Genomic DNA, 144,179 nt, shown 5'->3' on the forward strand with positions numbered 1-144,179 from the left:
CATATATGTTATATTCACTTGAGTTGAAAAGCTTTATAACCAGAGTATATGCAAAATTGCAAATATCCTCAGAGCTCATCAAATAAAAGCACGGTTATTTTTCAAAACAGCGTTTTTTTTGTCTTTATTTTTTCCAAAAAATACAATCTCTTATCGTTATCGTGAACCCAGGCTCGTATATCGTCTTGTAAAATGTGTATATCGTTCCACAGCTATTAATGAGTTAAAACACTTTCTTATATTTCAAAAGATTACGTATTTTAAACTCAATTTAGACAATTATTAAAAGAGCCAACAGGACCTTTATAACTAAACCTTACACACAACCAGAGCCTGATGCTTTTATCGGGTCGGTGAGAGATTCCAACCCGCCGGACGAGCACTTTCCTCGGCCAATAGCAGGCGGACACCCCGGTAGGGAGCTCAGAAGGAGAGGAAGCTCCAGGGATTCATGGGAGCACCAATCAACAAATAACACTGTTTTCTATGGAAAATATGCAAATAAAAGTAGATTTATGTATGTATAGTGCTTTCACTTTAGGCACAGAATGCAGAGACTGTCTCTCGGTCACATGACGTGACACCGACCGTAAGGTGCAGCCTCTTCTTCCCACAGGAAGTGACCGGAGTGCGGCTGTAAACAGACGCTTTGGATCCAAAGCAAAGCAAAGCAAAGCAAAGCAGCTACGGACACGGACACGGACACGGACACATGCTGCGTTTGAGGCACACGTTTGACCTGCGGACAGATGTGGAGTCTGACATCCACAGGAAAGAGGCGTCGGTCAAAGGTGAGGCGTTCAGGTGACACACGTTTGTATCAGAAAATTAACGTCAACATTTAAGTTGCATTTTTTTAATACAAATGACGAGCATTTTTGTAAGTCTTTTAAAACTATTAACTTTGTTTACACAAACTTTACTTTTGTATTTTAATGAAGTATGTTCCACACTAGATGACGCTATTTCCTCACTTAATATTTCATGGAGTGAGGGTTTATGTCCAGTGTCAGTTTGTCCTATAAAATGTCACAGCTGAGTTTGCCTTTTTTCCCCACCCTGGACTGGTTTTATTCTTGTTATTTTGTGTATTTTCAGTCCATTGTTGTGTATTTGGAATCATTTTGTTAATATATGTGTGGTTTCCGAATAATTGTGTGTTTTTGTGATTATTTTGTGTGTTGTTATTATCATTTTGTGTCTTCTGAGTTGTTTTATACATGTGTTGTTGTTTTTGTCAAAATTTTGTTCGTGGTTGTTTTTTTGCCATTGTTATGTGTGTTTTTGGAGTTATTTTGCATAGTATGTTGTGCATGGTGGCTGAGTGGTTAGCACGTCCGCCTCACAGCAAGAACGTCCTGGGTTCAACCCCTGGGGTGGACACTTGAGTCCTTTCTGTGTGGAGTTTGCATGTTCTCCCTGTGGGTTTCCTCCTACAACTCTAAATGACCCATTCTGTCAATAGTGTGAGTGGTTGTTTGTGTCTGTGTTGCCCTGCAATGGACTGGCGCGCCGTCCAGATTGTACCCCCGCCTACGCCCAGTGTGAGTCGGAAATAGGCAGCGACAGACCCCTATGACCCTGAATAACAGCAACAAGCAGGTCTGAAAATGAATGGATGGATGTTGTGCATCACATTCCTTCCAACTTCTTGAATTACCCTTTTTGGGGATTTGTTTTAAGGGCCACACAAGATTAGACAGAGGGGGCCACACAAAGATGTGATTTGTCTGATTCGAGGGTCACACATCAACAGAATAATGACACATCTAAACAGTAATACATTGGACAACAAAGGCTTTGCGTGCTTTTGTTGGTTTATGTATTTTTGTATATACTTTTCTCTCATTTTGTGTCTTTTTTAGCCAGGGCTTCCCGAACTCAAAACACACACTTTGTTGTTCTTCTTGTTGTGTACACTAGTTAAAATCACTTCTCCTTTGTTATTCGTGCAGGGATTGGGCTGAAATTTGGTAGGTATAATCTATGGATGTGTACGCATCGACGCTCAGAGTCCGATTTTTGATTTGGGACTCAGGGGGGGCCCCAAAAGAAAAAAAAAAGAAAGTCGATTTCTAATTTATTTGCGAGTCAAATACTACGACGGTTGGTGGTACCGAATCATTGGCACATACCAATATATACATGGGGCTCATTACCCCGTACGTGTGACACGGGGGCCCCATTTTTCAAATGACTACTCCTCCGTTAGTTCTCGATAGATCGGAATGCAGTTTGGTATGAATACTCAATGAATTAATACTGTATAATGAGACTCTTGGAGCCCTTTTTTTGAAATGGGGCCCGGGGGCCGGTAATTCCGGTAATTTCCAAATTTATGGGAACATAGTATTGTGATATATCGTTTCAAAGGTAATTCAACGTAGATTACGATTATGCCTCACACAATTTGATTAGGGGCTCGGGGGCCCTTTTTTCGCCAATCTCCATTAAAGTCGTTTTCTCATTTATTTATCAGTCAAATATTGCAACAGTTGGTCGTACCGAATCATTGGCACATACCAATTTATGAATGGGGCCCATTACTCCGTATGTGCCACGAGGGCACCAGGGGCCCTCATTTTTTCAAATCACTACTCCTTTGTTATTGCTGGTTTTACTCGATGGAACCGAGTCATTTGGCTGAATTCTCGGGAAAATGGTATGTGCTATTAGGCGCGGAGACGTTACGTGGGCCCGGCCGTAGTTCATCCAAACTTGTTTGTATTTGCTTTTGGAGTAATTTGTTGTATTTTTCATGTTTTTTTTTTTTGTCGTCATTTTTGGGTATCTATGTTAGTATGTTGGACATTTATGTATTTGTCGTTTTGTGGGTTTTTGTAGTCGTTTTTGTGTAATTTTTGTTGTTTTCAGACATTTTTGGGTATTTCATGCTGCCTCTGTGTATTTTTCTGTCATTCTTGTCTATCTTTGTCTCTCTTTGGTATATTTTTCTGTCAATTGTGTGCTTTTGATGTCATTTTTGTGTATTTTTGTTGTCGTTTTGGGTTTTTAGAGTCATTTTTTCTATGAATGTTGTCATTTTGTGTGTTTTTGTAGTCATTTTCGTCATCAAACATATTTTTCTGTCATTTTTGTGTGTTTTTGGAACTCCTGTGTGAATTTACTTCATGGACCGCCCCAAAACTGCACAGGCCCCTGTGCTGCCAGTTACCCTGCATGTCTGATTTAAATCTATGGCAGTGCCTGAGTCATCACAATTCCTTTTCGATTTTGTTCTCGCTTCAGTCAACTTAAACTATGGCACTTTTATTTAACCCAAGGAAGGGAATCCATTCACCATGTCCACTTTCTAACCCAGGGTTAGAAATAGTTTGCTCATTTAACATCATGCTACTACAAATGCGGACAGGTTACACACTGTTGAGCAGATAAACGTGTTTGTAACGCTGGCTGATGCTGTGTCTGCAGAATACTCAGGGGCTGTGGACACACGCATCCTTAACATAGAGAAGGGTGGAGTAATCCTCTACTCCTGGGAGGTGAGTCCACACTGCACTGCATACTGAGTGTTGTGTGTGTACTGTCCACACAGTGAGTCAGTGAGGGAGTGTGTGTGTGTGTGTGTGTGTGTGTGTGTGTGTGTGTGTGAGATGATCGACATCCACAATAATCCAAAGCTCCACCCTGAGGAGGTGCATCAAAAGGTGCATCCACTTCTGTCATGTTCAATGATTGTCACAGCACGTTATATTTCAAACAGGGAGTATGGAAGTATTTGTTTTTAGTTTTTGGTTCAACAGACGGAATAATAATAATAATAAGCCTGTTTTTATTTACTTATTGTTGCCTCATAAATTGCTTCTCTGCTTCATAACATATTCTGTACACACCACAGAATCTTCTTCTCGCAGCGTTATATTGAATATACCTCAAATATGATATTCAACTTCTGGATGAGATTTTTGAAAATGTATCTTTCACTTCATGTGTAGTCTAAAGATTTTAATTTGGCACTGGTCCAGCATTATACCAATAAGTAAGCCAAATGTTTATACATTGCTGGAGCTCATCATCATATGTTTGGTATTTTTTTGGGGAAAAACCAAGTTGTCTGTCTTGCTTTTCAACTAAAATCCCATGTGTCACACTCTGCTGCTCTGCACGGCATACATTTTTAATGATGGGCCTTCTGAAGAGAGTGTGGTTTTAGGAGGTTAAAGACAGTCTGCGAAGGGGAAAATAATCTTCTTTTTTCAATGTGAGGTGGCGAGTTTTATACATGCCTGTCTGTGCCTTGGCCTATAGAGCTAGCATGTTGGTGTGAAGTCTGACACGTTAGATTGTAGATGATGGAGAAATAGAGCGTGGCTTCTTTAAAATGATTTACAATGAGAGAAATACTGGTTTCTGATAGAAGTAATAACTTAAAGGTTGGGTATTGTCTCTTTTCATCATTGTTATCCTGCTGTGAACATTCACACAGTCATGAATCAAGTGATAGCTTTTTTGAATAAGATAAAAAAAAATATGACATTTTGTGACAGCAGCAATCCTGTAACACCTAAAACAAGGTGTCAGTGAACTTATTCTCCAGCATCACAGGAGTAAAAGGGCAGGACGGAGGGAGGGGGAGGACAAACTCCACTACGTACTTTTCAAATATTGCTTTCTCCTGCAGCTCACTCTAAAAGTGCCACCCTCAGCTTTACTAGAGGTTTTTGTTGTGTTGATTTGTTACAGGGAGCGAATGGAACCACACGTATCGGGAAATATGACCCCTGCAACAAACAGAACAAGGTGTGTGTTTGTGCTGTGTGACATATTTATGGGTTTATTTTTTAACCTTGCATTTTTTTCAACTCATTCTAATGCTCTGGTGTGTGTGTGTGTGTGTGTGTGTGTGTGTGTGTGTGTGTGTGTGTGTGTGTGTGTGTCCAGCTGCTCTACAAATTTTACAAGCAGGTGTGTGTCAGCAGTTGTTCCCTCAACAAGGAGGAGTCCCTGTTAGGTGAGGCCCTGCAATGTAAAGATAATGAATAATCAGCCCCTACTTTTAAAACAGACAAGTACCATTAGCTGTTACCATGGTGATAACATACAGCGGAAGTTGCTGTCACATCATGCCCGGCAAGGCTAAGTCTATGCATAATCCCATTTAAATCAGTGGTTGATACCAAGCCAAATTGAGGTGATTTCTTAATTTTTTTTTTTTATAATATTGTATTTATGATGTAATTCAATGAAAAGTTAGTGCTGTATGAAAACAAAATAGAACAAACTCACTTCATAGTAGAACAACGTAATATGTAACCACAATATTTGCATTTCCTGAAGAAAATGCAAGTGAGGATGCAGGTGCTTACTCGTGCCGCACTGCATTAGCTTAGCATTAGCTAGCATTATCGTTAGCTAGCATTCACTAGCATTCATTAATTAATGCTAATTAATTAACATTAATTAGCATTAGCAATAACTAGCATTATTGTTAGCTAGCATTAGCATGAACTATTATTAACATTATCTAGCATTCACATTGACTAGCATTAGCATATATTAGCATTAGCATTAACATTAGCTAGCATTGTCACTAGCATTAGCATATATTAGCATTAGCATTAACATTAGCTTGCATTGTCACTAGCATTAACATTAGCGAGCATGAACCTAGCATTAGCACTAACCTAGCTTTAGCACTAACTTAGCATTAGCACTAACCTAGCATTAGCACAAACTTAGCATTAGCCATTAATAACATTAACCTAGCATTAGCACAAACTTAGCATGAGCCATTAATAACATTAACCTAGCATTAGCACAAACCTAGCATTAGCCATTAATAACATTAACCTAGCATTAGCTAAGCATTCACCTAGCAATAACATTAACCTAGCATTAGCTAAACATTAACCTAGCAATATTAGCAATACGGTTGAAAAAGGTTTAAATAGAACGAATATTAAATAGAATGAATTATGTTAAAGGTTGAATGGTTTGTAATTCTTTGCAAATATTTTAAGGTAAAAACTGGAGCAGCAGCAATGTGCTCACATACCCCTAGGGGTAAGTGAGGACATTGCAGGGGGTACGTGGAAAAATTTGGAATTTATTTCCAAGATAATAAAAAAACATTCTCAGTCATTTCACAAGTCCTTCAATAAAATGGTAAGTGTGTGCTATGACTTGTTTTTAAAGTTTAAATGTCTGTTTAAAGGGGACGTATTCAAAGAAACTTCTTTTGTGGTAAATGTCATAAAAGTTATATATAACGCAAGCAGGTTAATTATTTATTTATTTTAATTACTTATTATTTCTATTTATTCTTATTTCTTTCTAATTTAAACTTTATTGTTTTTCTTTAATAACAATGTAATCATAAAATATTAGTATTAATCATACAGTGTTATTAATACAAATGTTTACAAAAATATTTCTTATATTTATCATTTTTATTGCCTTGAAGGCAACATAATGTTATGTTTAATTTGAGTTAAATAAGAAGATAATACCTGAATATTAATTGTTCAATTTTAGAAGATGAAATAAAGTGACTTGCGTTGAATATTCAGTTGTGTTACGTTCTACTTTTGGAGGATCATTAACACGTATTAGTGAGGGGGTACTCATGGTATGACAAAAAGGCTCAAGGGGTACACAAGACAAGGAAGGTTGGGAACCACTGCTCTAGCTTACTAAGTTGTCAATGAAGTTTCACAAAAAAATTAATGAATCAAAAATTAAAAGTTACAAATCACAAAAGCGATCGCATAAATCTCAGGAACTTTCTGAAGGTTTCGATTGCTGAATTATCAAAATGGGACAAACGGTGTAGGAGTAGTTAACACAGATGGAAGAAAAAAAGAGATTCTGTAAATAGTGAGGATGCCTCCTGCATCCTCACTATTTACAGAATTCTCTCCTGGTCAGACTGCCCTAAGTAGGTCAGATGCCATTGTTATGACTACTGCTATCAGCAACATACATAGCCCTGAGAGCACTCACTGAGGCACACACACTGAAAGCTTGTTTACCACCGAATCCCAGACTGATCTGTTCCCCAAAACCCTGTGTCCGCATCTGACCACCAATCCTAAAGCTTGACCCCATCTAATTCATCCAATTCGCCACAACAGTTGGGGGCTCGTCCGGGATCATTCATCCAAACTGCTACAACACAACGGATTCCTGGGGGAAGACATGTGACCTCCCTGTGTGTAGTTGGTTGGAGTTGTCTTTGAGTATTCTAGTTTCAGCGTCCTTCAACAGCTCAAAAGCATGCATTAGGTTTGAATGTGTTGGTCTGTCTTGGTCTGTCTCTATGTGTTGACCTTGCACCAGAGCGGTACTTACCCATAGGTGAAAACCACTGAAGCGCGATTGTGCTTTGAACGAAATTAACTGCCAAATTGTTGCTGCCTACTGCTAGAAGTGTGAATAGATGGCAGTCTGTCACATAAACAAGAGGAGTGGGACGATGCACTTAAGTGGGCACATTTTTCATCAGGGGCACATTTGGCAAAAATACATCTGGGCCTGATATTTTTAACATATTGTTTTCAGGAACAAAATGTACCCACTGAAATATCAAGTGTGTATTGCTTAGTAAAGCAGAAAAATTCTAACTTTCTAGTTCCACTAGTTTTTTTTGTAATGCAGGTTTGATTGATGATTTTTCCACTCCGTTATTATCAACCGTATCCATGGAAACCTAAGAGCAGTTTTTAATGTCAATTTTTAAAAAGGCAACAAAGGACGTTGGGGATTGTAAAAGGAACCATTGAGTTGTACCTCTGTGTGATGGCTGTGACCAACTTTCATGTTTTCATTCCATTCTGTTACCACAAAAAGGTCATGGAGTGGAAAGACCTTCATTATTTAACCCCACGTTAAAGCCACACTGCAGCGCTTGACAGTATCAATGCACCTAGCGGGGCTTCCCTCTTGAAGTACCGACTATGTGAGTTTGGAGAGACGGACCGTCTTTGGCCAGGTCATGTGACCTGGAAAATGCATCACTTTACGGCAGTCATGTGACCACAGGCTCGGATATACTCATTGGGCTAAAGCTTCTGCTAGTATTTCTCCACCTGTTCAACTCCTGGTCATGGTCGAGGCAAGCAAAAAGTTTAAAACTGCTTCTGAGGAGGCTGAAAAGACGCTGCCGTCCCGCCTTCCGCCCGGCGCCGGAGACTGCCCCGCGCATGCCGGGTCGCGCGTCCCCCATCCGCCCTGACCCCAGCCTCCGCACCGATCCCCCTGGGGGGGAACGCCACCGACAGGGCCGTGCGCTGGGCCTCCAGCGGTGGGGAGAGGAGGTCGGTGGTGGCTGTTCCTCCAGCCGCGGCACAAACCCAGCCCGACCAACCCAGCCCTTAGAGCCCTTATACCGAAGTTACAGGTCAACTAATGTCTGCATACACAATCAAAAGACAAGGGAGGCTGGCCCGACTGACTGTTTGTTGATTTTTGCGACAGTACTGCGGCACTTGTGACCACTCGACCTTTCATGTCAAACGCCCCTAGTGGCCAGTGTGCCTTTAAACAACCTATGGACTCCATGATTTTCAACATCCCAAATGTATCCCTGATGAAAATTTTGCCCGAGTTCACAATACGATAAGATAGATAACGGACGTGTGATCATGATGCAATATTTTTGGAAAGGAAAAAGGAGAAAATACATTTGTAGTTGGGGAAAGAAAACATGCTTTTATTTGACTTTAACTCTGGACATTCTTACTCTGGATATGACCTATTCAACTCAATATGAATAGAAAAATAACAAACCGTAACACTGCTGTGTAGTACATGCCACTCGTACACTTGTTATCTTATTGCACGATATATCGTCCCACCTTCAATAAATAGTAAATATATGTTCGTCCAAGGAGACGTCCCCTGATCTTCTCTTTTTTCTTTTCTTTTTTTTTTTTACTTATGTATGTATTTGCCTGTAATCTATGAGAAATTTTGGGCTCTGAAACACCACTTGAGAACCCCTGATTACATTTTTGCCAATGCCAAGTTTCTACAAGTTTCTACAAGTACATTAGCAAGAAAGTGAGGGCTTTTGTTCAAATCAATGCTATAAACTTGGGATGATTAATTTAATAGAAGCATTTCAGAGTGAATGTAAAAAATATGCAAATTTTGTCGTAGGATTTTACATTTTTCTGTTTCACTTTCAGCTGTCAGCTTGGTCCAAAACACCAGAGGGAACGAACGCCTGAAACCAAGTAACACTTCACACTCCCTCCTTCTCTGTCCAACACTGTGACACAAACACCTTTTTTTTTTTTTTTTTTTACAGTGTTTAAGATCTGTTTTATCCTTTTAGTGTCAAAATGTCTAACACTTCTGATTGAGATCCACCCCGGCAGCAACAACACTAAGGTTCTTAAAGCAGTGGACTGCAGAGTCAAAGTGCAGGTAGTGTGTGTGTGTGTGTGATTCAGGTTTTACTGCAACCCTAAGCTGACGCTGCATATGCTGCATTACACCTCAGTGTGTGTGTGTGTGTGTGTGTGTGTGTGTGTGTGTGGCAGTGGATGCATCATTTTAAAAGTTCCTGCAGGTGCCCTTATGTCACTCTTTCTCTCATTCAGTGACAGCCATTGTCAGATTTTCTACCCCCTCAGTGCCAGCCGTTTTTGAGCATTAAGACCCACAGAATATTTTCTACTATATTATATATATATATATATATATTGACTACCTGATAAATATACTGTATATATTGACTACTGAAATTTGACGCCAGAACCCTGTCAGTGACTTTAAAGCTATTTTTTTTGCTTTAGTGACAACTCTAACATCTGAACATCGTTTCCTTATATAAAACAAAAAAAAAAAAAAACACTGAGACAGGGTTTTTGACAAAATAATAATAATTTTGCCATCTATGTCAGAGTTGAATGGATTTCTTACTGTATTTTGGCATTCCTCCAAGTTTCTCTCCCGTCAGTCTGCACACACGCAACTTCCTCCTCCTCCCGGACATGCAGAGTGTCACTGCGTTCCCCGTTTTTTTTATATCGTTTAATCTCACCATCGCCACACTATCCATGAGTTCCACACATGCTCTGGTCGAGTGTGCGCTGCTGGGAACGTCAACTCTCGTACGTAGCACCATTTTCTGTCTCGTAAAGGTCTTTCCTCTCTCCCTCTGAGCTCTGCTGAGCATGGATGATCTCTCATCCAAAGGTGCGCTGCTACCTCCTACATGTCATCTATTATTTTGCTATCTGGCTCACAGGCTGGGGCTATTTTGTAACTTTTAAACTTTTTTGACTTATTACATTTTTTCTTTCCCATTCATTTCTAATGGAAATTTCTTTTAACTCCTTCATCCCCAGCCATTCTTCTTCCTATTTCAACCTTTTTAAACTATTTCAACCTATTTCAACTTTTTCAACCTTTTCAACCTATTTCAACTTTTTCAACCTCATTGCTAATGTTCAGCTAATGCTAGGTTAACGCTAGCACTAGACGAATACTAATGCTAGGCTAATGCCCAATCCTTTCACGGGCCAGATCCTTTTAGATCCTTTCAATATTTTAATAATACACATTTAAATATGTGACTGTATTGTGGTGTTTTAATAATAATAAAAAAGCGGATCCAAACACAATACACAACATTGACATACATGAAAACATACATTTCTAAGTTTTTTTTTAAATATCAGGGTTTCAGCCTTTTAAATAGTACACAAACTGCCGTAAAATAGGCCGATCGGATGTAGACGCGCCCATGCGTTGAAAGGATCCGGTCGGTGGAAGTATTGGGCACTGACAATGCCATTGCTAGGCTAATGCTAGTGCTAATGCTAATGCTAATGCTAAGACTAACGCAAATACTATATTAATGCTAATGTTAAAGGTATAGAGGACGATTTTCCCAAAGTTTAGAAAAGAAACGCCCTCAGCACATGTGCAACACTCTGCCTCTTCAAGAGGGAACGCCTACGTGGGCCAGAGAGCGTGCACGAGCCTAGTTTTCCTTGTGCACAGCTCTGTTTACAAGTTGGAGTTGGCATCGGTCATACAAGATTACCTTCCAGAAGAAGATTTGCACTTTCCCCACTATGTCAGACTCGCCACCAGTAAGTGAAAATCCAGGACCCAATGCGCACCGAGCACGAGCACGTACGATGGCTATACGTAAACGTATCGTCAGAATGATTGACAATTAGGAGGACCAATAGTCTTGATGATCCACCCGGAAGTTGAAGCCAAAATAACATTGTCCGCAATACCTTAAATGCTAATGGTAGCTAATGCTAATGCTAAGCTAATGCAGTGCGACGCAGGCCAGTACCTGTATCCTCGCACAATCAAAAAAACATGCACGAAGGTCCGCACCACTGCATAGTTTGCTCCCAAATTCAGTTTTTAATAAAACACCAAAAGACGTGACGTTTCGGGCTGACCGTCTTTTGGTGTTTTATTAAAAACTGAATTTGGGAGCAAACTATGCAGTGGTGCGGACCTTCTTTTCTTCACAGTACCTGAATCCTCACATGCATTTTCTTCAGGAAATGCAAATAATCTAGTTTCTATTAGGTTGTTGAATAAATTGCTGAAAGTCTTTAATAATAATTGATTTCTGGTCTGGCTGTTTTCCAGTTCCTCTATCAGGAGACCTACAGCAGATCTGTGCTCGAGAGCCATCTGCTGCTTCTGACTGAAGATGGATGTGAGTATTTTTTTTATTATTTTTTTCCCCGTTTGCTGTAAAGAAATGTAAAAGGCTGCTGCAGTAGCCTGTACACTCTTATCTGTATTTCAGATGTGGATCTATACCACGTGCTGCTGACCAAACAGGAGGGTTATAGAGTAGTAAGTTCCTCTTCACTCCAGTCAGCGGTTTTTTTTTTCTTTCCCTTTTGCTGAAGCCAACAATGACTTGAGCAAAGCTGCAAAATGAATGCAGGATTTAAATGCATTTATTTGTTCACCAAGAGAACTTAAATATAATTGTTGGGTTTTGGTTGATGTGAAGCTATAAACTATACGACACATTTGCACTCCAGGGGGAGCTCTGAATTATGAATTATGAATTATGTGTGCGTGTGTGTGTGTGTGAGTGTATGTGTGGGTGTGCGTGTGCGTTGAATACAAATGTGTTTGTGCAAACCAGGTGATGGCAAATCCTGAACGTTTGTCCAAAACAGCTGAGAGAATAGTGGAAGATTTGTGCTGGGTGCAATGGGACGGACACACACAGAGACTCTATTATCTCACAAAGAAGGTGATGCAGACATACAGTATTTTACACACAGGTGATACACTGCAGATTAAAAGAGCAAACAAAATGTTTTGTTGACCTTAAGTCGATTTTTTTTTTTTTTTTTACATACATTTAAAACTACCTATATGGATAAACCTGTTAATTGTTTTATGGTCAAAACTTGGAAAATACATAAAAAAAAACAAACTTGGGCACTAGGAGAATAAAGTTGTAATATTTTGAGAATAAAGTCGTAACTTTATGAGAATAAAGTCGTAACTTTATGAGATTAAAGTCATAATACTGTATTTCAAGATTAAAGTCATAATATTTGGAGAATGAAGTTGTAATTTTATGCATGAAATTGAAATAGGATCTTGTCTGTGTTTAGTGCGATTATACTTCTCTTTAGGTTTCACACATGGTGAAATACTAAGCCTTTTGGCCCATCATAACCACATTGTTATCAGTTTAAGGACTTTAAAGTCACTTTGCAGTCGTTTGCGTTTGTTCCGACGAAAGAACCCAATTGATTTAGAGCAAATAGCCTCTTGATTGGAGGAGGAAGTGGCTGGAAGTGGTCGATTTAAGTTATATCGATGTTAGTTGGGTTCACTTCAACAGGGAATTCTCAGCGCTATACCACTACGAGTTATTTAAGATTCAGCTTTATTCTCATGAAATTGCAACTCTATTCGCAAAATATTATGACTTTAGTCTCAAAATATTACAACTCGAATAAAATGATTACTTTATTTTCATAAAATTACAACTTTATTCTCATAAAATCCTTGCCGCCATGATGAATTCATGTTGGGTGTGGGATACATATGTATGTGTATATACGTATATATGCATATGTGTGTATCCATAAAATGAAGAGTCCGTCCTTAAGACTGCTCTACTGTAAAGTGTCTTGAGATACCATTGGTTACGATTTGGCGCTATACAAATAAAGATTGATTGATTGATTGATTGATAAAATTTAATTTCGTAGTGCTCAGATTTCTTTTTATTTTAATGTGGCCCTAATGTGTGGTTGTAAAAAGGTATTTGAAATAAATACTGTTTTTTTTTTTTTTTTTTTTTTTTTAAATCAAAAAATAATAATAATCTGCTTTCCACATAATGGTGAATACTACTGTCAAAAATCTGTTCAGTGCTATTAACACTAACTGTGCTTTTTAGAATCACTTCCTGCTGCGAAGCGTTCAGTTCTTCCCAAACCACAGCTGTACCACAGTGGTATGCTTTTCATATGTATTATAAATTACCAGTAATGAACTCTCATTCATGTCATTTCAACAATTTTTCAGGATATCCCACGCACTTCGATCTCAAAGAATTCTGGATTTTTTTTTTTACGAATTGTTCCGTTATCATTCAATTGACACTATAAATGTTTAGTGTGATCGATTTATTACTTTTAAAGATATGGCCAATTTATTGAGGAGGGTGTGTGTCGATTTTTGCACGACATATGCTGAGTTGTTCACTGAAGGCCCAAACATGTTCGAGCTCAAAACCCACAAACTTTTTTCCAATTTTGAGGGTTCTGGCATGTCCATCAGATAAGATGTATATCAGGTATTATTCTATATTCTGAGAGAGTAGATGGAGCTTAGGGCTGGGCAATTTTGGATAAAAAAATCTCTGATTTTTTAAAGAAAAATTTGAGTTTCGATTTTTTCAGTGCACTTATAAATGATTGCAGACATCAGATATCTTGTCAAAAGTGCAACTTTATTGCTGTGATTGTCCTCGAGTTAAAATGCATAAAACAATCCCAAAATAAAAAAGTAAATGAGGCTCTGTCATTCAACAATTTCAAGCTTTAACCCAGGTTTAAGGAAAAGTGCAACAGCAACTTCACAGTAGCTTAAACTACATATTTTATAACACATGACATTACAATGAAATAAAATGATAAACTCTTCCCTTAGCATCTCAGCATAGTGCGAATAAAAAATCAAACATGCCTGTGGCGCACATATAGCCTACTCAAAGGTTAAACACATGTAAACAAAGAGGGGGCTGGCTCACATCGTGCTACGGTAACCCACAAGGATGGAACACGAAAAAGTCAGAAAAAACTGTGTTGAAAAAAAGAAATAAAAATTTTAAAAATTAAAAAAAATTTTTTTTTTAAAACTAGAATTTGCAAAATGGAAATTGTTTTGTATCTACAAATTTGATAAATTGATTGAATCATTTTTTTTTGCCCAGCTCTAGTGGAGCTGTATTATTATACCAAATTTCAGTTTCCTATGTGAGATATTGGAAGCTGAAAATGGAAGAAAAATAAGGACAAGCGAAAATCGAGTACTTACGTCACTAAATTGGCCATATTTGTAAAAGTTTCCATCTGATCAAACTAAAAATGTACAGTGTGCCTAGTGAACAATCACGAAACAATTTGTAAAAATGTCAGACTTTTTTCTGACCAAAGTGCGTGGGCTATGGAATGACCTCCATACTTTGTGTTCCTTCAACAGATGGAGCTCCAGTTAGACCTCCCACCATCTTCTTTCCAAACCATCCAGTAAAACATTTTAAGATTTTTTTGCTTTTTGAATGTTGCTAATTTTGAAGGATCTTTACTGATGCTTTGTTTTTTTTTAATACGACCAACAGATTTATAAACCTTGGCTTTGATCATTATCACACTGAAACACCTGAACAGGAGCCGGTTAGGATACAAGTGTTCACCAACAGAACAGGTAGCACGTAGACACATACAGTATCTATTAGGGGTGTCCCAGTTACATTTGATTTTTACTTATTCTGTAGTGTATAATGTTAGCAAAGGCTTGATCAAATGAAATTAACCAAACAGAGAATAGTAGCAATAGTCAGCAACAGTAGGTACTGTGTGAACAAAAACTGACCCATTTATTGTCAACCCATGGGTTACAGCAAAGGTTCCCAACCCTTTTTCGGGTCGTGACCCCATTTTGATATCATAAATTTCTGGTGACCTCAGGGACATTTTTTCTTTCTTTCAAGAATTAGTTTTTGATCATGTTTATTAAAGTTTATTACAGTTGTTTGATAATTATTGTGTTTGAAAAAAAAAAAAAGAATTTAAAAAAAAATTAGAAATATGATTTTAATTAGTGAATGTTTATTTTATTATTTGAATTTTTTTTACCCATTTAAATTCCAGGTGACCCCACATGGGGTCACGACCTCAAGGTTGAAAAACCTGGGTTAAAGACATTTTAACCTTAAACATAATAATATTCTACAATTGAATAGAATTCTTTAAAAAATGTAAATTGATTTACATTTTCTAAAATTTGATGACCCTGAAAAAGTACTAAATATCAGGGATTTTAGATCGAGGTACATGAATTAATCTGATATCAATGTTTTTAGAAAATGAAAAAAAATAAATAAATCCAATAACACAAAAACTATTTTACAATTTAACAATTAATTCAAACTTGAGAATATTTTACAAATGAATAGCATAAAAAAGGAGGACCCTGAAAAATAATGTCAAAACCAATAATAACAAAACATTTTTAAAGTGCAAAATACCGATTCAAGTTCATTTTCGTTTTTTATTTTTTTTATTTCTGTATTTAGTTCTGTCAGTTTAGATTTTAGATGCAGGCCAGTATCATCAGATGGTTTGTTTTTTGTCGATATCGAACCGATTTCCGATAGCAATATCGGTTGGGGACTGTGGGACACCCTTACTATCTACATATTCTATAGATATATTCAAAGAACCTCCTGCTAATTCTCTTTGTATTTTTGTGTTTGTACAAACAAGGAAGTAAGTACCTGTTACTGCTTATATCTGACTGTGATTTTCATATCACCAAGAAAATCAAAATATGAGTGAACAACAATTACAATTATAGCTGCATTTTTCCTTTCCAATCCCATTGATTACACATGGATCCTGGATCACTGGAGTTTATTTGCAGGTTTATATCTCACCAATGATTCTGAGGTTTTTGCTTCCATAAAGAACATCAAAATAATAATCTTACCTGCATGGCCGTGATGCCCTTGAAGCTGTGAAAAGCAACTGATTTCTGTTTGTTGTGTTTGCTGGAATCGTCCTCTCCCGCGGCTGTTTTTACGAGTTATCCTCAAATATTGTGTCGAGGCTAAAGAAACAAAACAGAATCACTCATTTTGTGTAGCTGAGAAAAACAGCGTCGAAGCGGCTTTATATTTGGTTTAACTAAAGGACAAGGATTGTATCTGCCCCGAGATGCTTGTAAATTAATCAGAAACTTCGTCTCTTCTTCCACTTTCTTCCCTCCAACCTTAATTAGAGTTTAAAAATCAGTCCGAGTGTCGAATGTTTCCCTCTGGCTCAGAAGGCCTTATACTGCAGTTTGATTTTTATTAGAATTGGTTACAAAATATGGAAAAGTGTCATTTTGTGTTATCAAAAACATTTATTGCACAATTATTGGGATTTGATGGTTCTAATAATAACCACTGTTTCAATTCCCCAAAGGAACAAATCCCCATTGGAACAGCTCAGTACATGACACAATGAGAGCAAGGCAGAATACATTAATACAATAATAATAATGATGTCCAATTAAAAACTCCATATAGATTGGCTATTACTTAAACCACGTTCTTTTCCTGATAGGAATTTCTTAGGCATGTAATTTAGGTCGGAGAGGAATATGCATTTAAATTACAAGAGCGAATCATCCATTTGTCTTTATATCTTCACATTATGGCTAAAGGAAGTCCTTTTGCTCTAGAAAATTAATGTATAACACTATATCGAAATCCAATTGGAAAAGCAGCAGGGTCTTTCACACAATCACACATTGTGGTCTAAAACTAAGGTAATACTAAAATATGTAAGACTTCAGCTCCAAATCTCGTCTTTTGCAGATACTGGCAGTTATCTGGATCAGTGATCCTGATCCTGGTACCATGAACATTCACAATTTGAATGCTTGAAAAAAAATTCTAGCCCAGATGTGCTGTTGGATGATTAAACCAGAGTGTAGCGGAATTTATGACTATCATGTAATGTGCAAAATGTTGAATCATCTTAAATTTTTTTTAAAACTGATCCAGATAAGGTACATTGACCTGGATCACTTCCATAATGTAATCACTAATTATTTCTTTTCCCATTTGGGATATTTCCTGCAAATTTCATCAAAATGTGTCATCCAGTTTTTGAGTTACACCGGATTTCCACTGGATGCGGAACTACTCGTAACGTCTCCACTGCGTAATCCGCTGTTCGTCATCATGGCCCCATAGTCAATCTCTGCCGCCTCCATCTGTAATGCGGAACTGTTGTGCCGAGGACTCAGGAGATCTCGTTAATTCACGCGTAATCGCACGATATAGCGAGTTGTAGAGAACCACAAAGCCGTACAAACAGTGCATTGTGTCCTTCGAAAGGAGCAGAAGTAAATCGCCTTGGTCCTATCCTGTAGATCTTCCTCTTTAGTGGAGATTATTGTGATTCAACCATGGATAAGTGCAATATTCATATGTGAAATACAATCCACTGCCACCCTGTTTAGGGTGTAGCCCCACCTAGCGCCTGAAAAAAGCTGGATAGACACCAGCAGACCCCTGTGACCCAAAAAAAGGAGCAAGTGGGTCAGAAAATGGATGGAATTACGATCCGGAGTATTTTATTTTGAAAATAAACCCGATGTTTTATTCTGTATCTGTGCACTGCTTCCTGTTCCGCACAGGCTTATCTTTGCGGAACTTATGTGTTGTTGCTCCGTCGTCCTGCAACAATAGAAGGTCTGCATATGTGTTGTAAGGGTAGAACAGACTAGTCGACTTTAGTGTTGTCTCGCGACTCTGTCTACGTGACGTTGACTTGTCGCAGTACCTGACTTTTGCCCAAGATAGCGGTGCAACACAGCAAGGCAGCACAACATCAAGCATTTCTACTCAAACTGAAGCTGGTAGGCAGATACTATGGCTAATATACATGCTAACGCTAGCTGTAGTGGTAACATGTCTGTGTATTAAGCAGATCTGGAAAACATCAGCAGCGCAGGACGGAGGCTTCGTTAGCGGGGGAAGACTGCCGTTGTGCCAAAATCTGACCTGAAAAAAATCTGTGACCGGAGGTGGCGACAGTTCCAACCCCATCGGCTCCTCGGTGGACATTTACTCCCCCTTAAACACGTTTGTAATTCTTCTCCAGTCTGCATTTACTTCACCCACTGGAGCGTCATGTTTAAGGGGGAATAAATAGCTCCTTAATAGCTACGAAGAGGTTTACTCTTTTTCTTTACCGCCGAGAAACCACAGCGGTCACAGATTTTTTTGGGGTCACAGACTTTGGCACAACACTGGCTTCGGTGAAGCAAGCTACTGTAAAAACAACCCAAATAAAGTCTAAACACCCGACTCTGAGGACGCTTCGGGGCTTAACAGTTACCGTAGACTCACGACAGGCAAAGCAGCAGTGTTCCTGGGTTTACTTAGCTTCTATAGCATGTCCCATGTTCCAGGGGCTGGTGGTGTTGTGCCAAAGTCTATGACCCGAAAAAAATCTGTGATAAGGGGGAGTAAATGTCCGCCGAGAAGCCGCAGGGGTTGGAACTGTCGCCACCTGCGGTCACAGATTTTGGCACAACACCGGCACTCGGCTGCCACTCGGCTGCCACTCGGCTTGGCTTCGGCTCTTGGTGACGTCATCGACTACTCTACGTTGACTTGGCTATTATGCTCATTAAGTCGACCTTTAAAATGATGTAGTCGTTCAACCCCTGATGTGTTGCAGAGGGCTCCATGACTGAGTAGTTATGTAGCTGCATACGCATCCAGTGGAGATTGGCTCATTGAATTTAATGGAAATGTAGCAGCTTTGTTGCTGTTACACAGCAGTTATGCATCCGGTGGAAATTGGGATGAATAAATAAAACAACGCTGGCAAAAACATTAACCTCCTTGCTGGAGGTAATAAATGGCCAGTGAAAATCTTATTCTGTGGAGGACATAATGAATCAATCAAAATTAAATCTCCCTATAAGAAGTGTCAGAGACTAAAACCATGAAATTGGTGTTAAAATTCCAACCAAAACATTTCACATTTTCAAACATTAAATGATCAGGGTCTGATCACATTCAAATTGTTTTATAATATGATTTCATAAAAATGTGAGCTCACAGGGAACAGCTGTTAAACTATCATATTTGATCCGTCAACTAGTGTGTAGACTTTTTATATCCACTGTACTTTTATTGCTTATTTTGTAGTGTGCAACGTTAGCAAAGGCTTGATCAAGTGATATTACTCAGAGTAACAATAGTCAGCAACAGTAGGTATGAGAAAAACTGACCCATTTATTATTAACCAATGGGTTACACACATTTCTTAAACCTTAAACATAAAAATATTTTACAGTTGAATAGAATACATTTAAAAAGAGACGACCCTGAAAAATAACATTAATAAACATAATAATAAGAAAACAAAACATTTAACATGCAAAAAAATGACTATTAATGTAAACATACTAATATTTAAATTTAATTATATAGAATAACAATTTTTTTTTAAACATGTTTAGGTCTGATCACATTCATATTGTTTTATAATATGATTTAATAAAAATGCGTGAGCTCACCAGGGAACAGCTGTTAAGCTGTCATATTTGATCAGTCAACTCCACATTGGACAGAGTCATAGAGGGGATGTTTTATAGAGAGTATTGCTGTATTGTAGGACCTTAATTCACATTAGTAGTTAAACATTCATGAGCTGTTTGTAGTTAGTTTATGGTCATAATGTTCAGTTTTAATGTTCTGACACCGTATTAGATCCAGAGACAGCTAATCTTTGCTGTGTGCTGTGTTTTATTGGACCAACGACCTTCTTATTGATGCATCTCCTGTGTGTGTACAATGCAACTTGTGTTCATGTAATTACAGTAGTGATTAGTGCATGCTGCAACCGCTTCATTATGTGATTGATTCAAAAAAAAAAAAAACATGTCATGTTAATGTAAGAAATGTCAAATGTGTGATCTTTGTTTTCTCTGCCCTTTAGGAAGCATGTGTGTGTGTTACAGTCAGTGTCTTCAGGACTCACAAGAGCTGCTCTACACTGTGGTTTTAGTGCACAAAGGTGTGTCTGTGTGTGTGTGTATCTGCTGATATGCAACGTTAAGAGAAAACTTGCCATTACTTGTCTTTATCTTCAACCCTCGATGTCAAATTCATCTCGTCTGTTTTTTTGCAGACTGCAGCAAGAAGTTCAGAGTGTCTCTGGGCGGCGACGAGTCGATGCCGTCAGATGCACCACCACCACCACCACCACCACCACTGCTCCATCCCCTCTTCATCCCCATAGGTCACTGCACACACAGTAATGAAATGCAGGCGCGTACAGATATCACTATCATCATAAAATCAACCAAGTGTGCAAGCTTGTAAGTTAGGGCTAGCAAACATTATCAACTTCTGCACTGAAAGCAGAAACAGAGCAGCACACAAATACCGCCTCGAGTAGAAAAACGGGGACTGAATGTGAGGCTGTCATCAGAAATATAAATAAGTTATCTTGTCATTGAAAGGGTAACCATAAAACACATCACTTTCAAACCCACATGGTAATTTATGCACCACTGTAGGAAAATAGATGGCTGAAGGATTTGATGGACATCCTAGTTATGTTAGAATAAAGAACAGCAGATACTTACTTCACATAATGTCTTTGATAATATTTGATGAGATTTTTTTTTGTTACGGTAACTGAAATTTTACTTTATTTAGAACAACTGACCTTTCGCAAAACCCCGCCCACAAACAGTCATTGTCCAATCCTACGTCTGAGCAACCGTTAGTATGTAACTGTATGCTCAGAGCAGGCACAATGGTGAAGCGGTGCGCTCATGGCTTGTCCAAGTCGCATACCCAGGTACCCCAAGACTTTGGCTAGGGGAGTCGTGTTCTTTCCGTTTCCAAAGCCGAAAACACAACTGAAGCGATGTTTACAAATGAAAGTGTCTATTTGTACGGTTGCCGTATGGACAACCACCGGTGCTATTGGTCTGGTTACCGAACTACAAGTACGTAGTGTCATAGGTTTAGGGTTATGTTGTAACCCAATATCGCAACAAATTTTAGGGTTAGGTTTAGGGTAAGGTTTAGTCTTAGTCACGTGACCTAAACTGTTTAATGAGGGGCGCTGCGTATGCATAGAGTGGCAATAAGAAAACTTACCCAGCAGTGCAGGAGCATGACAGGTTCGTTATGTTTTCACTTCGATAGCTGTGATGTCCCCTTAGTTGTTTATATTAATATGTTGAATATATCCCTCCACAGCATATTGTAACCCCTTTTGCCTGGATCTGGAGGATATCGTGCGGGTGTTGCTCCAAAAAGAGTCACTGACACTCACCGGTAGACTTCTCCCAGCCTCTATGGACGGGACGAACTCAGGAACATGACGGACATAGCAAAAGTACATGAGGGGGGCGGGGCTTTTGTCAAAGGTACAATTGACAGTTCGTCATGCTAGATCAGTGCTTCTCAAAGTGTGTGGCGCACCTCCCTCGTGGGGAATGGAGACATGACCACCCGGTGGGGTGTGACAAACTGGGGAAATGCCTTTCTTCATTGACAATAAAAATCATTAACACTAAACAAAATGGCTACACACAAAAAAAGTAATAACAATAAGCCTAAAAATGTAGCAGAAATGTAAACAATTATTAGACTGCATTAGATATAGGACCAGGAACAAACTGTAACGTGGAATTAAAGTGTAAAAATAATGATTTATGTCAGCATATACTTCACATGGAGTGGAACAATAAACCAACTTTCAATAGCAACAATTTTTGTTTGTGGCACAAACTGCATACAGCGTTGTGTTATTTCCTGCATTTTTTCCACTAATCCACTTTATAATTAGTTTTTTATGCAGGCAATTGGTTTAATTTAGTTTTTGATTGATTATGAAATATGATGTTACTTGTTCCCTTATATTTTAAAATGTGTTATTTATCAGGATTATTCGGGGGCAATGAGCGCAGGTGGGGTCTGAAAGTTGACCTTCGTTCAAAGTGGGTGATTACCTAAAAAAGTCTGAAAATGTATTAGACAAAAAAAAAATAGCCAAAAAAAAAAAAAAAAACTCAGAAAAATATTTTTTTCACTGAAAAGCAGTCACTTATCAATTTGTATTTCACATTTATAAATGTGCTATTATTATTATTAATAATTGTATTATTATTATTATTCATTGAACAGTAAATTGTACATAAAGTTACACCTTTGTCTAATCAATATCCTTCATGCATGGTTGAAGTGCATCAGGCTTTTAGAACACTGTGTGTTTGCAGGAAATAGGAGATGAGAGGTTATTTTTCATAATTAGACCTTTCCTAAATTAGTCTTGTGGTTAAGGAAGCGGGTCACCGGTTCAAATCTCACCTGGGCCATCATTGTGGGATGTTGAGCAAGTCCCTTAACCCTAACCGCTCCCCGGGCGCTACACTGTGGCAGCCCACTGCTACCCCTCAGGGAAAGGGTAAAATACAGAGAAAGGTTACATTACTATTATTATTCACCCATGGCCTGGTTTTCACCATCTGCTCATCCGTCAACAAACCACAGTCAGATGTGAATGAAATACGTTGGTGTGTTTTGTAGGACACTACATCCTGGTGTATGTGCAGGGTTTGTTCCTCCACTGTATCAACAGCAGACAGCATGAGATGCTCTGTCACTCGCTCTTCCTCTCTGGTAAGATGAGATCTAAACCACAGCTTCAAAGCTCTTTATCTCTGCGTGCAGCTCATGCTTTTTTTTTTTTTTTTTTTTGTTTTTTTGAAAAATGTCCAACTTCTAGCTTGTGTTTCCTGTGAGTTGTGAATGTTTTTTTTCTGTTTCCCTGTGAAGGTGATGAGGTGAACCTGGGCCTGGAGGCTCGGTCAGCTGACATCACTGTGCTACAGGCAGAGGAAGAATCTGCTGTTTGTCTGTTGGACGTGACCAGTGGGAGGATTTACAATGCTGAGCTCAGCACAGCACACCTGCTGCAGATACTGCAATCTAAAAGTAGAATGGGGTAAACATTTTTAATTTAATTTAATTATTTATTTTTTCCATTTAAATCTAAAGTTGACAATAACACGTCACAACACACACACACATATATACATATACTATACAAAAAAACCCATCATTTCCAAGTTGTGAGTTCAGGGGGTATTTTCAGTTCTTCAAAAACAGAAATAATAATTGCAGCTTTCTTGCTGTTGATGTATTTTATAGTTTCCAGGTAACAGTGCAATTTATTCTTAAAGCAATTAAAGGTTGTATTTTTCTGTCCATTTCATACAATGAATATGGAATTTGTCCAAAATAATGATTAACTGAATAATAAATGTTTTTTTTTTTTACTATGGCCACTAACCGTTTAACACCTACCGCATCACCGGCGACACATCCTGGTATGCACACATTAAAATGACCTGAACTCTGTTAAAACTCGCAACTATTGGAAAAATTCCAACTGTTTTTGAAATCTAACATATTGCACTTTACTGACAACCTACAAACATTATGGTAATCACATCCCCTCCTTAGAAAACCACAAAGAAATGGCTTCGGCTTGCGGGTGTAATAGTTGCCATAAAATGGCCTGTTTTTGCACATTTAGAAATTAGATTTTTTTTTTTTTTATTGCAAATAGTTTTATACATTCTAAATTTTATATATTTGTTGAAAAAAATCTGCTATTAATGTGATCTTTCATTGTTTTCTTCCTACTAAATCTGAAAAAATCTATTTTGTTTTTGTGTTTTTCTTCATTTTAAAATGATATTATACTGGTAGAACATGTGATCAATTGTGAAAAAAAGCTGCCAATTATTTGAAGTCTAAAGGGTAAAATTACTTCCTCATGGGACATTTACTGACCATTTTATAGACAAAATAAGCAAAAAAATAAAAAAATCAGACAAATGTTAATATTACAGGTGTTAAAGGTTAGAAATTACTTTAAATTTAGCTTAAAAACAAATGATGGCTCATGAAATCTAGCTTTTTGCCACTCCCCATGTCTGAGCGTTTTCAGCTTATTCATTGCATAAAAGCGTATTTATTGTCATGTCCTCTATTTTCAAGGAGTCCCAGCAGTACGACTGACCCCCAGCGCCTGGCTGCCCTCCACTGCCTGCTGGTTTACATGGGAAATGACCCAAACTTGGAGCTGGAGGTGCATACGCAGACAGAAAAAAGAAAAAGAAGTGACCTTTAAAGCAGATTCACTGAGGCACTGCAGTTTTCTGGTTTCGCTACAATGCTGGCATAATGCACTATCACAGGACTTCACAGCGTCAGAATGCAATCCTCTGAGTCTCAAACTAAGTTAGGAGATCAATAGGCTCTACTCGAGGGACGACAAACGACTGAAAAATAAGGGAAACTGTCACAGCGTGCAGCTATTTATAACACAGTGTTCACGATTTGCTGTCATTTACACTCCCTCAAGACAAATAGATGCATGTAGCGCAGTGCGTTTCTGTGGGGATACAGTAGGTGTCAACCTTGAGTTGAAAGCGTGGGAGAAGGAGAAAGACTAAACAGGCTGCTGCACTAGAAGAAAAACAACAACATGTGAGAGAAACACACTGAGTCAAACTGAGAGAAAGGCAGGATGTCTTACGTAGGAAATAATCTGAATGAGACGGATCAAAAATAGCCGACGTGATCCAGGCTTTGGTTCAGTATCTTTAATGTGGTGCCACCAGATAACTGTCATCTTTTAATGCTATTGATATTCAGGCCAACCCCATTAGCCTGTGACTTCCCTTTGTCAAAACAAAAGCAAAACAAGATCAAAAATACATTTTTTCTGAAGGAGAAACCAGCAACTAAATCACACTCTAAGGTTCAACAGGGTGAGCGATTCACCAAGTTGGAGTTAAAACAAGGAAGGACAAACATAGTGAATGGGCAACTTTTATTTCAGCAGGGGCCACAAAAATGTAATCAGAGGACCACATTATTAACATTTATGCTAGCATTTAGAATAATCCCCAATCTGAGCTTTAACATGGGAAATAAAGGAATTTCTGTGTGTTTTTGTTCTCGTTTTGTCATTTATGTTGGTTTTTTTTGTGTCCTTAAAGTCATTTTTGTGTATTTCTGTTTTTATTTTGTGTCTTTTTGTCATTTATGTTGTTTTGTGTGTTTTTAAAGCCATTTTGTGTATTTCTTTGTCTTCATTTTGTGTCGGTTTGTTGTAAATTTGTATTGTTTTGTGTATTTTTTAAATAGTTTTTTGTTTATTTTTTGGTCATTTGCATGTTTTTTTTTTTTTTAGAGCCAATTTTGTGGTTTTTTTTTGTTTTGGATTTTGCATTTTTTTTATATTTTTGTATAATTTTCCACTTTCTCACATTTTCATTTGTCATTTTGGAGTCATTTTGCGCATTGTGTAATTATGTGTCTACACATACAGCAGGTAAAATAAGTATTGATGAACACCATTTTTCTCAGTAAATATATTTTTAAACATGCAAATTTCAAATTATTACACATAACTTAAATTACTATGAACATCTGTGGTTTGATTTCTTTGCATGTGTGGGTTACATGAGTTGTTACCCACATCGGGTGAAAGATTCCATGTCAATAGCACCTTTAGAAATATGTTTACAGAGAAAAATATGTATTTTACCTGCTGCACAAAATAAGACTGAGGGCTGCATGTGGCTGTTGATAATCATGTTCTAGTAATGGCAGGAAGGAATTCCAATTGAAGTATTTCATCAAAAGTAATACAATTGTTTTATTCTTACTACATAAAGAAGAAAGTTAATAAAACAAATTATAATAATAACATAACAACAGACATTAGTCCACAAACACATCTTATTATCATTGTAATTGGTGATTAATGCTGCTTCACTGTGTTGATATATTAAAATCCTATAAGTTTCTCTATTTAAAGGTTAAATGAGTTTATCACTACAGCTAAGCTCGAGGACATTTGCACACCTTTGTACTGCTAACAGACCGTTAATTGGGCCACCGGCACTGCTGTAGAGGCTTTTCAGAAAGATGATTGCTTTCTTTGTGCTCATGAGTTTTTAACTTTTAATCCCTGTACTTTGTGCTGTTGTGCTCAAAGTCTCTGGGCTTAAATGGACTTGTTGAAGGTTAACCACGAAAGTAGCTACTGTAGCTGTGTGCGACTGTCCAGTTCTGTCTTTTACTGCATTATTATTTAGTTTTTTCAATCTGGGACACAAATGTCACACTCCAATGTTTTATTATTGTGTGTTTTTATTATTGAAATGAAGCCATTTGCTATTTTTCATCCATCTCCATTTGTTCTAAGAACCCCAAAAACATAGTATTTGAGGTTTATTTTCCCAAACTTGCCTGTTTTCCAGAGTTTTAGCCTCTGAAAAGTCACTTTCTGAGCAACTCTACACAAACTGATTTGCGGCCTACTTATGCATATTCATAAGTGGGCGTGTCTATAGACGGGACAATTTATTTTTTTATTTATTTATTCAGTTTATTTCCGACATGGTTACATTCACTTTTTTTTTTTTTTTTTACATTTTTTGTACATGCCGAAAAAGGAGACGAGAGAAGCAGTTTGTTTATCCGGGTCCCGTCCCCTGTTTTACCATCGCAGATTTACATGGGTTTACGGATATGGGTACGGCCTGGCGCGAGATTTACATTGACTTTCTCCTCCCCGCACGGACGTAGGGGCAGAGGATGGCCCGCCCTCCTCCCAACCACTCCGTAACCAAGCTCATGCTGCTTTATAAACATACATAGACATAGAGTAGAAAATACATACATAGCACTGCGGGAAGAATGCTGAAATGCTCACCTTTGTGGGCGTGTCTATTTACATGTCAATCATGGCAGAAAGCTTCCTGGAGGCGCGGCTTCTCCAGCTCGGTGCCGTGTCAAATTCATCATCAAAGTGGGAACGCGTCATCAAATTGTAGCGTGGTGTTTGGGCTCACCCTGCAGTAAGAAAGGAGCAAATCACCCTCTAACTAACGATTGATGGAATCAATGAAAAAAACACTTTGGGCATGTGTATGAAGCCTAATAGCACTTTTATAATGTTTAAAGCACAGAAAAGTTGGTTTAGCTTAATATTGGCCCTTTAAGCTAAGATGCTAACGACAGCTATACGATGTAGCCTACAGAGAAGGCCCGTTTCTGTTAAAAATGAAGAAGGTGGAGAATTAACTGCATAAAAAAACTTAATGAATATCAATTAAGTATCTGACATTTGTCATTTGTGGGGGAGGGGGATTGTTTTTTCTTTAAAAAAAAAAAAAAAAAAAACACAATTTAACTCATACTAAGACTAAAAGGAAAAGAAGCTCACATCACCGTATCTGCTGTTTGACCAAATTAAAGCTCATGCATTTTTGCCTTAATTCAGTGGTTCCAAACTTGCACAGCGCCCCCTAAGTGGGGGCATGATGTAATGATGGAGGGGGTGCGAGGCAGGGTGGGAAGGCGCTTATGGTCTTGTTGAACCTTGAGCAAGTAAAAACTTTTTCTTTGCATGAAAAGCTTTTTTTTTTACTGTTCTAAAATATGTGATTGCAAATGGTATGTTATTGTCTATGAAATTTTGAAGAATAGTCCACTTTTTTCTTTAAATGTATTTTGATTTAGCATTTTAATTTTTTCACTAATGTGAAAAGAGAGAAAAACTTCTAAACTTATAAAACCTTCAGTGCAGCAGGCTCAGCAGGATGTAATACAAACTAATATTGTAGTAATTTATGTAATAATGAAGCATGCATAAACTAGTATCTATAACATCTGTATAACACTACCTGGCCTCCCTGTGTGTTTTTATTTTCAACATATGCAGATTATTGAGTGGCTTTGTGACAACGTCAACCCCTTTGAATCCTTTGATCCCATCCAGGAGTTCATTCTAGGTAAGAAACAATTAAAGCGCGGGACCTGAAGCTTCAGAATGTCCTGCTTTTTAAAGTGGAGCTCCATTCCTTCTATCGCTCTCTTTTCTCCACATGGCTATGACTGTAGTCTGCTTAGTGCTTACATCCACACATAGCAAAATCCTTTATTAACTTTAGCTTTGGTTATTCGGGGACCTTTGAGACTAGCTTGCACAAAATTGTGCGAATGAGTAAATCTAATTTTCTGGCTTCATTTCTAAAGAAATACAACTTTCACTTTCCACGTGCCGTGCAAGTTATTACTTTACTCAAGAAATCGGTGATTGCACTAGACAGTGATGCTGTGGGGTACAAGAATCATCATTTTATACTCTGATAGCTTCATCTCTGCAGTGACTTTCCAATTTGTTGCATGTGGTCTTTAAGCTGGAAAAACACAAACGAGAGCTAACAAACAAGTGGCTAATTTGTCAGACGCCTTCTTGTATTTCCAAAATCTATTTCTTGTCATTGCATTTCTTTTTAATCTGTTATTTTTTAATCCTTTAACATAGGCAGAGCTTTAAATTCTTGCCGGGGGTTAAACGAAAAAATACAATCATAGACCGTCCCGAGATTTGCGCCAACCCCAATGTGTGTAACATATACAATAATGCAAAAATGATTGATTAGTAACACAATTGATTTTCACCATTTACAAAAGAAGAATTGCACAATAGAAGAAGAACCAACCTAAAGTCTCAGAAATTTGAGACCATTTTACTAAAAAACAAATGCTACACACCTAAGGTAGAGCATCTGTGACATGAAACTAACAGTAATAAATACTGTTTTATGGCACTTAAAATATTTGTATATTATGTACATTATATTAAGAATTGTCCTTTTTCTAATGAATTTGGGAAAACTAATGAAAACTTTTGTCCCTTAACTTCATCCACTGTATTCCTTGTATTGTTCTTTCCTGGTTATGGTGGTCACTTCACGTCTGTTCATCATTAAATAAATAAAAAACTACCAAAAAAAAAGGACAAAGGCCTTTTTTAAGTTAATCACACGACTAAAATCTTTGGACACTCTCCAACTGCCATTTCACTATAAGAGCTATTACACTTGTTATCAATAAATTACTTTGATTACACCTTCTTCTTTCTAAATAGTATCAAATGGAAAACTACTCACAAGATTACTGATATTATGCTGCGTTCACACCGAATGTGTCTTCTGTGACACCGGACGCATGTGCCGCACGAAACGTACCGCAGGGTGTGCAGGATCAAAACATGTCCCCAATTCGTTTCATACGCACATCTGAAGCGAAGCCCCGCCCACCAGCGACACATCCGACTTGGTGAGTTTCACTGCCTGCTGAAGCGAGGAGCTGTGCTCCTTTTTCTCCTCTCATAAACATAAACCACCAGTGAAAAAAGCCGGTGTGATTGACGGCTAATGCTATCTTAGCTCAGTGCTCCAGAGAGGACTTTTACCTGCTACTACCACCTCCTCGCTGATTCACCTCCACGCCAAATTCTTCCTAGTCCGGTCCCCGTGCCATACAGCTCCAGGTGGTCACACACAGCTTCTCCTCCATGGTTGAATGGGTGAACAGACTGGTGTTTGTGTTGACAGCCTGACGTCATCGTCAACAAAGACTCTGATTGGCTTTCGTCATGCGAAACAGTCACAGGAGTTCAATATTTTCAACGTTTGCGAATGTGCGGATATGCGTAAAATTGGGAGCGCGGTCGCACGACCAAGACACTTGACGTGCAGATCGCACTGCCGCATAGGAAATATTTTGCATCTGGGATGCATCTATCTATTGACTTTGTATATAATCTGGACGTACGGACATTTCGTGACACATTCGGTGTGAACGCAGCATTGGGATTATTGATTTAAACCTCTTGCTAATTGTTAGTTCTGCTACCCTATGGGAAGCAGGTATGGAATGAGCTCAGCAATGACTTTCAAAGCGTTAGTGCATGGTGAAAATTGCTGCATTCATGAGTTCAAGTGCAACAGAAATGTGTCCGTCATCTTATTCTGTACCCGTGTGTCTTCTTGTTTCCTGCACAGCCTCTTTGTACAGAATCTGCTATAGCATGTCTCTTGGCTTGGACAAACTCCTGCCTTACTCCTCTGTATTTGAAAAGAAGGTACCCCCTCACACACACAGACGCACTCACGCACACACAGAAAAGTTAACGAACCTTTCCTGAAGTCTTACATGGCAGAACGTCTTTGATCCATTCTTGTGTTCCAGGACGTTCCACCGAGCTTGTTGGAGATTCCCGGAGTGTCATGTACCACTGAGCTGAATGTTGGACCTGTGTTTATGGGAAAGGTAATGGTCCAGAGGGACAGATAGAAATGTTGCCATCAAGCTAGGAAACACATTTATTGCCAGTCACTGATGGACCTAAAAATGAGGTGTAGTGCTTCTAAGATGTAGACTATGGCACACTAACATACTATGCACTACAATATATACTGTCTACTATATATTATATGTATGATTAGGATGATGACCGTTCCCACTGAAGTATACCTTCAAGATGTATTTGGAACCTACATCAAAAACCTGATGCACACTGTGGCTAAATATCTCCGTTGATTCGCCACCTTTGAAAGTTCTTTTAAGTGAGAAAGTGACCAAGTACATTACCAACATGTGCTCATTTGATGCATAAAACTGGCGGAAACACATTTCATTCCGACATTTCAGATATTCCATATCGTCCGCCATTGTGCTACTGACTAAACTTCCAGTTAACTTCAAAACATGAGTCCTATTTACAAAAGCATTTAAAAAACTAATAGAAGACAAGAAGAGATGCTTTTGTTTTGAAAACGGGAGGTTTGATTTTTAGCTTGAAGCCGCTCCCAAGACTTTTTTACATTCCGCTCGCAATGCACCATGGGGCAGTTGAGTATGATTAGCGCGCCCACCGTGCGTACTTCAAAAATGTTGCAATATAGTATACATCCGGGTATTTCTTGCGTACTCAATTTTTTCACACTATCTAATATGAACACACTACACTAATACTATATTTGACGTCAGACTTAGTATGAGTAGTACGTTAGTATGCCATTTTGAACTCGGCCTATAAGAAATGGTTTTCCAAATTCTGTTTTTTTCCTGTTATAATTATCTTCCAATGTTAGAATCTTTTTCTCTTGGTTTTCTACGTCTGTATAAAGGCTCGGCTGCTCCAAGGCTTTTGGTCTGAGCTGCAATGGAACACAGAACAGACAAAATATCTGGATTCTCTCCCCAAACCCAGATACATAACCTCTCACATAAAGGCCGACTGGGATAAATACGTGAGTGTGTGCCAGAAAAAAAATTACTTTGATGTGAAAACGTAAAAAAAAGCATCTGATTTAGTTGTTTGTGTGCAATATAATGATCACGGTTTTGTGAAGAAATGCACGTGTGATTTGTGATTACCTGTTTCAGAGGTCTGAAACGAGGCCCTGCAGCAACATGAAACACGTAGAGGAGAACACTAAAAAGTAGGTCTGTCTCCCAGTGGGAGCTTGTTAGGAAGCATGTCACATGCTCAGGACGTAGGAAAACATATCTGCACCAAACTCATACTATTTCATCTCGTTCAGCTGCTGGTTACGGCGACAGCTGATTAAAGAAGGGTTTTATCTTTAGTTTAGGATTCAAATGTGAAAAAAAATCTCTTACATTTGCTGGTTTTTCACAACACGTTCCTTCTTCAAGCTTAGAGGCACTTATAAACACTTTCCACATCAGATCTGCTATAATGTGCAAAATATAGATCAATTTAGCTCAAGCAATGTGATTACGACAAAATGCAACTGAATTAGATACTGCTTTCCCTGCTCTTGTTTCTGCACATAGCTTGAAGCTGTTTTTTTTAATCAGTGTAGGCCTCATAGATCAGAGGTGGGCAACTTCTATCACAGCGGGGGCCAAAAAAATGTGTTTGTTTAATTTAACAGCCACACTATCAACATTCATGTCAGCATTTAGAATAATGACCAATCTGAGCGTCAACACAGGAAAGAACAAAGAGTTTTTACAGTAATTGTATGTGTTTTTTGTAATTCTGTGTATGTTTGTTGTCTTGCTTGTTATGATTGCATTTTTGTGTGTTTCTGTTGTTCTTGTGTGTACTTTTTCTGTAAAATGTATGTATTTTATATTTATGTTGTCATTTTTTTTTCTTCTTTTGAGTAATTTTTGCGTATTTCTGTTGTTGTTTTGCTTAGTTCTTAGTGCTGTGGGTTTGCAGAGTCATTTTTTGTGTTTGTCTTGTCTTTTTGTGTACTTTTATTGTCATTTTCTGTATTTTTGTATATTTTTTTGAGTAATATTGTGTATTTTTGTTGTCGTTTTTTGTTATTTAGAGTAATTTTGTGTATTACTTTTTGTGGTTGTTTTGTGTGTTTTTGGAATATGTTCTGTGTTTTTCATGTCTTTTATGTATTTTCCTGCAATGTTGTAATTCATTTTGTACATTTACAATAATCACACATATTACTGCTTACGCATACTATTTGCGTTTGAAAAGGAGTGGGTGGAAGTATAAATATATTTTCAATATATATTCTTTTAAATTGCTTGATATTTCTACCCTCTTTAATTTCCATTGGCAGTCTTACATAAAGCCCCTTTCATTTCAGTAAAGAGTTTTTGAATGTTTTCTGGCAATAATTTATTCTTGGCCTTAAATACAACTTGAACAGTTTGAAAAATGACTAAATCTGCAAATTTGAGTAACTTCAATTTGAGGAACAATAGGTTGGTATGATCCAAATATCTGGCATTATTTATATAGCGTGTTTCTCTCTTTTGTAGTTTAACTATTGATTGTAAATTTGTTTTGTAATTATTTCCCCAAACTCCTGCACAGTATGTGAGATATGGCAATACCAGTGAACAGTAAAGAATATTAAGTTTAAGTGCAGTTCAATTCCTAACCTGAGGGGCAGTAATAAGTCAGAATAGTATATAATATGAAAACTACTGTAACTGTCTTCCCCTTATGACTCAGTTCGTAACTAGGCCTCCTTAGTTTCACAAAATATGTACACGTCACAGCGTTACCACACGAAACATGATTCATGGTCTAGTAGAGAGCTTGATGCTGAAATGGATGTTCTTAGCAGTTAAATTAGGAACTGAAAGGCCTTTATTTTCCTTTCATTTCCTTTAAATAGTTCCCATTTCCTAGAATATACGCAAGATTTTTCACAAAATTTGAGTCACTGATGAAAAAAAAATGTTTTTTTTCCTATTGTTTCACTTTTCATGTATTCCAGCAGATAGTGAAGAGGTCAGGATTGAGAAACAAATTAAATCGTCATTAGAATGTTGATTGGATTAACTTTACATCGTGGCTTAAGGCCAAATGATTTATTAAAATTAACAGTTGTTACAATCACTAATCTAAGAGTTTACATTTAATATTGTCTAACCTTTATTACATTTTTTTCTAACCTTTGGAGAACCGGTGTATCTTAAATATACATGTGCATATTAAACAGCACTGTAGATGCAATAAATTAAGTTTCCCTAACATGAAACTTTGTATACCTCCAAAGGCTGATAGAAATAAACATAAATGATCTCCATCTGATGACTGTGACATGGTCATAGCTTTTCTTGTATTGAATATTTTTGATATCCAGCAAATATACCCATGGCCTAACCTGTATACGCAATGAAATCACTTAAAAAGCTCACTCAGGGCAGTTGTCCTCATTGTACCACAGTTTGAACCAACAAGCCTTTTCCTCCATAATGAGCTTTTCTGAAGATCCAAATATCCTCCGTAGCACCGTTTGCTTTTTGACATTTCTTTATTTTTCCTGCTGACTTTAGCAGCAGAGCTTTAAAGAGGATCGGCTTAGCAAACACAAAGTAAGACTCTTATGATCCTGTCTGGAGGGATTGTTCTCACACCAAGCTTTTCTTCCTATTTTCCAGAGTTTTTTTGGTGGTGGACACCTGGTGTAGCGGTAAATACACACACACACACACACACACACACACTCACTCACTCACTCACACAGGTTTACATCCCATGTAATGATGAATGATAAAACCTTGAGGCACAATGTAACAAAAAACAAAAATGTTATGTCGTAGAGTTCTTGGGTTTGAGTATTCTGCCCTCTAGAGAATTAACCCTCCACGCTGAGGATAATTTCTGTCGCAAAAACGAAGACAATGTGTTTCAATGTTGCACAAGAGGAAAAAGATCTGAGGTCTATTGTTACGATAAAGGAGACACATGTTGAGAATGTTACCAGCTTCACGTACCTTGGCCATGTCATAACAAATGTGGAAGTTTGTGCTGCATTTACTGTCCAGCGTATTGCTTCAGCTCATAAGAAATGGAATGAGATAAAAACCGTGCTCACGGATCGTCGGATAAAGCTGTCCATCCGGGTAAAGTTTCTAACGGCGTCTGTGCGTACCGTACCCAAGCCTGTCATCCTAACGCCTCACAGCTGGCGAAATTGGACTCCACATGGATTCCTTTTCTTAGAAAACTTGTCCGCAATGGGTTTGAACGTGTCAATTGACCACAAGGACAACGTAGACTGGCGCTTCAAATATACCAATCTCGACATACTCCGCCTCACCCACTCTACACTGATCCGTAACTTCTGTCTTGTCCAACACCTTAAGTACATTGCTCATATAACTAGACCCCCTAACTCAGCCCTGCAAAAACAATTTCTGTTTTGCTCTAATAATAAACTGTGTACCTGTGACATATGGAAAAACTTCTATTCAACTCCAACGGGAAATGCAAGATAAGTCAAGGCTCCTGCCTCTGGTGGAGCGAATCCTTGGCACCCAACCCGCTGAAGCAGTGGAAGGGGAAAATTAATCATAATGATTATCCTTGGGGTCAATTTTACCCCCATTCAATTTTTATCATTCAAAAAATAATAGTTGACTTTTTCTTTTTGTTGCTATTCCTAATGTGAAGGATTCCAATTGATTAAGCATAAAATTATCATATTATTTTTTCAATGTGCTGAACACATACTGTCTGTGTTCCTCTGGGGTCAATTTGACCTGTGGTCATTAATGTTGTCCGTAAATTTGAGAAGATTTGGATTAAAACTATTCAAAATGAATTAATTCTAATTTAAAAGTTTGGCTTGACGGTGGCGCTAGAGAACAGGTCAATGTTTCATTATCAAGGGGTTATTTATGTATTCAATAAATAAACAAAAAAAACTCGATATTCACCCCAAGGGTAAAATGTGTTAGTAATATTTGAGGATAATAGAGGGTTAAACTGAACAAATTAACTAAGCTAATTTATCTCAAAAAGGGAGGACGGATAAGAGGAAGGGTGAGAAAAATAAAAGAGTAGAGGTAAAGAATGCTATAGTTATGTAACAGTAGGGAGATGATCACATGTGTAATTTGGTACCCTTCTCCGACTTTGCTTTTCTGCGTCTATCGTAAATCCGAAGCAGCTGTTTTGCATTCACATGACTCGGGACTTTCCTTTAGCTCAATCTCTCATCATGCATGACCTCACACATTCCCAAACTCCCTTTAGATTCACTCGCTACGTCTCCCTCCCAAATGTATGTATCGTATTTCCTCACTTACCTGATTAATGATTAAGGTTTACAGGGTTCTACATGCCTTACGTGATCAATCCTAGGAGTGTGGTCATAATAGGAGGACATGTTACACAATCAATGGGTTGCCAACTTGTTCAGATCAACAGACAAGATCAATGGATCAACAATAAACATCCAACTTTGGATGCAAATGTATATGATGAACTTAAAACTTTGTGTCTCATTCTATTTTAAAGCTGACTGACCAAATATGACAGCTGTCTGGCTCATAAACATTTTTGTGTAAATATTATTTAGATTATCAAGTGTATTTTTCCTTGACTTCGGCATAATAATTCCAGCAAGAGTCCTTTTGTCTTCTTTTTGAAAAGAAGACAAAACTTCAAAAGAAACATTAAAGCGATCAGCAGACGCCTCTGACTAACACTGGCAGTTGTAATTCGAAACATGTCAAGAGATCAAGGTGGATTTCCTGAGAAACAGTTGTCTGAATAAATGAAACTTTAACAGATTATTCAAAAAGAAGACAAAAACAATCATGATGGAATTGATATGCGGAAGTTAAAGAAACTTCAAAGGAAACATCAAAGCAATCAACAGATGACTCTGATGAAGACTGGCAGTTGACAGTTGAAACATGTCAAGGGATCAAGGTGGACTTCCTGAGTAACTGTTGTCTGAATAAATGAAACCATAATGTATTATTCAAAAATAATGTTGCTGGAATTAATACACAGAAGTCAAGGAAACTTCAAAGCAAACATCAAAGCGCTCAGCAGACACCTCTGATAAAGACTTGCATTTGGTATTCGAAACATGTCAGGAGATCAAGGTGGATTTTCTGAGAAACAGTTGTCTGAATAAATGAAACCTTAACCTATTATTCAAAAAGAATCTAGCTGGAATTATTACACTGAAGTCAAGGAAACTTCAATGAAAACATCAAAGCAATCAGCAGACGCCTCTGATGAAGACTAGCAGTTGTCAGTCGAAACATGTCAGGAGATCAAGGTGGATTCCTTGAGAAACAGTTGTCTGAATAAATGAAACCTTAACCTATTATTCAAAAAGAATCTTTCTGGAATTATTACACGGAACTCAAGGAAACTTCAATGGAAACATCAAAGCAATCAGCAGAAGCCTCTGGCAAAGACGCAGACAAAATAATCTTGCTGGAAGAATTTTAAATAAATCGAGAGCCACAAAAAATTGGCGTATTGTAGCATGTTTGTAGCTAGATTTTTTTTGCATTGTGCTCAAATTACCTCATACTTTGTTTGAATTTCAATCTTTGAAAGAAACCCTCCTGATCCCACCTTTTATTTGTATTTTTTTAAGTTTCTTCTTTTTCTTGGTCCTGGAACGTGCCTGAGTTGGTTAAAAGCAGCAGATGAATATTCATAGTTTTTACACATTTTAAAGAGTTAATTAGCCTGTTGCACCTTGAAAAGCTTCTTATTTTCTATGATGTTGTTTTGTCACACTAATAAAGAGCAGCTTCTCTCATGTGTGGGAGAGTGATCAAAACATGTTGTGTTAGTTTGTCTACGCAAGAGTGTAATAATTCATCTGAAGTATGGGCATAAAACAGCAACACACAAACACACACAGTATGACGGCAGCATCACAACCCCCTCAAGGTTTGGAATGCGTTTTCAAAGCAAAGAAACAAAACACATCATGGAAATCTATTGAAATCAGAGAGTCAGGCCTCTTTTTGTTTGTATATATGTATTCAAAGCAGAATCATTCTTTCCATTTTTCAACTGATAGCCATTTAAAATATGCAATGACACAGACACCTGGGGCTACCTGAAGTGTGCAATCTCACGTCGCTATCAGCTTCAAACGTGTTTTTCTTCTCCTTTGTGGACGACCTGATTTTCTATCTGCTCGTTTCTAGATAAGAAGCTGGTGCCTTTATTCCACGAGGACGATCATCAACAGCGGGCTCTCATTGGCTTGGTGAGATAAATAAATCTGCTCAAACAAATGCAAATATAGGAGAAGAGTTAAATGCATTGGCAGCTGGCCAATAGAGGGCGCTAGGGCACCGCCCCCGACTCACCACTCACAAAAATAATAAAAATGAATAATGAATTAAAAATACTACGTAACAAAGTTATATCTGTATTTAGATAATCAGAATAAATATTATATAGATAATGATGTGTAAAGTTCTTTCGTTCATCTGTGTTTCCTCCTTTGGAAAGTTAAAAGTTGTACATGCGCAGTAACTCCTCTTCAATTCAATTCAATTGAGTGTCACTGGGTGCAGCTTACATACATACAACTTGTTTGGGCGCGCGTCCAAAGAGTGGTGATAAGCGTACTGATTCAATGAGCACAAGGGTCCAACTACGGGCGTGAGGCACGATTTTGGCGGCTGAAGCGCGTTTGGTGTGAATGCAGCATAATGCGCTTTTTCATAGTATTTTGATCAAAATGTTGTTGTCCAACAATGGGGGTACTTGGATTCAGAAGTAAGAGAAAGATGCACTTGAGCCACAACTAGTGCTGTAGACGGATGCAAAATAAGTGTTTTTCCTGCATTCTTTCCATTATTTCTTGTGTTTCTTTGCCAGACAAGGAGGACAGTGATTTGCTTGACACCATTTTTGTTCTAGTTTGTTAGTGTTGCAACATTTAATTTAGGCCTGATTCGGGTCTTTCCGTGTCCCAAAATAAAAAATCCTCTGTCTATGAGTGTTGATAGAGAAGATCAAAACAGACTTTCAAGCTGCACCTTCTACATTTGTTTGTGAGTAAATAATATTCAAATTATTGATCTAATAGATCTACAAGGCCTACACTATGCCTGTGTTTGTTAAAAAAAACATTGTTTCAGGGCCGAAGAACAAATAGCTAAAAATGCTACACCACGATCCCTTCATTAAGCACAATGAGGTCAGACTAGTGCTGTTTTCCTCACTCCTTTGCTGGATTTCAGATAGGCGAGATTCATCATTGTAAAGCACATGTTTGCACTGCTCAAGGGTCCGATTGTGGTTTATTTGACAAACTGCTTCACACAGGGTAATGTTAGGCTTGGGTGCAGTTGCACGGCTATGAAATCACTGAAAATGTGTTTGGTGCTCGTCTGAAGGCCACACAAGCTCTGTTAATGTAAAAAATGAGACATAAATATTGGGGATGTTTGTTATTTGCCAACATCCAATATGTTGATATTTTCCAAGACAGCATTTCTGATATTAACCGATACCGATATCTACATAGACCACTCCCCCTCCCTCCTTACCTAATTTTAGGTTCCATTATATTTACAGTAACTTAATGGACAGGTTAAGCACACTTTTGATGTGATACACCACTGCACATATTTCACAAATAAATGGTGAAATGGTAAACGCTTCCCAGTATCAGCTTATTCACACTCACATTCACAGGTGCCATGCAAGGCGCTAATCAACCATTGGGAAACAGTGACTTGCTAGACAATTTGCTCCATTGTCTTCCCCAAGGACACTTCGACACATAGACAGGTATAGAATGGATTAGAACCCCCAACCTGTGGATCACAAGGTGACTTCTCTACCACCTGAGCCATTGTTGCCCCAAAAAACCATCAGCTGTGCAAAAAAAGAATACTTATTCAACTTTAATGATGGAAAAAGTGCTATATTTGCTTTGTGTCATGTTTTCTCACAAAACAACACGATAGGTTTTCAATATCGGTGGAAAAAACAAAACTGATGTCAACTAATATCACATTTTATGGCAAATATTGGCCGATAACATCGGTGGGCCGATAATATCGCCCATCTATGACATATATATATTTATTAGAAACAGATTTTCTCATAGGTTTTGTAGAGGAGCGTAATAGGAATTTCTGCTGTTGACTTTCATTACGATTCAATGTCAGTGCGTTATTGTGTTAAACTTAGTTTTCGTCATCCCTAATTAAGTGTTTTCATAATACCAAGACATCAGCCTTTATAGGAACAAAAGGATGAAGACAGGGAAAAGAGAACACAGTGGCACGGTTGAATAATCATCAGCTTCCTCTTCTCTCTAATAGTCCACTTACAACATTAAAGAGTGTACATAATGAGACTATGATCCCTACCAACACAGCATCTCACAAAAATCCCGCAAAACTTTCATTGAAAGCCCATGCACGCGTTTGAACCAACATCCTTACGCTTATATATCCTCTCTGACCTTGATATTCATCACTATGAAATACTGACATCCAGACTAATTGCTCAGTCAATGGATCGGTCGCCCTGATGGTTATGGAAAAAAAAAAAAAAGTAGGCAGGCCTTTGAAAAGCAGAAATTCCTTCAGCTTTCTAGCAAAAAAACAAGGTAGCACTTAAAAACCTGCCACTCAAAGTAAAACAAAGCAAGAGCAGATAATAAAGTGAAGAAATGGGTTTGTGTTTACTGCAACAGTGCACCGTGTGTGTGTTCCAATCAATGTCACCAACCATGGGAGCAGAAGGCACAAGAAAGAGTAAATAATAATAAGTCCTTTCAAACTGTGATTGTGCACCACACATTTTTTACAACATTTTTACAACTGCTACTGGGGGTGGATGTTTGCTCCTACACAAGCTGTATATATTGATCAGTGAAATGCTGACCTGGATTATTTCACCTCTGAGTCGACACTTTATAAAAGGGCCGTCTTTCAGTCCAAGTCCTGTGTCCTTTTACTGCTCGCTGCTTGATGGACTATTTCATATCTTCCTGTTTTCTCTGTACTCAGCATAGTTTTATTTAAAAGAGCAGATTAGCTTCGTTTTAAATGGAGTTCAGTCTTGGTGTCATTCCTAAAATACCTCTGTCTTCTGGCCTTTGTCTCTTCACTACATCTCTTCCCTTAATTGCTCTTTCTTCCTGTCTCTCTTACCTACTCTTTCTTTGTTCCCGTCTTTCTGTCCTCCATCACTTATTTTACCATTTCTACTGCTGTTGTCATCATCTGCTAATACTCTACACACTGTCATATCCACAGGTTCTCCTCCTCTCCTATCTCGCCTTCTCCTCTGCTTGCCTAAATCAAGTTTGGGATTTTGTGGCCGAGGGAAAATTCAAGGTGAACTCAATTTGACCCCGCTGACTGCACTAGAAATTGTGATTGAAACACACAGGCCCAAACTTTTACTCTAAGCCTCCAACCCTGGCACACACACCTCCCTAAGTAAGTATATTTATAGGAAATGATGATGTGTGTCTGTGTGTGTGTGTTTGCCGTTGCAGACTGTGGACAAGCTGAGAGAGCATCTCATCAGACACCTGCCTCGACTTGGAAAGAAGAAGATTGACTCGCTTGTCGTCAACTACGTAGCTAAACTGGTTGGTAGTCTCTGTGTGGGAATCAGTGCATTAGATAGGGTGACCATATTTTTATTTCCAAAAAAGAGGACACTTAGGCTGACCTCCTCATACTCAAAATACTCAATGTTTTCTTGGCTCTACCTTGTAATGGCAAAATAAAATATAGTAGTTTGAAAAGCATACAAATTAATGTACACACATTAAGAGTAACTACAGAAAAGCTGAACAACATTTATTCATCCAGAAATTGAACTTATTTCACCTTTAACTTCCTATATTTTTAGTTTCTTCCAGTGGCTCCTTCGTTTTCAAATCCCTCTCTGAACCTTCATGGAGGTTTTCTTTTATCCAGGAGGGGGTTCCTGCTTAACTTTTTTCATTAAATCCACCAGGATTTGGTCTCTTTCAATCAATCTTAGACTTTAGTCTCCCTTCTTTTTGCTGCGTCTTGTCAAAACAAAGCGGCATCTTTAATGATTTCGTCACGTGTGGGTAAAATTACGATAATGGCATGATACTAACCGTAAAGTGCAACTCTTTAGCTTTCAGAAACCAGTAGAATTTCTCTGATAGAGCAAATATTAGCAGAGTTAAGGTCTTTTAAATTAATGTGTTCCTGAGATGCATTCAGGGTCCCTGGGAAACCTGGAAATTTTTACGAGTTTTTAAAATCCGGCTGGACGGTCTGGACGAGACATGAAAAGAGGGTAAATCCGCACATATGGTCACCCTACATTAGAACCTCAAGTTTTCTTTTAATGTGTTTGATTATCTTTAATAAACCTACAGGCGTGCAGTGATCACTGTGGAAACGTGTAGCTGTAATGTATTCCTAACCTTGCCTGCAAGGATTCTCTTGGTGTTCACAAACATTATTTATTCAGTTCATTTCCGACATGGTTACAATCACATAAATTCATTTTGACATTCAGAGCAAAATCACATCATTGTTTTTTTTTTTTTGTTTTTTGTCCTTTTGCATGCCGGAAAGGGCGACGGAAAAAAGCATTATGCTTATCCAGATCCGTCCCCTGATTTGAACACAGATAATTTTACATCAAACCTCGTTTCTTCCCTTGTCAAACATTCTCATCTTCTTCATAATTTCATCATTAACGTTTTTTTTTTTGTCCTTTTTGATGTGATGCGTTCTCGTCTGCAGTCATTGTTCCTGTTGTTACTCCTCCTCACTGGCCTTTTTTTCCGTATCTCCTCGAGCTTTCTTTTCCAGTCGTTGTTTACGTTCCTCCAACTCTCCAAACGAAAAGTTCTTCTTCTTTCGGAGTACCTTCATATCCTCTGAAAGTCGCCTCATGCTTACGATCCATCAGAAAGGCACATGCACATACACATACCCACATCATTAGCAGGCCAAAGATCATGACCCCTAGCAGATAGATGTCCTCCACATCTTCCACTGTCAACAGGGAGAGACAGAGCATCTGGCTTCTCCCTCGTGCATCCATGACATATCCACTTGGGTATGTGTCCTTTGGACACGCTGGTTCGTGCTGTAGCAATTGCCTCGTCGTGAAGATTTTGTCAATGGCGCTCAATGACCAGTTGATGAGTTCCATGTCGTCGCTGTAGAGTTCGATGAAGAGTTGACTTGGGACCTGTAAGCGTATAGAAATATCATCCGTGTCTTCTCCTTAAATCATGTAATGTATTCCTAACCTTGCCTGCAAGGATTCTCTTGGTGTTCACAAACATCAGAATCCATCTTGTGCTGATATTGCCTTTGCTTTTTGAAACCAAACCAAACCGGTTAGAACCAATCATGAGGCGGTGTTGTGGTTTAGGGCGGGATATCTGGGCGTGACAAGGGCAGAAGCGCCGAAGCAGTTGCGGGGAGAGGAACTAGCTGGGCTACCGTTATTAGCATAGCTCCGAATCAAAATAGAAAGATCGATGTGGATAACTCGAGTTAGAGGGAGGGCTACACATCATTCTGACTCTTGCCAGGTTAATGTATTCCTCCCATAGTTTTATTCAGAAAGTCCAGAATCAGGGGGAGCATGTGGGCTTGCTAGCTAACAAAGCTATAGTTGCAGGTGTTGTAGCTGACCACTATCTTTTGGTTTATGGTTTACTTTTGATACAGCCTTAACATAGTGGGCCTAATAGTTTTATCGACCCATTTGTTCATGGTTTAGGTTTGTTTACCTGCTACGGAACAGAGTCCTGGAGAATAGTTAGCTTAACGAATGTGCAAACCTCCATCTACAGCAAACAAAACTAAAACAGCAGCAATAGAAACTTATTGTATTTTACTGAATCTGTGAGTTACTGAGTGAGTGTTTTTATTTTATCATTATTAGAGGTGAGTAGGGATACAGTCATTTTCAGACAGGCTACTTTTTAGCCTAATGCAGTTTTGCTAACTTAGACGTTTACCTCGCTGTCTTTTGAGAAGTTTTGAACTTTCTTTGGCGGTTGCAGAAGTCGTTAAGCTTGGTAAACTGCTGTTAGCGGAATATTGTGATAAAAGGGGCTTTTCTCGCCGGAATATTTTTATACATTTTTAACAGTTTCTGGGCAACAACCATAGGTGGAGTTTGAGATTCTTGCCGATGGGGCGAAAGAAAAAAAAAATTATTAAATTTACCGAGATTCGTGCAAACCACAATGCGTGTAACATATGCAATAAGGCAAAAATTATTAGTAACACAATTTATATTGTTGACTACAAAAATTTGCACCAACGGTAATTTAATGTTGCAAATTCATGATTCAAGTCAGCTCTTTCTGCTTCCTTTTTGCTGCAGTACCATACATGAACTACTGGGCACAGTGTCGCTCCACCATTTATCCTGTGAAGAAGAATTGCGTAACAGAAGAAAAACCAACCTAGAGTCTCAAAACTTTTGGACCATTTCGCTGAAAACTTATACTACACACTTGAGGTGGAACTAACATCTGTGACATGAAACTAACAGTATTATATTACAATCTAAGCAGCAGAGAAATATTTTATTTAAAATTAAAAAATCTCAAGATTTCAACATGGCTGAAAGGAAGACGATGATCACATGACTCAAGCTAAGAAGAATAACTTGTATTTTTAAAAGTTTTGTACAGTCACTGTGTTTTATGGCACTTAAAATATTTGTATATTGTGTACATTATATTAAGAATTTAATTTTTTCAAATGAATTTGGGCAAACTGTAAAGAAAACTTTTGACCACTATTGACTAGTTCACTATTCACTGTTTATTTATTTTTTTGGCTTATTGTCTTTTCTTACATGGTTTTATTTAGTGACATATAGAAGTGTCTGCTATGAGCTGTATATCAACTTGATTGTATTGAATTAGTCCTCAGGGAAGAGCTGGAAACCAGTGGAAACAGGAGACGCCTCATTTTAAACTTTGTTGAATTGTAAATAACATTGAAAGCAGGTGTGATAAACGCACCACTGTTGATGGCTCAGTTTGGCACTGCCAGAGCTCAACAGTTTCATCCTGCAGCTCCTCACTGAAAAATGAAAGTTTATTCAGCTGAATGGAAGTGAAAAAGTTTGTAATCCCAAGAGACTGGCTTCTTCTTTAAACACAACAAACGCCCTCTAGGGAGGTTTTACTTAAAGAGCAGTCGACTAGCGCGCTGGCTATGAGCTGTGCTTTTCAAAACGACTCAGGGTGCTACTTCTTCAACCGAGGCTGACTTCCTCCATACAAATAAAGAATATCCTCCCGTCTTACTGGTGCTTATTGAGACTAATGGTTTCGTTGACTCAGGGGAGATGTCGGGTTGAAATAGATTACAGCTTTTAAAAGCCAGCGAACAACTGTGATGATAGATTACAGCTCCGCTGCGCATTGTTGTTCGTGTTATGCACATCATGTCCCTGTTGGTATACAGACAACTAAAATACAACGCTTTGTATATCACAGCATGTAACTGGTAGAGTGGCTGCATAACACAAGGAGGAGTGCAACAGAATAAAATATTCTCATTTAACTAAGAGAAAGTTGGTTCTTATTAAAGCATTTGCTTGCAGGAGATGCAGACTAAGTAATGGGGCTGGCTCTATGCAGGGGCAAGAGGGGGCAGTGCCCCCTCAAATAAATGTCTTGCCCCCTCAAATCAAAGATTATGATTCCTCACTTCATGCTCAGATTTCACTAGATACGCATCTTTTACACTGTTTATACACATTTTTACACGTGTATTAGCAAGCAAGCAAGCCTGCCTGAAGAAGGTCTCTTTAAGGACCGAAACGTTGCGTTACCGGTTTTTGCTTTTTCTTCCTTTTGACTATTTTACTCCTGTTATGGATAGACGGGGATATGAGGGCGGGTGGATGGTGATCTCCTACCGTTGGGACCGTGACAAACACTGCCGCGCTCTTCAGACCGCTTCTATGACAGCCGCGTGCGATGCACATATGCGTCCTATCACACGGACCGGGGGCCACCGCGCTACACACGGCTACAGAGAGCCAGGCTTTCAGCCACTATTTTTTGTGGCTGAAAGCGTTGTGACTGCGTGACCTAAACAGTTTCACGAAAAATCCCAGAGGACACCACGGCCCCTCCCTCTGGGTGAACCCATGAACACAGAACCAAAATCATCCGGTTAAGATATATGTTATGTTGTTAGTTGATAAAATCTTAATGAAGGATGTTTTGTTCTATTTATTTTTTCAGTTTCTTCCCTTGAGAGATTGCTACCTTATTGTAGTCAGGGGGTTTGAGTGCCTCAGTGACCTTAAGAGGAGCTTAGTCTTCAGGTGGAACACCCAAGTTGGACAGATCTGAAGGTAGAGGCCTGACTAGGTGGAATCCACTAAGCTAACAACCCAATTCAATGAAGAAAACACTGTTACTATAAGCACAGGGGAAACAAAATGCTGGAGCATGATGTGTATATATGATGCCCCCTTAACATTTCTGACTGCCCCCTCATATATGCCTGCCTACAACTGACCCTGCTGAATAAATCTAGTCGTTCTTCAGACAGAGGCTCATTAACACAAATTTGCTGAATCTTGATTTTGCTTTAACAGAGAGCCACACAGGAATTACTGTTTGAATCCGTGCCTTAGAATCACTTGTTTGCATTTGTGCGACTGTTTTTTCAGGACTGAAACACTCCAGCTACACTTTTATGTAATTGATTGAGTCAGCAAAAAGATGTTACTGGAGAAAAAAATAAGAGGATAAAAGCTTATTTATCATCTGTGTTTGCATTATTCAAAATGGAGTTGGAATTAGACTAAAATTAGAACTGCAAAATTGTTTTGATATTTGGTAAAAGTATAGACTTACGTAGTTCTCAAACTTTTTGCCGCAAGTACCCCTTTCTCTTATTTCTGAATCCAAGTATCCCCTTTGTCCAACTACATCATTTTGCCTATAAAACTATTTAAAAACAACTATAGATCAGAATGATGGACTGAACGAGTGATTACACACATTTTAAAGAATCTAATTTTGTAAATAAGTGGAAAGAAACAGTAGTTAGTGCAGTGGTTCCCAACCTTTTTTGGATCGTGAGCCCATTTTGATATTAAGAATTTCTGGCGACCCCAAAGAATTAGTTTTTGATCACGTTTGAGCTCAGATATTTTTGTACTGCATTTTAGTACCTACATTTATATTTCACAAAGTGAAAGTAGAGAAATGCAGTGGTTTTAGAATTTGTGTTGTTTTAATTTAAAAAAAAAAAAAAAAAATTAAATTTAAAATCCATTTTAATTTTTCAGAAATTTCAGGCGATCCCACATGGGGTCTCGACCCAAGGTTGAAAAACTCTGATTTAGTGGCTCCTGAATAGATTTGTTTCTATAGTTTGTATCATTTCTGGTCATCTCATGCCTGGGGTGGGACCAAGACTGACACTTTACTTGTAAATTTCCACTCTTGCTCAAGTACCCCCTGTAGCGCCATCGCGTGTACCCCCATTTGAGAAACAATGTGTTACAGAATTAGTTTTTCTCGTAAAACAAAAAAGGCCGGGCCAAGTGAATTCCACCATCTGAGGTCAGTGGAGGACAAGGCTGCTGCTGGTAGAGGCGGATCCGCTTCCTGTTATTGTGCAGGGGATGACTGAATAATCATTCCTGGAAAATAAAAACAGCAGTCGACACGTTCCAGGCATAGGGTCAAGTGCATTCGTGCAATCCCCAAGTGCAGCAAACTGCAGTGGAAAACACTGTTTTCTAAATTCTACGTGCTTCAGTTTAGGTTTGTAGCTTTCTGCAAAGTGCTGACTTTGTTTGGTGGAAATGAAAAAGCGAAGTAGGAAAAGTGGGAAGTGGAGGTTGCTGATCAGTGAAAATATCATTTCAATGAGGAAAATTGTATTTTCAGGTTCGTTGGAGAGAAATGCTTTCACTGTAAAAATGTAAATGCTCAACGCTATGCATTACAGAGACCAAACTGACACAAACACTGTTATGTGTGCTTTGTGTGTTTAGCTGGAGCTGGTGAGACACATGTTGGAATCAGTGTGGCTCAAACACGAGCTGGGCCCTTGTGTTTTGTGCTTGTAAGTAACTCTTTTCAATATTTTAAAGCTTCTATATCAGGGGCGTTGAACTCATTTCAGTTCAGGGGCCAAATACAGAGCAGTTTGATCTCAAGTGGGCCACTTAATTTATGCAGGAAAGCAAATAATTTATTAGGCCCTAGTTTACACTTCTACGTATACTTAAAACACTAAATATGTAAGAAACCGACCATATCCAAACAATAACTGAAATATATCAGTCCCAACAGGATCTTCACTTTAAATTACCTAGATTTTTTGACCAATTCCTATTTAATTAAGGGAAATATTATGTGAAAATTTCAGGATTTTTTAAGAATTTTGAGGTTTTTCAACTGTTTACCATTAAAAATGACTGTGATATGAGCACTGGGTAAACTGTGAGCACATGCAAATATTGTCGAGTTTCATTTATGCAATGATTTTTAGTTTCTCCTGCAGGCCGAATTAGATGCTCCAAAGGGCCTCATTTGGCCCCCGGGCCATGAGTTTGACACACGTTCTATATATTTGTCCTTTCATTGTGTGTGTTTGTACCTGTGTGTGTGTGATTGTGTTTCTCTGTGTGCTTTAGAAAGCAGAAAGCTAGTCCGGCTGAATGGTCCATGTTTCACTTCATGTTTCGGATCCTTGAATCCACTCAGGGACTCTGTCTCCCCCTCCCACCAGGTAACACACATACACAGCCCTGACACAGTGTCAATAAATACAGTGAAATAAGTTGGAAAAAAATAAATTACAGTTAAATAAATAAGTAAAGTAAAACATGCCAAATAGGCACAGATTTTAAAAGTGACTTCATTGTATTTTAATCAAGTCATTTCTGAAATCAAATGGTTATTCAATTAGAATGTTACTTTCTGTGCCTAATGATAAAGGAATTAGATTTTAGGAAATTAAATAATGTACTTTTTCAGGTATCTGAATGTTGGGAACAGGGTTGCACTAAATACAACAAATAAAACAAATGATGCCTTTGATGCCTGAGCTGAGCCAATCAAGCTTTTCATAGTCTATTACTGAAAAAAGGGTTATTTTTTTTATTTGAAGCCCAAATATCCTTCAATTCTGGAATTACCATATTATGGTTTTAGTTGTTTACACTCCCTAGGGTGTCCATTTTTATTACACTGAAAAGGAATCAAATTAGGACTCAACAAAGTCAGGATAAATACTGAAAAATAATACTAAACTCATAATGTGAGCTTGAGAGTAAAGAACTGCCTCCTTGGTTATTTTAAACCAACCTGGCAACACAACTACTGCAGCGCTTCACTCTCCTGTCACTGCTGATCTGTTCAGATACAAAGTTATACGTTTTATTCCCTCTTAAAGGAAATGAAAACATGTTTCTTTTTTGTTCAATAATTCATCACGTTACATTTTCACTGGTGTTCATTTATTTGTTTGTTTACCTGTTAGGATTACATGAAAAGCACCAAAAGGATTTTTACAAAATTTTAACCAAGATAGACCTTACATCATGAAAGATTCCATTACATTTTGGAGGACAGAGATTCTCAATTATTCTATATATTTGGGCCTCAAACTGAATATTACAGAAAAGTGTCAGTCTCATCCTTTGTGTTGTATTCCCAGGCTATCACACCCTGTGTGCAGTGTTTGCTGTTCGCTGCCTTCCTCATCACACCTTTCTACAGTACATTGACCACCGGTTCCTGCAGCTCACAGAAACCTTTGTGTCCCGACTAATGACAGGTAGGTGTGCTCTATGGCAGCATAGATGTACTCTCACAGTCACAGAGGTTTGGAATCATTAGGCTTAAAATCAAAATTATTGTCACCTTAATGGTATGTTTTGTATGACGTTTCTTTATGTTTTGATTCAGTGTTTTTACAAAGTCCTTTCAAAATAAAAGCACACATTTTATAACTAACTTCCAGGTATGCAAATGAGCTGTGTATAGCCACGCCCACTCCGCGTCCCACTCTAGGAGAGGATGTGCTTTCGTTAGCGGTCCCAAGTCCGAGTTTATACAACTTATGGTGAATGTCTCCTGATAATATTTGCTCTTGTATGTTAATGGACACTATGCTAGTCGCAGTAACTGAGCAGTGTTAGCTACCGTGCTAACATTACCCTGACATTTTAAACACTTATATCAAGCTAGTTAGGCGTATGCAGTAAAAGAAACGCAAAATGATATGAACTTACATCTTCCAAGATTGTGCTTGAGTCATGACGTGTTGGTACCGTGTCATGCTTAATCTTGAGTCTTTGAGCTAAGCTAGCTCTGTACGGGCCCACGTTTTCAAAGCACTCTTCCGTGAAATGCTAAGCACACACATACAAACGTTTGAGAATGTCATTTAGGACAACCGGCAAAGACCAGTCAGAGGGTCCTGAGAGGCTCAGATGAGGCAAGTAAAAATAAACTTTAGCGTGACTTGATGTAGCCGACTCACCGCGATTTGCGTGCCGTTGTGCTGCTTTCACTATGTGTGTTTACCCACAAAGTAGTGAGAGTGGAGCTAACCTGCCTATAGCAAGGCAGAGGGAGGGTCAGTAGGAGGAGTCATTCCTCTTATGACATCACAAATGGAGCAAACTCAAACTCGCCTGTCCGAGCACACATTTCACAAAATGTGGAGCAAACAAGAGATGGGGGATACATTTACACTTTTGGAGCCTCATAATGAGGCTATGGAGATACATGTTACTGTTAAAAAAAACAACTTATAAGACGTACATATTAATGTACATAATTTTCCAATCTATTAATAACATTCAAAAATGTAGCTTGGCTTCAGCTAATTAGCTAAAAAGACAGGGTTGGCTACATTATGTAAGATGACAGATAAACTATATATGGCGCAAAAACTAATACTAGTTAAGATCAAACTATGTGATCACAAAGCTATAAAGTTTCTTGGGTCCTACTGTCATGAGTAAATATGCACATCGACTCATGCTAAACACTCAACATATGCTAATTACTTGGAAGTATTAAGTCTATACTTTTACCAAAGTACGACAAAAAGGGTCAACAAAGCTACATCTCATGTCCTCATTTCTGTTTGCTCGTACCAAGCTAGTTTGGTTTTTAAACATCAAAATAAGATCTGTTATTTTTTTTTTAAATTCAGCAAGAAAAGCTAACAAACAAGGTAAACAGAGGATGAAATTGTCCTCTTTGATCTCAATGCGTGCAGTACACCTTTGTACAGCATTAGGCTTTATTTGGAGTAATAAACTAATTGAACGCTTCAGTGTACATAATGCACATTATTATTTCTCTTTAGACAGCTACAGAACATAATGGGAATCACAATCAAAATGTCAATGAGAAGTTTGGTATTAAAGTTGAAATATTCAGTCCAACTTGCAGACTGATTAAACAAAGACCATGTTGTTCAATTAGTCTCAGTGTCTATCAAAGTTGTCAGTACAAAGAAGCTGAAAGTATGAAACTAATCAGAATGCAGAGGGTGTGCTCGGAGCGGTTATTAAAAGGCATGAGAGAGCTCTTTCTTAGATTTCCCTGTCAACTGTATGACTTTGAGAGGCTTGAATGAGAAAATAAAAACATCTCATAAATGCTGAGTCCACGAAATTATGTAAACTGGGATGGTTGTGCAATCTAGGCGACTATTTTACTGAAAATACAGTCAGTGGGAAGACTTGGTGTGGAAAATGTGAAAAGATTGTTTCATGAAAGAGAAATTATTGTAGCCTTACGTGGTACGGGCCAGTGGGCGGATCGTCAAACACCACCTGTCTGGTCTGGTCCTGGTAGTGCTGGGACTATGGGCTGGTCTTTGTGGTTTTGGTGGCGGGCGTGTGTTGTTGGGCTTTGGTCCCAGGGCTGGTTGGACCTGTTTAGCACCACTTGCCTGAAGTTTATGATTAGAGTTGCAATGGGGCAGGAGAATTTCCATGGGAACTTAAGCTCAGAAATATCCAAAAATATAAACTTTTCATGGAGAATTTTTGATTAATCATTTAGATGATGCTAAAATATATTTTCCTATTTAAAATCATAAAAAGGGCCAACCTTCAATTTTGTAAATTCTCTGTTTTTCCCCAGTAATTCCCATGGAAAGTTTCCTTTTTCTCCCCTTGTCTGCACATGCTGTCAAAGGTCAACACTACAAGAAGTGCAATCATTATGAGACAGCAATGCATGTTTTGTTATTGCAACGAAATACATTCATTTATTTTATTGCTTATTTGTATACATCACCAGCCCTCCCTAAGGAAGGGTAAGAAACATTGTATCACAAGAAGGATATAAAAGGGGAGAGCAGTGTTACGTCTAGGTGAGGGGGTGGTGGGGGAGGGGAAAGGGAGCAGGGAGGAGAGACTCAAGGCAGGAAATAGAAAGGGTGGGGAAGAATCGATTATTTTAAAGTGAGATGTGAAGTTGGAAAGTTTCCAACTTGGAAAATTCCTGTAATTTTTTCAAAGAAAATTGAAAAAGAGGAAAAAAATTCTATGCTAATATTTCTGTTTGGTTATTTAAAATTATTGCCAACATCATGTTAAATCCAATAAATTATTACCATGAAAATGTTTTATTTTTGAATATTTCCAAAGCCTCAGAAGTTTCAGAGGAAATTTCCTCCACTTTGCCTCCTTAGTTACAATACAGACGTATGTTCTATCAGACAAACCTACAGAGATCTGATGACCCTCAGGTCTCAAATCAGTCAACAAAATAAATTCATTATTCATAAGTTCCACCATCATAGATACACATCTATCTTATGCACTAATTTCAGCTTGTTATAATCATTCTAATCATTGGTTTATTGAACCCTTCTCTTTACCCTTATACCCTTCACAATAGTGCCACTCTGTTCTTTCTGGCTGATAAGTATTTTGATGAAATAAAGATTGATTTGTATTTGCTTATTTATGTTAACATGCAAGCATGAAGACAAACATCTTCTATATATCTTATGTTGTAAAAATGCATACAGTACATCCTCAAACATTTGACTCCTTTCATGGGCTCAAATATTACATGTCACTTAATCACATCACCACCAGTGTGGTTCCTTCCATTAAATATGTTGGTCTGAATGTCACTTAAAAGACCAAAGTTGAAGCAAGAAACATGTCAAAGAGAATAATAATGCATCTTTTAAGGATGTGGCTACAACATATAATGATTACTGACTGGTACAACCACAGATATCTATAATTAATATTATAAATATCTATGGTTCCACCAAAATGGTCAGAGTTGCACTGCCCCCAGTGGTCAGTGCTGGTAGAACCTAATTAGGAGCACATTGCTACATTTTTTGATCATTATCATAATTAAATAAAATGGTGTCCTAACCCCTATGTAAAAGCACTAGTAAAATGAAAAAGAAAACATCAAATATTCATGCAATATTAAGATGCTTATTATGTGCTACATGCTATTGTGTACTCCCAAATTGTATGTGTTAATTGTATATTAGTGTATCATTAATTTCACACAGTGTGTACGAAATTAAAACACTCTTAAATTTACCAGCATGTCCAGCTAGTGTTCATTGTAACGTTTTACCTTCCCGGATAATTAAAACAGTGTTTGTGGTGCTCGCCTGCCGTCACCTCTCTACCAAACAAGCACCGTGACCTGAATACAAATAGCTGAGTAATAAAGGGACACACTTTGTCCTGAATTGTAATCACTGCACTGTCCTGTATTAGCTTTGTGTTTGGTAGAGACGACAACAATAATACGAGTCATGGCTGTTTAAGCCAGTGAAGCTTAGAAATACCTCTGTTTTTAGCAGTGGGTACAACGTGATTGTAAAGGACTAAGAATCATTTATAAAAGGTACAAAGTAAGACACATATCAATAATATTCTAATGAAGTGTTGGTAATATGTAACATTTTAAAACCTGGAGAGCTTTTATCAAAGCGACTTTAAATTCTTCAAAGTGCTTAGTTTGCGCTTTCCCTGAAAACAGTGTCGCAGGAAACCTAAGATGACTCACAGATACAACACACATCCTGTATACGACAGCATTCAGTCATTTACGAGAATTGGCAAACATAGAGGAAGGAACACTAAATACTGTAGTCATCAATTAGCTTGTAGCGCAGGTTTCGTTTTTACAAGGGACAGTTGGACACCAGACAATCTTCTTAAAAACCTTTTTTCATTGACAATAAAGATCATTGACACTAAACAAAATACCTACACACAAAGATCGGAAGCCTTAAAATGTAGTAGAAATGAAAAGAAGATTAAACTACTAGAATGTATAGCAGTAGCTGACTTAAAAATGTATTTCCTTTTTTGTTTTCTTAAGCTTTTTGTCACACAGTGCAAACTGTGTTGGGTTATTTTGTGTATTCTTGACTACTGCACTTTTACATTTGTTTTTATGCAGGTGATTTCTTTGATTTAGTTTTTCATTTATAATGAAAATTTGATGTTTCGTGTTCCATGGTTGTTCAGTACATTTGAAAATGTGTTACTTGTCAGGATTATTTACGGGGCAATGATGGGGCTTGAAAGTTCACCTTCGTTCAAAGTGGGGATTATCCAAAAAGTTTGAGAACCACTACTTCAACCCCACAAACAACTTCAATCAGCGCTGCAGAATGGGCAAAAAGCAATTCTTCATTCAAATCTCATAAAAACAACATAACATTTACAATCAATGGTTTAAATAGTTGTAATTGAGCGTAGTGCGTTCAATGGCGGCGGAGAACAATTTGTATATTGCTTTGCTTAGTTCAGTTCTGTACAGTTTTGTTTATGAGGGAGAGGTGTGTGTGTGTGTGTGTGTGTGTGTGTGTGTGTGTGTGTGTGTGTGGTAGAGGGGCTTAGCTTTTGAGGTTTTCAATGCTTCAGGTGAGGAAAGGGGGAAGATTCAGAGCTTGAATCGGGCTGTAAAAAGAAGACCTGACCTGGCTCGAGCCCGACAGAACACGACCTGAACCCAATGAAGGCGTTGTCTCTTTAAGCCGAAACCCATTTCAACCAAACACATCCGAGCGCGCATGTGTAATGATCTGATGCGAGTGGCTTTAATATCTACGCCAATATCTATCACCAGTCCCTTGTTCGGCACAGGTAAAAGGCATCGCTCCATCAAATGTTCTACTGCTCGCCATTTGAACAGTTTCTTCCCACAAGCTGTGATGACTCTAAACATGGCACTTTAATTTTGTATGGACTTTGTATTGTACAGACCCTATAGTATTTTGTGTGGCTTAATGTGACTCTTTATTGTACAGTATTTTACATTATAGTATTTTTAGTGGCATTGATTGATTGTTGGTTGTTTTGTTTTTGTTTTTTTTTATCGTGAAATGTCTTTTTAAATGTTTGAGCTCCTTGCACATTTCTGTCCAATGTGGTTTTCATACTGCAAATGGGTAAAAACTGAACTGAACATTTCTAAACATGAAAAGCAGCTTCATGTGATGCTACAGACGGTATCTTCGTCTTTGTCGGGCCCGAGCCCACGGTCTAACGATCAAAATGAAGTCCTTACTGGGTCGGGTTTGTGCAAAGTACCTCCAACCAAGAAATGGACGACTTCAGCCCACTCTTAAAGGGCCCACATTAAGCTAAACCAACTTTTCTGTGCTTTAAACATTATAAAAGTGCTATTAGGGCTTCATACACATGCCCAAAGTGTTTTTTTCATTGATTCCCTCAATCATTAGTTAGAGGGTGATTTGCTCCTTTCTTACTGCAGGGCGAGCCCAAACACCACGCTACAATTTGATGACGCGTTCCCACTTTGATGATGAATTTGACACGGGACTGAGCTGGAGAAGCCGCGCCTCCAGGAAGCTCTCTGCCTTGATTGACATGTAAACAGACACGCCCACGAAGCTGAGCATTTCAGCATCCTTCGCGCAGTGCTATGTGTGTATTTTCTACAGTCTATGTATGTACCAGTGAACGCCCCGCCCCCACGCTCTGTCTCGTGTTTATAAAGTAGCATGAGCTCGGCTACGGAGTGGGTGGGAGGAGGGCGGGCCGTCCTCTGGCCCTACGTCACCCTGCGGGGAGGAGGAAGTCAATGTCCTTTCTATAGACACGCCCACTAATGAATATGCATAAGTAGGCTGCAAATCAGCCTGTTTGTGTAGAGTTGATCAGAAAGTGACTTTTCAGCGGCTAAACTCTGGAAAACAGGCGAGTTGGGAAAATAACCTCAAATACTATGTTTTTGGTGTTTTAGACAAATGGAGATGGGTGAAAAATAACATGACATGGGACCTTTAAGATCCACACATTGACCTTATTTTAAAGAGTTCCTCTCATCCAGCTGTTTCTTAGGACTTAAGGACAGCAGATTTATTTTCAGATAATGCTGTTTTTATTTCCTATATCCTAAAGTCCAGAAGCTGGAAGCCTTTAAAGCTTCTCTCGGGTTTTCTCTCACTTCACAGTCTGCCTGTTTTCCGTTCTGCCTTTGGTGTGGTTTTCCCTCTTCCAGCTCACAGGTGTGCGCTCATTAATCACGTCCCCGCCTCTATACCTCAATGCTTCATGCAGAGAAGATTATTTTATAAATCTTTGCTCATCTCTTTGCTCTGCCACAAGCTTGCACAGATCAAATGGAAATACTTATTTTCAGTTGACAAAGTTTCTGTTACATGATGAAACACACGTGATATTAACACTAAGGCCTCATCACAGCGCACAAATACTGTATGTTATCTCTGTGCAAGTGCTACTTTTCCACTTTCCTCCCACCATTTCATATTTGTGTTGGAGAAACTAAATGTGATTCTCTGAACTGTCCTGGGTGTTACTTCACAAACTGAGCTATAATCAAAGACTTTCCCAGGAACATTTGGGAGGAAATATGTTTTTAGGAATATTTTCACTAATTCCAGTGTTGGTTTTTTTTTTAGTAAATACAGAAAACAACTGCTGTCTTTTTTTCCCCAGATGTCTTGTGTGAAATGATACGAGACAATAGATGATATAGAACATAAACACACATTTGATTTGTCCTCACAGTTGAGGTTTTGTCTTTCAACTTGTTTTATGTCAATGCATTTAGATTTGGACAACAGCGACGACAACGAGAGACTCAAGTTCAGCGTACTGAAGAGAATAACTCAGGTGTGTGTTTGTGTGTGTCGTTTTATCATCCTCAGTTATCCCAAAGCTACATTAAAAAATTTAATGAGGGATTTAGAAATGCAGATGTTACAGTGCAATTGTATGTCAAATGTCAGTTATGACTGGCAAAATTTCTAAAGTTGTAAAGAACAAAACAAGTAAAAATTGATATTTTACAGTTTTAAAGCTGCTGGAATTTTTTATTTATATTTTTTTAAAGACAGTGTAGGTGTTGTAGATCAATAAATCAAAGATCATTTGCTCTAAAATAGTAAAAGGATGAAATTGCCACTGAAAATGTATTTACATTCCCACCTTAAAAATTACTTGACATTTTCAGAGAAGTTTTACGCATTGCATTGTGGAATATGAAGTCCCGTAGATGGATGCATAAGTGCTTTTACTTCATTCTTACACTGATTTCTTTGCCAAATGAGGTAGAAAGTAAATTGCTTGACACCATTTTTTTTTTTTTGCCTCGTTTTTTTCCCGGTATTCCCCGTGACATTGCCTCACTCCGCAAGAATAAACATCAACCAAAATAAACATCTGCAATTGTTTTGCCGCAACTTCCAATCCGTGAAAACACCAGAAATTGTGTTGGAAAGTCACTTTGGCAGAGCTTTTGGGGGCAAACACAAAAAAATCACTGTAAGAACGAAGTAAAAACACTTCTATATAATGCGTAAAAGTTTTCTAAACATGTCGATAAGAGAGAGTGGTAACACTTTAGTTTAGGGAACACCTATTAACCATTATTTAGTTGCTTTTTAGCATTAGTAACAGATTGGCTATTAATTAGTAATTATTAAGTACTTAGTAATGCCTTATTATACACTTAATGGCAGTGTCGCAGTCCAAAAAGGATTAGGATTAGGGTTAACCTTAATCCTAACCCTAATCCTAGCATGTTAAGGTTGTAATTCATATACAACAACTTCCATACTTAATACTAATAAGTAATAATTCTGAGGTTATTGAGGGAAAACTCTTAGTTAATGGCTTACTGGTTGTATATTAAGGCCATGCAGAATAAGGCATTAATAAGTACTTAATAATGATTAATTAATAGCCAATATGTTACTAATGCTAATAAGAAACTCATTCATGGTTAATGGGTGTTCCCTAAACTAAAGTGTTACCGAGAGTTTTTATGTTGGAAATGAAAATAAACTTTAATTTATTGGTCGATGAGTCCTACACTATGTCTTTAACTGATAAAAAATGATTCTCCAGCAGCAGCTTTAATATTATTGTGCCAAAAAGTAACTCATTATCTCTTTGAATGTCTTTCAGGTGTGCAGCATCCAATTAAAAGCCAGTAGTTATTTATAAAGACGTTGTTATTGCAGATAGAATTTTCTTGGTTATACACTCAGATGTTCTTACAGTTGTGTAACCCTCCACGTGTTTCCCGCTCTGACTGGAATAGGCTTTATTTGTAGCATGTGCATGAGCCGCGTGCGCGTGTTTCCAATCCACCCTGTGATCAGAGGAATGTCGAGTGTTTTGCGTCTGTGTTCGTGTTCCTGTTCGTCAGATGTTTGGTTTTTCTGGCAGTCAGGAGAGAAATTACAGGTACGCACGCACACTAGGAAATGTTCACCGTAGGAGGTATGACTAAGTCCATTAACACATCTCATTATTCTCATAATAGTGTGCTTATCTAACCTAGGGAACTCACTTAAAGCATCATGATATAATTCACTCGTCCTGACTTTAGTTGAGGGATGTGGCTTGTGTTGTGCCAAAAAAATGTACATTTGTTTTCATAAATGTTTTTGGAGTAGCAGCTTAGAGAGAGTTTATCATTAATAATGCTTTAGCTTACAGCCCCATGTAAATAACTGGAATGAATGTCAAACTTACAAATTCCACCTGACACTCAGTGTGTAGTACAAAATAGTAGCACACTGTGATTCATCAATAATGACCTCGATATAAACGATAAATCCGCCACAGAAATATGAGCACTGACTGGTGAGGGGAACTTTAGAGGGATCCTCCACTGTTTTTACAAATGTTTCCTGAAAAATGTACTGATTAGAAGATCTATGCCTAACAAACAGCATTATTTTGCACTATATTCATTTTTATTAACTATTAAAAAATGGTACTACTTTACTGTTTCAGAGCCTGTGTTCCGCCATCTTAAAATCATGTGATTGATGACATCACACGGCCCCACTGCCTGTAAACATCCCATTGTTTTCTATTAGAGTGAAACGTTCAACCTGATTTTTAGATCATTTAGCAGCTTTTTTGGTCAAAATGCCAGTTTGTGCTGCTTTAGGTTGCTCTAAATAATCAGTAAATGTTAAAGATGCCGATGTTAACCTCTTTTGTGTACCAAACGAGAATAAAAACGGTTGTGGACTCCCACCCATAAGGACTTCTTTTAGGCCACATTTGTCCAAATAGTGGAGGATCCCTTTAAGAAGGTTCATTCACATCATTATGAAAGGCTTTAAAATGTAATGTAATATGTATATATGATGTAATAATCTCAGTTTTTTATTTATTAGCATTATTATCTATTTTTACCAGTGATAGCTAAACATATTTTTCACTCCAGCACAAATTAAAGCGGATTCCCATAAATCTTAAGAAACGCATTACTTAAAAAGACTTAATAAACATTCATTATTGAAATCACAATAGTCAGTCTTCATATGGAGGAAGTTCTAGTCCCTGCTTTTCAGATTAGTGCTATTTTTCCTTCCTCTTCACTAAAGACAACGCTCAATTATTCAGAGACTAAGATAAGTTATGGAATCTGCTGCAGCAGATCTTTATTCTCCGACTGTCACACCTGCATCATTTGGTTCCTAAAGTAATATTTATTGCTGTGGTGCACATCCTGAAAGCTGTAAGATGCAAGTCCTCAGAGTCCCTCATTAGCGCTAGCCTCTCTGTAACAATTAGCGTTTCAGATGGCGGAAAGGATTTGGACAGATGTTCTCGTTGCTCTGGAGATTTTAGGCTTGTTTGGACAGCAATGAATTACATGTTAACAAAAGTAAACTTGGTGCGTTTGTGTGTGTGTGTGTGTGTGTGTGTGTGTGTGTGTGTGTGTGTGTGTGCTGCTGTAACCAATGAAGAAAAACATCTACCACATGTGGGATCATCCTGTCAGCTCAGCTTCAATCTCCAGAGATTACGTGAGAACTTTACTGGAGAAAAGGAACAAGACGAAGGTATAGACAAACGCATCCATCTTTTAAAGATAAAGAAAGATCCTGCTCAGTTAATTAAAGTTTGCCCTTTAATAAACAAACATTTTACTGCTACCTTTACGAGTTAAACCACTGTGAATGTGTTGTAAATGTGTGAAAAACTCTCCAAAATCCAGTTATTGCTGCTTTATTTCATCTGCAGGGTTTGGATTTCACCGACAGAGACATGCCAGGCTTCAGATCGGAATTCCTTCCTCTTACATATGTGGCAAAAATTCTCTCTGATGTAGAGGAACAAGGTGTGTGTGTGTGTGTGTGTGTGTGTGTGTGCCCTGCTTAACAGAGATACTGAGGATTTTAGAGGATTAAGACAGAAGGTGTGTGTGTTTATATCTGTTGTGAAAATGTGGTCACTGCTATGATGATGACGCTTAGATTGAATGGCAAGAGTGCATATGTGTGTGTGTGTGTGTTTGCATCCTCTATAAAATGTGTCAAACTCAAGGCCCGGGGGCCAAATCCGGCCCATTAGAGCAGTGTTTCCCAATCTTTTCACAGTCCCGTACCCCTTCAGACAATTAACTTAAAAGCATGTAACCGCTTAAAAAACAAGTGTTTTTCAATCTTGGGGTTGTGACCCCATTGTGGGGTCCCCTGAAATGTCTCATAATTATATTTTAAAGAAAATGACTGATTAAAAAATTTTTTTTTAAAAAATGTTTTAATCAAACAAAACAATCTTAAACAACTGCATTCTCTACTTTCACTTTCTCAAATATAAATCTAGTTTAAATAAAATGCAGTATAAAAATGATCGGAGCTGGCACACTTTGTGCACTGATCCTGGCAACAACAAATATTATCAAAAGCTAATTCTAGAAAGAAAAAAAGTCTCTGGAGACGCCAAAAAATTGTAAATATTAAAATGGGGTCACGACCCAAAAAAGTTGGGAACCACTGATGAAATATCACGTACAATGTAGCCCTACAGTGGAATTGTCTCGAATTATACCTACCCAGTTAAGGAACAATATATAAATAAAAATAATAATATTACATCGGCTAATGCATGGAGGCTCCTGACGGCTGGTTGGTTTATATTCTATAGTTTCCAATTTTTATTTTCTATACATATACTTCTATGACAATTTGCGTACCCCTGAGGGTACCCGTACCCCACTTTGGGAATATAGGCTGTAGCGCATCTAATTGGGCCCGCAGGAGAAAGTAAGACATAAAAAACAGTGTGTAAATAACAAAATAACTCGGTTGTAGATATATTAGCTTCTCCAAATACACATGATACAAATGTACTATTTTCCATGCTTATATCACATGATATAAAGCAAGGAAGTTCTGCGTACGTGTTGTGTGTGTCTGTTGGACCTGAAGCGTTGTCAACGGCTTCCACATAATGGCTTCCAAGTATGTGCATCCGTTATTTTAGAGTAATGTGGTGTTGCAAAACATTTTAGTTTAAAGAATACAGCTTCCTCTCGGTATTGAGCGCAGTACTTCCGGTTCCAGTTCACGACGTCACTGTGTCGCAGGTTGTTTAGGTTTAAAAAAACGTCAATATTGAAAAAGATTTTGTACTGCTAAAAGTTATTTAAGTTAATATTTCATGGTTATTTAAATTTATTCCCGTGACCCAAAACTTCCTTTAAATCAGGGGTGACAGAGTCCACTTCGTCCTCCGTCTCCATGTTCAAAATACAGTACATTTTCTCAAATTGTTCTACCAAATTAAATAACAATTGTTCATAATATCAGGAAATTAAGTTTAAGGTCACTTAATGCTGTCTTTTATGTAATTTATATGTCATTTATACCTGGAAGTGCAAAGTACAGCATACTAATGTTGAAATTGGTCCTTTTCCTGACAAAAATCTGTGGCCCAGTTTGACACCCCTCCTCTGTAATAAACTGTATTGCTCTGTGTACAAACAGCTCTGAACCCCTTCAAGGAACAGGAGAACGTGGACGCTCGGTTTGTGGAGGAAACGGCTCTGAAGCAGACGCTAATCCTGCTCGGCTTTGATAAAAAATGAAGAACGAGTGTACGGGTGGATGGACTGAGAGGAGAAAAGATGAAGAGGTGGGGGCTGGTCTTCACTGATGAGGCCTTGAGGACAAAGTAATGAACGGATAGAGGGGGAGGAATGAAGAAGGAACACAGGGATTAAAAGTTCATGAAGTTTTCAGTGAAGTGGAGGTGTGAATAGAGGAATGGGTGAAGATGCACTCATTAAATAGAGATGTAAAATAAACAGCAGAACAACTCAATCATACAGTATAAATATGTGAAGCAAAAGGTTTACTTATAGAAACAAATATGTCATAATGTGATCAGTGTCTGCTTTGCTTGGCTGAGCTGTTGTGTCTGTGGTCTCAAAATGTAAATGAATAAAGAGAAAATGTAGCTTTCGTTATCTGCACACAAACTGGTTCCAGAATGGAAACTGGGTGAAGAAATAGGAAAAGGGACAGCAGTGAGGGAACTCTTTAAATGTGCATTAAACTACAGTTGTTCTGTTGTTGGACCAAACAAATCAATTCTGTAAATTCATACACAAAACACAAAATACACCAGTTTGTTGAGAGTAAAATGTAAAGATTATCACGTTTCCTCCTCAAGGACATAACAAATAGTCCGGAGTTTCAGAGAAATTAGGTTTTAAGCAGAAAACTAAATCTGTTTTTTTTTTTTTTTACAGCTGTGCAACACAACTCAACTTCAAATATTTGCCTTGATAAACGTTCCTTAGATTTTATTGTGTGTTTATGTTTATGCTGTCGTGGTTGTGTGTGTGTGTGTGCTTTATAAGGTCTGATGCTGGAAAACAGAGATAGGCAACTTTTATCACAGTGGGGGCCACAAAGATGTGATTGTCTGATCCGAGGGCCACATTATTAACACTTATGTCAGCATTTAGGATAATGACCAATCTGAGCATTAATACAGGAGATGAAGAAGGGTTTGTGTGCTTTCTCTTTGTGTATTTTTGCATGTACGTTTCCCTCATTTTGTAATTTGTTGTTTTTTAGGTATCTCTTTGCACCTTTATGTATTTTTCTGTCATTTCGTGTGTTTTTGCAGTTATTTTTTGTGGATTGTTCTCTCTTTTGTGGTCATTTTGGTGTATTTTGATCTTCCTTTGGTTTATCTTTCTGTCATTTTTTGTGTTTTTGATGCCAATTTGTTGTCGTTTTGTGTTTTTTGAGTAATTTTCCCTATTAATGTGACCTTTTTTGTGTTTTTGTAGTCATTTTGTGCATTTTCGTCTCCCTTTGGTATATTTTTCTGTCATTTTGTGTTTTTTTGGTGTCAATTTGTTTGGTTTGGGGTTTTTGGAGTAATTTTTCTATTAATTTGTTCTTTTGTGCGTTTTTGGAGTAATTTTTGAGTATTTTGTCTTCCTTTACTATATTTTTCTGTCATTTTGTGTGTTTTTGGTGCCATTTTTGTTGTCGTATTGGGTTTTTGTAGTTATGTTCCTATTAATGTGTCCTTTTGTGTATTTTTGTAGTCATTTTGTGGTCATTGTGTTTTCGTCTTCATTTGGTTTATTTGTGTGTTTTTGGTGTCATTTTGTTGTCGCTTTGGGTTTTTCAGTAATTTTTCTATTAATGTGTCTTTTTTTGTATTTTGTCTTCCTGTGGTATCTGATTCTGTCATTTTGTGTTTTTTGGTGTTATTTTTGTTGTCGTTTTGGGTTTCTGGAGTCACTTTCCAATTAATGTGTCCTTTTGTGTGTTTTATAGTAATTTTTGTGTATTTTGTTTTCCTTTGGCACATTTTTCCGTCATTTTGTGTGTTTTTGTCATCTAACATATTTTTCTGTCATTGTGTGTGTTATTTGATTCACTGTGCATTTCCTTTATGGGCTGTCCAAAACTAGACCGATGGCCACATGTAGCCCCCCCCCAGGCCGCCAGTTGCCCATGTCGACCCCCCCCCCCCCCGCCAGTTGCCCATTCTGCTGTACAAAGATAAACATTTAATTCTCATTTGAAGGGATTTGCTTTTTACATCTTTATATTTGCACAAAAATGTAAAATGGATTGTAAATAAAGAGATTTGGTCTTACTCTAACAATTCATTTTTTTTTAACGAGATCTTGTCTATTGTGTGACCTTGAGATGACCTTAAAATGGACCTCAGCTCTCAGGTGAAGTTGCTTGTAGCATTAAGAAGCGCTCTGAAGGAAGGAGGATGCTTTGACATTCCTCAGGATCTCTAAGTGCTTTGGACAGACTCGGCAGACTTCCTCTGAACTCAGGAAATAACCTCGAAGTCAGTCATCACACGCTGAGTCACATTTAATCAAATGTACACTCAATAAACTTGTGCTGGATTTTTTGCCAGAATATTTTTTGGGATCCTTTTTTTTTTTTTCATAACCTTGAGCCTCATCATCTTCGCTTCAGTGTCTCAAATCATTTCTCCTCTGGGTATTTCCTCATTTAAATGGCAACAAATGGCTCATTCCCCCCACCTGACTGCTTCCTCCCCACTCTGTTATGCAGTCAGTGTTATGTAGCCCGCTAACAGCTAGGGGCTAAGTTAAGCTGACAGCTCCAAGCATTAGCCTGGAATAGATGATCACGCACACACATCCCATGGGTGGGTCACCTCTTAGAAAGTTGCAGAGAGATGTGCCGACCTACGGTGAACTGTCCTCACTCACACTCACTCTCACTGCTGTTTAACCTCCTGTTCACTCGCTCTTAATCACACAAAGTTACCTGTTTTTAACACTGATTATTCATCACCCACAGCTGTTGGCTTCAACCTCTATTTTTCCTCTCTGTAAACGTGTATAAAAGCCATTTCTCGCCTTGTTTGTCCAACATTGTTGACTTGAGAGGACTAATTTCATTCTTGTCTGCTGGAGAAGATAAGCAATGTTGAGGTAATTCAAATCTAATCTCCAGAGACGTGTGAGTGTTTGATTGTTTGGGCTTCACCAGCATCTTTAATGGTAACTACTCAGCCTGCCTCTCACGTGCCTGTTGTTTGTTTGGTCAGATATGCTGGTATATTGTATTACATATGCTGAATAATTTGGAAAAACTCTGAAAACTGATTTCTGTTGCCTTTGAGATAATATTGAGGGTACAGTGTTAGTAGTAGCCGATATTCAATACAGCGATATCGTCCACCACTAAATCTCTGATTTCCGATACAGATGTAGGGGACGGATCTGGATATAGGGGACGGATCTGGATAAGCATAATGCTTTTTTCCGTCGCCCTTTCCGGCATGAAAAAGGACAAAAAAAAGACAAAAAAAAACAAAAAACAATGATGTGATTTTGCTCTGAATGTCAAATGAATTTCTGTGAATGCACCATGTCGGAAATGAACTGAATAATAAATAAATAAATAAGTATAAATGTATACAATGATCACATCCCCCAATTCAATTTTAGGCCATATCATATGTTATATCCATGGAAAAAACACATTGAGGCTGTGTTTGAATTGGCATACTAACGTACGACTCATACTGTCTGACAAAATGAGTATGTAGTGCATTCACATTATACAGTATGGCAAGATTGAGTAGTATGCAAGAAATACCCGGATGTATAATATATCAGGAACTTTCCTAAGTGTGCATGGTGGGCACTCTATAGTCATACTCAACCGCCCCATGATGCATTGCGAGTGGAATGTAAAATCATCCTGGGACCGATGTTACGGACTGAGTTTACCTCGTACTGAGTGAGATCAATTATGAGCATGCCCACTACCGGAAAATTAATTGTTGCTACTTCCGCCGTGCTGAGTGAGAGACAATCTCAGTCAACAACTTGAGTAAAGTAATAGTGTCTCATGCAGCAGTCTCAAATAGAAATAGTTTATTCTCCAAAAAAACATGATTATAATATACATTGCAATAAATAGCAGTTAACCTAATGTAGCTTTACAATAATACGCTGTTGTATTCATATAAATTAACAATCTGATCAGGACAATCATATTTCTTTTTATCATTGGTTGATTTTTTTTTTTATTGATGGTTGACTGATGTGATGTTTTAATCTTTTTTAAAAATCAGTACAGCAGTCTCTGTATGACACTGTGCATGGCTAATCCAGCACGGGTACATCTCAGTACGTAGCAGCCACGTACTGAGATTGTAAGACAATCTCAGTACGTAGGTAAACTCAGTCCGTGACACCGGCTTCAAGCTTAAAGTCAAACATCCTCCTTTCAAAACAAAAGCATCGCTTCTTGTCTTCCATTAGTTTTTTAATGCTTTTGTAAATAGGGCTCTTGTTTTGAAGTCAACCAGTAGTTTTGTCAGTAGCACAATGAAGGGTGTCGGAAAATCTCTAAAATATCAGAATGAAACGTGTATACGTGAGTTTTATGGATCAAATCGCCACATGTTGACATTCTACTTGGTCACTTTTTCACTTAAAATGTTCCTGAACTTTCAAAGATGGCGAATCAATGGAGATGTTTGGCCTTAGTGGCTTCAGGTATTTGTGGTTTTAAGTTTGAAATGCATCTTAGGAAACGTGGAAGTATACTTCAGTGGGAACGATCATCCATCCTAATAATAGCATATAATACAGTGTGTACTCATTGAGTGTGTAGTGTACGTAGTGTACATTTTGGAACACAGCCTAAGCATTTTAATGTGATGCTCCACTGGATGCACTTAACAAGCAACAAAGCAAATACGAATACTTATTCAACTTTAGTAATGAAAACATGCCATGTTCTTTTTTTATTATGTTGTCTCAAACCACAACACGTATCGCTTTTGCAATATCGGTCGAAAAACTGATACCGATGTAACATTTTATGGCAAATATCGACCGATAATATTGCCCATCTCTAAATTGTAGCTTACAAAATATTAATAGTTGAATTGAAGACTTTCAACCCTATTGGGAGGGAAGTTTGCATGTTGCTCTCCCTCCCTCAGTATACAGTATGTGTTTTCCTCCCAGGTATTACAGTATTCACCCAGAGAATAAAAACACGTTTTCTACCTTAATGTTTGTCTCTAAATTTGACCGTGAGTGTGAATGAGTTTAAAAAAGGCTAACGTACAGTATAGATAAAGTATACGTTGACTTTTCCAATGCTTTTGATATAAAGTCAGACCTCAGTTGGGGTTTATATAACGTTATAAACACTTTTCACATTTCAATACCAAGAAAAAATATTCCTGAAAAAAAAATCTTGACAAAAAACTCTCACCAAATATAAAACAAAAAACAAACATAAATGAATTAATGAATGAATAAATAAAGACCCAATAGTGGACACCGTTCCCCACAATCCAGCCCATATGCAAGTGTTCTCTTCCTTTAAATTACAATTTGACGCCACAGCTGAGCTGCCAATGCATTGGTAAACAGGACACCAAATTCTGAAGCTCCAGGGGGAAAAAAAAAGAAATATTGACATTATCCACAGGAGTAAAATGAGTGTGATTTACAGCAGGACTATGGCCTTACACGGCCTGTGCAGCTGCTGTAATAAAAAAGCTGTGGAGGGAGTTCAGAAAGTGTACAACCAATCACAAATCTCATCTAGGATGGTATCAACTATGTATGTCTGGATGTTTTTATTCAAAAGCCTTTATTTATTCATATTTAGGCGTTTATTGATCCTGTATTTTACATTCATTGAATCAAAGTCATTCATCTAATTTGCCTTTGGCACATACAATACGCTCTATTAATTGTTTTCATTGTTCTTTTGAAGGCTGATGAGACAACCCTTAATAATTCACATTGAAAATTTCTATTTTTATTTGAGTTCATTACAGTAGACGGTTTGTTGATTACAGAGTATTCCTCATTAGAGGTTTAAAAAAAATATTTTGTCTGAAGTTTCACTTCACTTAAATTCCCCTCATTGTCACTCTCTCTGCTTTTTCAGTGCTTTATCTTCCTTTCTATATCTGCATTTATTATCTCAGGCTTTAAAAAAAAACCCAAAAAGCACTTGTAGAAGTAGATTTATATCCCGATTGTAAGCGTTAGGGTTAAAACTAAAAACAGTTTTTTTGTTTTTTTCTAAAGAGGGAATTGGGGAATTAAAAGTGAAAGCAGTGAATGAAAAACAACATTTTACTGGTTACCATTATGTAACTGGATTCATCCAGCCCTTCCTGCCTGTTTCTCTGGCTGTGCTGAGAGCTGATGGGTGGACACTGTACACTGGCCACCGCCTCGTGTTCGTGGCTGAATTACAACCAGATGGTCCATCATTTTTCACAGAGATGACTCTCAGGTGTATGAAAAACATTAGAGACTGACTCCTCTACGTTTAACACTTTAGACTGTGTTTGCTACTGCGTTCATGTTAACGGACCACAGCCCACACTCAGACATAAAGATTGAATATCATGTTTCGTAGTTGTTTTGTTTTTACAGTACCAGTATATGTTTTGATCAAGTTATCAAACACTTTTTTTTTTCATGGCACCACTTGTGGTCACTAATGAGGAGTTTATCATTCATTTACACACAGAATTACTTGTATTTCCACATCATGTGAGGTGTTTGAGAAGGACTTAAAGAGTCACTAAACCTCAAAACCACTTTTTTCTGCTGACAACAAATGTATTTTTGGTATGAAGTAGTGATGTTGGTTGAATCCTCTTTACATTTTAGCCCAAGTATTGCAGTTTGGCGTATTTTGGTGTCAGAAATATAAAAGACATTGCCCTCTATGGGTGGACAACGCAGCTATTACGATGAATGAATTTCAGTATTGGCTGACAATGGTTGTTTGTGACATTTTGGTGGCTTCTCTTGTCCTGACCACCACTGTTAGCTCCGCCCCTTCTATAAAAACTAAAACCTGTTTGTTTTCTCTATTTTCATTCTAACCAAAAAGTTTTTATTTTAACTGGAGAACCAAAGTGATTGAGTGTTGGGAGATTCTACCATGATATCCAGTAAATGGCAGTAATTCACCTGAACATGGCACGTCAAAAAAAATCAGTAGAAGAAGAAGATGAAGAGGACGTGTACATAGGTAAAAGTTTACATCACTAAAGTAGTGAAATGTTTACCCTGAATTTTTTTTAAACATTTTTCTTAAATCGTTACACTTTTTTAATATTAATAATAATAATAATATTAATAATAATAATAGATCAATTTTATATAGCGCTTTTTTGGACACTCAAAGTCACTTTACAGAATTAAGGGATTATTCTTTCACTCCACACTTAGTGGTGGTAAACTACTATTGTAGCCACAGCTGCCCTGGGGCAGGCTGACAGAGGCGAGGCTGCCAAAGTGCGCCATCAGAACCTCTAATCACCACCAACACTCACTCACACACTACATTCATACTAGGCAATGTAGGTGAAGTACCTTGCCCAAGGACACAATGACAGATACCACTGGGGTGACTGCTACCCCACTGTGGCACTGGCATCTGGAATTCTCAGTGGTCTCCCATCCACCTACTAACCAGGCCCAGACCTGCTTAGCTTCTGAGATCTAATGGGATCAGGCAATGACAGGCTGATGTGAAGAGGAATGAATGAATGAATGAATGAATGAATGAATGAATGAATACATGTTTTTTATTGGTAGAAAAGCTTCACCAAAAAACTTATTTGACACCTAAGGCTAAATGTTTATAAAATTGAATCAATAAAATTCCACGCTCAGATTCGTACAACTTTACCCGACGTGATTCATGTCTCCATGGGTTCGGGTGCAGGTTTGCGGATGTGTCTCATGTTGGCTCCGGGCTGGCTGGGTTTGAACGGTGCGTGGGCTCCATAAGGCTTCGGCAGAGGGAGGGGGTCGTTTGTTGGGATGTACGCGTTTGGGCGTGGCTCAGCTGTGGTGTACACCCCATTAGGCAACTGGTTCCACTCCTCCTCCTCGGCAAGCTGCAAGTACACACACACGCACACACACACGTACGCGTCCTCTTTAATACTTAATGAGAGTTTGCATGACCTTGGACGAATTGCTTGACTTTTAATACTCTTGAATTTTAATCATGTAAATGGAATAATCAGCTGTGTAATTTATTTACTTTTGAACATGGAGACAAATACAAGGGCACTGCTGGAGAGATAAGAGCCTGGGCTCAGCAGGATAACACTTTGATTCATATTTCTCTTAATGATAATACCATGAATTAAAAACTACTTTGGGGAGAAATTGCTCATCTTCACTGTTTGATGTCGAGCGTATAGAGAGAGAAGTACCGGTACTGTATGTCAAGGCTCCCACACATATCAGAGGCACGGGATGCTTGGAGGCAAAGATAAGCTATTTTAACTGTAATTTGGGATAAAATCAGACGAGATTGGTTATGTTTACAGTTTTATGACCTCCAGCTGTAAATTAAGGGTGCTCATTCCATTTGCTGTGATGGAGCGGTCGATCATGACAGCAGTGCAGTGTTCACGCCTCTGTTCTTCCGAGCTTCAGGCTGCACAGCTTTGAAATATTGTGCAGTATGTGAAGATGTACAAAAAATTACCGTTAGATCAGTGATGTGTATCAAAGCCTGAGTAAGCTTTGTACTTTGATGACCCGACAGACTTAAACTTAAATAGAAAGTTGTTTTTTTTTTTATGTGTAACTAAAAATGATGAATTTAAATACTTTGATTAAAATGTGAAGAGTGGGACTAAGATCAATAAACTACCACACTTCATACCTAATCATATATGTATTCAGCAGAAAAAAAAGCGCTTTTAGGGTGTATTTACACTTCAAATAAAATTGTCCAATAAAAGATTTAATGCTAGAAATATTATTAGCTACCAATCTTTACTTCTGATGATAATAAACCTACTTGCTTCACTTGCAACAAACTATGAGATTTGCTTTCAACCTAAATTACATTTAACCTGTTTAATCTGATTTCAGCTTCATGCTCTATAAAGTAAATGCTTTTAAGCCCTTTGCCAAAAAGGCTACACATTCAGAGCTAAATAGTGTGTATCTTTAACCAAAGCAGGTAAAATTGGAACCTGGTGAGCTTTTAATCCTCCATGCTGATGAGTAAGACGCTGGCTGTGGCTGGTAAAATGAATTTAAAGTCAAGAGTGGCTGATGGATCAATTTGTGCTCGCGGAGGATTCCCGCTGAGAGAAATAAAGTGGGGAAAAAAAATCAAAAATAGTACTTCATATGTCCTTGTGACACAACAGTCCTCCCTTTGACTTTCACATTATGCAGATGGAATGTGGCTAAAAGACCAAAATAGACACACAGTGTTTATCCACTGACGTGATCTAAGGAGTGTACACTAAACAAGGCGTTATAGTTGTGAGGAGGCGTTTTAAAAACACTAAACACCGTCTATGATTGTTCTTCATATGACATTTGTGTCCTAAATGAAGATCAGTATTGTAATAAACCCATTGCAGGCAGCTGGGATTTTTTTTTCAGATACGACTGATGGACGTCTTTGTGCTTTTCTTGTGCCAGCCAGTCGACCCGTCATCTCCTGTGTTTGTGCATGTTTTCCAATCCCTGTTGAGTAGAGTCCAGTCCTTCTGTCCTCATGGAGTTTAAAATCGATTCCAGCCCTGCTCTGCTCTCTTCTTCTCTTTGTCACTGCGTTGCCTTTTTTGGTTGTTTTGTTTAGGCCCTCGGTGCTCTCGTCTGTGTTTTCCTACCTTTGAGCTGTCCTCTTTGTCCTTCTGTCTTCTCTTTTTGTCCCGCAGCATCCTTCTCCATTCCTCCTCCATCTCCACATCCAGTGGCAGGTCTTGCTCCAGTGCCCGCTGGCACCTGTCCATCTGGAATCACACAGATACTATTACTTTGTATTCTTTTTATTCTGTCAACTTTACCCTTCCTGCCCGAGTGAATTCATCTCAGACCCCTGAAAAAGATGGTTTTATTGGTGTCAGAATATAGGGCAAAGTTATGGAACTGCATTTTCATTTTGTGGCTGTGTCTGGAGTGCATTGCAGAATTAAATCAGCTGCAGTCAAAAACTGGGAATATCTGTTGTCACAGAATATGCAACGATATTGCTTTATTCACAGCTGTCCGTCATTTTGACATTCGAGTTCAACCAATGATTTGTATGCGACAATTTTGATGCATTCTACAAGGCCTCTGCAGGTTAGTGAGTTAGTAATGGGTTCCTGTATTCACTGAATAATGCTGATGATGATTCTATTGCTTGTTTATGCATAAACCATGAGAAGGCTGGACTGACAACCTCTGCAGAGTTGCAGAAACAGGCCGACTGGCAAATAGACAGAATAAGAAAACAGTATGATTCTTTTCAGTGATTTAGAAAACACAAATACATGAATGACGATAAATACCAAAACCACAAACAATTCCAGCAAGTTCTTTTTGTCTTCTTTTTGAATATGTTTACGTTACATTTATTGAGACAACTTTTCTTCAGTAAATGTACTTTGATCTCCTGACATGTTTTGATTGTTAACTGCCAGTCTACTTCAAAGGCATTTGCCGATCACGTAGACGTTTCCTTGATTTCTGCGTAATGATTCCAGAAAGATATTTTTGTCTTCTTTTTGATTAGCATGTTATGATTTTATTTAGTCAGACAACTGTTTTTCAGGAAATTTACTTTGATCTCCTAACATGTTTCGACTGTCAACAGCCAGTCTTCTTTAGAGGCGTCTGCTGATCGCTTTGATGTTTCCTTGACTTCCGCGTAATAATTCCACAAAGTTATTTTTGTCTTCTTTATGAATTGCATGTTAAGGTTTTATTTAGTCAGACAACTGTTTTTCAGGAAAATTTACTTTGATCTCCTGACATCTTTTTGATTGTTAACTGCCAGTCTTCTTCAGAGGCATTAGCTGATGGTAAATGGTAAATGGACTTGATTTTATATAGCGCTTTATCACCACACTGAAGCAGTCTCAAAGCGCTTTACATATCAGAATCAGAATCAGAATCAGAAATGTTTTATTTGCCATGTACAGTTTTGAGGACAGTACAAGGAATTTGACTTGGTGGTTGGTGCACAAAACAAGCAACAAAAAGAAACAAAAGAAATAAAAACAACACAACATAGAACAACCCAGCAACAATAATAATAATAATAATGATAAATATAAAGGATGAGGGATAAATAAAGGATAGATAGAGAATAAATGATAAATAGGATAAATATAAATATATATATACAGTGCAGCAGGTATCAAGCTGGCGGAGGTGGTGATCGGGTGGGGGGGGGTGGGGGGGTTCAGTGGGTGACTTGGGGTGTGTTCATGTGGATGGTGGCAGAGGGAAAGAAGCTGTTTTTGTGTCTGGAGGTTCTGGTCCTGATGGACCGAAACCTCCTACCAGAAGGGAGAGATTGAAACAGTTTATGACCGGGGTGGGAGGGGTCGGCCACAATCTTTCCTGCACGCCTCAAAATCCTGGAGGCGTACAGGTCCTGGAGGGAGGGCAGATTGCAGCCGATGACCTTCTCTGCAGAGTGGATGATACGCTGCAGTCTGGCCTTGTCCTTGGCCGTAGCTGCAGCGTACCAGATGGTGATGGAGGAGCAGAGGATGGACTGGATGATGGAGCTGTAGAAGTTCACCATCATCTTTGTTGGCAGACTGAACTTCTTCAGCTGCCGCAGAAAGTACATCCTCTGCTGAGCTTTTTTGATAAGGGAGCTGATGTTCAGCTCCCACTTGAGGTCCTGAGTGATGATGGTCCCCAGGAAGCAGAAGTACTCTACAGAGCTCACTGTAGAGTCTCCCAGGGTGAGGGGGGTGAGGGGGGCTGGGTTCTTCCTGAAGTCTGCTATCATCTCCACTGTCTTTAAAGCATTGAGCTCCAGGTTGTTCTGGCTGCACCAGGACACCAGCCGGTCTGTCTCCCACCTGTAGTCGGACTCGTCTCCATCAGCGATGAGACCGATGATGGTCGTGTCGTCTGCAAACTTCAGGAGTTTGACCGACTGGTGAGAGGAGGTGCAGCTGTTGGTGTACAGGGAGAAGAGCAGAGGAGAAAGAACACAGCCCTGAGGAGATCCAGTGCTGATGGTCCGGGGAGCAGAGATGGTTTTTCCCAGCTTCACGTGCTGCTTCCTGTCAGACAGGAAGTCTGTGATCCACCTGCAGGTGGAGTCTGGCACGTTCAGCTGGGAAAGCTTGTCCTGAAGGAGCTCATATCAGCTCATTCACCCAATCACTCTCACATTCACACACCAGTGGGACAGAACTGCCATGCAAGGAGCTAGTCAACCACTGGGAGCAACTTAGGGTTCAGTGTCTTGCCCAAGGACACTTCGACACATAGTCAGGTACTGGGATCGAACCCCCAACCTCTCGATCAGAAGACGACCCACTAACACCTGAGCCACGGTCGCCCTCATCACCTGATCACTTTGATGTTTCCTTGACTTCCTCTTAATAATTCCAGAAAGTTATTTTTGTCTTCATTTTGAATTGCATATTAAGGTTTTATTTAGTCAGACAACTGTTTTTCAGGAAATTTACTTTGATCTCCTGACATGTTTTGACTGTCAACTGCCAGTCTTCTTTAGAGGTGTCTGCTGATTGCTTTGATGTTTTCTTGACTTCAGTGCAATAATTCAAGCAAATTATTTTTTTCAAATAATATGTTATATTTTAATTTATTCAGATGACTGTTCTTTCGGGAATTGACTTTGATCTTCTGACATGCTTTGATTGTTTGCCAATCTTCTTCAGTGGCATCTGCTGATGACTTTGATGTTTTCTTGACTTCTGCGTAATAATTCCAGAAAGTCATTTTTGTCAGTTTTTTAAATAGCATGTCAAGATTTGATTTATTCAGACAGCTGTTTTTTGAGAAATTCACTTTGATCCCCTGACATGTTTAAACTGTCAACTGTCAGTTTTCTTCAAAGACATCTGCTAGGCTGCTTTGACGTTCCCTTTATTTCTGTGTAATAAATTCAGCAAGTTCTTTTTTAATAATATGTTAAGGTTTCATTTATTTAGACCACTTTTTTTTAAGAAAATGTACTTTGATCTTCTGACATGTTTTGACTGTCAACAGCCAGTCTTCTTCAGAGGCATCTACTGGTCGCTGTCTTAACATATTATTCAAAATGAAGACAAGAAGAAATTGCTAGAATTGTCACAAGGAAGTCAATGAAACATCAAAGCAATCAGCAGATGCCTCTGACGAAGACTGGCAGTTGGTAGTCAAAATGTGGCAGGAGATTAAAGTAAATTTCCTGAAAAGCAGTTGTCTAAATAAATTAAAGCTTAAGATATCACATTAACACAATTAGCACACAAACATAATCAAAAGGGGAAATGTGGAGGTGGTTCACACCATGCAGGGTTGGGAAAAAGAGAAATTGAAGTGTTTTGTTTTGTTTTTCTTTTTGTTTTTTTTCCAACCCATTGGCAGTCATTATGAAGGTCGCCGCGCTCGTATTGATTAATGAAGAAGAAGTTTTCAGGTGAAGGACAGGATAAAGACGTTTGTTTTCAGACAATTTTTGCACTCTTCGATTGTGGTCAGAGAAGTGTGACAGCAATAATTGGAGGGACAGCAGGAGACGGAGAAAAAAAAGCAAGAGCACCTTCTTTGTTGAGTCACGCTGTATGAGCTGTGAGTGATTAGGGACACTGCTGACCTGAAGCTCTTTCTCTTTGATTTGCTGCTGCTGAGACAAGACCATGGCTTGCGTCATGGAGAGTTCTGCAGTCACGCCCATCAAACGGTTGTTAGTGTTGGTGATGTTGGTTCGCACTTCATTCAGCTGGATGGAAAGCACAGCATTAACACACAGAATAGGAGATTGTTACAAAGTTTCTGAACACATACTTAGGAGTTTATTTTATTTTAAAAGACAAAAGAGGAGCCAAACTTTAGAACCACGAACCAAAACATTATAATCAGTAACACAGGGTTGGACAACTTTTAGCATAAAAATGTGATAGTCTTGATCCACGGGCCAATTTAACAACTCATCATAATGACCAATCTGTGCAAGAATGCAGGAAAGAACAAATGGTTCATTGTCATTCTGTTTATTTCTGTTCTCATCTTGTGTCTTTTTGTTGTAGTTATGAATATTTCAGAATCAGAATCAACTTTATTGGCCATGTAATGTATGTTATACACACGAGGAATTTGACTTGGTGAACTGTGCTCTCTTTAACAATGTAAACATTAAATAATAAACTAGAAAAAATACAAACAGTAGTTAAAGACTGATATGTGCAAAACTAAATAAAATAATATAACAAAATAATAATAATAATAATAATAATAATAATAATAATAATAATAATAATAATAATAATAATAATAATAGTGCAGTGATGAGTAGTGCAGGTGAACATTTAAATTAAATAGTATACATTTCCTGCTATTTGTGTGTATTTTTGTATTCATCTTCTGTCTTTTGTTTATTTTTGTTGTTATTTTGTGCATTTCCCACAAAATTACTTTTGTGGGCCACAGGGCTGCCAGTTGCCCATATTAAGAACATTTTTTTTTATTACCTGTAAACAAATTTCTATTATTACTTTTTTAGTATCTGATCAAAATGGTTTAAAGTCAATTTCCCATTGTTATCTACAGATAGCCATTTTAAGTCCTTCTAAATGCACCAAGTTTAAATAATTCTTGCGGTTTATCAATTTTCTTCCAAAAATTGTAAATGAAAAGGACACAAATGACATCAAGTCATAAAACATATATGGACTAAATGTACCATGCACTCGTGTGTGTCATATGTGGCCTTGATACACTAAATAAAATATTACATAAGGACAGTTAAAATATATAAAGTACAGAAATACCAGAAAGAAAATTAAACTTTTCATTACACAAATGCATTGGTGTGGAAATTTGGTGCTTAAAATTTTTTTTTTTTTTTTCAATTTTCTTAAGTTTCTATTCCAGTCAGTTAAATGGTTAAATGGTTTGGTATAAAACATTGTAAATGTGCATTTTTTTCAAGTTAGTATTAAAACAGGGATTGCACCTTTTTTGCCAGTAAGAGTCCAACATCACGGCAATTTTCCACCTGATCTCTGATTGGGTTGGAGAGGCGAGTCACCTGGTCCACAAGAAGTTCTTTTTCCATCAACTGGTTCTCACGCTCCGTGATTTTCAGCTCCAACTAAATGTGCACACACAGAGGCAGGCAGAGGCTCCTGAATGTAGCACATACAGTAACACTGGTCCAACAGTGATAATGTAATCATTTTTATCTTTCACCTGCTCAACTTTCTTGACCAGTTCCATCATGGACGGGTCTTTGCCTTTCAGCTCTTTATACTCCACAGCTTGATTGAGGCCTTCCAATGTCTTATCTCTGGCTTCTGACAACTTATAGAACAAAATAAAAACTTTAAAGGAAAAACTGATTTCAGATGACTCAGAATACAAATATGAAACTAGACATGCCTGAAAAAATATGGTAGATTAGTGTCGAAGTTGCTTCAGTCGATGGAAAAATTGTCAATCAAAAAAAGAAAACTTGATTGAATTAAAACAGGGATTGCACCTCCTTTTCAAATCAAAAAACCTTTTTAATAGTAGAAATGTGTTCAAATGTAATTTTTTTGGTGCCAAATACAGCATTTGTTCGCATTTTTTTTGGATTAAAGTCAACGTTTTACTTATGTCTAAAATATATTTTGATTGAATAATAAAGACTCAAATCTAACTTCAGAGAAGAACATTTTAAGCTATTTTAGTTTGATTTTCAAAGAACAGCTTTCTCCCAAAAGGTTGAAAGAAACAGTAATTACTGGGATTTCAGCACCTGGTCCTCGGGGATTTCAAGATGCTTCTGCACAGGGGTTATTAAAAAGGTGTTGCAATTTATTTTTTTTAGCTAAATGCTGTGCTGAGGTGGGAGTTGGCTCCTACGATGTGACAAGTGAGTGGGAAAGTGTGATAGGAGGAGAGACTATCATTTGTAGAGCCACAGGAACCCCTGAGGGGACAGAGTTTTTCAAATTCTGACAATTCCATAAATGACAAAAAGAGCAGAAGGGCGTGTAAGGAAACACAAAAAAGAACAAGCTGGATGAGTCAACAAAGAGGAAAAGACAGATAGCAAGCAGAGTGACAAGAGGAGCTATGGAAATGAAGTGCCAAGGCTGGAGTTTTTAATCTCTGCAGCTGTTATTCTTTAAACAGCTGCAATTAAGAAAGCGATGATGAAGGTTAAAGGTTGGCTTTTACTCAAGGAAAGATCTGGACATAATTTACTGAATAGCTTTATAGTGGATTGACAGGGAATTAATGAATAAAACCCAAAATCCAAGCACCCTATGGGGTGGGATACATGTATTCCCCCCTTTTCTAATGGTAAAGTCCCCTATTCCACTTCATTGGTTGTGCTTCAGAAGGACATACTGTACCTGAATGTACATCCTTACCTATGGTTTTACACAGTATGGACTTTAACCATGAGAATTATTAGAATAGTGCCGGAAATGCAGCAGCCAACAAAACTAGAGAACAATCTAAAGGAGCACAACATGAAATAGTCCTAAATATCTGAAAACATGCGAGGACCTTGAAGATATTGCATTAGATGAACACCAGAACAGTGTGTGTAAGTCTACATGGTGGAAGTCTACATCTAAACAAATGAAGGCAAATTTACAACCAGCATTCACAATTGTCCTTGGGCAAGACACTGAACCCTAAGTTGCTCCCAGTGGTCGACTAGCACCTTGCATGGCAGTCCTGTCCCACTGGTGTGTGAATGTGAGAGTGATTGGGTGAATGAGCTAATATGTAAAGCGCTTTGAGACTGCTTCAGTGTGGTCTACCACTGTGGTCTACTACTGTGGTCTACTACTGTGGTCTACTACTGTAGTCTTCTGTGGTCTACCACTGTGGTCTACTGCGGTCTACTACTGTGGTCTACTGTAGTCTACCACTGCGGTCTACCACTGTGGTCTACTACTGTGGTCTACTGTAGTCTACCACTGCGGTCTACCACTGTGGTCTACTACTGTGGTCTACTGTAGTCTACCACTGCGGTCTACCGTGGTCTACCACTGTGGTCTACTGTAGTCTACCACTGTGGTCTAACACTGTGGTCTACCATTGTGGTACTACTGTAATTTGTGTAACTGCAAGGCTGAAGAAGAGTCAAAAACACAATTACTAACTACATGTCAAAGCTCATCCATCCCCACAGTTTATTATTATTATCAAATGTTTGTTATCCAAGATCTAGCCAGGTATGTGCCATTGTCCTTATCTTAATTCTGTGTCTGTGTATGTGGGTTTGTGTGATGTTTTCTTGTTGATTGTTTGTGTGGGGGTATTTTTTAATCTATGTAAAGCTTTAATGATGTAAAGCACTTTGAATTATATTTTTTATTTGAAAAGCGCTCTAGAAATACAATGTAATTTATTTTGGTTTGAGTAACTAAAGGTTGAACAAGGCTGAAATAAAAATCAATTTCGATATGAACATATTATATTCAAAAGCGTTATGAAAGAGCTCACAAGGAACAGCTAATCAGCTGCCATAGTTGATCATCTGGGCATTTAATGTCACTCAGGAAAGATTGTATTTGCACGAACAATTAGGACATCACAATGTAGACATAAATAAAGAAAACTCAACCCCGGACATGGCTGTATACTATAATCATTACAAAGTGTTTTTAAGCAGTTTTTAATGTGTCTAAAAAAGATGTTTGAAGATTTATTGTTAAAAACATAACATGGGATGAACTTCCTGAGAACAAAATTATTCTAAAAATACTTTTACTGGCCACAAAAGAATCCTCATCCAGACAATAGAGATAAAATATGTGATTTTATTGCTGCAACCAGAATTCCAGTCTATATAATTTGTGAGATAAGGTTTCACATTTTCTTGTACAGTATATGACATAGATAAGAAACAGGAATAAATTAGAAGTTTTTTCTTATAACCTCGGTTGAAAATGAGTTATCAGTAAACAGCTGCAGAATCTCACCAAGGAGGTTAATTCAAACGCTTAACTGCCCTATTACAGCATAAAAAAAAAACAAAAGCCTATAAATGCATATATACAAAATATACCAAGCCAAGACAACCAAAAAGAGAATAGACAGAGACATTTAAAGAACATAGGCAGAAAAGTGAAAAAAGAGGTAAGATGACAGAAGAGAGAAACAATAAGGCGAGAGGAATTATTAATAGACACCAGGAGATGGGAGACAAATTCATGTGAACATGAAGTAATTGGTTTGACAGCAGAGATGAGACTAGTGTTGATGAGCCTGTGAGAAAAAAACAAGACTGTGGAAATATCTAGAAAACAGACAATCTGACCTAATACGACCTTACCTACGAAAAAGCAACTTTTGTTCCATTCAACCGTACAAGAGAAATACGTGTACACATGTGCATTTACATGATTGTATGGTGAGCAAAGATAGATACAAAAAACAAAAAGACAGTTTGAAGCAGCCGGTTTGATTAAAACAGACTTGTTTACTCAACTTGGTAGTCATACTCAAGTTTTCATTAAAAGTGAAGCTGTCAGGGGATTATAGATCACAACGAGTGTTTGGCAAAGCTAAAGATGTGCAAAAACACTGGCCAATTGTACGGTAAATGTTAAACTGAAAATCAAAGACAGAAATGAGAGCCAGTAAACTGTGCTGAGAGTTACTGATAAAAGGCTGACATACGGAAGATGACAACGTCAGGAGAAGCAAATTAAAAAACAGTACGAAGGGCAAAGCGATGAAAGGAGCAAGCTCTGGGAATTGAAAGCAGACAAAAAAGATGGAATTAAAAAGATGAGATGTTGAGAGACAGACACTAAAGCTGACCAATGAAGATTTCACCAAGTATACTGTATATAAAAAAAACCATAAAACCTACACTTTAAGCACATCAAACAGTGGAAATCCATTCAACTTAATGTCTGGCTGATTATGTGCTGCCTCGTCACATTAAATGTGAATTAAAGGTGCATTTCTATCACAAGGACTTTGTTGTTTTAAGTTATGTATCTCCATTTTAAATACATTTCTACTGACAAAAACACAATCTTTTTTTCTTCTTCTTCTTTAAAGCACTATTACTGGTACAAGTTTTTATTTGACTGAGGTTTTTACAGCTTTAATGTCTGCAGTGGCTCTCGTTTCCATACCAAATCATGATATACTGGATTTCAGGTTCTAATTGAATTGCAACTTGTGTGTAATAACTTAAAAAGTGATTAGTCAATGAAGATTTATGAAAGCCCTGAAGCATTAACAACATCTCTCCATTTAATTTCCTTGTTCTCAATTACAAAAAAAAAGCTGCTTTTGTCGACAGAGTCGTCACACAGACATAAGTGTTTTTCCCGGCTCCTGCATTTGAGTTTGATTGATCTGTGCACATTGTCATTCTGAGTCACTTATAAAACTCCATGATGGATGGCGTACAGAGCATCTGGATCACCCTACTTCTCCTTTCTCACACCTTCAATCAATCTCCTTTCCTTGCCTCCATGGTGTCCTTGCTTGTATCCTGTTGATACTCATCCTCCACCTTCCTGTGTTCATGTAATTTGACACTTGGCTCTCTCTTTGAATTCTCCTTTCAATAAGTCACTGTCATTGGAGTCTAAGTTTGCCTACCTCTTTGATTTTACTTATTTGACAGTCACTTTCATGGGTCATGAATGTCGTAAAACATGATCGCATTTGTTCAGACTATGATTAGGTTTTTTTTTTTTTAAACTTAGCAACTGGTTAACAGAGGTGAAAGTAATGGATTTCAAGTGCTCACATTACTGTAATTGAGTTGCTTTTATGGGTACTAGTACTTTTTTGAGTGTATCAGTAGTTTTACTTGTACTTAAGTACGTTTTAATAGAAGTAGTCATTTGTTACATTTCTACACCCAACAGTGACTGAGTAAATTATTATTATTTTTTTAAATGATCAACAGACATTGTGAAACTACAAAAAAAATGATCAAATGCTGGTTATTTTCTCAGTTTTAGAGTTGATATATAAATAAATGTAACTATACTTTTTTTGTTATTTTATTTTAAAATAATTGTACATTTTGACAAACCTTTTATTTTATACAGATGCCTTTGTGGAAAATATGATAAATTCCAACTGAGCAAAATTTTGTATCTTCCATTTTAAGTTTATACATGAGATGTTTACTGTATGCAAGGGAACCGTGGCAAGATTTATTACCAAAAGAATAAACGTAGGGGGTGAAAGTAACTAGTAACTTTTACTTTGAGTACTATTTAATAGAGCTACTCTTTCTTGTACTTGATTTTTTTTTTTTTGTACTTCTACTTCAGTGCAATTTCAATCAAGTAACAGTACTTCTATTTGAGTAGAATATATCAGTACTCTTTACACCTCTGCTGGTGAATATCAAAACCACACAAAATGAGGCTCGTCATCAACTACTTAATTTGTGCGCAGAAAGGCTGCAGAGGAATATAAAGTTATTATGTGAGGCTAAATAGATGAACCTATAAGCAAAGGAGATAAACAAACGATCGGTACATGCACAATAATTACTGTAATCAGTCACATACTCATTAGGCATTATCTAACGGAACAAAATGTCAAATAAAACTGTATTGCTAAAAAACTCAAGAACACACATATTGGTTTTGTGTAATGACTGCTGCAGATAAGGCAGAGAAAATAAAACAGTTAGGAAAGAAAGAACCTCAGGTTAAGTGCTGCACATTTTAAAAAAGAGACAACCCATTTATTAACACCAACATAAGGAGTTATACAGTTTTTTGCTTCTCCACCAGCAAAGATAAGAGTGAGAAAACACAGTGAAAAAGTCTTCAACCTATAATATATTCATCTCAGTCATTCGTCAATAACTCCCTATGCTAGCCGGCATTGTTGATGACTGAGGCTAATCTTAGTGAACTCAGACCACATTGCAGGAAATGTCAACAATGCATCACAAAGCATCATGACAGGGAAGCAATAGACATGCACGCACACAGCTTATATTTCAAGACTGACAGATATGTCAACATGTGGACAGTGGAAAAAAGAAAAGAAAAGAAAGGAAAACCTGATGTGTCATCATGAGTGAATAAACAGAAACCACTTGGGTATGAAGTAGTTTTGTTGTTTTATCCTAGTAAAACTCTTGACATTTTAATCAAATGAATTTGGCGAATTATGTTGTAAAAATATAACTGACCTCTGTGGGTCGAAACTTGGCTATTACAATAGAATTTAACTATTGGTTGAAAATGGTAGTTTGTGAAGTTTTGGTGGCTTCTTACAACACGAACCACCACTGATGGCCCCGCCCCTTCTATGAAAACAAGCACCTGTTGACTGACTGATGGAGAGCTCTATTTTGATAGCTTTAGTAACACAGGCTACATACCTGAGCTAACATCAGGGTATGAAAAAATCGATTTTACGATTTTTTTTGGGTGCCGATTTTAAATCGATTTATTAATCTAAAAACAATATTTATTTTTTTATAAAAAACATTTATATATTATTATTCTTTTATATATTTAATCAATATTTTTGTGTATTTGTGCAAGCTTCAGTGGTGGTTACAATGCTTTCAGTGTGTTGCAATGGTTACTTGATGGACATTTTATGATGGCAGTGTGTAATACCTGCAATATTTATGTATGCACAGACATTTTATTTTCATATAATCTGTTCAGATCAGTGTTTAAACTGATACAATACAATAAATTATTTCTTCTTATTTTTGTGCATTATCAGTAACTCAGGGTGATTCATCCTTAATGTTCTCACTTACAGTTGTTACAATGCCGTCATTATGTTGTCATGGTTACTTTGAGACTTCTACACAGTAGTTTCAGTGAATAGAAACTTGTTGCACTTTATTTAATGATGGCAGTAACACTGCATTTTCTTTTTTTCAGTGAAAATGTGCAAAAACACTAATAATAAATACATAGGATGTTTTTAAGCAAATAGTTTTGACTGAATTTGTTCTCTGAATGATCAATATCTTCTAATGAACATATACAGCAACTTGATTTTTTTTCTCTATATATTGATAATAACTGGGCAGAATATTGTGATAAATCGCTATATCGCGCTAATATCGTATCGTGACCCAGTAAGCTCTGGTAAAATAAATCTATTCTTAATGTGTTGCTAATGTAGGAAGATGTTACTTTTAAATTTTAAAACAGCTGCTGATTTAACAGTAAATTGTGCATTAAAAAGCAGTTTTGAATGTTAAAAGCAATAAATACTAAAACAAAGACAATATATTCGGGGTTAACATTTTTTATTAAAGCAGATTATATTATTACTTAAACATATTGTACTTGAGACTGTAACTGACCTGTATAAACTATGCACTAAAAATAAAACATTTGAAGACATAATTTGTTCTATTTTTAATATACAATGTCGCTGCACTCTCTTTTCTCTCAGAATTGTATTGTTATGGGTTTGCTATTATTTTTCTGTATATATCCTGGCTTTGCCTAAAATTTGCCTATTATATCACTAATCTTTTTTCTCTTTTCTTTCCATTGCACTGTAAATATATTCATTAACACTGCTTCACATTGTTGATATTTCTGTATTTATTATGCCACAAATTCCCTGTATGTGCAAAGAAACTTTTAGATTCTGATTCTGAAAAGTGAATGTATTTCTGTAATTCGACTGCAAAGCTCTGCTGCAAGGTAAACAACTTTAAATATGATTCTTTCCATTTACCTTTGAGATGTCAGTGGAAAGAAAACAACTACTTTCATTAGTGATTCTTGACATAGATGCCACCAACCATGAAATGGAATTAGTCAGTATATTCAATAGCCTAATACAGTGTCCAAAGAGCTTTAATCATGCTGATATTTCAGTTCAATGTCTCAAAAGGAAACTGAACTGAAAAAAAAACCTTTGCTCTGATGTTATTGAGTCTCAGACGTCACAGAAAAAAAGCTTTTTTTCCCCCGTTTTATTTGCCTGCTCTTGACCTGTCTGACTCCAGTTTCTCACTTGCTGATTACAGAAATCCCCCTTCACACAGTCAAAATAAATCTACAGTGGGTTTCCCTTGGTAATAAGCTCCTGATATTTTGGACAAGGACTTTTGGAGAGAAACAGGCAAACACTGTGAATCACTCCCACAGGGACGCAGTCAGTCTCCAACCACACCCTTTAATAAATTTCCCTTCACACAAGTACACGCGGCAGAATCCAGCTGAAGCAGGCGATTAGAAAGACATTTAACAACATTTTGCTCTACTTAATACAGCATAGATCTGAACACGTACACACCTTAAAGTGTCGGAGGTATCAACGCGTTAGCAAGTCATCAACAAGAAGTAAATTTACAATTCGTCACCAACCTCTGTCTATTCTACTGCAATTAAAATTCCTCAAAGCAAATGAAAACCTCGGAGTATATTGAACTTCAATAGTCTCACAGATGGCTCGATCTATCTTTGTCAAAATTTCCCATCGAAGGGAGAGGGGGGTCCATCTGTAATGAACAGATAAAACGGTCACAGATGAATACAAATACACAATATATATGATAAATCGACAGAAAGGCACAGGGATTGAATTTGCAGGGAGAATGAATCGAGTTGGCAAGCGGCCTGCGAAAAGAAGAAATCCACATGATTCACTTTTTGTACCCGGGGGAGCCAGAAGGCTGTATGAGGGAAAGGTGTGATTTAGAAAATGATTTGCTATTTACACATAGTGCACAGGGAAAAAAAATTGAATGACTGGAGGGCTAAATGGGCGGATGGATGAACAAACAGATGGCGTATTACACCACCAGTCATGGATGCAAGTCTGGGTGAGCAAAGTACCATGAATTAGAATTGGGTTACACAGAATTAAACATCTCAGCACGATCTCACAGCTCTGCTGGATACAATAGTGTTTTTAAAACAGTTGAAAACACATGCACGCAGCTATAAATCTGTGCTCACGAGTCCATTAAGGACCCCCTGTCTCGTCTAAGTATACGTGCAGGAAAGAAAACTAAATTCCTGACAAACTCCATCTGACTTCGCCTCGATATGTGGTGCTTTATACTTTGCATAACACTACATATTGATGTAGTTCTGTTTGGAGTAGAGCTGAAGATCTTTGCCTGAACTTGGCAGGATCCAACGGGCGGAGTTGAGTCTTAATTTCTATCATTTTACAAGGATTCGGGTTGGGCACTGCGAGGTAAATGGAAAGTCAGGTGATGCTTTTCGACGAGTACGAGAAAGACGCACAATTAGATGTTGAGGGTGAATCGAAGACTGACCTCTGGAAAATGAATAAATTATGTTTAAAAACATATACCAGTACTTGTTCTTGAGCTGTGAGAGTGCACAGATTTGAAAAGCATCGGGCTGTAATGGGTTCCCACATATAATCTACTTAATTTGGTTTGGACGGGTTTGGATTGTACCTAATATACCAGGTTATGACCATGTTGGTCCAACTTTTGAAGACTGATTTTAGCTCTAGTTTGGAGGAAAAGAGAACAATACGCAGTTTTCACCAGTCCATGTATTTTGAAGCTGCTTGACCCAGTAACCAGCATTACCCATAACTATACCTGTATATGGTGCAGTGATTGGTACAGTTTGGTAACTGTACCTACCTGGTTTGTCAGATAAAAAGAAATGCACACAATCTATTACACACCAGATTGTTATGGTTTCTTTACATTTTTCATATTCCCATTGAGTTAAAAGGTCATACCCAGTGTAAGAATGTAAGTACTGTATGTCCAGAGTTAAAGTCAAATAAAAGCATGGTTATTTTTCCAAAACCTATTTTTTTCTTTTCAATAATGCTCTATCTTATTGTTATTGCGAGCCCATTGGTGTATTGTATCGTAAACACAGTGTGTCATCCCACCCTAACTATTTGACTAAGAAATGTATTTGGTTTGCTGTATGTAAATATACTGAATGTTATTGTTCTTTTAGTTGTTTTTCATCACTAATCACAGCACTGATCCCCCTTGTGTTTGTTTAAAGTGCTGAATAAATAAAGACGCACTAGATTTATACACGCTAGTGTATATATATATATATATATATATATATATATATATATATATATATATATATATATATATTTAATATGGATTGTTACAAGTTCCAAAGAGGTTGGTTGGGCCTACTGGTAAATTACTACAGATTAATCTACCTTCAAAACAGTTTATTTTGTTGTATACTGTTTTTCCAAATTGTTGGTGGAAATTCTCTCATGACAACATGGTAGAAACCAGCTTTAGGTTTCATAGCAATGTGTGTGTTTCTGTTATTAAATGTTTGTATATACAGTATGCTGAGGTGGAAATGAGACACATTCATTAGTCGGATTGTAGGCTATATTTTCCAAAGAAACATTGCAAATTCAAACAATTGCTAATTGTTATGGCACTCTTACCAGATGAGAGATTTCATTCATATATCAAGGAATATATACATTAAATATTGGGATTCCCTCCCTCAACATGTTAGTATGAATTTTGAACAGAAAATAAGGGTTTATGGGTTGACAGGTACAAACAAAGAGTCAAACATTTACTGAAATTTTAGTTTCTTTCTGTACTCCACCATTCTGATCAGAAAAAAAGTATTATTGCCTTGTAAAATATCAACTAAATGTTTGTACTAAAGGGTAAATCTTGTATGAAACAGCAAAATAATGTCATCAGTTCCATATTTGTGAAGATAATGTTGTCATCAGTTCAATAATGGACATAGAAATAGCTTTAAAATGATGTAGGATAGGAAATATATAATTAATTGGAGGGCAGTGTTGACAAAAAAAGAGTAAGTGAATATTTAATGGCAGGGAACACAACAAACAAGAGCTACGGATAAACACGACAACAACAAAAAGGCGAAGGCTGAATAAACTATTGATGGGAGAAACATTATACCATCAGAATAATGATAAATTAATGGTACCAACAAGGCCTGTTGTTGCAAGAGATAAACACCAGCAGGACAAAACAGATGGGGAAAGAAAGAAGAGCTGTTTTTTTTGTTGTTTTTTGACAAAAGAGCAGCACAGAGATATCTGCTCCAACACTCCCTCCATCGGAAAGAGAACAAGACTAAGATAAGAAAGGTCCAGTCTAGCAGTGAAGCCACATCACTCACTCTTATCCCGAGCTGCAACGAACCCAAGACACGGCATGTTTTTGTTGTGCACTGTTCTGTTACAAATCATAACCCCGTATTTATATGTTTCTACTATTTACAGTAGTTGTGTGTAATTGTTAAGAAATATTTATTATTTGCCAGTGGTTTGGGTTTATTCAGCAAGAGCCGTTGGTTCCTCAGGTCACACTAATGAGCACATTGCTCTTACAGCTCAACAGAATAAAACTGATGAAAGAATAAGTGCTGAAAAGAGAAATACAGTATATGCTGAATTCAGGCAAGTAATCCCAGAAAAAAAATGTCCAGATTCAATTATTGAGCCCATTTGCTATGTTTACCCACTAGAATATGTTCATAGACGAAGAGAACATCCTTTGAAGACTAAACTTTTAAATACACATGTACTAATCCTGAGTGTGGTCAATCTCAAAGGTGAGATGAACTTTAACAACAGGGGATGTTCAGAGAGCTTTCCTTCTCAGCATGTTTACCAGAGCAGTTCAAAAGGCTTATTATGGGATACAGCTGAGAATGGAACTCAAAAGTGAGATGAGCTCATTAGTGGTGTGTTCTGCATCTGAACTGCTGTAATGCATTGTCTTCTGGAGCAGTTCCACTTCACTGATTGTTTTGGAGTTCTGACTTTGAAATTCATAACTCTGAAAAATGACCTCCAAAGTCCCAGCTGTAAAAAAGCACACACCCACTCATGAGCAAATATCACATAGACGCAACGTGGTATTTCAACATTGTCGATTATCACTGAAAGGTTTTAGTGAGCTAACAGAGCAGTGGCTTTAAGCACTGCTGGAAAAAACAAACAATCTTTATATTTCAGGGGGGAAAGCGCAGCAAAACACAGTGTTTATCATCTGTTCACAGCCGGGAGAAATAAGTGACGGGTCTAATCTCTCCCAGATCCACTGTGCTGAGCCACGTCCTCACCATAGACTGCTGCTGCTGGAAAAATGTGGACACAAGACTCCAAATATGGCCTCGATGAGCAAATCTATGTGTAAGAATATCAAGAGCTCTATGATCATCAAGGCGTGTTCACAAGATGCTAATCCATTAGTATTGAGAGCACTGTTGGATCACATAGCAGAATAGCATATAATATACACTAAAACTAAATATAGTTCCCAACTAAAGCGACCATTGCTTTGGACAGAGGGACATTTTTTTTAATCATTTTATTCTGATTTAATGTTTTGTGTTGCACTTTTAAACATGTAAAGTTCAACTAATTCCCTTGTATATGAAATTCACGATACACATTAATTTGATTTGTCTAAAAATAAACAGGGAAAAAAGTGTCCTGGGTGCACCTCAGTATAGGCACACATATCATGTAGGTTAGTGTTTCTCAAATGGAGGTACGTGTACCCCTACGGGAAATGAGAGTGGAAAATTAACAAATAAAGTGTGAGTCTCTGTCCCACCCCAGGCGTGATATAACCAGATATGATGAACTGTAAAAATAAATCTATTTAGGAGGCGCTAAATCAGTGCTTTTCAACATCGGGGTCGGGACCCCATATGGAGTCCCCTGAAATTTCTGAAAAATAAAAATAGATTTTTGAAATGTTTTGAAATTTTAATTATTATTTTTCTTTTAATTAAAACAACACACAAACTTAACCAACTGTATTTTTTTTATTTTCACTGTGAAATACAAAAACTAATTCTAAAAAAACATTAAATCATATTAAAATGGGGGTCAATCCAAAAAATGGTTAGGAACCACTGCACTAAATATAATTTCTTTCCATTTATTTACAAATTGAGATTCTTTGAAATGTGTGTCATCACTCGTTCATTCCATCATTACGCTCTATAGTTGTTTTTAAATAGTTAATCGTTTTCTTAGGAAAAGTGTTGTAGGGGTACCTGGATTCACAAATAACAGAAAGGGGGTATTTGAGCTAAAAAACTTTGAGATTCAGATTCAGAGAAGCACTGATGTAGGTAATGTGTCCCCTGCCACTGGATTGTGTTTACCTTCAAGCTAATTCTGCTAGCCTCTACTGGCCTTTAACCTGATCATGGCAAAATCTAATACCTCCATCAATGTCCACCAAGTCTGAATGTCTGTGTTTGCTGAAACAAAATAGTGTACGAGGAAAGTCAGACACTCATCCACTCCATAGGCCTAACTAACAATTACATAAATAGAAAAGAAACATTTCATGCAACACATACAGTCATACATACAGCTGTTTAATTGAACATAAGATAGACCGAAAGCGTTTCATGTCCTAATGAGAAGCAGTGAAGAAAGACATCGTGGGAGAGGAGTAGTGGGTGTTCGAGTCTATCATAAAAACGTTATCATTATTGTTTTTCACAAAAACAATTATAATGAGGGAGTCTATAAGCTTTTTAACACTCTGGGAAAAATCGCTCTCGTTCAGTTCTCGCACGCGAGTTCAATGGTCAAGAGGGAAAAACGCTGACAGCGAGTCTGACAAAGATTTAGATTATTTTTACCGTTAGAGCATTGATTTCTTGAAAGATTTTTGCGGAAACGTGGTATCGGTCTCCAAGGCAGAAATGCAGAGTTAGCTGCTAAAGCTAATGCTGCAAACGAGCTGAAAGTTTTTTCTGGCTTTTAAACTATGACCAATCAGCTGATCAGTGCGGTTTCGCTTATCGACCTGTTTAGTGTCCATCTTGTGCACTTTTTGTAAATTGAATTAAAATAATAAAATAATCATGGACCTGTTTAGTGAATGGTGTAGCTCATAAATTTACCTTTTCAAAATGAGAACTCATGCTGTCCTTTTCACACTAGAAAATCTCACTTGTCCCATCAATAATGATATTTTTATATATAAGCGTTTTTTAAAAACTCAAAGACACGTTACAGTTGTTAAAACAATTACACAAATCAAAAAAAGAAACTAACGATATTAAAGGTAAATACAGAAAAACAATACACAATCACAAGTTAAAAGCTTGAAATGTGGAAACAGAGGAGGTCTATCGCTTTAAAACTGCTTCTCTCATCGGTTTTACAAAAGTGCTTGGATATGAGCATCATTCCTGGGTAGAGTCCGATTTCCACCCACTGGAGACACAGGAAGTCGGTATTTTTGTGCATCAGGGGTCACCTGTGTGGAAATGAGGGAATTCGGATCGGCCGAAAGTGGCTTCAGCGGAAAGCCCTTGTCCCTCCTCATGTATGAATGTGTAATATGATTAATATAAACACTATTAAAACACTAAAGATCTCTGGAATAAAATTACAAACGCTGTTAGGTTGGAACTATCAACAACGTGAACAAGCTTGTTTACGTTCATATCCCTCTCGACCTATGACCCCCCCAGGTCACGTATGTACAGTTCCAGAGGGTGAAAAGGCTTATCGAAGATCTAAAATATTTCAAGCATCCCATAAGCTGGAGCACAATCAACAATTTTAAACTTTTCTTGCAATTGGTACGTTTTGAAAGCTGCTAAGATGACTTTATTGTTTTGATGAGTGAGAGCATAATGGTACAATGAAAATATGTTACTCTACCTCTATCTGCAGCATGGTGATCTCATCCTCCAGCTCTCTCCCGTGAAGCATCTCATTCGTCTTGAGAACAATCTGTCTCTTCTTCTCTTTGATCGCCAACTGTAAGTCGTTCATGTCGTTCTGCAGGGTTTCCAGAGTCATGTTACCCTTAATAATGGCTGCTTCTTGGGTGGCCAACTTTTTATTGTAGTTGAATAACACGTCATCGTGCTCAAGAAGCTGAATTCCTCTAAAAAACAGTGTAGGGAAACATAAAAAAAAATGACACAAAGTTGTTTTTTTAAAAGGGCATCTGTTTGTAGTTCAAGAAGGTCAAGCCAGCTTTAAGTGATGAACATACAGAGAATTACGTTGTCCTATGGCGGTTTCATGATCCTTGTTTATTTCCAGAAGTGTTTCCTCCTGAAGTTTTATTGTTTGGTTAAGTTTCATCCGTTCCCGTTTGCTGTCCTCACTCTCTTGACACATCTGTGTTAGCCTCCAGCTGACCTTAAAGTTGTTACCACACACACACACACACACACACACACACACACACACACACACACACACACACACACACACACACACACACACACACACACACACACTCTACATTCATAACGCCAAATTTTATCCTTGAAAACAAAAAATAAATCAATATCTTTCTTCATTAATCTTATAATATGAATAGCAAAATTCCATATTAATAAATCAAAATATTTTCTAAATTGAGTTAAATTATTACATAAATATTTATGTGACAGAACTGTGCTTTTGTATGAGTAATTATTTCCTCTACCCCCAAGTGACATAATGTGACACCTGTATTTGCTTTATTCTGTACTAGTGATGTTTGTTCCCATTACGTTGTTTTACTGATTTGTAAATTTGCAATTTGACAATTTAAAATAAATAAATAAATGCTTCTCGAACAAGCCTAAAAACTCTTAAATACAGTACCAGATATGTGTATACGTACTTGTTAATGAAAATTGTAAAGAAATTAACAACTGTGCTGGAGGTACATTACTTTTTAAAAAAAAAAAAAAAAAAAAAAAAAAACTTAAATGAAGACAGAATTGATAAAGTTGTAAAGTGTGAATTATCTTTGAAATGTTTCAAAGCAAAGCCATCACACATTTACACACCAAGAATTATACTTGTAAATATATATTGTAGTTTTATTTATACTAGCAAAACATCCACTAACCGACCTAATACAAATTTTAAATCCATGTTTAATCCATGTTTGTAATCCAGATTGGTATCCAAGGTTTTTGGAGACCTTTGCTTCCATTTTAGATCCAAATTGTTTCCTTACACACAGAAATAACTGGGCTCTTATCACATTATACAATCATAGCTACATTGCTTCATTGTGCAGTGCTAAAGCACAATGCAATGCCTCCCCCTCAGAGTTTTTGGAGAGCTTACACAGTAGACAAAGGCTTTATACACCATTGTGGGCTAAAGTATGTGGCCTCAATGACTTGAGTGCTTTTTCAAGGACAGAAAAATTAAACAAATACCAGACAACCACTTGCCAACCTCAACAAAAGGTATACATAGCCCACAGCTTTGTTCCTCATTCATCATTATATTTCTGCTCTAACTGTGCTTCAGGATCGCTTTTACACCAGCATTTCCAAGCAATGTTTCTCCAAAATGTGCATTTTTAAATTATAATAAACTGCTTAAAAGTGTGTATAGTCACACAATTAGAGCAATGTACACCAAAATTCCATATTTGCATGTTTTTCAATGTACCGGTACTGTATGACAAGACATTTTTGACACTTGACTCAATCCAGGTTGTGTGCATAAGTGTGTTTCTAAACCTTTGAAATGTCATTGCGTAGTTTGTCCCGCGCTTTGGTGCTGCTGGAGATCTTCATAGAAACTTTAGTACAAGATCTGAAAAATATTGAAGAAAAAAAAAATATTTAAAATAAACAATACTAAACTAAAATACAGAATTAACAGTATATTTGCATTCTCGAAAGAAATTACTCACTGTTGAAAAGAATCTGATCAGGGCAAGAGTTTAGACAAACCTCTCCTTGTTGATGACAAAAGACTGTTGGATTTCAATTTCATTTTCCAATATTTTTATCTGCTCCGCCAACTCTGTGACGGTGTGTGAGGTGATCTCCTTCAGATTGACATACTTCCTCTTCTCCTCCATCATCATAGCGCACAGTTTAGAATACTGAGATATTCTACAAAGAGAAGGCACAGATGGGTACCAAAATTATCATATTTTCAATTAGTTTACAATGTTGGAAAGCATGTCTCATTTTCTACAGCCACAGTTTGAGATATTATAATATAAAGCACTTTCATTTCAGGTTGTACGTGAGTTCTTGGAAAAATGCTAAAAAAAACAAACATACGCTAGGTACATCCATTTTCATTGACATTTGCTTTAGAAAATAAAGGTTCCTGAACATAGAAGATAATATAAGCTTTACATGGCTTTAGTTTCATGTATATACACAATTTTTGGTTTGGCAAAGCAGAATGTGCCCAATAGAATTCTTGAATGAAAGAGATAACAGAAGATTCAAATGATTAAGAGCTGATTAACAAGTATTACACCTAATCTAAATTTAGCTAACTTTAATGAACCTCAAATCTTCTGTATATTTAAAACATTTCATACATTTTTAATTTTAAAAGAATATACTGGTATTTTGTTCAAATTTAGAGAGAAAATTAAAGACGGATCATAGTAAAACAGGTGATGAAAAGGTTTAGTGTTTTGACTACCAACAGTCAACTATTCACAATATTCATAATATTTGCAGCATCACTGATGCCCACATTAGAAAAACTAGATTCAAACAACCTGCGCTGCAGCACAGAGTTCAGCTTGTGTTGGTCCATGATGATCAACTCTTTCTCTCTGAGCTCCTGTTGGATGAGCTGGTTCAGTTCCTGTGGGTAAATTTATACAGAACAAGGTACATTGTAATGAATGAGGCTATAACTGAGTGAAAAACAAGAAAATCATCCCCAAAAAAGGTTATAATTAGTATTAAACGGACAACTACTGCAATGCATTTACAATGTTGTTGTTGTTGTCTTTGTTTGTTTATTGATTTAATTTTTATTTCGAACATGAACACAACAACAGTGTATTTACCACAATGAAAATAATAATGATTTTTTTTAATCAAACAAAGCAAAGTGAGAATAAATGGTTACAAAATCCTTCACGTGAAGCCTGTATACCAAATATGATATATGATCCTACCCCTTGTAATATCTAGTACTACACTTTATTTCTATGCAATAATCTTTTTATACTATACAACCATTTGCACTATAAAAAGGAACATAATTCATTGATATATATCTATATAATTATACAATTCATGTAATCCACTATACATTCATCTGTCCTTACATACACACCTATTTTGAATTTTATCCCTTTAACACTTATGCTTAGAGAAGATACGTTTCATGTATTTACGTTTAAATTGCTTTAAATTCAGACATTTTGTTATTTCCACACACAAACTGTTCCAAAACCTGGTACCGCTTACTGACACAGAAGAGCTTTTCTTTGTTGCCACGCGTGAAGTGACCAAAAGTTACTTATAACTTATTATTATATAATTATTAATTTACTTTGAAACTCCTTTATGAGTTTTTGGACACAGCCCAATGATTCCCAAATAAATACCAAATTGTACTGTTGTTCCCACAGTGAGCAATTACACTCTTTACCATTTATTTTCCTCCCCTTTGAAGTCTTGAACATAACTTTTTGTGAAATCTCCAGGTCTACGAACACACTAACAATGCCAATGTGTTTTTTTACACCTGAGCTCGGAGCAATTCACGGTGCTTCTGGCCTCTCTCCTCTGCTTTAATCTGTGTCAGACATCTGAGGTTATGGAGCTTCTCTCGGAGGCGGTTTGACTGCTTTAGCAGCTCCTGAATCATCCCGTACTGCTGTTCCTTTTGGCCCTGCTCCTCAGCCACAAAGAGCTGGAAGAGTAACAAATTAAAAGCCAATTTCAGGTTAAACACCTCATCGCTCTGTGGGACTACTGACAGGAAAATGGGCAGTGTTTTGTGTTTTGACCTTTATTTGTGAAGATACAGAGGTTATAATGGATTTCAAATAAAAAAAAAAAACACTGGTTGAATTACGAAGAAGAATAAAAGATCACTAGAAACAGTACCTGTTTTAAAAAGCCCTCTTTAAGAGCATCCACCTCTTTCTGCAGCTCCATTCTTTGCTGTAAACTGGCCTCTCTTTTAGGGATGGCATTTAACTGGAAATCCACAACAAATTTCATATTTACTACACACCACAACCTTTAATTTGTCATACAATGTTTAGAAAATTCAGAAATAGTTCTCTGTATGTGCTGACCTACAGTACTTTATTACTTATGGCAAAGGGAGACAGTAAGGATCAAGTGCAAACTCCACATCGTATTCAGTCAGTGCATTTTAAATATTACATCAAATGCTCGCTGAAAAACTAATACCATGTCTCTGGCAGTCCCACAGGCTTTCCCCAGCTCTGGATTCAGTAACGCTGCCTTAAATTCATTCCTATAAATAATAGAAGTGGTGGTTCTCTGAGGACCATTGGAACTACACCAGTTTGTTCTTAGGATTCACTAATAAATAAAAACAATGTCTGATATCTTATTGTGGCTACAGATTTAAATGTGCCTGATGATCACTGAAGTATTCCTTGTAATCCTTTAGGACAGTGATTCTCAACTGGTGGGTCGCGGACAGCTGGTCTCTCATGTTGGACTTATCTTTTATTTTGAAATAAACTTTTCTTTTTACAGGCATGCTGTGAAATGCATGTTGCGCAGGAAAATATATTGATTTATGTTTTAAAAAAGATTAAAAATGTCTGTTTTTAACAGCTATTTTTGAAAAACTAAATTTGGTTGGTTGAATTCTAAAAAAAAAGTGGATCGTGATTTAATGACCGTGGCAAAATGTGGGTCCCAGGGTGAGACCAGTTGAGAACCCCTGCTTTAGACCAGTGTTTTAGACCCCTGCTTTAGACCAGACGCTTGAATTTTCTAGCAATTGATTAAAAAAAAAAAAAAAAAAATTCTAAAAAATAAATTATTTTCCAATTTAAAACACAATCTTAAACAATTGTATTCTCAAATATGAATCTAGTTAAAACAGTATGCAGTTTAAAAAACAGAAAGAATATAACATAAATAAATAAAATACAGTATAAAAATATCTGAACTAGTGTAAATTGTCACTTTGTGCACTAATCCTGGCAAATAAACATGATCCAAAACTAATTATAGAAAGAAATGCATTTGGGGTCGCCAGAAATTTGGTATATCAAAATGGAGTCATGATCCAAAAAAGGTTGGAAACCACTCCTTTAGACTAAAATAGAGGATTAAAATGTATCATTAACTCATTCAGTGCCAGCCATTTTCAGAATTTCTACCCCCCTCAGTGCCAGCCGTTTTAGAGATTTTTAAAGACCCACAGAATTATTTGTACTATGACAATCTGAAATCTGACACCTGATTCTGAAAGATTAAAGTCTCTACTTTCATCAACAATGCAAGTTTCAGAGCAAAAAGCTGAGAAAACAGGCTTTTACTATTACTATTTACTATTTTTTTTGCTTTATTAATAACTACAACATCTGAACATTGGTTTCCGTAAAAAAATAACAACACTGAGACAAGGCTTTTGATGGCACAATGATTATTATTGTACTATCTGGCTCACAGTTGACTGTTTTGCTTACAGTATTTTGTATTGACGTAATATTACGTCAATGGCAGTGACTGAGTTAAGAGAATTATTCACATAAGAAACATCACTCAACCATCTTGTATTCATCATTCACTGACTGTGCTAAAGCTTAATATGCAATGTTTACTTTACGTTCATAATTCTAAGTGCTTGTGAAACGTGCTAAAAACTTCCCGAGGAGTCTTCATTACTTGTGTGACCCATTCATCTTTTAACATGCTGGTTATAATCATACTTAACCTTGAAATACTTGCATGGCTATGCAAACGCCTGAAATATGATTGAGGGACCTCCATCAGTGAAAAACTAAATCATGCAAAGTTAATGTGTCAGGTATTTAAAGTTTATGGAGTTGATTAATTGATTGATATTCTGACTAATGTCCCAGACAAGTCAGATGATTTTAGTTGTTAATGCTTCTTATCTAACTGCCCTCTAAAGCCAAAAGGAGACATGTACATGTATGTGAGTGAGTGAGTGAGTAAGTGATATATCCTCAGTAGAACTCCACCTGTGCTCGTAAGTCGTTGTAGATACACTGAGAGTGTCCGAGCTGCTCAGTAGCCATGGTCAAAGCATGCTCCATCCTTTTAAGGGCTTGGGCCAGCCTGAGGAAATAGGGCAACATTTAATTTTTTATCATGATCATGAAATGTGTGTGCCTCCTACACTCTTCATCTGAAACTCAAACCTGGCTCCATTGAAAGAAAATACATTCTTATCAGATATGAATGTTTTCAACAGGGCTTGGAATGTGGCTAAGAAATACTTTGACTTGTGTGGTCCAGCTTAAATAAAGCCACACTCATTGAAAGAACCGATCTGTTTACACTCACCTACTCCCTCTGATAAACTGTGCTTTCCATCATTTTCCACCTTATTTTTTTTTGTATATTTTATTGTTCTATGTTTGTTTTTAACTTGTTTTTATCTTTGATTACTGTATGCAGCGACCTTGGGTGCCTTGAAAGGCGCCTTAAATAAAATTAGTTATTAGTGAGGATGCAGGAGGCATGCTAGGTTAGTGTTAATGTTAGGCTAATGCTAAGACTAGGCTAATGCTAACACTAGGCTAATGTTAACACTAGGCTAATGCTAAAGCTAGTCAATGCCATGTTAATGCTAATACTAGACTAATGCTAAAGCTAATCAACGCTATGATAATGCTAAGCTAATGCTAATACTAGACTAATGCTATTGCTAGGATAGTGCTAATGCTAAGCTAATTCTATTGCGAGGTTAGTGTTAATGCTAACATTAGGCTAATGTTAATGCGAGGTTAATGTTATGCTAATGTCATGTTAATGCTATGCTAATGCTAATTATAAAGCTAGTTAATGTTAATGCTAGGTAATGCTATAATAATACTATTGCTAGCCAATGCTAGATAATGCTAATTATTGCTACTGCTAAGCTAATGCAGTGTGGCACAGGCCAGCACCTGCATCCTCACTTGCATTTTCTTCAGGAAGTGCAAATATTCTAGTTTTATTATTATTATTATTATTATTATTATTATTATTATTATTATTATTATTATTGTTATAGTGTGTTCATGATGAACATGGAAGAATTTCTAAACAATCAATAAAAATAATTGCATTCTTTTCTCCCCCAAAGGTAGTTTTCCAAAGTTTTTTGGAAAAACGAGTATATTTTTACACAAATGCTAAACTGTGCTCAAACCTCGTACATATACTTAATGTTGGCCTTTGACATTTCCTTTACATTCCAAATACTATATTTACATTACAAAGTTGTTTTTCACCTCTACTATGCCAAGATGATACACAAATGCAATTATGTAAAATAGGCTTGTTATATAAATACTAAAAAATGGTTTTGCAAAGAAAACTCATCCATCATTGTCAGAACTCACAGACAGTTGTTTAAAACTTCATCAACTTTTTATGAACCGAGATGTATTCACGTGTTGAGGCGATGCTTTTTTCCTACCTGTTTTTCTCTCTGAGCTGCACGGAGAGGCTCTCATGCAGGTACTTTTTGTCACAGACGACGTTCTTCAGTTTCATCTCCAGGATCCCTCTGGAGGCGAAGAACACAGATACGTGCCTTGTTTAACATGGATTCATTCATTTTTTTTGTGTGTGCAGATCCCAATGTTTTCACTGTGACTTTTGATTATAACTGTGGCAGAATTGATACCTGGTGCCGGTGATTTCCCCAGCTTCCTCCTTGCTCATCTCTATCTCCTTCTGCAGCTGTCTGCCTTCCCTCTCACTGGTCTCCACTTGGGTTCTCCGAGCCTCCAGCTCTTGGATCACCTCCTCGTTCCTCATCCTCAGGGAACGATTTAGCTCAATCATGGCTTTTACTCGCTGCTCACTCTCTGAAATCTCTTTATTTAGTTCTTCGGTCTTTTTCACTGCAGCTCTGGTGTGTTTGGGAGTTTAGTCAAGGTGTCGATAGAAGAATCAAAAACATAAAATGAGTTCATGCAAGTGTAGGAGCAGGATGAAAGTGCCATCTGAATCCTCACACTTGGTCTGCGAGAGCGCACATCTTAGGAAATAACAGCAGGCACATTCATCTTTTACACGCTCCCCCACTACTTTGTGAATTTGAAATTACAAGTCAAAGCTCACATGACTCATGCAGTCTGTTTCTCTACATTTCTTACAAGCTCAATGCTAATTGAAAAGAAAACATAAAAGAAGCAGCAGGGAGGCTACTAGAGAACCGTCTATAGTTTCTGCATATGTAAGTTTGTTTTTGGTATTTTAGACTGAGCTGGTTCTGCAAAAAGTACTTACAGCTTCAGTTCTATGTTGAGATTTAAAGTTTAATTTTGTCTTTTACTAAAACACAAATAATTCTGAGTGCATGTGGTGAGGGACATTGAGTTGGGAGGTGGAGAGATGGATGAATATAAAAGCACAAAAACTAACCCAGAAGTTTAAGTATGTATAAATATTGGAATGCACGGACGTTTGTAATGGGCAGAAATGTCGACAACAAATGAATTCATATAAAAATATGTAAATAACATTTTGATAGAAATACATCTTCATTTAAATTTAAAGATACACAACTTCCTCAACCCAGCATGCTTATTTATTACTGTACTTGTAATGTTTCCATCAGCGTTTTGTCAGTCGTCTGTTAATGTGGATGTTTGTTAGCAGGATATCTGAAAAAGTCCTGAATGAATTTAAAGCTGCAGTATGTATTTTTTTTGGCTTCATTTGGTCAAAAATCCATAATCATCTTTGAGCATATTGTAATACAAAGTGTTGTTAATGGTCAGTGCACTTTTGCTCCTTCTCTTGGCCCTGTATAAGAGATTTAGAAATCCAGGAGCGTTACAACCTTTCAGCCAATCAGAGATCTTTTTACAAACAGAGTGCTTCATGAGCTGTTTTGGGGTGTTACTATTGGCTTCCCCGGCCAAGCGCCCAATTTAAGCCGGAGATAGGCACAGGAAGACCCCCGCGACCCTGAAATAAGACAAAACGGTTCTGAAAATGAATGGACTATCGGCTGCCTTACTAAAGTCGATGCAAGTTCACATCCTCTGTAGTAAAGTACAATGATGAACATTCCAGCAGGAGAAATCCCCATCGTGGCGCGAGGCACAACAGTTACACGGTAAAGCAAGCGTAAAAAGGTAAAGCAATAGACTAAAGGCACAAATATACTTGAGCGGAACAGACTCAGGGAGGTCTGCTTTGCGTAAGCGCAGATGTCCGTGACTGTTGGGTCAAACAATGAGCGTGATGTTGGTGAGCTCTGCCTCCTCCTCTGCTGCATACCTGAGTGGCTCAGCAGGTGCGCACGTGTGGGTAATCAGCAGAGCATCTGAGTGTTTGGCATGCTCTCTGCAGCAGCAAGGATCGGAGAGCATGTGAACAGCTGTACCATGCACTGCATGTTTGGAGGACTTTTCCTACTACAAACTGACTCGCTCATAAGAGAAGACACCGCCAGTAAAAGCTTGTTGCTCCGCTGATGCGCTCCATTCAGTCTTAAATGTGTACAACAATGTTGCATTCAGGGACGCTCTGTATTTCTCAAATGTGAGATTGTGGATTAGATTAAAACATTATTTTGATATAATTTAAGTGCTTGGAAATACAGAAGTAAAGTTTAAAAATTGAGTATATTACATATTAGAGTAAAAAATAAACAATATGGTTAAAATATAAAGGAAAAATATTTAATTTAAGAATGAATAAATCTAATTTAAATGTATGAAATATTTACAATGTGAACTTAAGGTATGTAAGAATTATTTTGATTACAATGTGTTTGACAGAGTAAAAGTATACCAATTTTTGTTAACTGCATAATTATAGAAATGTTTGTTATACAGTTTCTGTTACTACATTAATTAATTGCTGTATGTGTTTCAGGTTTTTTACCTAAAGACTACCTAAAGTCTGAAGGCATTGCTACAACTAATAAAAGAAATGCAGTAAAGAAACCTGATGTCAGAGTAAATTCCTGTCAAACGTCTTCTGAGAGGGTCTCTCGTCCTATCAAGTACAGGACAGTTAAGAGAGTACTTGACAGTGACTGCGCAGGGCCTGGCACACGTACTGGTGTCAGAGGGAGAGAGGTAATAGACGAGATACATCGCCTGTAAACTTAAGAGAAGCATATCCAAGGAGGAGGGAACAGACAATTAAGTCTGGATGCGGAGTGATGCAGGTTTGACTGGCAGCTGAGATCACTACAGCCGCCTGTGTGAGCTTGTGGCGGTGAACGAACTCACAACCGCAGCTCTGGGGAGTAACTACAGTGATACGTGTTTTCATGACTCGAAAACACCAGAAAACTCCCCAATAACACAAAATAAAGTCCCTACATTTGTCACTAGTCTCTATTGAGAAATGAAGTCACTAAGAGGTCCACAGTTGTGTGCGTGGAGGGGGGAGTGTTGTTGTTTTTATACAAGTCTCATGAGTCTACATACTGCAGCGTTACAGTAAATTTGGTGCGCTAATAATGTCAAAATAAAGAACAAGTGCGATTTTGAAGATGATGTGGAAGGTAATATACAGTAGATACAGTACTTATAAACTTGGAGGTTTGGTTACTATTGTAATTCAGGACAGGACTGACAGACAGTTTATTCAAATTGGGGGATTGGAAAGTCATAAGGGGGACCATGTTCTCTTTTATTTGAAATTTTGTATCACTAAAGAGCTCCCTCATGCTTATTGTGATTCTCTACATTTCTAACCTGCTCTTTTTTCCCCTTTATTATTATGAATTTTATATTTTGATAGCTCTATGAGATGACCTTTGTTGTAATTTGCACTATATAAATAAAGATTGATTGGTGATTGATTGATTTCTTGTCTTTTTCAGGGGTTATATCTACTTACTCCTTCTTGGAACGTTTCCTTTCCGTTTCCTTTATAATCTGGTCAGGTATGCTGATGAGCCGAGCGCTCTCGGCCTTCACACCCATGCAGAGACATTCACACAGAGACATCAGTCAGCAGATGGATTTGGATTTTATATTGGGCTGCGAGTTTTGTCCACTTGGATCCACAAACCTCTTTGAACTCAATGATCCCCTTCTTGTCTTGCAGCTCTTTCTGTTCTCTCGATATCTGCATGTCATTGATTTCCATGTCTTCCATCAAACTTCTATGGATGAAGTAAGTAACACACAATTACACACAAGGGTACATTCATCTGGGGGGCCCCAATTTCATTAAAAGTTGAAAGACCATCTGAAAGATGAATAGTTAACAGTTTAATTAAAACATCACTAAATGTTCAGGGTTCGATTTCACTATGGACCATTACGTTAAAGTATTTCTCCCTGACAGAGGATCGATATGTTAACAAGGTTAATAAAGAGGTAGTAATGAAGAAATTTAGTTTGTGGTTTTTTTCACCTCTAAGAAGATTCGCAGTTAAATTCAGTCTTCCGTCTTTGGAGTAAATCAGATCTACTCGTACCTGGATAATAAGACATGAGATCATCATACCTGATTTCTAGTTGTCTTTGCAGCACCTCTTGTTTAAGATCCTCATACTTGTCCCGCAATGTCTTTGTTATGCTCTCAATCTCCTGTACACACACAGAAGATAGTGTGGTTTTGTTACTTTAATTAAACAGACACTATTTAACTCAATAGTTAGTTGTTTCACTGATTGTTTTGGTTTTTCCTGTTTTGATTTTTAGTCTGACCTGTAAGGTTTCATTTATTCAGACACCTTTTTTTTTCAGAAAATTAGATCTCCTGACATGTTTCTAGATGCCTCTGAGGAAGACTGGCGGTTGGCAGTTGAGGAGATCTAATTTCCTGAGAAAACAAAAGGTGTCTGAATAAATGAAACCTTACATATTTCAAAAAAGAAGACAAAATTAACTTGTTGGAATTATTGATTTTTCCTCCCATTTTTAAATGTAATTTCTATGGTGTGCTTGCTTTACTGTGAAGCTTGTTCTTTGTTTTGTGTAAAGCACATTTTCCTGCAAATCTGAAAGTGTGTTAGGATTTTCGAATGAATAATTAATGTAATTTAGCTTTTGTGACCTGTTAAATCTACAGCTTCTATGGGCCTCTCCTATTCAACACATAACCTGTTCGACTCAAATACTATTCATATATTAGAAGGGTAGGATCAAATCGTTCAAATACTTTCATTGCCAATCATAAGCCTTTATATGGAAGAGTTACTCCCTGATGGAGGGCTTAGAGTAAAATTTGGATTGATCCTTCTTTTCTGTCGTCGTTGCACTGGTAATCCATGTCTCAGAAACCAGAGCGGGATGGTGCAATGATGAACTTACAGCAGGTTTTGTCTGAATCTCATTTTCTTTCCTCAGAAACTCCTTCTCTTCCCAGAGACTCCACCGGTTTAGGTGAGTAGAGGTAGAGTCACGAAGAGCAGAGGAAGTGGAAGCAGTGGAAAATACAAAAAAAAAGAAACCAAAATTGAGCTTTCACGAAATGACAAGTTTTTGATTCAACCTAAATTGGAACGCACCGGTATGAACCAGAACTTGCAATTTAAAGTTGGACAAATGCAGTTTCTAGACCCCCCAAGCAGCTACTGAAAGGAAACAAATGCAGCATTCACGTGTCGAATGAATTTAAATGGGAAAACGTAAGTTTCGCAGAAGTAAATTACCTTTTTTTCCATACTTAAGAACCTTATACGTAAGGAAATAATCCACTTAGTCAACACGTCTTAGGGCAAAACAAACAGTACTAAATGCTTCAATAAAAATAACCCATCACAGTAATGGTTTTAATTTGGATTAAGGCTCACTGTGAGCGTGAAAATCCAGACATTAGCACATACCTCTGTCAGAGAAGTAAATGGATTTAATATTAACTCGTGCTCACAGATGGATTCTGGACTGCTCTTATATGTGACAGAAATAAATGTGTTGAATATGTGTGTATCAGGTTTGGCTAAGGATAAAAGAAACGTTTTTTCTTTCAACAAGCATATTTGCATGGACAGAATGTGCTTGTCAGATTTAACATGTTGTCAAAAGGTGTGCGAAGAGAGGTGAACGGGGTGAAGAAATATGGGGAGCAGGATGTGTGGATATTATCTGGAGAAAAAGGAAGGCGGCAGATGGATAAATAGAGCACAGTTAATGAACACAAAGAGCCACAAATAATATCCCCATGTTATCTAGTAGGACATCTCAGGAAAATGCCGTACATGCATCTTTTATTTAACATTTCAATTACCACTCTGCCTATGTGTCTCTGTAATGTATGTTCCTTAGCTGTGACAGGTTTGTAATGCCAAGGCTATTCATTATCTAAAACATTGCTATAAAATAAGGACATAAAATTAAGTTGGAAAAAAAACTAACTCAACTTTCAGTTGAGTAATCGCTTGGAAACATTTAGTGTTTCTACAGGTTTTGACCAAACAAATGCTTCTTAAGAATGCAACATGCGTCACAATTTATTTTCTGACAGAAAATTTAAGGCTAATATACTTATAAATATATGAAGAAAAGAGCGCAAACCTCTGCCAGGTGCCAAACATTCTCTTTAACAGATATTGACAGTTATCTGGATCAGTGATCCTGATCATGGTACCATGATCATTCACACATTAAAGGCTTAGAAGAAATGTATATCCCAATTAACAAACAATAAAGTAGGTCCAAATGTATGGGCACCCACATTTTTAGGAAAATTGCAATAAAATGTGCAATCCAGATCTGATCCTGATGAAACTCTTGAGTAATTGAGGAACCAACCCAGCATAACTGAGACAAATATCATAAAGATCAGTGGATCCCATTAAAATTTAATTCAGCATACTCAATAAACCCCATGTACAAATTTTCACATTTTCTTCCAGAAGTCTACATCTTTTTGACACATCTGCCAGGCTACATGAGGGATGTAGGACAAAACTGGGACGATAACAAAACAACAGAGACAAAAAGAGAGAACCAAAAATAGACAAACCTTCAGACCAAGACCCAAGAGCCATGACTTAGATTATTTGAACATGTTTTTATAAACAGAAAAGAGAAACTTTAATAATAGGCAGAAATCTCTAAAAGTTCACACTGTAAATTGAGACAAGCATTTTTCCACCTCACTATGTAAAAGTTGTCCAAACTAGTTGTTCAATGTGAGTTCATGAGCAAACATGGGCTAGAAACACATTGGTTATTGTGTTGCTTAGCAATATGCCTGTAACCTTTCTTTAGCACTTTAATAAAGTCTAGAATGTGTACAGTGTGAGAGGAGAGATAGCAAAGGGAGCGCGTTCTTTTCCATTTCTGTGGGTGTGTTGGACTTTTTTTTGGGCGAGAGTTGGATAAAAAATAAAGAGGAGAGACAGAAACGTCAACAAAGAAATTGGGAAAAATTGCATGTGACATTGAAAAGCTCAGAAAAACAAAAAACAAAGCAAAATGATTGTCAAAATGGAGCAACTCAGAAAAAAATTCATGCAAGGAGAAATAAATCTTCTTAAATAAGATAGTTATTACACGGATTGCAGAAACAATATTGATAGTGTTTGCATGCATGTGTGTGTGCTCATGTATGAGCTCATAGAAGCCACACTCTGTCTCTCCCCCTGGTACTTGATAATTATGATGAAGATGATTATGTGAACAATTTCTGTGAGAATCAGTCAGTGTCAAACCTGAGAGAACTTTTCTAGACAAAGTGTCAGATAAAGAAAACAAACCTTTTGAGACCTAATCAATAATGTTTCTTCCTGTAGAGCAATGATGATTGCAAGTCTTAATCTGTTTGTGTTTGTTCAGACGTCGCTCTGCTCACCACTTGAGTTGATGTTGTGTCTCGTAACCTCTCTCCTCAGCGGCTTTCAATTCATTGCATGCCTGGAGGAACTGTTGCCTCAGGATGTTGACCTCACTTTCAGGTTCCTCGCAGGAACTCTGCTCATCTGCTCTCCGCATCTCAGCTTGAAGCTTCCCCAGCTCAGCACGATACTTTTTTGCCTTTTCTAAAATATGGTCCTCCTTGTCCTGGGCACTGTTGAATGAAAATACCAATCTTTAAAACCTGGGTTCATGCATTACTTTTTAATCCAGATCCGTGCATTTTCAGGTGAGCATCTTGGGTTTTATCTAGGTAATCTCCCACAGAACCAAAGAGACATGTTTGGTTAACATAAATAATTAGTGAACTGTTAAATAAAATTTGTGGTAGTGTGTGACTGCATATTGACCCTGTGATCGACTGGTACTCTGACCAGAACAAGCCAGTACAGGCAAAGAAATAGGAGCAATGGCAAGACTTAATTTATACAATTAAGGGTGTCCTGATCCGATATAGATATCGGTCTGATATCAGCAAAAAAACAACAAAATAATGAGTATCAGATTATATAAAGGACTGCATCTAAAATCTCCGATACAAGTAGTCCATTCCAGACTCTGCTCCGGCACTTTTATTTAGCAGTTTTTCTCCAGTTGTTTTAAAGGTCTTCCATGTTTTATTTATTTTCTTCAATTGTAGAATATGGCTATATTTTATTTAAACTATAGGTTCTTTTGCACTTCAAGAATATAAGTATTTGTTTTCAGTGGATTTAATGTGGCTATTTTTCAGGGTCTCTTAAATTATTATTTTATTTCATTGATTCAATTGTAGAATACTCTTTTGTTTAAGGGTAAAATGTATGGAACCCATTGGTTGATAATAAATGGGTCAGTTTTTCCTCATTCCCTGAGTAATATCACTTCATCAAGCCTTCTCTAACACTCTCTACACTACAAAATAGGTAATAAAAGTATAATACATGCGGATGTTGGATTGATAACTGTATAGGCCAATACTCAAGTATTGTATCGAAGAAAGTAACAAATAAATTCAAAATTGTATTACATATTTCACAATATGTGAGTAAACACCTGACCAAATTATATTTTATGAAGTAAATAAATGTTTTATTGTTGACAAGCTTATTTGTCTGTATCAACAAGCTGAAGATATACAAAGCAAATTGTGGCTTTAAAGACTCTTTTGAACGTAGTCAATAATTATTAAGTCAAGGATTATTAGGAAAATGTTTAGGAGTGTCTCTCTAATACAGTAGTTGTAGTAGGTCAACTTTTCATATTCACTTTACGATGTTCCAAAAGTCTTTGCTTAAGTAATGATTTTTATGACCACTAAATATGTCAAAAATAAATCCAATTATCAACTGTGAAAAGTGTCCTTGGAGTTTGCGGCAGATTTCTTCTAATCAGTGCACCTGCATCAGATAAAGAGCTTAATCTACTTCAAGGGCACCTGTGTCAGACTCACTTTGACTGTCACAACGATTTGACCCTTGTTTTCTATGGTTAGCACAACAGTTGAGTTTTACTGGCAACCACAACAAAAAAAAGTTACACGTACCTCTTCAATGTGTTGTGGAGAGCTGTATAAGTGGCCTTCAGATTGCCTGCTTTGGTAGCACTGATCTTGCCTGATGACAACAACTGAAAAACACACACAAAATAATTACAATCACAGCAATAGACAACAAAGGGAAAACGATGAATGCGAAATTTGTGGGAGCAAAAGTTTGCAAACGTTCATTAGTATGAAGGCATTTTAGCTGAAAATCTATCTATAAAAGCAAGAAAAGTCTGCGTGTGTGTTTGTGGAGCAAACTTCTCCTTGACGCGGTGTCTGTTCAACCTGAAACTTTATGAACAGCTTGCACATAGCCCAAGTGTGTGCATGCGTCATTTTGGACTTATTTGGTGATTTCAAAACATTTATTTTCATGTTTGTTTGACCGCTCGTGTTTAGACCGGACGGACGGGACCCGGAAGTTATGACGGGACTTCTGAAGGTATTGGCGGGCAATGGCCGCGGCTGTGTTGAAAGCATACAAAACAAAAAAAATGCACATTTCTCCGCGGATACGGCATGATAAGCGCTGATATTTTCACCACGTGCTAGTATATAACCAAATGAATGTACATGTTGAATGCACACAGAGCCATTTAGAGAGAGAGTTGCGACTTATATGGTGTTGCAAAAACCTGTGACAGACTATGTGCATGTGCACGGCTGATGCAAGTGCGTGTGTGAGAGAGAACCCACAGACGAAATGGAGAGTCCTACACGGCAACCAGGAGGACAAGTAGCCACACACACACACACACACACACACACACACACACACACACACACACACACACACACACACACACACACACACACACACACACACACACACACACACACACACACACACACACACACACACACACACACACACACACACACACACACACACACACACACACACACACACACCTCAAAACATGCCTTCACCACACATAAGGTATTTATAATAAAAATATACTGAGTAAAATAAAACTAAACAATATTTATACAAAAAGTATACAAAAATATGCAAAAAGGCTTCAAAAACACACACATGACTCCAAAAAACAAACATTACAGAAAAATACACCAAACAACAACAAAAATATGAAAATGACTCAAAATACACAAAATGACAACAGAAATGCACAAAATTACACCAAAAAAGATACAAAAATCCACAAAATGACTCCAGAATCACACTACAATGGCAACAAAAACAATAATTATACAAAAAATGCACAAAAACACAACAGACACAAAAATACACGTAATGACTACAAAAAACATACATTACAGAAAAATACACCCAACGAATTAAATACTGTATATAAAAATGAGTAAAAAAAACAACAAACACATTTATCATGCGCATGTACCATAAACTTAAACCAGGGAAATCGCATGCGCTATTTTACTTTGCACCTGCAAATAAACCCCTTTATAACACTACAGAGAATGTACACCTCTTTGTACATCCAACCTTCAAACACATACTCATTTGGCCATAATTGACAACTCTACTTAAGCTCCTCCCACTATATGAATGCATACTTCTGACGGGCACTGTAATAGTAATATAAATTTACTGATTACAAATGAATTGGGCATTCAGCAGAGGTGAAAGTAAGGCAAGTACTCACGGTACTGTAATTGAGTTGCTTTTATGAGTACTTGTACACCCAACCATTACTGAGTAAATAATCTTTTTGTTTTGTTTTAAAATGATCAACTGACATTGTGAAAATACAAAATAATAAAATGATCAGACAACAATCAAATGCATCACATCATCGCTGACCAACCAGATTAAATGTAATGCACGGTGCCAAAACAGATGGAGGTTATTTTCTCAGTTTTAGAGATAATAAATTTAGCCAGATAATTTATTTATTTATTTTGAATTGAATTAATTGGTGTTATTTTTTTTAAAATTGTTTATTTTGACAACATTTCTTTTTAAACAGATGCAATTGAGGAAAAGAAATGAAGTTCCAATTGTGTAAGATCTTGTCTCTTCCTTTTTAAGTCTATACATGAGATGTTTACTGTATGCAAGGGAACCATGGCAAGATTTATTACCAAAAATAAATCTGTGGAGTTAAAGTAACTGGTAAATTTTACTTTGAGTACTATTTAATTGAGCTACTTTTTACTTGTACTTGAGTATTTTATGTACAATGTACTTGTACTCGAGTACAATTTCAATCAAGTAACAGTACTTTTTACATCCCTAGCATTCAGACAAATGTCACAATTACAATCTGGAAATATGATGTTTAAAACGTTATTCAGAAACATTTATTGAAAGTTTACCATTTTGGATTTTGTTGAGAATTAAAAAAGCCATTGATAAAAAATTGGCTGTGGCAGACCAAACAGAGCGCTTCCATTGAAAAACAAATACCCATCATTCAGAATCAGAGGCAGTACTATCCATAAATAATAGAAAAAAGCTCAGATTGAAAGAAACAAGATACAAGGTTGTGAATCATTTGAAGGCAAAACAAAGCACAACAGAGATCAATGTGTCAAGTCAAATGGGAAATTATCTACGAGCTTTGCCAGTTCTGTGCATGTCCGGCAGTGATAGAAACAGCAGTGAGGTGTTGCTGTGCTCTTATCGTGCGAGCCAGGTGGCGGAGCTGGGAGTAATGAGCTATAGCCTTGTGTATATAAAAGGCTTTCAGGAGTGAAGCTATCTCAGGTTAGACTGCATAGAGAACAGAGCCATCTGACAGTAAGAAAAGCACAAATCCTCTTTGATTAACAAATACAGCGCAAATACGTGAATTGACTTCAAATTATACTAAATGAAGGATGATTTTATTTGTTTATGGACACAATCTTCTTTCTGATGTGTTATTGTGGTGTTTTTTTCAGCCAAGGTCACATCGGAACCAAAAGAAACCTAAAACATATATTATGGCCCCCTGTAGGATGTTACTGTATATCAAAAGGCTTGAGGGCCCGCAACTTAAAAGAAGCCAAACACAAAGATTATCAAAGTATTTATTTATATAAAGTTCTTGAAAAGTAGCAACATAATAAAAAATAACTCAACGAAAACAAAATGAACAGGAGACTGTGGCTAAACTGAACAAAAGTCGGGAAGACACTGGGCCAACCCTCTACAGGGCCATCACACTCAGCGTCCACCCTCTAAATTACAAAAAGGTAAAAAACACTAAATCTAGAGAAACACAAAAACGGGACTACCAGTGAACTCCGGTCCAAACTAAAATAAGAAATGTGCATAGAGAGTAGGGGTGTGAACATTTTAAATCAATAGTTTTTATTTAAAAAATGGATAAAAATAAATAAATAAATAATTATTATTATTTTTATATTTAGTCAATATTTTTGTGTATTTGTGCAATATTTCAGTGGTGGTTACAATGCCTTCAATGTGGTGGATGCACCTGTTGACTGACTGATGGAGAGCTCTATTTTGATAGCTTTAGTAACACAGGCTACATATCTGAGCTAACATCAGGGTATGAAAAAATCGATTTTACGATTTTTTTTGGGTGCCGATTTTAAATCGATTTATTAATCTAAAAACAATATTTATTTTTTTATAAAAAACATTTATATATTATTATTCTTTTATATATTTAATCAATATTTTTGTGTATTTGTGCAAGCTTCAGTGGTGGTTACAATGCTTTCAGTGTGTTGCAATGGTTACTTGATGGACATTTTATGATGGCAGTGTGTAATGCCTACAATATTTATGTATGCACAGACATTTTATTTTCATATAATCTGTTTAGATCAGTGTTTAAACTGATACAATAGCAGAAATTATTTTTCATTATTTTTGCACATTGTCAGTAACAGTGATTTATCCTTAATGTTCTCACTTACAGTTGTTACAATGCCGTCATTATGTTGTCATGGTTACTTTGAGACTTCTACACAGTAGTTTCAGTAAAAAGAAACTTGTTGCACTTCATTTTATGATGGCAGTAACACTGCGTTTTCTTTTTTTCAGTGAAAATGTGCAAAAACACTCATTATAATTAATAAATAGGATGTTTTGAAGCAAATAGTTTTGACTCAATTTGTCCTCTGAATGATCAATATCTTCTGATGAACATATACAGCAACTTGATTTTTCATCCGTTTAATTTTGATATTAACTGGGTAGAATATCGTACTATATCGCGATAATATTGTACTGTGACCCAAGTATCGTGATATGTATCGTATTGCAACATCCTTGTCAATACTCACCCCTAATCGAGAGCCATCTGACAATAATAAATGCAGAAATTCTCTTTGATTAACAAATACAGCACACACCAGTGGCGGCTGCTGGTCTTTCATGCAGGGGAAGCTCATTTTCTGCCTACTTCAGAAAATGTATCTGTTTATTTAAATGTGAATTCTAGTAGAATTCACATTTTGTTGTCAACAACTATTTGTAGATTATCACGCACGCACGCGCGTAGCTGCTGCGCGCTGGAGTGTGAGTGTTTGGTCAAAAGTCTCACAACACAAGCAGTAACAGTCTCCACAAACACCAAAAACAGACACTAGGTTTGTCAGAAGTTAATTCGCTATGAGAGGATCAGCAAAGTCTCCGTGTCAACACAGAGCAACGGACTGAAATATTTGAAAAACCCGCCTGTGTGCTTACAACGTCATACTCTCTGATTGGCTCATTTCGCTGTCAATCAAAATTGAATTAGCCTGAGACAGATCATCCAATCATCATCCATTATTCCAGCGTCCGGAACAGACAGATCCAGCCCACTGCTCCATAGACCTCCTGTGAAGCCCGGCGTCCGATGGGCGGGACTAAGTGCGTCATAACCGAGCATTTATCCAATGAGCGTCTAGTTTGACTGCAGTGGATCAACCCCTAATTCCTCTCCCATTGAAGTCAATTGAAGCTGAACTTCACCACTGTTTATTAACACTGTGACGCTGCGGTAATGAATGAAGAACGTCACGCTGTCACTGTCAGTTTCCTGTTATAAGAAGCTGATTCTGAACTAAACATACATGTGTTCTGTCATATATTTAGTCAATGAAATGTACACACAACACTACATATTTGACCACTGATTTTAGGGGAAGCTGAGGTTCCCTTGTAGTCTTAAAGCATCCGCCACTGGCACACACACATCTCAAATATTAATAAATTTCTTTTTAATGTGTTATTCTGGTGATTTTTTTCAGCCAAGGTCACACCAGAACAAAAAGAAACCTAAAACATACATCAGTAATATACATACTCTTTCAATCATCAGATACATTATTTTTTCTAATATACAGTATATATACACACACACACGCACACACACACACACACACACAGTTTTTAAGCCTATAAACCTTTGGGATTAATTTTCTTCATCTGACAACTTTTAGCAAGGTTAACATTTTATAAGACAAAAACAAAACAAGCACTTTGCTTGAAGCGGCAAGAGTGACCAGCCATTTGTCCTCTGTGGCACAGACGACAAAAGTGATTGAGCAAAAATCCCACTGGTACACAACTTATTCATCTGAGGGCTGTAGCCTGGAGCATTTACTGGCAGCTCCTGTAATTCTGCAGCTGCTGAGACTTATCTTCAGCCCTATATGTCATACAGAGCTTCTTGTGGGAATCCAATGTGGAAACATACATGTCCGTCCGTCCCTCCCGTAGAACACCCACTAATACCTTCCAGGAATTTAAATGTGTCGCGCAACACTTGATGAAACACAGCTTGAAATTCCTCAGTGTGATAAGACAAAAAGCATCTTCCTCTCTGGCTCTACCTTCATGTCGTCATATTGCCTGTTTGAATTAGAGCTCAGCCTGCAGCTGTGTTGGATTTCGCTGTTAGAAGTTTTCTGGGGCAATTATTTTCCTCCATCAGGAATGTGAAAGTGAAGAAGTCATCATTTTAAAGAAGAACAGAAATGAGAAAAACAACTGAAGGCAAAATATTTAACAGAAACATTGTCATACATTGAACTAAATAAGGAGTAGTGCAGAACTTGTATTCTCAATGAGTTTGACTTTTAGTTCACAACACACAGACTGTGTTCAAAACCGCATACTAACGTACAACTCATACTCAGTTTGACGTCAAAATGAGTATGCGCTGCGTTCACATTAGATAATATGAAAATATTGAGAATGGGAGAAACACTTTATCCCCACACTGAAGTAGTCCCAAAGCACTTTACATATCAGCTTATTCACCCATTCACGCTCACATTCACACACCAATGCTGCCATGCAAGGCGATAATCGCCCCCCATACTATATAGCGACATTTTTTAAGTATGCACAATTGGCACACGAGTCATGCTCAACTGCATTGCAAGCCAAATGTAAAATCGCCTTGGGACCGGTGTCACGGTCTGAGTAACCCTAACATAATCCAATAAACAAATAAAACACGTGTCTGTTTGTCGTTGTAGCTTTGAAATGTATCTTGGGAAACTTCTAAGTACACTTCAGTGGGAATGCTCATCATCCTAATCATACTTATAGTAAATAGTAGACAGTATATAGAGTTTGTAGTGCATAGTACAGAGTATGCCATTTTGAACACTTTCGAATACTGTATTTGTTTATTAATTATCAGTATATCAGAAAATGTTATGAGCATTGTGATGATATCAGGTGACATGTATTGACCTTTACGTTGACTAATTCGACTTAAAATTATTGGAAACTATTTATCACCTTTCGTGTCGGGACATTGAAATTCAGAGCAAAAAAAGCAGAAAGATTAGATTAGGATAAGAAAAAAAAACAGATTTCATGTTTGAATATGTTTCACACAAGCAATTTGATACTGTTTATTCAGCTACAGTAAATAAATCTAGCTCACTCACAAGCACCGATATGTCAGCAGCAAATGCTTAATTGCAAATGCACATAATTACACAAAAAACTGTGACAAATGTGCCATTGTTTACTGTTTGGAAATAGACACAATGCTGTTTTATGAGGGTTAAATCATGCACACTGTTCTGCAGTACTATCAGCTAAACCCTCAGAGTGGTGGGAGAGAGAAAGAGAGATCATAATTCATCATCCACCTGCTTTTTGAGGCGAATACTGAAGGTATTTATTGTGCGGATCCAGTTCTGCAGCTGAGCTCTCCCACTTGTGATCACACAGTAAAGGAAAGGGAAATGAACCAAATGCTGATGTTCATTCTGCTGCCAAAACCTGCAGAGGAATTGTTGACACAATGTATCATCAGTAATCTACTGATGAGTATTGACAGATATCATTAAAGCTAAGCATTATCCATCTAATTTTACAACATATTAGTACATTAAAACATAAAGACTAGAAAGAAGAAGCAAAACTCTAGGTTTAAAATTGTTGTCTTTCTTCTTTGTGGCATAACTCTATCCTCAGTAAATAAAGTTTTCCAAGCCGATTTTCAAACAACACTTGAAATACAACTGCAGACTGACACCACCCATTCCTTAGGGATTAGTTGTTGGATTATATATATATATTTTTTTTTTATAAAGGCTCACCTCAAAGGTGTAGCTTTCTTTTATGGTTTGTAGACTAAGTTCAAATCCAGGAATGCAGAAAATACATGTGTGAGCCGCAACTCTACCACTACTAAAATTCACCAAATCCTTAGGAGATCATAATTTCAGCCTTTATTTATTTTATTGGCCTATACGTAATTTATTTGGAGGACTTTCCCATCTGGGATTCGCCTTTATTTCAATATTATAAAAAGAACGGGTGATAAAGACATTACGAGCAGTTTTACGACCATTTTGATGGTAAGACGATTAAACCTCAGTCTTCTTTTTGGAAAACACCAATTATGGGTCATGATTCTCCAGTGCGAAATTTGCATGTTCTCCCTTAATGTCCCTTAATGGGTTTCTCTGGGTAATTTGGTTTTTATCTCACAAAAAAACCTATAGCCATTGGAGGTTTTTAAAACTGACAATTGTCATGAACGTGAATGTCGGTTTTAGCCCTGAGAGAGAGAGACGAGTGCCCTTTTAGATCCGTACTATCTATTACAAGCTCAAACTTCTTTTCTCCCTAAGGTTGGTTGGATAAGGAACATTGAACAGTATCAAGAATAAATGTTTCCATCTGATGCACTGTACCAGGTTCTAGCTTGAAGCTAATTTGCATCTGCTGCTTTCAGTCCCATTGTGCATTCTTCAGTTTGTATGTGAAGAAGACAACTGCAGTGTTGGAGAGAAATGTTCAAAATGTAATAAAATGAAATTGAAAAAAAAACTACTACCCTATGCCATTAGATTATTCTGTAACACTTGACCTGAAGTTTTATACATACGGCTGGCATTACGCTGTCATTAGCATGAATAAGGTGTCATTAAATGTCATTGGTTCAAGTAAAGTGTTACTGATTATTCCATTTGATACGTAGCATTCCAACACATCTAGCCTAATAAATCTTATTTTCGGCCCTTATTCAGACCATTCAAAGCAATGACTGCAAAGTTTTTATGTGCATAGATTAAAACAAACATTTTTACGCTGGCAACAACAAGGCTTTCCCAATAATTGCAGCCCCTGGAGTTTAATTTGGAGATTAAACATCTGTGTGGATGATCCAACAATTTCAGTGTTTTAACTGAAAATGTTTAAAAAGCGTGTCAGGACGTGAGTGTTGGTAACTTCAGTGCACTGACTCATTCTTATGGGGAAATGAGCGCAATCTGGAGAGTAAGTGATGGGAAAGGACCAACCTGCTCTTTCCCGTCACCCTCCGCAGAATATCTGCCTGCATCTGTGGGGTTTTGCACAATATGAGTGATTTGATGCGTTGCATTACGCAATAGCACTGCCCCTCCCATTCTCTCTAACTCAGCACCCTGCCTCTCTCTCACTCTGCCTCTTGCTCCATCGCAACCTCCCTCCCTCACTTGTCCTGGTATTAATGACACAGCCATCCGAGGCAGCAGCAGTTTCCTTATGCTCTTTTACTCGTGCAGGCAGCACTCGTACTCACACAAAACAATTTTGGAGAGAGAAAAACTGAAGGAATACCTTTTTTGGCAGATCTGTACTCAACTTCACTTAAAGGGTAGTTTTGGACTTTCACTCATCTCTTTGACATATTTCAGAGGAAAATGAGGACAACTATCTTTTACATTTATGCCACTCTCCTGCTCACAGCCACTTTTCTGCCGCAAACCAGGCAGGTAGCAGACGTCCCTGGATATTCTCACCAAAGATGGGACAGTAGAGGACCCAACAACTTGGGATCTGATTCTGGGGTCCCATCTTCGTGTCCTATCAAACTTAGACCCTCGGGTCAGTGTGGGAGCTCTGGGTCGGGAGGAGAAGAAGGGGGAGAGGACTGTCTGTATCAAGTAACTCTGCCTCCGCTCACCATTCAGCTGCCCAAGCAGTTCAGGCTGCTGGAAAAGACAATGAAGGAGCTGCAGAACCTGAGGGAGGTGGTGAACAAGCTGAAAAGTGGGTGCCAAGAGTGCCGTGGTGCACGTGGGAGTGGACCTTTAGGACATCAGCAAGCAGACCAGGGACAGGCACAGGTGAAAGCTCAGGAAGAGAGGAGATTGGATGTGAGGGGGCAAGAGGTGTATGGTACCAGTCAGGAGTCGAGGGAAGATGGAAGGATCCCTGGATCTACCCTGGAGGTTACCGAACATGAACAAAGTTCGATATTTGGAAAAATTACGAGTCCAAGCACAATGCAGGAAATGCAGGTAAGGTCAGTCTCAGTAGACGGATCACAAAAAAAAAAAAAAAATCATGTGTGTGAAATAAAAGACATTAGCTTAATCTTCAATTATATTCTTTATTACAAAGAAATGTGTGCCAAAATTAAAAAAAAAAATGTTTTATGTTTTTGCCCTCCACAATTTGTTCAGCCAAATTTAAACAGGGCTGAGAATGTTTGGAAAAATTTACAAATTGTAAAAAATTAAAAGCGTCAATATTTCATATAACAAATGTTGTACTGCCAAAGCACTGCATTTTTATTATCAAACGAAGAAGATTGCTAAAAAGTCACAAAATGTCATAGACTAGTACTAGCCACCTCCAAACATCCTAATAAAACTAAAAGAACAACATAACTTATGGCTCAAAGCCACACATATTTGGCACAAAAGCATGTTCCCATCTCCTACTCTTATGTAAAAGTCCTACCTGACACGGATTCACTAGGGAAAATTCCAGCTACTGTAAACAGAAAAGAAAGTGAGCGATTGACACTGGCCAAATGGCGGCAAGTCTTTGGTGTCTGTTGAGTCTCAAAGCCAACATGGCAGACAGCCAACCATAACACGCACAGACAATCTATTAAATTCAGTGTAACAGTCATAAAGGCTGGTGACTTGAGCACCTGCTTTGTATTCTGTGCCACAAATAATTACCTTCACGGTCGATCTGGCTTTTCCTAGGTGAAGCTCAATAAGATGTCAACCAGCCTGCGCAACGCCAGGAGCCAGATTTCGGCCTTGCATGGTCGCCTGGAGGGACTCAATCTACTTAACATGGACAACGTGCAGGCTATGGTGGACAGACGGGTGGAAAACATCACTGGAGTGGTCAACAAGCTCAGCTCATCTTGCACCACCCCATGTGCAGCCCAGAACTCACCCCAGTGTAAGCTCACATTTACTTTTTCTAAATCAGCTCATCCTTCAAGCCCAATACTTTGCTTTCACTTCACTAAGCCCTCCGTATCCTCCCATTTTTAAAAGATGTCGTAAAGAGAGACGGTTTTCTAATCTGGACTTTCTTTGCTCTTTAATAAATAGACAATAGATAGATCGTATACTTTATTAATACCAAGGGTTTTACCTCTAGCTCATAACATGACCAGTATTTTTCTTTCAATATTCTTTTCTTCTCCCTAAAATTCTTCTCAGATCAGGTTTGACACTCAAATTTAGCACTGAAAGTTCAACACTTTAGGCCATTCTGACTTGTCTTCTCTGGCACAAGTTCAGAAGATTTATCCAAAGTAGACATTGTGATTTATAGTCACTTCAAACTCAATCCATAGACTCTGGGTGGTCACCGTCACCAAGCAATGCCCTTTTGTGGGACATGCAAACTGTAATGTTCAAGGTTGAGATGGATAATTATTGTGACGTGTTAGATACCACAGTGAACATTATTATATAATCAAGTAAGGATTTTCATCATGAAAAAATTGCTTTAATTTTGAATGTCAATGCTTAAGGCTTCCACATAGCTAAAAATTCATGGTTTGAATTATAAAAATTAGTACAAATATGTTATTCTCCCGAGAGGGGAATAACATCACCTCTAATACAGAGTGGTTTAAAGGAGAAACACTCAAAAAAGACATCTTATTAGTATGCAAACTTCCCACTACCCAGGCATGAGGAACAAGTCACTTTACTTTAATGATAATACTTATTCATACGGCAGCAAAAAAGAAACTAATTCTTTACTTTAAAAAAAGGAATTTTCAATGTGTGAGTCGTGTAAACATAAAGCTATAGTTGAGCTTCTATGTAAAGAAGCAGATGCAAGGTTGTTTCTAATTAGATAAGCAGACAGAATCTTAAAAATACCTTATTCTCAAACCTGCCTAGTTCTCCTTTAGCTCACGTCATCTTTACCCACTCATGGACTTGTCCTCTGACCATTTGTGCCCCTCTACTCATCTCTCGATTCCATATTCCATTTTCTCCTGTCCTCACATGCACCATCTCGCCCTCTCTTTAACACCATCTCTGTGCCCTCCAGCTGTCATTTCTTCAACTAGAGGTTATATTCTCCGAAAGTCATGTTGGCATTATATCTCATAAAGATAACTACTCTTGGTAATTTAAGCAGGAAATTAGTCTGTGCAGTTGAAGAACTGGTAAATTAATCTATCTCCAGTTAGAGAAGCTGCAACAACAGTCATTGGTTAAAATAACTAATGACTGGAACAAAAAGTCATTAGAAAAAAAAAAGTCATTAGAAAAAAAAGAAGACTCAGTAATGGCTGTTGATATCAAAAGAGTGATTACAGGTATACAATAGTGATGTTGTAGCTACTATACAAAGTTAATTGTTTCATTAGAGCAGACAACCTTTAAAATGGCAGCTACTTAGTCTTGTATTGGCTGTAAAGTTATCTGCTAGCACGAAAATAAATAATCACATAGTTTCGAATAAAAGTGTTGATCGTATTCAAGATGAAGTTTGAGAGTGAGAAAGAGAAAATGTCTAAAAGGCAGTTACCAAAATAATCAAATTAAGTGGAGACTTTTACCACTGTAATGTTCTGTATGTATTTTACTCAACCACTCGCAGTATTGCCAGGACTGCAAGACGAATACTCAGGCCTTGAGGCTAACAACAACCATTCACATTTATGTTCTGCTACATTAACTGACTTGGGAACAGAGACCGGACATTTGTTCTTGAAATGCTTGTCTACAAAAATAAAATGACACAACTGAAGTGAAAGAGTGTATTGCTTTTATTAGTCAAGGAAAAACCACTGTCCTCAAGTAAAGTTATTCAACATTCCACTATCTCTCTTTCAACGCGTTTCCTCCCTTGCAAGAAGCCAAGGCATGCAGCTCTGATAGGTCCTCATCTACTTCTATGGTCAAAGCTAAACAAGGAATGTGTTTCCATCATTTTGAATCCACTTATCGGTCAAGGAAGTCTGCGTTCGCTGTTGTAGTTATTGTGGTATGTTCTCAAAACATGTTTATCCTAGCTATGAAAGTACACTCAAATTAAATATGGCAATAATAACAAAAATCCACTTCTAAAATAACCCTCAATAAGAATTGTATAATATAAATACTTTTTTTTAAGCTTTGTTTCACCCTCAGTGATTCAATCTATTTTTCCACCTACCCATTCAATTAATTTAACCACACACCCAAAAGCTTCAAGCCGATTGCCTATTCACGTCAGCCATCTATTTACCCAACCACGCACTCATTCTTTTATTATTTCACACACACCCTCTCCTCTACACACATATATCTATTCACTCAGCCACCAACCAACATTCAAACCCACTCATTACCTTAAATACATTTATCGGTATACAGTACATGCCTAACGTGAACTATTACAATCTCCCAACAACCCATCAATTTCAATCCTTTTTACCCAACCAAAAAAATAATTTAGTCCATTTGTGAAACACAGGAGAAAGTAAAAAAAACACAAAACCTGAATCTTTGTTAGTTCAGCCCCTACAAATTCACAAAATCAATGAGACTCCACAATATTTGCCAGGGATGACAGTTTTCCTATGCTTATATCACATGAAGGGAGTCATTTTCAATCTCAAAAATCCTCAAAATGTTTCTCAAATATTCCACATTTTTCTAAATTAAATAAAGATAGGACTCAAAAATCAACAAAAATTAAAGGAAAGATCCTGCAGGGACTGATAACTGTTATTTTGTCTGAATATTCTTGGTGCCTTTCAAATCACTTATACATGGAAGTGCAAACTAGAGCAGATTAATGTTGAAATTCTTTTCCCACGCATTCCACACTTGGGATCAAACCACTCTTTATTTGGCCCCTGAACAAAAATGAGTCTGAAACCAATGGACGAACCCAATTATCTATACAGTATACTGATATGCTAAAATAAATCCCCACTTGCCACCCAGCAATCCCATCCCAGCTCTATCAACACAACAGTCCAATGTGAGCCAATCGGATAAAAGTTTTTTAAGTATCCATAAGTGACTGATGTGGTATTTGGGGAGACATGATGCCAGCGATGTAGCTGGCTGTTGAGTGTCGAAGGACACTTGCTGCTTGGTAAGAGTAATGGGAGCATGTGGGGAGGGTAATGTTAAATGGAGAGACTGGAGTTCGACAGTGGAAGGGAGAAGATAACTAAGAAGCATTTACAGGCCAATACTTTGTAAGCCAAATAGCGTTGAAGCTGTAAATGTGACAAGTGTACATTTAATCTAAGCTCAGCATCCAGGCTGCGTTCCATATGGGTGGCATTTACCATCTGCAGCTACTTTGCACCTAAAGTACTGCTCTGTGTAATGCAGCAAGACAATATCATTTATGGGTCGCGTCTAAGCGAGCAAAAAGACTGCTTTTATGTTTTAGTTGGAGGATGGTGGTGTTGTCCTATGCACCATTTTCTACTAGTTTCAAGTTGAATCTATTGCGTAAGGATGGATACAAAAAGCATAGCAGTTCATACCAGGGATACTTTATCTTTGAATTGGCTGGGATAGCCTTTTGCAACTTCTGTGATCCCGAACGGGAAAATAGAATATAAATAACTAAATATATCAACAATTGAATTAGGAACAGAGGGGTAGCAAATATTTCTGTTTTAGTTAAAAGCAATGGGAAAACCAAACTCCTAAACCCAGATACAATCTGTCATGTGGTGTGAACGACAAATTTGAACCATTGTTTTCCAATATATATGTCACAGCACACCTAGTCCCAGGTGCACCACATTGCAGTATTATTGTGCACACAGCAAATTGCTTGGTAATACCATACACTAATGACAGACTAATAATAATTAAAAAAAAATGGAAGCAACAGAATAAAATTTCACAGTTTTACAACACGAGCCTAATGATGTCTTATGGTACACTAATGTGCCACAGCAATGTAATTAAAAATCACTCAAGTCAATAATCCCTTTTACTTTAAGCCACCTGCTTTAATTTGATGAATTAATTAACTGGTTAAAATAGTTTAAATAGGTCCACAAGTGCACAGCTAAGACGATGTCACCAACTCAAACATAAATTAAAAAAATATATTTCTACCTTTAAACAAAATTTTAGTTTTCAGTTATTATTCAGTTCATATTATTCAGGCTGAGTCCCTGGCGTACAGCGAGGCACAAAAGATACAGAACAGAGCACAGCGCAAAACCTAAAAAAGACTGAGGAAATCACTGGGATTGGGTTAAATGCCTGTGTTGCAGCACCTGGGACGGTTGGTGACTTTTATCCTCTTACTGCAGCCTGGTTTTTTTTATATATGTTTTCATGCTAGAGTACTTTGATTCTCAAACATTTTTACTGAACCAGAGAGAGAGTGTGGAGCAGAATAAAATTAGCATTAATAACAGTATTTGTCAAGATAAATGACTTAGCTGTTAAAATTCACAGGAAATCAAATGGGATTTGTGTCTATGAGATTAATGTTCCTCGTGTTACTCTTATTGAGTCTTTCCACTGCTTTCTATTTTTGGCTGTGGACAAAATCCACAACAGATGTAAATTATAGATATGATTAAGTTATAATAAACAAGGTTTTTTTTCTTTTCTGTTGTCACCCAACAGTTATCATAGCTCCTCGGGATTGTTCAGACTACAATGTGCTGGAGGTCAAGAAGAACGACATTTATCAAGTCACCCCTGACCCTCGTAATGGGACGTTTGAGGTTTTCTGCGACATGGACTCCTACGGTGGCGGCTGGACAGTGATACAGCAACGACTCAATGGCTCCATCAGCTTCAATCGCACCTGGGCTGAATACAAGAAGGGCTTTGGGAACCTAAGGTAACATTACGGGATTCTCAGGATCTATTTACCCAGCTAGCAATAAAGCTCAATCATTGGCGAAGAATGGAAAACATAAAACTGGTAACAGAACTGAGATATGCTGTAAAATCCAACCAAAGTTATTGTTGAGAGACACAAATTATTATTAGTTTTCTTTAAACACTCATTAAACACTATCACATTGTTTATTATTAATAACTAGATTTATATTTGACAAAGTGAAAGTATAGAATACAGTTGTTTAAGATTGTATGTTGTTTTAATTTGAAAAATAATAATTTTTTTTTTCAGTATTTCTAATCAGTCATTTTATTTATTTATTTTTTTTATCAATCACTAGAAATTTCAGGCGACCCCACATGGGGTCCCGACCCCAAGGTTCCAAAAACTGGGGTAACCCATTGCAGGACACCACATGCAAACAGTCAAAATAAAATAGGAACACTACAAAAAGTGCATTTATATCAATAAACCACGATTAATCTGAGAGCCTCCAAATATTCAAGCTTTGTCCCGAGGATACAGGCACGTCATGTGATAAAACCCACTGTATTTTGACCGACCTTAATGCTATGCTTTGTGAAGTGTTGCAGTTGTTGCGTTTAGCATTTCGCCGCCTCAGTTTTTACTTACCTTGATACTAAAATACTCCCATATTTTTCACATTTATTGACACCTGGCAAAGCCTTTTCCTTCCTTCAAAAATTCTGGTTAAATCTAATTTGCGTGTTTTCTCCTGCTGCACTGCAGCACAAACATGGAGACCTGCTTCTTTTTATTCTATTCACACAACATTAATATCTACAGGGATTGAAGCCTCCAAAAAAAAAAAAAAAAAAAACTCACCACACTGCATACAGCAATCTGCCTCCCACTCTCTCACACCTGCAAAACACTGACTGGACTTTAACAGTTCTTTTTCCCCTGACATCAACCCATGACTAGAAATGACATCTGCTAGGGTTGCCATTGGATGAAACGAGAATTTAGAATAATATAAATATCTACTGCAGAGATGGACAACTGGTTTCACAGTGGGGACTAAAGGGATTTGTGTTTTTGAGGTCATTTTAGGGGCTTATTTTTCTATATGGTTGTTGGAGTCGTTTGATGTATTTCTATTGTAGTATTGTGTGTTATTGAAATTATCGTGTGCGTTTTTGTAGCTATTATGTGCGTTTTGGGAGTTATTTAAATTTTTCTTTTGTCGTTTTGTGAGTTTTTGAAATCATTTGAATGTTTTTTGTCTTCATGCATGTTTTTGGATTCCTTTTGTGTGTTATTGTTACCAGTTTGTGCATTATTGGAGTTATTCTGTGTGTATTTGTTCCAATTATGAATGTGGTGTGTGTGGGAATGTTGGTGGTGGTCGGAGGGGCCACGATGGCGCACTATGGCAGCCTTGCTTCAGTCACCACTGTCTGTGGAGTGAATGAATAATGCAATGTAAAGTGTTTTGTCTATGAAAGGCACTATATAAAATCCAATGCATTATTAATATTACTAATTTACATTTGTCTGTGTTTGGAATCATTTTGTGTATTTTTGTTATTGTTTTGTATCTTTCTGTAGTCGTGTATTTTTCTTTCATTTTTAGTTTGTTTGGATTTATTTTGTGCATTTAATTTGTCAACCTTTTTTCTTTATTTGAGATCTTTGGGGAGGGGGGGAGCATTAAATCTATCTATAAAAGCAAGGAACGTCTGTGTGCATGTGGAGCGCAAGTCTCCCCGACCCAGTGTTTGATCGACCTGAAACTTTGTCACCGGCTTCCAAATACCAAATAATGAGTGTGTGCATCCGTTATTTTGGAGTAATTTGGTCATTCCAAAACCAATTTGAAATGACCTTCCACACTGTGGAACTCCTGTCAAACATTGTTTTAGAACACTGATGATGTCATCAGTAGTGACGTCATCAGAGTTCCAATCAGAATGTTCTAACTGATGATGTCATCAACAGTGTTCTATTCTATGCTAATGCTAAGCTAATGCAGAGCGATGCTGTCTGTACACGATAAATTATGAACGGATTTTGATAACATTTTCAGGAAATGTTGATAATGGGTCAAGGAACAGCTGATTACATTTTGGTGATGTTCTGGCAACCAAAAGAAAATATTAAGATATATACTGTATATCCCATCATTTTCCCATCCACACTGTGGAACTCCTGTTAATGTCAATATGAATACATACCTTCAACGGGCACTGTCCTAGTTAAGTATTGAGAGATGAAAGAAAGAACAGTTGTGTTTATTTTCAAAGAGTGTCCCTGTTATGAAAATTCCAGCTTCTTAGTCTACATCGAGTATCCATTGTGCCTTTAAAACATATATATTTGGCATTACTGCCCACCAGTAGAAAAACATCCACTCATTCATTTATGATCTTCGCACTAGAGCTGGGCAATATATCGTGATTCAAGATATATCGAGTTATCTATGTTGGCGATACAGAAAATGACAATATCAATTATATCGCGATATATCTTTATTCTTACTCCGCCAAGTGCGAAGCACAGAGCAGACGGTTATGTTTTAGCCTGCGCCTGTCTGTCTGATAGCAACGAATTTGGATAAAACATTTTTCGGAAATGTTGATGATGGGACAAGGAACCGGTCATTAAATGTTGGTGATGTTCTGGGTTACCAAAAATATTTCCATGGGTGGATGTGAGCTGTGCCTGAGCCTGCTCCTTTAAGCACGGGTGGCTTATGGGTAATGTAGTAGTGGTAGGGAAGTGCATTATGTGTATGTCCCGCACGGTACTTGTGCTGTACTCTTTACACATTTGTGTCAAATCTTAGAAAGAATAAATGTGGCAGCATTTAAATAAAATAGTGCACTGTGGTTTAATAAATAATTTGGTGGATGGCTGCGTTCTCTAGTGCTTTTCTAGTTTTACTTGTTTTTATTTATACAACCACACAGTAGAAATCACATCATGTATTACATTTTTTTTCATTGAGTACAGTCAAACAGTGACGTTCTTTACAATGTGTGTGTGTATATATATATATATTTTTATAAGTCATTTTGTATTGAAATACTCGTCTTTAGGAGTTGTTGCTTTCGTACTTCTTAGAACAACATGAAAAGCACAGTTTGATGGATTTCTGAGTGCGTCCTAACCCAGACCTTCCCCTAAACAAGCCACACTACAGAACTCACTCACAGGTGCTGTCGCTTATTAAAAGTGAAACATATTGTGCAGCTGTTTGTTAATAAATGTGCCTGTGTGGCATTTGTCATCAGCAAATTTTACCCAGAATTGTCTTTCTGGAAACACTTCATTAAGTTTAAAAAAACGAGATTTATTTCTTATATCAACACTTTAAGAAAAAAACATTGAGATATGAGTTTTGGTCAATATCACCCAGCCTTACTTCCTACATGGCTTAACAATTGTATATTATGAAAACATAGAGTACTCACGTATAAATGAGTGAATTTGATTTTTCTCCTTTCCTTCCCCTGTCCTACAGAGGTGAGTTCTGGTTGGGCAACGATCAGATCCATTTGCTGACAAAGGCCAAAGATATGATTCTGCGCATTGAGCTGGAGGACTTTGAAGGAGTTCGAGAATACGCCAAGTATGACCAGTTCTACGTGTCTAATGAGTTCCTACGCTATCGTCTGTCCATCAGTGGATACAGGTACCTCATTGGTTTTTATGCTCCCGTCAATATAAATCTATTTGCTGGAAATCTGCCAATACATGTGATTCTCTAATCCCCAGTGGGACTGCTGGGAACGCAATAAGCTTCAACAAGCACTTCAACCATGACCAGAAGTTCTTCTCCACGCCTGATCGTGACAACGACCTGTACCCGTCGGGAAACTGCGGCGCCTACTACAGCTCGGGCTGGTGGTTTGATGCCTGCATGTCTGCCAATCTCAACGGCAAGTACTATCACAAGAGGTACAAGGGAGTGAGGAACGGAATCTTCTGGGGAACGTGGCACAACATGTCAAACGAATATTACCCCACCAACTACAGGCAGGCCTTTAAAACGGTGAAGATGATGATACGGCCCAAGAACTATGTTCCTTAAAAATGAAATTACAAACAAATCAGGCACACAAATTGAATAACAAATTCAAACAAGCGCAAAAATAACTAAAGATGTAGTTGATAAACACTTATTTACTTAAGTTAAACAATTGCACACAGGTTGATGGAATATGTTTATACAGAAATATAAATAAAAATGCGTAACCTAAAAGAAAAAAAACAAGTGTGCAAATACTGTTTTACAGTAGTGACTGTGGCCTTTGGAATGTTGGATTAAATTATGAAACTGAAGAAGCAGCCATAACCAGACAGATGATGTAATATATTAATAATAATAAAAAAAGAAAAAAAAATGCTTTGAATGTCAAGGCCAGCTTGCAACAGGGGCAATAATAATAATAATATACCGTGTGTAAACATGAGAGGTTTTTCACCAGTCTTTGACATTTCCTCAGTATTTCTCCTGCTGCGTACTGCAGAGACCCAGCACAGCACATACTGACAGTAAAAATTAATGAGCTATTACTTCCTCTGCTGTCAATGATTTCATAATTAATGACAGCCACTCAAGTAAGGTCTATAGGAGAGCTGATGATACAGACATTATTGTTATATACACAAAAAAAACCCAACAGAAACCAAATAAGATACACAGTACATCACCCTTTGAATGCCGTACACAAGTAAAAGCTTCTGTGCCGTTAATCTAATTATACTGGGACAGTTGCTAAATGCACGATTATCAGACACAGCATAAAACACCCCTTTAGAAATATGCAGGCCGTGATAAATTTCCCAGCGATTCTTCATGTGCACGCTACACTATTGATGCTTTAGTAAATTCTTCCTGACAGCAGCCACAAAGCAGGACAGTGCTGCTCACACTGAGTTACAATAAAACGACTACAGTTGAGTTTTCAATGGGAAAAACATGTTCCCCACTTGTACAATACTGCTATCTAATGTTAGAAAACTGTATAGCAACGTGTCATCCATTTTTCCAGTCACTGAATGGGCAGCATATAATGGGGAGTGAAGTCTGAAGTCACTGTAAGGATGTATACTGTATTTATTTTTTACCTTTTGTTGGAGGTGGGTGGGGGGGTGTAATTGCTTTTTCTATGCTGCAGCACAAGATCTTTGAATATTTGAACAGTATTAAACACTGTGCATTGTTGTGACCATTCATAGTGACTATTACTGGTAGGTGAACCACCTTTCTTTTGATTTCAAATCTCACATCACATGTTGTGCAATTTATTTCTACATTAAGAAATAAATAAAGCTAAGTTAGCTACCAAGGCTTGGTATAGCTTGCTATCGTTGTTGATTTGAAATCCTTCTGTTGCCTGCAAGTTTTTAAAAAAGCATCATTTTCTGTACAGTTAAAGTTAAAGCATGACCTATTTGTCTTACTGGGGGTTTGTGATGCTTGTGGCAGCAAAATGCAAGGTACCGATGTCACTATTGATTATTGAGATGTTGGAAGAATAAAAGAAATCAATGACTAATTACTTTTACTTCACAGTATAGCTGCAGGGGCATCATTTTAATGTCTGTCTGTTTTTTTTTTGGTTTTTTTTGTCCGAGATGAACAAGTTGTTACAAGACTTTGTGGTCATTCATTGGATTATGTCAAGCACCAAGAAATCATATTGTTATTAAAGAAAATATTTTATAGTAGATATATGGTCTGAAAGTCATTTGAAGAGTTTGACTGTTTTAAAGATTTTCTTGTCAGCAGGTTTGATGTCAATCATCCACACTTCTCACCCTTGTTTTTTTTTCCTTTCAAGTAGGGATGTAACGATTCACTCAACTCCCCATACGATTCGATTCACGATGTTGGGTTCACAATACGATTCTCTCACGATTTATTTTACAAAATGAGACTGTAGATAAATTATGACTGAAAAAATATTTTTTTTCTTCTTCGAAAAAAAAAAAAAAAACTGTACTATTTTCTTTTATCTTTCATTGTCAAAAGAATCCTTTGATAAACTATGCAAAACAATGCTATTTAATTAAAAATACATCCTGAATGAAATAAATAAAGAAACAATACAAATGAAGAAAAAGCCTATTCATTTAAATTCTGGCTCTACAGTAAACTTTGCAAAACTGCATAATAGTTCCTTTTCTTTTTAAAAGTGCAACTGAAAATGTATTTTGTGCTTAAAGGTGCAGTCCGCAACTCTCAGGTTCCCCTCTCCCCCTCCCTCCCCGCTGCTCTCTTGCCTTGCCTCCAAACTTTCCAAAGTCCCTCCCTCAGAGGAGCTAACAAGCTAACGTTAGTCCGACAGCAACAGCCCAGTAATATAACATGCTCTGTTAAAAGCATGTTACTGCAGCGCTTCTCTCTCTCTATGTGCACAGTGTCACTTACAGTAGCCCACACGGAAGCTGGTGCGCACACACAAACAACACATGCCCTACAGAGTTCTAGTGTAACAATTACAAATCAAACATAATAAAAATCAAGCAGCAGTAATTACATTTCAAGCAGAAAAGTCACCAATTCCATCTTCTACTCCTCCAGACCACACATTGTAAAAAAGACGGGGCCTCTGAGCAGCAGCTGTCAGACAGCCTGTCAAACACAATCCTGGCTCTGATTGGTTCTTTTTGCTCGGTCGTGGTGCATTCTGGCAATCCGCTAAAGGCTGCAGGAGCAGCAGGGGGGACTCAATGAGTCTGTTTTTTTCACACAAACTACTCATTTCATGTAAAGCTGTCCTTACATATCGACTGCTTTAGCAAATATGACAAAAAGTCACTTTTATAAGAGTTGCAGATGTACCTTTAACAAATGGACTTTAAAATAAATCCCATATCAAAGACATAATATAAATAATTAAACTATTGCTTTCATTCTCTCTCTCTTGTTTCTCCCTTTCCTCTCTGTGCTCCTCTTACCTTGGATTTCACATGTTCTTTCTTTCTCACCAAACACGGTGGTGTGTCCTCAATTTGAAATTCTAAAAAGATAGTGCCATTTGATGTTAAAAAAAAGAAAGAAAGAAAAAAAAAAATATATATATATATATATATTATTTTTTTAAATACTGCAATTCAATTTATCAAAGTATCGATGTGAACCGTGACACCTTTGAATCGATTTTTAACTGCCTCTTGATTAATCTTTACATCCCTACTTTCAAGCAATTGATATCGATGCCACCATTTTTCAACTGCTTTATCATTCACAAACATATAAAATGTTAATAAATCTTACCTCCTCTAAGCACTGAAAAGCAGAACAAGAGGCCACATCAGCATCCGTGCATGGTTTTGTCTCTGGGAACAAAAGATCCGGTGGAAGTGCTGTTAGAGGGAAGCCCTCCATCCATAACGTTTCTTCCTCTTGTTCCTCTACCTCAACATCCTCTCCACTGGGAGGCTGAATATCCCGCTGATTTCCAGATGGATTCACTAAAGTGGAGAAAGCACTGTTGATGAATAGATCTAAGCCTGCTTTGAATCAGATCATTCAGCTCAACAGAACAATAATGTGTGGAAATGGCAGAAATACATGTATATTCAATTTTAAACTGAACCCTCCTATTATCCTCAAATACTACTAACACAGTGGTTCCCTTCAGACATGAACCCACTACCCCAGCACACTTAAAAACATAATAATGCAATGCATTTTTCAACCATGGTAATGACCCCATGTGTGGTCACCTTCAAATGAAATGGGGTCCCCTGAAATGTCTAATAATTCATAATAATAATTAAAAAAAATACTGACTAAAAATTTATTTTTGTAAATGTTTTAAGTATTATTCTTTTTCAAATTACAACAACACACACACACACGCGCGCACAAAAATCTTAAACAACTGTATTCTATACGTTCACTTTCTCAAATTTAAATGCAGTTTAATAATATATAATATAATCCTGGCAACAACAAAAATTATCAAAAGCTAACTCGAGAAAGAAAAATAAAGTCACCTCTAGGAACCTCTGATGTAAAGTCACATGTAATGTAGCCCTGCAGAGAAATTTGTCTCTGAATTCTACCTGTTCTGTTGAGGAATAATATAAAAGAATAATTAACAAAAAAAAAAAAAATATTCTGTAACCATGGGTAGTCTTACATTGGTTATTGTGTAATTTGTGGCAATGCATGGATGCTCCTGACTGCTGGTCGATTCATAAACTACTTTCAATTTTTTTGTTTTTATTCATGCACCCCCTATGTACCCCAACTTTGGGAACCTAGGCACTAACACATTTTACCCTTGGGGTCAATCTGACCCCAGGGAAACAGCATTTTTATTGATTCTGATTTGCCTCAAGAAAATCATTTTCAGAAAATTGTTGACCAAGTTTTTGTGTCAGGCACTTTGTTTATTGGTTGAATACATTAACAACCTTTTGATAATGAAACCTTGACCTGTTCTCTATCATCAGGCCAAACGTTTACATGAGAATTCATTTATTTTGAACAGTTTTCATTCAAATCTTCTCAAATTTACTGACAACATTACAAGAGTATGAACTCTATTGGTTGTGATGATGATATGACCTTTTGTAAAGTCGTGAAATATGAAGCAAAAAAAATACTCAACTATTGTTTTTTAAATTCAAATTGACCCCATGGTCAAACTTCAAATACTAATCATTTAATGCCAAATAACACGCATTTTTCAAAAAATGGAGTTGAGGTTAATAAAATTGCAGTGAGTAAAGCTAGTGTATAAAATAATAAGCCAAACAGTATAAAATAGATGAACGTATGTGTCAATAAGTAAAAGATCTTAAGTGAGGGGGCTCAAGAAACTGTCACGTTACTCTTTTTTAATTTGTACGTGCCAAACTGATTTCCTCATTTTATTTAAGCTTTAAACATACTTTATTTCATAATACCCACCACGATTTTTAAACAGATAAAACATTTTCAGGACGACAGTGACTATGCCACTGCACAAAGAAGTGGGTTATTTTATTTCAATTCTAAACCCTTGGAAAAAATCTACATACAAGAAGAAGAAGAAGAAGAAGAAGATTGCTGACCACAATTCCACCAACAAATACTGCTAAACACTTGGTAAAACATTATAATAAATCAAATTGAACTATTTTCTGAAATAATTGCTGTTTTTAGCTACCTAGCTATGTAGGCCTTTACACTCACACACAGCTGCTGCCATTTTAAGACTAATTAGGCTAGTTTCAAAAAGTGTGTTTAACCTGTTTGGTACAACAAAAGAAACGACGGTAAATGTCTTACTTTCACTTGTGCGAGGTCTCCACACTCTTCTGTAAAACTTAAATCTTGTTGTTGAATGAATTGCTTGTGTTGAATCTTTCTAAAAACAGTTAAAGAGAAACAGAAGCACAGATTCCTCTGTCTGTCAAAAGCGTGCTCCGGTTACCAAGGCAACGACGTCCTACGTGCCTGCTTCTTCACGTAGTATAGTACAAAACATTTCCCACTTTTTTTATTTTTTTATTTTTTTTTATTATTGTTACAATTTCTTTTCTCTTTTCTTTTATGTTTTGTTGTATGGAACCAACATACATTTTCAGTAAGAATTAAAAAAAAAAAAAAAAGAAGAAGAAGAAGAAGTGAAATCAAAGTTGTAGTGTAATTTATTATCCAGAAGATGGCAGAGAAACGTCTGTACTTCAGCAGCATAAAGTGCTCTGCTAACTCAGCACAGGAATGAAAGAGAGCTGAACTGACCTGGATCCAAGGTGAGATGGGGATGATGATGATGATGATGATGATGCAATATAGTTATTTCCCCTGGTAGCTGCTTTCCCACAATGCACCATAAAATATAAGAGCTGACTCTATATGAACAGCTGCAGGGTCAGGGTTGTGGCATCTTAACAATAATGCAGCATGCTCATGTAGGTTTGCATGAAATATATATATATATATATATATATATATATATATATATATATATATATATATATAAAATGAACCTCCTCTGGAATGTGTATTTGTATAGATCATCAATCAATCATAAAAGACAAAGTTTGACCTTGAATGTTCCTGATGGACAAATATCTTCATGTTAATGACTACTAAGTTTTGGAGCAAACTCTTATGTCCCAAACCACATGGTTAGATCGCTCATCTTTAATGTGCAACATAGAGAAATGCATGCAAATCAAATTTCCTGAACATTTTAGCCTTTTATCCAGGAATTGGGAGGTAAACAAAATCAGACTTTAACCCATTTTGAGTCTTTGACCCATTGCTTAGGAAACATTGACAGATGGGCTTAGGTGCCTTACACCAGGGATTCTCAACCTTGGGATCAGGACGACAGGACCCCATTTGAGGTCGCGAAACACTGAGAGGGGGTTGTCAGATGCCAGTTTCATAACTTTTTCTTCCCATATTTTTTGCTCCTTTTAATACATTTTTGCCTCATTACTCCATTTCTACCACTTCTCCGTCAAATTTTAATGCCTTTTCTGCACATGTTCCCACTTTCAAGACATTTTTGGCACTTATAAACCCTTTTCACCACTTTTCTCACATAATTTCACATATGTTGACCCATTATTGTCACTTCTAACCTCTTTTCACCATATATCATGCTTATTTTTGGCCAATTTAACCACATTCACAATTTGTCATGTCTAGTATTTGCCAGTTTAAACTGTCCATTTTTAGCCTCTCTAATTTGAACTTTTTAACCAATTTTTGTGGCTTTTAAAATCCAATTTTACCACCTTTTCCACATTTTATGATGACTTTTAGTCCATTTTTATTTCTGATTAAAACAAGGATTTACATCTTTAAAATGACATATACTATGACACAAATAATAATAAACATCCTGGATAACAGTGGGTATTATTCAGATAAATAAATAAATCACAGATATAAGCAGAAGGAGCATCATTTTTGCTGACTTCATGGAAGGGCCCCAAAAAGCCCTTTATAACCCCTTATAGACGGCCATATCTCCACATGACGTGTGTTCAACCACCTTCAGGTACAGTGGGGGTCCCCGGTATCTGGAACCTTTATTATGGTTGGGGGTCATGGGCTGAAAAGGTTGAAAACCACTGCCTTACACAATTTTAGCATCATACGATCTGACCAAAATGATACATGCAAAGTAAAAATGATATTAACCAAAAAGAAGACAAAGACATTTAAGGGGTTTAAAAGGGTCTTTCTTCCATGCAAATGCAAACTCCCCTCACCTCTAAATCTGCAGACTGTATAATATCAGACACTACGATTCTACAAATCTCCTCGTGTAATTTTTGGCCTGGGACTTTTTGCTGCTTTGATTTATTATGAGCGCAGTTCAAAGAAACTGCAGCGAGAAAATTAGCTGCAGACAACAGACGTAGGTGATACATTTGAATCAAGCAGCTGCAGCAGTTAGCAGGATTTACACAGTACAATCTGTGATTAGGACCATATTGTTACAGACGAAGATTTGTGAGAATGGGCATGAATGGATTATCTATAATATAACTGTAATGTCTGGTTTTAATTTTGACCTAAAATATATACCTTTTTGCATGTTAAAATAATAAGACAATGATTTTAAGAACAACAAAACACTGAGCCAGTGCTTATATTTTTTATATATTTTTTTTATTGTTATGGATGGATTGATGGCTATAAAATCCCCTTCTTAAAGCAATGAAAACATCTGTTACTACTGAATCACCAGCAAAGCGATGTTCTCTTTTTTTTACTAAAGATTTTTGTCATAGATTCCGTCTACTACATGCTTTTAAGTGGCAATAACAAGACTATGATTAATGAAATGAATGAATGAATGAATGAATGAATGAATGAAAACTATATAAAAATATATTGATATTTTCCCTGACTAATGACAACAAAACTATATTGTTCACATGGGACAAAATCCAATTAGAAATAAAAGGATCTAATAGGAAGTAAGCTGATTTACGGACGCAAGACGAGTCATGTGGTCTTACACAATGATCACATCAAATCTCTATACCATCCCATATCAGGTTAATAAATGGCAATTAAATCTCTAAGAAATGCATAAACTCTTTTGCTTTATCTTTTAGTTGCCTATATCTGTGACATATTTAGTCGACTAAAATCTTAATGTCATTTAAGTTGACTAAACCTATGCTATAACTGAAATAGTCCTTAAGACTAAATTTGGACTAAAAATAAGTTGCATTTTAGTCAAAAGACTATGGCTGTGTGGTCGAAATTGCATACTAACGTACTATACACTGCACGCGATACTTTCAAGTTTCCCAAGATGCATTTCAAATCTACAACGACAAAAACCTGAAGCACACTGAGGCTAAATATCTGTGTTGATTCGCCACCATTGAAAGTTTCTAAAACATTTTAACCAAGAAAGCGACCAAGTAGAATATCAACATGTGCTCATTTGATCCATAAAAGTCACGTAATTTCATTCCGACTTTTCAGAGATCCCGTATTGTCCGACGTTTACAACTGGCAAAACTTCCGGTTCACTTCAAAACAAGAGCTCTCTTTACAAAAGCGTCAATAACTGATTAAAGACAAAAAGAGATGCTTTTGTTTTGAAAAGGAAATGTTTGATTTTTAGCTTGAAGCCAGTCCCAGGACTATTTTACATTCTGTTTGCAATGCATCATGGGGCAGTTGTGTATGACTAGTGTGCCCACCGTGCATACTTAGAAAATGTCCCGATATAGTGTACTGTACATCCAGGTATTTCTGGCTCACTCAATCTTTCCATACTACCTAATGTGAACACACTACATACTTATTTTGAAGCCAAACTTAGTATGAGTAGTATGCTAGTATGTAGGGTTGTAACGATTAATCGTAAGGCAGTTAAAAATCGATTCATAGGTATCAAGGTTCACATCGATGCTGTGAAAATTAAATCGCAGTACTTTTTTAACCAGCAGAGGGCAGAAGTGTTGGCGGCGAGCAAAATCTGCTGATACTTTTTTTCTGGCCGCCTTCTACTCTTAAACATATTCATAAATGATTCATTACCCCTTTAGCACCTTAACGAATATCTGTAATATTACGTAAATATCTGTAAAAGTCACGTTTTTCTATTGGCTCTGTCTGCAAGATATCTGCATGCCAACCGACCACTGGGTTACCAGCGCCCTCTGCTGTGCTAAACAAATATCTGACTTAAATACAGTAAAAAAAAAAATATTAAGTCCAATTGTTAAGGCACAAAATACATTTTCAGTTGCACTTTTAAAAAGAAAAAGAACTATTATGCAGTTTTGTATTGTTTACTATAGAACCAGAATTTAAATAATAAGCTTCTTCTTCATTTGTATTATTCCTTTATTTATTTCATTCAAGATTTATATTTAGTTAAATTGCATTGTTTTGAATAGTTTATCAAGGGATTCTTTTGACAATGAAAAATAGTATAGTATTTATCCAAAAAAATAAAGGAATGTTTTTCAGTCATTTATATACAGTCCCATTTTGTAAAATAAATCGTGAGAGAATCGTATCGTGAACCCAGTATCGTGAATCGAATCGTATCGGGAGTCGAGTGAATCGTTACATCCCTACTCGTATGCCATTTCAAACACAGCCAACTAGGACTAAAACTTAATAAAAATTTGCCGTCAAAAAAGACCACTGCCAAAAAGTGGTGCATTCTGCTGTAGGTAAGCTAAACATTTCCCACATATGTTTGTATCCTCTAAAGCTCCAGTATAAACCATCTATTTAAAGTGTTACCAGCCTCTGAATGTGCAGAGTGCAAAGCTTTTATTAGTGTATTGTAGTCACAACAAAACCAACTTGGGGATAAAGCTGGTTTTTACGAGCTCTCCCCACCTCCTTGTTCATCTCTTTCTTGTGGGAAGAATGGACAGGAGATTGTTTCAACAGCTCTAATTAGCAGGGATATACAATGTGCAGGGTTATTTTTCCATGTACGTAATCTACTGTTTTAGCTCTTCTTGTCAAAGAATATTTCCTTCAGACAAAGTGCCAAGGGACAGTTTTTTAAACAGATGTTTACAAATGCAAAAAAAAAACAAAAAACTTTGAAACTACGCAGCATTTGCCCAGAGTTTTCGGGAAATTTTGTCCAAAATGTAGTACAGACATCTCACATCCAATGACAAAATGTTCGGCAACAAGAGATGACAAAAAAAAAAAAAAAAAGATGGCATTTATGTGGGAAATGAAAAAAAAAAGATGGTTATTTAGCTTTCCTTTTATTGCTGAGTTGATATTAAAGGTAAAGTATTTGCAGAGGTGACGGTAATTACAAGTACATACTGTAATAGAGTTGCTTTTATGGGTACGTGTACTTTATTGAGTATATCAGAATCAGTCATTTTACTTGTACTTAAGTATGTTTTAAAATAAGTAAAGTAATTTGCTACATTTCTACACCCAACTGTTACTGAGTAAATTATTATTTTTTGTGATTTTTTTTAAATTTTTGTTTCCTGGCACATTGAACATAATCCATATGTTCTTAGTCGTGCAATTTCTGATCAACGCTCAGCCTCTTTCTTTGGTTCAGGTTCAGGTTTCTACCTATTATGTTGTTACCCACATGGGTAACATTTAGCATGGCATTGTTTTATAGTTCACAAATGTAGCTATACTTAGAGCCTTTTTTTATTTAAAAAATAATTGTACATTTTGACAAAAGCTTTTATTTTATACAGACGCCTTTGTGGAAAATAAATTAAGTTCCAATAGAGGGTTTTCACGGCGTGTCATTAAAGTCACCATATTGGAGGTACTCAGCTGGTAAACAAAGCGCATGCATCTCTTCCTTTTTAAGTTAATACATGAGATGTCTACTGTATGCAAGGGAACTGTGACATTATTTATTACCAACATAAACGTGGAGAGTGAAAGCAACTAGTAACTTTTAAAATGATCACTATTTAACTAAACTACTTTTTAATTGTACGTGAATAATTTATGTATGACTTACTTGTACTCAACTACAATTTCAATCAATTAACAGAGATCTTTCTTGTTTGAAGTGACCAAATACTTATTATCCACCATAATTTACAAATAAATTCTTTAAAATTCCTACAATGTGAATTCCTGGATTTTTTTTTCACATTCTGTCTCTCACAGTGGAAGTGTACCTATGATGAAAATTACAGACCTCTGTCATCATTTTAAGTGGGAGAACTTGCACAATTGGTGGCTGACTAAATACTTTTTTGCCCCACTGTATCAGTACTCTTTACAACTCTGAGTATTTGAACCATCAGATTTGACTTTATAGACCCTTTGATTGTTTGTAAACATTGTGACGTATTTTGTTGGGCGGGGCTTAGCCGAGAGGCAAACCACGATAGATGACTTACCCACGCTGTTAGACAATGGGGAGCAACAAGCAGCAACTTCAACATGTACAAGCATCCTATGTCATACCTACGTATAATAAGGTTTGTAATAAAGGCAAACTGTTTGTAAATTTGTCAATATTTTATCGAGTTGAGGGTATTTTTGTTTAAGCTGATCACTCACCTTCCAACAGCGACCGTAGAGCGTGTCAGAATGTCAGAACGTCAGTTGTCTGAGGTAAGATGGCTTCCATTGAGCTATGCTTGCGAATCTCGCTTGCGTCATTGTGTTTATATACATCTATGCTTCAGCCAGCGGCGTTTCCTGTTTTTGCCTCCAGCCACGTCACTCATGACTTGAGCCATTAAGGGGTCTATAGGACACTTTTGAGATAAATCACAATGGAAAAGTTGCTTGACAAATGGTGATGTAATTGTTGGTCCGACTCTTTGTGCACATTGGGCCTGTGTTCCACTTTGTGTCAGTGGGAAAAGTGCATGAAAAGGGGGGGACGTGCATGCTTGTAGTGTTAACTGTGAGACCCCCTCAGGCTTAACCTTCACTGACTCACATGAACCTTGCAAATAAAAACTAAAAGGCACATGCTGGGCGCCTACATGCATCCTTTGATCTTCTGCTTCTTCAGGAAACATCTACTCAACAATCCATATGTTTCCCTTGAGAACAGCTGTGCATATTTTTGAGTTACTAACAACACAACACAATTTTATACGCAAAACGTCCTCGACAAGGGCTTTTTGAACATTTGAGTTTGTGATCTACCAGGCAGTTCTTTTATTGGGGGATGCTTGGCTAATCCCTGCTTTGACACCTGGTTTAAATTACCTGTGCAGCTCTGATTGTTACACATGTATGTCAAGCACAAGCTGTATATGACTAGTTACTGAGAGGTTCCAGTGCTAGATGCATAGATGAAGGAATGTCTATACAGTATATTCCATGATATACGTGACGTATTTACTAAAGATAAGAACAATACTTCATATATCATCTGATTTGTGGCATGACTGCTTCAAATGTATGGGTTTCAAGATACTGCAAACACTGTTTTTTAAGATTTTTGGCCTTTAATTACCCAATATTTATAGTTTTTCTCAGTCCAGTTAGCTTCGTTTAGCTCACTTGCTCCTCTGAAGGAGTGGAACCGCCCATCACTATCTTATTCGAGCCACTCCATGAAATATATAAAACTGGTATGATTAATCACACGCATTACACCTGTGAATAATCACCCAACAGAGTCTACCCTGAATCAACCCCCCCCACCCCCCACCCCACCCCCTCTCAAGCTCAAGGTCACTTCAACACAAGTGCAGGTAAATCTTTGAAACTGAACCTTCAATACAACAAAAGAAAAAAAGTATTTTCTCATTTCTGGCCTTTGCGAGTTAAGATTTTAGGGTTTAAATTTCTATACATTTTTTTTTTATCTCCCTGCAATTGTTTTAAACTATTTATCTTTTTTCCACAGTGTTTGTTGTTTTGTGTTCATTTACTTGTTAACACAACAGCCTGGTAATTGAGGGTCACCTTAATGTCCTTTTGAGCATAAATGAAGGTTTAGAATACAGTCTTTTATGTAGTTTTAAGGAGTGATTTGCACTTTGTACAAAGTGTCAAAAAAATGGCATAAAGAAACAATTGTCAGGGAACCATGCCGACCAAAAAAATGAAAAATACAATGACATGATTATTAATGATAATATAAGATCAAATAACATTTTCTGAAGGGTTGAGTTACAAACTAAAGATGATAGTTAGAGCTTAGATTTTCAAAAGTTTTTACAAAAAAATAAATAAACAGAAACTATTATTAATATACAACACAACCATATGAGTAAAGGTAATCCACATTAGTAGTAAATTAGACAAAAGTGTATAGATTCCAGTTTGCATGCATTGTTAGATAAAATCAAACAAGTGAAGTTAAAAAAAAAAACAAGCTTTTTTATGCATTAAAGCATTTTGCAGCTGTTTTCCTTTTTATCTGCCTGACACACCAAGAAACTCAAATGTGATTTCTGAAATAAACTGGTGCCCAATCTACAACTGCCTGCACACACACATGGATACCAGATTAGTTGGATTTCTCTTCATTGGGAATTGATATAGAAAATCAGGATTACTATAAACTTTTTTATCAGTTGATTTGTTGTGGTTTTTACATTTTCTGTTATATCATTGTGCTATTTCGAGATGGAGTCTACTGTTTTTACTGCACTGTACTCATTTGGCTCTTAATAAATCCCCTTAAATGAGATAATAAAGGGACATTTACAGTATATATATAGGCAGCCTGAGAAAACAAGGGATTTACCTTTTCCAAACGGTAATTGCGTTACTTGGAGGAAACTGTGTTGCGTCGAAGCTAATACAAGACTAAAGGAACAGTAAATACTGTTCACCTTAGCTGCACTTTTGTAATTATAGTTCATTGGAGCCCACTGAGTCACTGCCATTGTTCACTCAGACAGCGTACAGGTAAACAAAACATAACTCCGTGTGGTAGAATTAACAATTACTATGAAGTATGTGTGTTTTCAAGGAATGGAAGCGTATGTGACCCTCATTAACCACTGACATAGAATGTATCTAATAAAACCAAACAAATGTCCTCAGGATGGATTAGAAGGAGATTCCCACCACCTTCCTGTTTCCACTGAAGAAGACAAGAAGGGGGAATGCTACGAATCTAGATGACCTCTGATCGCGCTAACTTCCAGGATTTTATCAGTGTGTGCTGAACTACAAAGCATGCTGGAGCTTAATCACTATGGTAGTTAATGCTGAACGGTGAACCTGGTCGCAACCAGGTTTTGCTCTGGTTTGGATGTTAGCAAGTGCTAAAGCCACGCCTCCTGACCAATCAGATCTCTTATAAAACCTGCTCATTGATAGAAGATCCTGGTTGGTGCAGATCTGACAGCTGAGTTTAGGAAAGAAAGATTATTAATTATAAACACAAACCTTTCATTTACTGATGACATCCTTTAGGAAAGATATAGATTTATATCTAATGGACTGATTTACAGTCAGCTGATGAATCCTGTGTCTCGATTGTATGCGCGGACGGCCGAAATAATTAATTAATTAATTACTTAATTAATTAATTAATTCATTCATTCAAACGCTGCCCGCCTCAGCAGGGACATACTACAGTTAAACAATGAGCTCTCATCTCTCATCCCAGTGTGTGTGATAAATAGGTGTACTTAAAAGAAAAATGTGTGTGCAGTAATAAAGTTTAACTGCAGAGCGCTGTCCGTTTATCATCCAGTGGATTAATATAATAAACAATCTCGCGCATTCACAGTGTCAGCAGCTTCCTGCCTGGGTTCTCTCATTCCTGCCTTTTTTTTTGTAACAACAGGGTTTTCTTTGGTCTGAATTATGGATTTTAATTATTCATCATTTTAAACTTCAGCAACCTGGTCGGTACCAAGTTACGAAGTGGACCAGATCTGAGCGAGTATAAAAGCTCTGCCTCCTGCTGTGTGCTGCACTGATTCATCATGGATTTATTTTAATTTTATTTGTGTAAGATCATAAGCTGTTCCTCCATTCATTGTAAAGACGCTCAGTCTGCCAGTTCTCTCCATTGATTGATCAGGCTCTGCAATCCCCACCGCTTTCATGTGCACGCGCACGTAGTAAGGCTGTAATCACTTGGTTTAAATTAGCGTGTTGTGATCATAGGTGATCGATGTTCGTAAGACAGCTCCTGTCTGACAGGGAGTGTTTGGTTATTTGAAGCCAGCTAACGGAGATGAATCCAATCTAGATTTGTAACATAGGCCTAACAAGTCATGTTTCTACTAATTTACTGCTTTCCACAGATGTGTACAGCTTTTATGTTTGTTTAAAGTAAAAGAAGATACCCACAATGAGTTACAGAGGTGAAAGCATTGGAATGAATATTGATAGTGGACACACACACGCACACTCACAAAAAACCCTAAAACAGTTGGTCAGGTTGTCCGACTGCATTTAAAGTACAGTCTATCTCTCAAAGATGCATTAACATAAAAGGAGAAACTTTACAACAGTTAATCCAGGTATGGCATGCCAACTATTTTTATCAGCTTCTGTTTAGGTGATTCCAAGAGCTGCAGTCAGTGGAATGAAGTGAAAGGCAACGTTCAAGACATCCTTTAGATTTAGGTTCTAAATCAGTGTTTCTCAAATGGGGGGTACGTGCACCCCTTGGGTACACAATGGCACCACAGGGGGTACTTGAGAAGGAGAAAGTGGAAAATTAACAAACAAAAACAACAAAAATATGGGTCTTTATCATGTTTATTTCTAGTTAAAAATGATTATCATAATAATGATGATGGAAATGATCTTGATTAGAACATGAACAGAAAATACAAAGCTCAGTCTTGGTCCCACACCAGGAGAGAAATGACCGGAAATGATAAAAACTATAGAAATAAATCTGGTCAGGAGGCATTAAATACTGTTTCATTCCACTTATTTATTTAACTTTAGTTGGATTTTTAAAAATTTGTGTTATCACTCATTAATTCTATCTTTATGCTCCATAGCTTTTTTATATATATATATATATATATATATATATATATATATAGAATTCTGAGCAATATGTTGTAGTCAGACAAAAGGCTGGTACCTGGATTCAGACATAAGAGAAAGGGCGTACCTGAGCCAAACAGGTTTGAGAACCGCTGTTCTTAAGTGTAGCCTACATAAAAAGCAAATATCATTTTTTTGTCCTTTAAAGACATTTTCAGTTAATACATACTGTACATTTTTCAACACACACAAAAAAAACCCTGGTTTCTTGCCTTTGTGTCGCGTTACATTAAAACTAGTGGCTCATAAAATAAGCAAAGACTTCAGAAAAATTACCAAAGGATCAGGTTGTATGTTAAAAATAAATAAATAAAAGTGAAAAATTCCACAGTCTTTATCATTAACATTTCTCAGTATGTTTGCACATTACACACATTGAATTAAAAGGGAACACATGTGAAAGAAGAGGAAAAAAAGGGAACATTAATGTTCTATCATGTCATCGAGGACCTAATCATCCCAAACATCTGCTGCTGACCTTTCTCTGAGGATATTCATCTTTTTATGGACAACACTGGAAGGTTTTGTCATCAACCAAGCAAGAAGAAACAAAAGAAATAAAACAAGTGAGAGAGAATAAAGAGGGAGAGAAAGAAGACTTATCATGTGTGTCTGTATAGTATATCTACTTTCCTCTGACTCAGAAGGATGGAAACAATTAACTTCATCTGCTCACCAGATCAAGAGGCCCTCATTTACATACACAGTGCATGTGTGTGTACGTGTGTGTGTGTGCCTGCATGTGTGTGTACGTGTGTGTGCCTGTGTTTGTGTGTGTATGTGTGTGTGTGTGTGCCTGTGTGTGTGTGTACGTGTGTGTGAGGAATCCTCCAGGGTCGTCTGGCTT

The 144,179-nt window shown here is 37.3% G+C and overlaps 3 protein-coding genes across 6 annotated transcripts; 2 read left to right on the forward strand and 1 right to left on the reverse strand.

The window, feature by feature from the left end:
• Nucleotides 1-430: 430 nt before the first annotated feature.
• gsap (gamma-secretase activating protein) lies at nt 431-62,829 on the forward strand. Of its 3 annotated transcripts, none has more exons than XM_028450889.1 (32): nt 431-791; nt 3,433-3,503; nt 4,705-4,761; nt 4,903-4,972; nt 9,150-9,197; nt 9,299-9,390; nt 11,590-11,659; nt 11,753-11,802; nt 12,104-12,214; nt 13,382-13,438; nt 14,689-14,735; nt 14,828-14,916; nt 20,217-20,294; nt 20,409-20,519; nt 22,826-22,918; nt 23,075-23,243; nt 24,305-24,395; nt 28,047-28,116; nt 30,178-30,257; nt 30,365-30,445; nt 31,306-31,428; nt 31,565-31,620; nt 34,070-34,101; nt 37,601-37,662; nt 40,927-41,022; nt 47,430-47,500; nt 48,075-48,169; nt 49,100-49,219; nt 56,503-56,564; nt 59,666-59,761; nt 59,943-60,039; nt 61,691-62,829. In XM_028450889.1, exons 1-32 carry the CDS (start codon nt 713-715, stop codon nt 61,789-61,791), a joined length of 2,625 nt encoding a protein of 874 aa, XP_028306690.1. In that variant the 5' UTR covers nt 431-712; the 3' UTR covers nt 61,792-62,829. The 3 variants fall into 3 exon arrangements, with proteins under 3 accessions (XP_028306690.1, XP_028306691.1, XP_028306692.1); XM_028450890.1 differs by having other exon boundaries at nt 14,828-14,913; XM_028450891.1 differs by lacking the exon at nt 431-791 and having other exon boundaries at nt 3,460-3,503; nt 4,903-4,926.
• A 6,467-nt stretch (nt 62,830-69,296) lies between these two features.
• ccdc146 (coiled-coil domain containing 146) lies at nt 69,297-132,804 on the reverse strand. 2 transcript variants are annotated; one of them, XM_028450784.1, is made up of 23 exons: nt 132,671-132,804; nt 130,664-130,860; nt 107,934-108,016; nt 106,347-106,562; nt 103,862-103,919; nt 103,053-103,135; nt 102,612-102,705; nt 102,438-102,511; nt 99,253-99,480; nt 99,043-99,132; nt 97,598-97,694; nt 95,508-95,600; nt 95,143-95,310; nt 94,160-94,248; nt 93,366-93,530; nt 93,150-93,225; nt 91,670-91,818; nt 91,330-91,558; nt 76,918-77,028; nt 76,682-76,819; nt 75,323-75,448; nt 71,379-71,501; nt 69,297-69,629 (listed from the first exon to the last, which is right to left on the reverse strand). In XM_028450784.1, coding segments are annotated over exons 1-23 (2,889 nt in total). In that variant the 5' UTR covers nt 132,672-132,804; the 3' UTR covers nt 69,297-69,428. The 2 variants fall into 2 exon arrangements, with proteins under 2 accessions (XP_028306585.1, XP_028306584.1); XM_028450783.1 differs by having other exon boundaries at nt 75,269-75,448.
• On the forward strand, nt 116,823-129,111 carry fgl2a (fibrinogen-like 2a). The gene is made up of 5 exons (XM_028450785.1): nt 116,823-117,614; nt 118,314-118,518; nt 123,189-123,408; nt 126,899-127,069; nt 127,153-129,111. Exons 1-5 carry the CDS (start codon nt 117,015-117,017, stop codon nt 127,466-127,468), a joined length of 1,512 nt encoding a protein of 503 aa, XP_028306586.1. The 5' UTR covers nt 116,823-117,014; the 3' UTR covers nt 127,469-129,111.
• Nucleotides 132,805-144,179: the final 11,375 nt, after the last annotated feature.

Source organism: Gouania willdenowi, chromosome 6, assembly GCF_900634775.1.
Source record: "Gouania willdenowi chromosome 6, fGouWil2.1, whole genome shotgun sequence".
Taxonomy (NCBI): domain Eukaryota; kingdom Metazoa; phylum Chordata; class Actinopteri; order Blenniiformes; family Gobiesocidae; genus Gouania; species Gouania willdenowi.

Bases quoted from the DNA above. Each gene is read 5' to 3' on its own strand.
- ccdc146 (XM_028450783.1), bottom strand. The intron at 93,226-93,365 runs GTTTGTCTAAAC...AATATTTTTCAG, and splicing joins TTTGTCATCAACAAGGAGAG to ATCTTGTACTAAAGTTTCTA. The intron at 77,029-91,329 runs GTAGAGTAACAT...TTGTTCTATAAG, and splicing joins TCACCATGCTGCAGATAGAG to TTGTCAGAAGCCAGAGATAA.
- gsap (XM_028450889.1), top strand. From the start codon at position 713: ATGCTGCGTTTGAGGCACACGTTTGACCTGCGGACAGATGTGGAGTCT. The intron at 37,663-40,926 runs GTGAGATAAATA...TTGCCGTTGCAG, and splicing joins AGCGGGCTCTCATTGGCTTG to ACTGTGGACAAGCTGAGAGA. The intron at 59,762-59,942 runs GTATAGACAAAC...TTTCATCTGCAG, and splicing joins AGAAAAGGAACAAGACGAAG to GGTTTGGATTTCACCGACAG.
- fgl2a (XM_028450785.1), top strand. From the start codon at position 117,015: ATGAGGACAACTATCTTTTACATTTATGCCACTCTCCTGCTCACAGCC. The intron at 117,615-118,313 runs GTAAGGTCAGTC...GGCTTTTCCTAG, and splicing joins GCACAATGCAGGAAATGCAG to GTGAAGCTCAATAAGATGTC. The intron at 127,070-127,152 runs GTACCTCATTGG...TCTAATCCCCAG, and splicing joins CTGTCCATCAGTGGATACAG to TGGGACTGCTGGGAACGCAA.